Raw genomic sequence first — 144,179 nt, 5'->3', positions numbered from 1 at the left:
CTGTAGATCCTTGACCCTGGGCGGCAGAATCTCTGTAATCATCTGCAAATGTGAAGATGAAAGATAGTAGTGGTCATCTGGAGTTTCACCATCTTTTTTTTTTTTTTTTTTTTGAGACAGAGTCTCGCTCTGTCGCCCAGGCTGGAGTGCAGTGGCTGGATCTCAGCTCACTGCAAGCTCCGCCTCCCGGGTTCACGCCGTTCTCCTGCCTCAGCCTCCCGAGTGGCTGGGCCTACAGGCGCCCGCCACCTTGCCCGGCTATTTTTTTGTATTTTTTAGTAGAGACGGGGTTTCACCATGTTAGCCAGGATGGTCTCGATCTGCTGACCTCGTGATCCGCCCGTGTCGGCCTCCCAAAGTGCTGGGATTACAGGCTTGAGCCACCGTGCCCGGCCTCACCATCTTTATTCATTCCAGTGCTGTGTTGTTGTTGTACTGGTATTCGTTGTTGCTATTTTAACAACGTCATTGAGCTATGAAAAACATAATTAACTCCATGTATTTAAAACGCCATTTGTAATCCCTTTTCCTCCTCTTGTCCCCACCTGTAACCCAGGCAGCTAATGATCTGCTTTCTGTCACTGTTGACAAGTTTGCATTTGTAAGTTTTATTTAATGGAAGCGTACAGTGTTCATTCTTTTTGTCTGGTTTCTTTCACTCACCGTTTTTTTTTTGTTTTTTTTTGTTTTTTTTTTTTTTGTTTTTTTGAGAGTCATCATTGTTGCTGCTAGTACCAAGTATTAGTCAAGGTTCTCCAGAAAGACAGAACCAATAGGATATATAGAGAGAAGAAAAGATATATGGGATGTTATATGGTTTGGCTGTGTCCCTACTCAAATGTCATCTTGAATTCCCATGTGTTGTGGGAGGGACCCAGTGGGGGGTAATTGAATCATGGGGGCAGGTCTTTCCCATGCTGTTCTTGTGATAGTGAATAAGTCTCATGAGATCCCCTGGTTTTATAAGGGAGAGTTTCCCTGCACAGGCTTTCTTTTTGCCTGTCGCCATCCACATAAGATGTGACTTGCTCGTCTTTGCCTTCCACTATGATTGTGAGGCCTCTCCAGTTATGTAGTACTGTAAGTCCATTAAACCTCTTTCTTTTGTAAGTTGCCCAGATTCGGGTACATCTTTATCGGTAGTGTGAAAATGGACTAATACAGGATGTATGGAAAGGGAATAATTAGAGGAATGCGTTCACACAGTTGTAGAAGCTGGGAAGTCTCCATATACAAGTTGGAAAACTAGGGATGCCATTAGCATGGCTCAGTCCAAGTCTGGAGGCCTCAGAACCAGCAAAATCTATGATGTAAGCCAGAAGTGCAGAAGGCACAAAACATTCCCTTACTGAACGCTAGGGTGAAAGCACCTCCAACAACTGAAATAATGCTTGGAGAGTGCAAACCCAACACAGATTAGGCAATTGTCTTGCTAAGAAAGTTGGAGTGGATAGAAGCCTTGCATGGGTGAGGCAGTGGAAGAGGTTTATCCTCTGAGTAGGTGATAGAGGGAAGCATCTGCAGATATTTTTTTTCTCTGAAGTTTTGTTTATAATCGTCCATATATATTCATATGTATCAAATACAAATCTCCATCAACAGGAGTCTGTGGTTTGTTTACATGAAGAAATACTACATAGAAGCAAAACAGAACAAACCACTGACAAACAAAACTATATGCATGAACTTTAGAAACATACTGAATAAAAAGAAAAGGCCCAACGGGTACATATTGTGCAATTTATAGGCAAAAAATCAGACAACGCTAATCTTTATTGGTAGAAATCACAATATTGCTTGCCCTGGAAGGCATTTTAAAACAAGAATAAAACCAAATAAAAGCTAATCTTATTATGATCACCACATTCTAGCATTTCTAAATAACGATAGTGGGAAAACAACCTTCCTCAGTAAACTCTTTTGTTGGTCTAAGTTTTAAACTTTATTTTGGTTAAAGTTTTCAAAGTATATAAGATTAATTCTACTTCATTAAAACTTCATTAAACACAATTTCATTAAAAAATGGACAATTACAGGCCTGGTGTCTCAGGCCTGCAATCCTAGCACTTTGGGAATCCGAGGTGGGTGGATTGCTTGAGCTCAGCAGTTTGAGACCAGCCTGGGCAACATAGTGAATCCCTATCTCTACCAAAAGTACAAAATTTGGCCAGGTGTGGTGGCTCATGCCTGTAATCCCAGCACTTTGGGAGGCTGAGGCAGGCGGATCACGAGGTCAGGAGATCGAGACCATCCTGGCTAAGATGGTGAAACCCCGTCTCTACTGAAAATACAAAAAAATTAACCAGACATGGTGGCGAGCGCCTGTAGTCCAAGCTTCTCGGGAGGCTGAGGCAGGAGAATGGCATGAACCCAGGAGGTGGAGCTTGCAGGGAGCTGAGATTGCACCACTGCACTCCAGCCTGGGCGACAGAGAGAGGCTCCATCTCAAAAAAAAAGGAAGAAAAAAAAAAAGTACAAAATTTAGCTGGGCATGATGGCATGCACCTGTAGACCCAGCTACTCGAGAGGATGAGGTGGGAGGATAGCTTGAGCCCAGGAGGAGGAGTTGCAGTTGCAGTGAGCCAAGATTTCTCCACTGCATTCTAGCCTGAGCGACAGAGCAAGACTGTGTCTCAAATAAATAAATAAATAAAGAACAAATGACTTAAATAGACATTTCTTCAGGGAAGATATACAAATGACCAATAGGTACATGAAAAGATGCCAAAACCACTAATCATTAGGGAAATGCAAGTCCAAACCACAATCAGATAATCACTTTAAACCCCTTAGCATAGCTGCTGTGAGGGGAATTTATAAACAACGAGTGTTTGCGAGGATGTGGAGAAATTGGAGCCCCCCATGAACTGCTGGTGGGAAGGAAAAATGATGCAACTGCTGTGGAAAACAGTTTGGCGGTTCCCCAAAGAGGTAACCATAGAATACCATGTGTTCCAGAAATCCCACTCCCAGGTACATACTCAAAATATTTGAGAGCAGGGCTCAAACGGATATTTGTACACAAATGTTCATAGCAGCACTATTTACAATAGTCAAAGGTAGAAACAACCCAAGTGTCCATCAACAGATGAATGGGTAAATAGAATGCGATCTATACATACATTGGAATATTATTCAGCTATGAAATGAATGAAATTCTGATATAGACTATGACATGGATGATGAACCTTGAAAATACTATGCCACGTGAAGTAAACCAGACCCAGTAAAACAGGTATTATGGCCGGGCGCGGTGGCTCAAGCCTGTAATCCCAGCACTTTGGGAGGCCGAGGCGGGCAGATCACAAGGTCAGGAGATCAAGACCATCTTGGCTAACACGGTGAAACCCCGTCTCTACTAAAAAATACAAAAAACTAGCCGGGCGAGGTGGCGGTGCCTGTAGTCCCAGCTACTCCGGAGGCTGAGGCAGGAGAATGGCGTAAACCCGGGAGGCGGAACTTGCAGTGAGCTGAGATCCGGCCACTGCACTCCAGCCCCGGCGACAGAGCCAGACTCCGTCTCAAAAAAAAAAAAAAAACAAAAAACAAAAAAAACAAAACAAACAAACAAAAAAAACAGGTATTATATAATTCCACTTACTTGAAATACCTAGAATGAACAATTTCATAGAGATAGAAAATAGAATAGAGGTTACCAGAAGGCTTAGTTATATAGTTGACCCCTGACCCTGACTGACATAGTTACTACTGTTTTGTAGTTAAGCTCTTCAGGATGTGGAATTTTTCGAGTTCACTTCCAGTGCACATCTAATCTTGAAACTCTGTAGTAATGTATGTAATATGCATATTTTATTTTTAAACAGTTAATTCAAAATAAACAATAATTCACAAAGATGGTAAAGACACAATTGGATGTATTTGTTTTTGTGTATAAAAAGTGAAGGTGTGAACTCTGAGGTACAGTTTTGTTTGAGAAGTCTGAAATTTTACTATATTTGTACATAAAATATTTTACTCATTTTGAACAATATCTTTAAAAGTGAAATAATTTTCATTTCTTTGATTTTAAAACCACAGAACAAATGAAATTAACATGTTACGTTAGTTGTATAATTGAATGGTTGCTTACATTGTACCTATTGCACATGTTGGCTTTCTTAAAATTCTCTTATGTTTTGTAGTCATTGTAAATAAAAAAGATCAGTGAAGAAAACATTACACTTTTCTGAACATTATTGCTATTTTCTTTAATTTATGAATATTTTCAAAATTTTGTTCTATTAGAGAGTGATTCTTATAAAAACACTCCTCCCTAGGTTTAGACCACATTTAGATCCACCATCCATCTAGTCAAACCATTAGCCACAGCCTGTGAATTGGCATACGTTCACACATTTGCCCATTTCTTCTTCAAAGCAAAATGAAAAATCGTGTACACTGCTCCAAGTTCTGCTCACTGAGTAGATTGTCCCTTCACAAATATCCTTCAGGGAAGTCCTAGAAAGGGGCAATAGCGCTGCAGCTGTTGACTTTCTGGTGGTGCCTGTCTATCATGCAAAACCATCTGTAAACCAGGCCTGAGTTTTCTCTTTCTCAGTCATATGGAATCACCTATGAGGACATCGGTATGAGTGTGGAGTGAAAAGACAATGTAACAGGAAAAAAAAGGAAGATAATGAAACAGGAGTGGGGACTATGAACATTTGGGCCACTACTGTGTATAACTTACTTGTGCCTTCAGAGCTGGTTGAGCCTGATCTCATATATACCATTTCCATTTGATGATGGAGTGCTGGGTTTGGTTTTCAGCAATATAAATTCTGTGGCTACAGGAGGTAAAGGTTTCTTTCACAGCAGACTTAGAATCTTTCATGTAATTTATGTGACACTTGAGCTGATTGAAGCCCTTGGTTCATACTTCGCATTCTCCACTTTGTCAAATGCAATTAGGAGCAACCAGCCAATCGCATTACACTTGTTAGTTTGACAAAAATGTTTTATAACATATCAAATACATAGTCACCTAGAACCTTACATCTTATAAGTATTTTTTAGGAGTACCCAATGGTAATTTTGAGAAGTAATTACAGAAACCCCAGAACCAATTCCTAAAACTCATCCCTAAAATTCTGTTCCTCTTGAGCCATTCTCAGTACCAAAATGTGTATCAGTCAGGGCTCTCCAGAGAAACAGAATCAGTAGGATGGATAAATAAGATAGATAAATAGATATGTGTGTATATATATCACATTATATATCTATTATATCCTATTACATACATTCTATTTTCTATGTAGATACAGATATGTTACTTATAGGGATTCTATATATAGGTATATATAAAAAGAGAATACTTATCTCCCTAGATTTAGATACATCTTTATCTATATACGTATCTATCTATCATCTATTGAGAGTTTTTTAAAAATTTGGATTATATGACTCTGGAGGCTGGCAAATCTGAAACTTACAGGGAAGACTGAAAGAAGCTGGAAATTCAAATAAGAGTTGATGTTGCAGTCTTGAATCCATAGGGCAATCAGTCAGGCTGGAAACTCGGGAATGATTTCTGTGTTGCCTTTAAGAGGCAGAATTCCTTCTTCTCCAGGAAACCTCAGTTTTAGCTCCTAAGGCCTTCAACTAATTGAGTGAGGACCACCAATACAATTGAGCGTAATCTGTTTTACTTAAAGCAACATCTAGACTAGTATTTGACCAAAATAGCTGGTCACCATAGCTTAGCCAAAAGTTAACCTATGAAAGTAATCACATAAGGCTATTCTAATTATCTGTTTCTTAAGTGAGGCTTTTTAAGCTTGTATTTTTCAAGAAATTTATTTCTTTTAGGTAGTTGAATTTGTTTGTATAACATTATATATAATATTCTCTTATTATTCTCTTTATGTAGTGATATACCCTCTCTCATTTCTGGTGTTTGTAATTTATGTCTTCTGTCTGTTTTTCCTTATCAGTCTGATTAGAAGTTTATCAATTTTGCTAATCTTTTCAAAGAACCAGCTTTTGGCTTTATTGATTTTGTTTTCTATTCACTGACATTGATTTGAGACCTTTGTTCTTTTCTAATGTAGCTGTTTAGAATAATAAGTTTGCCTCTAAATAGTGTTTTGTATGCATTCCACAAATTTTGACATGTTTCCAACTTCCCTTTTGACTTTTTCTTTTACCCATGAGTTATTCAGAAATGTGCTTTTAAATTCCAGATATTTTGAATTTCCCAAGTATATTATTCTACTGCTTTCCATTTTAATTCCATTGTGGTCAGAGAAAATACTTTTCATGCTTTTATCCTTTTACATTTATAGCAACTTATTTTATAGGTGAGAATATAATCAATCTTAGTAAATATTGTGTGTGAAATTGAATATAATGTTTTTTCTTATATTGTTTTATTGAGTGTTCTGTAAATGTCAGTAAGGTTACGTTGATTGACAGTGTTATCTTCGACACCCTTGCTTAAGATTTTATCCATAGTTTTTCTACCTATTATTGAGAAAGAGGTACTGAAATCTCTGACTATAATTTTGATTTTTTCTATATATCCTTGCAGTTACTTCGATTTTTGATTCATGTATTTAGAAGCTCTGCTAATTTGATATCATTATATGTTCTTAATGAATTGAGGCTTTATCATTATAAAATAATGATTTTCTCTGTTGCTATAATTTGCTCTTAAATCTATTCTGTCATATGTTTGTATAGCCGTTTTATTTATTTTTATTTTTTGCTTAGTTTTAGCATCCTTTTACTTTTTGCTATATACATCTTTATATTTCACGTGGATTTCTTGTGGGCAGCATATAGTTGGGTCTCGCTTTTTAATCCATTTGACAGTCTCTGCCTTGTAATTGGTGTGTTCAGATGACTTACATTTAATGTGATTGTTGATACAGTTGAGTTTAAATCTATCAGTTTGCTCTGTTTGTTAACTGTCTCTTGTGTTCTTTATTCTCTTTTCCTCTTTTTATGCCTTCTTTTGGATTAAAAATAGACATGTTTTTATAAGCTTCATGGCCTAAATATCAACTACAACTGTGAGATTTGTGGACACTACAACTACCGAGGGCCCAAAGCCTTCCAGCGACACTTTGCTAAATGGCGTCATGCTCATGGTATGAGGTGTTTGGGCATCCCAAACACTGCTCACTTTGCTAATGTGACACAGATTGAAGATGCTGTCTCCTTGTGGGCCAAACTGAAATTGCAGAAGGCTTTAGAATGATGGCAGCCTGACACTGAGGAAGAATATGAAGACTGAAGTGGGAATGTTGTGAATAAGAAGACATATGAGGATCTGAAAAGACAAGGACTGCTCTAGTGTTCAGGGATGTAGCTCAGCTTTGGGCTAGCCCAGGCTTCCCTGAGATCTGCTTTTTCTATTTCTCCCAACCAAATCCTCTTAAAGACCCTTTGCTACATAGTCTCATGGTCTAGCATGCATCTTGTAGAAATAAAGAATGCTGGCAGATTGCAGGGTTGAGATGTGTTTTATCGGTCTTATATTTTAAAAGATTCTGCCAGAAAATAAACCAGACCTTGTTCTAAAGCCCAGGGTTATGGACCAGCTCAGTGCTTCAGGTCTTAATGCCTCGATACCTCTTTCTCACCAACTTTAGCAGTAGCTGAGATTTAATGAGCACCTGTTATGCTACATATCATGTTAGGTAAATCTGACCTGACCTCTTTCCCCACCCTCCTTTTTTGCTGCTTCCCTGAATGAGTCTTACCCCAGGATGAGGTCTGCCATCAGCTTAGCCATTGATGCAAATACCAGGGAAAGACTAGGAGGATGAGCCAGGGCTGCTACTAAGGACTAAGTGTGGCACCAAGATTTGCCTTTTGTATTTGCATAAAGAAAGGAGTTGGAGCTGGGTGCAGTGGCTTGTGCCTGTAGTCCCAGCTACTTGGGAGGCTGAGGCAGGAGGGTTGCTTAAGACCAGCCTAGGCAACATAGTGAGACCCTGTCTCATTGAAAAAAAAAAAAAAAAAAAAATAGGCATGGTGGCACGCACCGTAGTCCCAGCTACTCAGGAGGCTGAGGCTAGAAGATCCTTTGAACCTAGGAGTTTGAGACCAGCCTGGGCAATATAGTGAGGCTCCATCTCAAAAAAAAAAGAAAAGAAAAGAAAAAAAAGGAGTTGGGCTGTATTGGAATGGGCCTGTAGCCCAACATACAAGGGAACTAGGACCGACAGTGACTTCACCAGCTTGCTAGGTCAGAAGGAGAGACTTTGGTGGGTCTGTCTACCTGTTTCTTCTACAAGATTCCTATTTGGCTGTAAAAGTAGCTAATACTCACGTGTTCTCCAAGCCCAGGTAGCCATGGTAGAGTTGGGTAGAGTTGAGCAGCTGCCTCCGGATCCAAATGTGGTGTCTGAAATGGAAAGAACTAAGGTAACCAGGAAGGCGCTGATCTGCCTTATAAGCACAGTCATCTGAAAGTCAGGCCTGCTGCAGGACAGGATCCCCCAGAGACCCCATTTGCCTCTCAACACTCAGATCTTCACCTGTTTTTTAATAAATCTACTTTTTAAAAAAAGACCATTTGTTGTATTGCATTTTATTTCTTCTTTTGTTTTATTAGCTTTATCGAGTACTTTATTGTTTTATAATAATAGTTGCTTAACAATTTATAGTTGCATCTTGAACTGATCACTGTCTACCATCAAAAGATATTATACCACTTTATGTTTGTTATAAAAATATTACAACAAATATAAAAATACACATGCTATTTATATATTATACATATATATAAAACTGATTAAAAAGAGAAGCTTACAAAAAACGTATAGGGAACACATTTTTAAAAAATTAACCTAAGAAATAGAAATAAAGGATAACATCAAAGCGTTGATCTCTGGACTTACATATATTTATTAATTTGAACCCTATGAAATTGCCATTTCAATAGATCAAAAAATGTTCAAATATCCAGGATATTTTTTGTTTCAGAGAAAGTTTTCACCTCTATAAGTTCATTTTGGCTTTTTAAAATATCTTCCATGTCTTTTACTTTTTTCTTCTAGCTTCTGGAACATAATCAATTTACAATAACTGTTTAAATGTTTTGTTCATTAATTATGTCATCTGTTCTCTCTGGGCTAGTTACAATCAGTTTATTTTTTCTTCATTATGGGTCATATTTTCCCCCTTCTTTACATTTTTAGGAACATTTTATTGGACTCTAAACATTGTGAATTTTAACTTGGTGGGTGCTGGATATAAATACATAAATTTCTGTAAATATTATTTTGATTTGTTTTGGGACACAATTGATTTGCCAAGAAGCAGCTTGATACTTTAGAGTATTACATATAATTTTTGTTAGGTGAGACCAGAGTGGTGTTTAGTTTAGGGCTAATTTCCCCCTACTCCTGATGCAAAACCCTCTACCTTGTGTGCTATAGAATACTTTGTCCACTACTCCTAGCCCTGTTTGAAACTTGGGATTGTTCTTAATCTTCTTGAGTTGTCCTTTCCTTTACCTAGGTGAGTTTCCTGACATGCATTCAAAATAGTCTGCTGAATATTTAAGAGGGACACTGCAGGTCTCTGAAGCTCTTTCTGTGTATCTTTTCCTTCTCTGGTGCTCTTCCATGTGAACTCTAGCCACCTTGGCCTCCCTGGACTCCAAGTTTTGTCTCTTCAACTCAGAGTGAGCGTCAAGGACCCTCTTGAGTTCCTTTTTCCTATCCCACAGCCAAAAAACTCTCACCATCCAGTAAGCTGGGGTCCTCTTAACTCTCATCTTGTTTGTGCTCTCTTACGGGGATAACTGTTCTTCATTATCTGATATCTAATGCCTGAAAACCAATGGTTTCTTTGTCTATCATCTTAGTTGTTATGGGCAAGAGGGTAAAAGCAGCTCTTTTTACTACATCGTTGTCAGTGAAAGCTTTTCCCTTGCAGTGATTTTATAGACAACTAACATACTTATTAAAACCCTTACCGGCCGGGTGCAGTGACTCATGCCTGTAATCGCAGCACTTTGGGAGGCCGAGGCGGGCGGATCACGAGGTCAGGAGATTGAGACCATCCTGGCTAATATGGTGAAACCCGGTGTCTACTAAAAGTATTAAAAAATTAGCCAGGCGTGGTGGCGGGCACCTGTAGTCCCAGCTACTCGGGGAGGCTGAGGCAGGAGAATGGCGTGAACCCGGGAGGCGGAGTTTGCAGTGAGCCGAGATCGCGCCACTGCACTCAAGCCTGGGTGACAGAGCGAGACTCCGTCTCAATAAATAAATAAATAAATAAATAAATCCCTTCCCATTTGAAAAACTTAAAATTGTTTGTTTTATTATTGAGCACTGGCTATACACATGCCTAGAGTTTCAAATAAGCGATGTAATAACAGAAAGGGGAGTAAACATTTATTTAGTAATTAGTAATTGCTAGGCAAATTGTGTACTTAGAAATCACTCATTTACTATTAAATACTAAATATTATTAAATATTAAATCAAACAAAATACTAAATGCTAAGTCACTATTAAATACGAAATACTATTAAATATTAAATCAAATGATATAAGTAATATTGAGACTTATCTGATAAGTGTCTTTAAGATACTTATCAAATCATGAAGCAACTATTATTAAAAAGCAATAAGTACTTAATAAAGCTAATAAACCAGAAGAGGAGATTAAATGGAATACTAAAAATTGTCTATTTTTCATCCAAAAGAAGGCATAGAGAAAAAGAGAATAAAGAATCAAGAGACAGCAAAAAAAAAAAAAAAAAAAAGTAAACTGGTAGATTTAAATTATTATCAAATAAGTCTCAAAATCACTTATTTGATCTGATTTTGTATTTTACTGCTCTTAAAAAAACACATTATTAAATTGTATTCATTCCAAATGTTACAGTATGGATATGTAAGGATGGATTGCAGGGAATATGGTGCTAATGCTAAACCAGGACTCAAACAAGTTCTGAAAGCTGGACAATTTAAACAATGGATCTTTGATATTTAGTGGCTAAATAATTATGAATTATCTCAGTGACAGTTTACATAGATTGAGTCCCTACATTACTTAGATTGCCTTATATTTATAATACCTTTAAAAGGAGAGTGTCACAGAACTACAGAATCTGTAGTTCTAAAAATGGATTTTGATTTTTTAAGTTGAATTTCAAATTACAAACATAGTTTGAGATTAAAAAAATACTTTGAAAATACAGAAAAGTTGAAAGAAGAAAATTAAGATAACCAATAATTCCATCACCTATTCTGACAAAATTCTCATAATCAACTTTAGTCTCTACTTATCTCAAAAAGTACTTATCTTTAACTGTGTGTAATTATGTTTTTCATAAAATTGTGTTGATACTGTAAATATTTGTAGTGTGCTTTTATGAATTATGAGGTTTTATACTTTTTATATCATTTAAAATATAGTGTTTGAGAAAATATAGTCTTGTTATTTATGTATTTGCTTAGATTTTCATGTAGAAATCCTCATACTATTTTACGCTACAATCTATTTGGTTTACCCTAAGATGATACCCCTGTATTTATTAAAAGTTCTGTATAAAAACATCACTTTTATTTTTTGAAATAATGGCACAGCCAGTGGTGCGCAGTTCTTCTATACTGCTTTGCAAGAGCTGGGTATTAACTTTTCTTTCTAATTCTGTAGTTATCAGTGTTACAGTGGTTGCTTGCGTTCAGCCGTGGGAGTATTTACAACACAAAAATAAGAAAATGGTACTAATTGGGGCCGTTTTTTCTGGAGAACCAGTTATTAGACATTTACTAGCCTACCTCTGGGTGTGGTCATGCTATAGAATTCTATGCTTTTAAATGAAAATGTAAATAGATAAAAGAGTTAAATCATAGAACAGTATGTATATTATATTCCTATTTTCATTAATAAGAAATCTACATAGTGTTTATATATTTGCATAGGCAAAGAAAAATGTCTTTAAGGAGTAGAGTTACCTTTGAGAAACATGCCTAAGGAATAATGTGATTTTTTTAAAATTTGTACACATTTTATTCTTCTTGACCTTTATAATGAATGTGCTTTATTTTTGTCATTAACATCCATATTAAAATTAATTCATATTTCTTCAAGAAAATAAATTTATTATACAGATACTCTCTTGAAAAACTTAAGATAACTATAACCATAATGGAAATAATTTACTTACTGCTTATGATGTATCAGATGTGCATTGTTCTAGGTAGTTTTATTCATTAATGCCCACAAATGCTGTATGATTTGGATTTTATTGTCTTCATTTTGCAGAAGGATCAACTTAGGTGGACCGAAATTATGTTATCTTGTCCATAATCAAACAGTTAATACATATGATTTTAAAGCAGTTTTCCCCTCATTCTTTTTTTTTTTTTTTTTTTCGCCCATGGGTGTCTCTGCATGTGAGATGGGTCTCCTGAATCCCCTCATTCTTTAACTGAGTGGAGAGCTCCTCTTGGTTGTACCACAACTTCCATTTTGGAATGATGAGAAGATCTTAAAATATTGGAAGAATGATAATTGTTGCTATATGCTGCTAGGTTGAAGAGGGATAGAGTTGGAAATGGTACTGGCATTGATTAATGCTAAGTGTAAGAGAAATTTGAAAGGTAAATTAAGAGGGTTGATGCAGAGGAGATTATTTGGAAACAGGGATCATCTATAATTCTTGATAAGGAAAGGATAAAGTTGGCGTATGAGTCTGTTCTCACACTGCTATAAAGAACTACCTGAGATTGGGTAATTTATGAAGAAAAAAGATTTAATTGACTTACAGTTCTGCAGGCTGTACAGCAAGCATGACTGGGGAGGCCTTGGGAACCTTACAATCATGGCAGTAGGGCAAATGGGAAGCAAGCACCTTCTTCATGTGGTGGAGTGGCAGAGAAAGAAGAAGCTAAGGCAGAAGTGTTACACACTTTTAAAGAACCAGGTCTTGTGAGACTCACTCACTATCACGAGAACAGCAAGGGGGAAATCCTCCCCCATGATCTAATCACCTCCCACCAGGTCCTTCCCCCAATATTGGGAATTACAATTCGACATGAGATTTGGATGGGGACACAGAGCCAAATCATATCAGTTGGAAAGGGGCTAGAAGCAAAATTACATGACAAAAATGATGACTTGGCATATGGGTGGTATTAGGACAGCAGGGTTTTGAGTAGGTGACCAGAGAGACTGTTATAAATCAGACCCAAAATCCCGTGCCAGTACGTGACAAACACTCATGTAAAAATCTCTTTGTGATGAGATGAACAGTTTCATTCCTAAGTGTGTTCCTGATGTTTATAGGCTGTTAGAAATGGAAAATTAGGCAAATCAGTTGCTCTTATATATTTATGCACAATCAGATTGTGTTCCTTGGTCAAAGCTTAACAATACATCTCCAGATTTACTTTTAATCGCTTCCAGATCCAAAAGAATCAAGAATTGGTGGGTAATTAGTTGAAGAAAAATTAGAATGGTATTCTTTGGAACATAGTTCCCCAAAGAAATTCTTTGAGGCAATTGCCCAGACTCCAAATGCAATAAGCAAAGCAGTTCTGTTACCTGAGAGCATACATATAGCTCTGTGACTTTGGTCAGGGAGCTTCATCTTGCTGTGTCTCAGCTTTCTCATGTGTAAACCAGAGGATCTAAAACACTTTAGTAAATCGATGTGAAAATTTGATAAAGATTCCCTTATTATTAGATTGACAAAAATTAGGAAGCTGGATAATGCCAAATCCAGGCTTAGATGTTACAAAATTACACTGTTGATCGGAATGTCGACTGATGCAGCCACTCTGGAAAGTAATTCAATTCGTCAAATATATGTATATCTTAAAACTCAACAATTGTTCTTTTTACAATCCTTTTGTTTTGTTTTGTTTTAACATTTAGGTTCAAGGGTACATGTGCAGGCTTGTTAAACAGGTAAATTGTGTTTTGCTGGGGGTTGGTGTACAGATTATTTTGTCACCCAGGTAATAACAGTTTAGTGCCTGGTAGGTAGTTTTTCAATCCTTACCCTTCTTTCTCCTTCCAACCTCAACCAGGCCCTGATATTTGTTGTTCCCTTTTTTGTGACCATATGTACTTAAGAAAACCCCAAAAAAACCTCTTTATGAAGATTTGTCCCAAAGAAATTTTTATGCAGGTCGATATATTTTCATATAATATACACATTATGGATAAAAATATAGCTGTGACAAAAAACATAACTATTGCTGAGGATTGTACCTGAAATCATTTCCATGTGACATTGGAAACCTCCTTTCAGTTTCACATTATAACTGCTTAACATAAGATACTTCCTGCGCTTATTAACACTTAAAGACAAGATATTTATATTATTTGGAACCAAATATTTCCAGATAGTTTTAGAGTATGCAGTAATCAATTTGTTATTAACTTTCATTTTGAATTGCTTTTAATAGGTCAAAAGGCCATTCAGTTAAAGAAACTGAAAACTTTTTCATGGCACCTGCTCAGTGCTAGGCCTTCTGCTGGGGTTTGCAGATAAATTCATCAGACAGATTGCCTGACCTCAAGAAATCCACAGGGCCTCAGAAAACATTTTAGAAACAACCAAAACAACTTCATTTTTCACCCATCAGCATCAAAAGAGAAGTTGAGTTCAGATTTTAAGTCAATGATATGGTATCTTTTGTCTGGACTGAAGCTCTCTAATTAAATCTTTCTGGTGCTTTAACTCCAGGGAAACCCACTTAATGATTCAAAGTCAGTCATTGAATGTGATTTAAAATCAATAAGAGTGAAAGACACCCTGGGTGTGCTGTCCTTTCAAAGGAAGTGGGAGCATTTTCATGCCTTGTTTACAGAAAATCGATTACCTAAACAGCTACCAGGATGATGTGGACAGAGAGCTTATGCCCAGGGATAGACCAGTGCTGTTATTCCTGCTCTGCATACATTATAATTATTTAACCCTATTGCACCTTCATCTTTTGTTATAGGATCTACTGAAATGTTTGCTGTTATAGGGGAAGGCAACAGATTTCTATGCCTGGAGAGCTGAGATTGTTCCCCCAAAAAACCCTGGTGTATATTTAAACATGGATGGATAGATGACCAAATTCCGGGAAGAATTAAGCACACTTAGAGGTCAAAAGAGATCTAAGGGTACACAGTGTTAAAAAAGAAAAATAGAAATGATAAAAGAAGCCATAATCAGGGAAAATATATATCTAAATGAAACCACCACACAAAAAAACAAGATCCTCTTGGTTCTTATCCTCATGGTTCCTCGTGAAAAGGATAGCATATTATGCTTTAGATACATCACTTCCTATTTCAAAAGATGTCGTTTGCTCTTTAGCACTTACAAAATATGGTGGAATGTCTTTTCAATTTACGCTAAAGGTCACCTGTAAACAGCCTCCAACTTACCTTTCTAGCCACATTCATAAAAACCTCTATTTAAAGCAATGTATGCTGCACAAAAATGACTACTTCCATGATTTCGTCTAAGTACCCCGTTTTCCTCTTTGTATCATGCTATTCTCTGTGACCCCAATTCTAACATCCTTCAAAACCAGCCTAATTGCCACTTCCCAAATTTCTTTTCTCAGTTATCCCATCAAGTATAAATTTTCTCATCTCTCTGCAAATTTATTTTACTGTTTGCTACATGCTGCTTTTGTAATAGTTACTTGAATATGTGGCTTATCAAAAATGCATGCCAGAGAGTAAGTGCACTGGAAATAACAGTATGATGTGACGTCAGGGTACATTGTCAGTAGTAGAGTCATCTAGAATTATAAAGCGAGAGGACCACTCTTCTGCCAACTATGTCTAAATATGTGTTTTGAAACTATAATGATAATGTAGATAAACTGTAGTGTAAGAGGTAGAAGGAATTTAAACCAGACTCTTTTTCATCAGAATTCAAGAGGAAATTCTATGTCCTCTTAAAAGACCACTTCTTTGCAGAATACCATTGACAGAGGTTAAGAGAGTATCCATAGACTCAGAATAAAATCACCATACTGCTGGCCTAGAACGGTTCCTCAGCAGAGGTCAAGAGGCAGTTTATGAACAGAGAGTAAGATGACCTCTCTACAGGACTCTGCATATTAATTCATTACCAGGGATCAAATTGGAGGCCCAGAATTCTGCAGGCTCATTGAGGCAGGGCCCTTTACCCCAGTGTGCTTTGTACAGGCTTGGCACTCCTCTCTGCGTGAGATTATCATTATTAAATTCCATTCTTCTTTCTTTTCAACAAATAATGTTGAGGAAAACTGTATAGACACATGAAAAGGATAAAATTGGAGCCTTATATTACACTATATACAAAAATCACCTCAAATGGTTTAAATATTTAAACACAAGGCCTGAAACTATACAACTAGAAGAAAGCATGGAGGAAAATCTTCATGACATTGAGCTTGGAAATAATTTAGTAAATAAGACACCAAAAGCACGAGTTACAAAAGCAAAAATATACAACTGGGACTACCTCAAAATAAAAAGCGCAGCAAAAGGAACAATGAACAGAATAGTAAGACAACCCATGGAGTGGGAAAAATATTTGCAAACCATACATATGAAAAAAGATTGTTTTCCAAAATATGTAAGAAACTCCTACAATTCAATAGCGAAGAAACAAATAATTCAATTAAAACATAGACAAAGGACTTGAGTAAACATTTCTCCAAAGACAAGTGGCCAACGGGTATATGAAAAGATGCCCAAGGTCACTAATTATCAAGGAAATGCAAATCAAAGTGACAGTAAGTTAGTATACTCTCTCTTCTGTTTGGATGGCCATTATCAAACAGTAAATAACAAATATCCATGAGGATGTGGAGAAATTGGAACTTTTGTGTGCTGTTGGTAGAAATGCAAAATGATGCAACTGCTGTGGAAAATATTATGGAGGCTCCTAAATAAAACTAAAAATAAAATTACCAGGCCAGGGATAGTAGCTCGTGCCTGTAATTCCAGCACTTTGGGAGGCTGAGGTGGGAAAATTGCTTGAGTTCAGGAGTTCAAAACCAGCCTGGGCATCAGAGGAAGACCTTGTCTCTACAATTTTTTTTTTTTTTTTTTAACTAGCTGGATGTTATGGCAGGTTCCTGTAGTAGCAGCTACTCAGAAGGCTGAAGTGGGAGGACTGCTTGAGCCCAGGAGGTCAAGGCTGCCGTGTGCTATGATCACACCATGGCACTCCAGCTTGGGTGACAAAGTGATACCCTGTCTTTCCAAATATATATACTGTATTAGTTCGTTTTCACAATGCTATAAAGCACTACCCAAGAATGTGTAATTTATATAGAAAAAAGGTTTAATTGACTCACAGTTCCACATGGCTGAGAATACCTCAGGAAAGTTAACAATCATGGTGGAAGCTGAAGGGGAAGCAAGACACATTTTACATGGCGACAGGAGGAGGGGGAAGTGCCACACTTTAAAATCATCAGATTTCGTGAGAACTCACTCACTCTCAGAAGAACAGAGAAGTCTCCCTCATGATCCAATCACCTTCCACACCATATTATATACCATATATCACATGATCCAACAATTCCACTTTGGAGTATTTGTATTAGTCTCTTCTTGCACTTCTATAAAGAAATATCTGAGACTGGGTAGTTTATAAGAAAATAGGTTGAACTGTCTCATGGTTCTACAGGCTGTACAGGAAACATAACATTGACATCTGCTTCTAAGGAGGGCTCAGGAAGCTTACAATCATGACAGAAGACAAAGGGGGAGGAGATATATCACACAGTGGGACCAGGAGCAAGAGAGTGAGCCGGGAAGTGCCTTAAAACAATAAAAGCCATATATGACAAACCCACAACCAGTATCATACTGAATGGGCAAAAACTGGAAGCATTTCCCTTGAAAACCAACACAAGACAAGGATGCTCTCTCTCACCTTTCTCATTAAACATGGTATTGGAATTTCTGGCCAGGGCAATCAGGCAAGAGAAAGAAATCAAGGGTACTGAGATAGGAAGAGAGAGGTCAAATTGTCTTTGTTTGCAGATGACACGATCCTATATGTAGAAAACCCCACCATCTTAGCCCAAAAGCTTCTTATCCTGAGAAACAACTTCAGCAAAGTCTCAGGATATAAAACCAATGTGCAAAAATTGCTCTCATTTCTATACACCCAACAACAGGCAAGCAGAGAGCCAAATCATGAATAAACTCCCACTTGCAATTGCTACAGAAAGAATACAATACCGAAAAATAAAGCTAACAAGGTAAGCTAAGGACAACTTCAAGGAGAGCTACAAACCACTGCTCAAAGAAATCAGAGAGGACAGAAACAAATAGAAAAGGATTCTATGGTTGTGGATAGAAAGAATCAATATCATGAAAATGGCCATACTGCCCAATGTAATTTATAGATTCAATGCTATCCTCAGTAAATTATCATTGACATTCTTCACAGAATTTGAGGAAACTATTTTAAAATTTATATGGAACCAAAAAAGAGCTCAAATAGCCAAGACAATCCTGAGGAAAAAGAACAAAGCTGCAGGCATCATGCTATCTGACTTCAAACTATACTACAAGGCTACAGTAACCAAAACAGCATGGTGCTGGTACAGGAACAAATACATATACTGATGGAACTGAATAGAAAACCCATAAATAAGGCCACACCTACAACTATCTGATCTTCAACAAACTTGACAAAAACAAGCAATGGGGAAAGGAATCCCTATTTAATAAAAAGTGCGGGGAGTGCTAGCTAGCCATATGCAGTAAATTAAAACGGTTCCTCTTCCTTACATCATATACATAAATTAACTCAACATGGATTAAAGAGTTATATGTAAAGCCCCAAACTATAAAAACCCTATAAGAAAATCTAGGCAATACCATTCAGGTCATAGGCATGGGCAAAGATTTCATGACAAAAAAGCCAAAAGCAATTGCAACAAAAGCCAAAATTGACAAATGGCATCTAATTAAACTAAAGAGCTTCTGCATAGCAAAAGAAACTATTATCAGAGTGAACAGACAACCTACAGAATGGGAGAAAATTTTTGCAATCTATCCATCTGACAAAGGTCTAATATCCAGATTCTACAAGGAACTTAAACAAATGTACAAGAAAAAAACAAACTACACCATTTAAAAAGTGGGCAAAGAAGATGAGCTGACACTTCTTAAAAGAAGACATTTATGCAGCCAATAAGCATATGAAAAAAAGGTCAGTGTCACTGATCATTAGAAAAATACAAATCAAAACCATACTGAGATACCATTTCACATTAGTCAGAATGGCTATTATTAAAAAGTCAAAAAATAACAGATGCTGGTGTGGTTGTGGAGAAAAAGGAACACTTACACATATTTGATGGGAGTACAAATTAGTTCAACCATTTTGAAAGACAGTATGGCAATTCCTCAAATATCTAGAAGCAGAAATACCATTTGACCCAGCAATTTCATTACTGGATATATACCCAAAAGAATATACAGCATTCTATTATAAAGATACATGCACATGTTATGTTCATTGCAGCACTATTCACAACAGCAAAGACATAGAATCAACCCAAATGCCCATCAATGATAAACTGGATAAAGAAAATGTGGTACATATATACTATGGAACACTTTGCAGCCATAAAAAGGAATGAGATCATGTCTGTTTCAGGGACATATATGGAATTGAAAGTCATTATCCTCAGCAAACTAATGCAGGAACAAAGAAACAAACATCACATGTTCTGACTTATAAGTGGGAGCTAAATCATGAGAAAACATGGACACATCGGGGGGAAACAATATATACTGGTGCCTGTCGGGGGAAGAGAGAGCATCAGGAAGAATAAATAATGGATGCTAGGCTTAATCCCTAGGTGATTTGATGGTCTGTGCAGCAGATCACCACGTCACACTTTTACCTGTGTAACAAACCTGCACATCCTGCACATGTACCCGTGAACTTAAAAGTTGAAAAATAAATGAATAAATAAATAAATACATTATGACACATGTACAACCTATATTACCATGCAGCAATCCAAAATAAGGTTCTAAAAGATTTAAAATAAGTTTATTTTTAAAATGTCTTTTTATTTCTGATTGAAGTACTCCCTTTAGCATTTTTTATAGGACAGATTGGTGTTAATAAAATCCCTCAGCTTTTGTTTCTCTGGGAAAGTCTTTATTTCTCCTTCGTGCTTGAAGGATATTTTGAAAATATATACTACTGTAGGATAAAAGTTTTGTTTTTTGGTTTTTGGTTTTACGCTTCAGCACTTTAAACATGTCATGACACTCTCTCCTGGCCTGAAAGGTTTCCACTCAAAAGTCTGCTGCCAGAAGGATTGGACCTCCATTGTATGTTATCTGTTTCCTTTTTCTTGCTGCTTTTAAGATCCTTTCTTTATCCTTGGCCTTTGGGGGTTTGATTATAAAATGTGTTGATGTAGTCTTCTTTGGGCTAAATCTGTTTGGTGTTCTAAAATCTCCTTGTACTTGAATATTGATATATTTCTCTAGATTTGGGAAGTTCTCTATTATTATTCCTTGGAATACAATTTCTACCCCTATATCTTTTTTTTTACCTCCTCTTTAAGGCCAGTAACTTTTAGATTTGCCCATTTGAGGCTATTTTCTGGATCCTGTAGGCATGTTTCATTGTTTTTCACTCTTCTTTCTTTTGTCTCCTCTGAATGTTTATTTTCAAATAGCCTGTCTTCAAGCTCTTATTCATTCTTCTGCTTGATCAATTCTGCTTCTGTAGGACTCAGGCAATCGTCAGTATGCCAGTTGCATTTTTCAGCTCTTGTGATTTCTGCTTGATTATTTTAAATTATTTCAATCTCTTTGTTAAATTTATCTGATAGAATTCTGAATACCTTCTCTGTGTTATCTTGAATTTCTTTGAGTTTCCTCAACACTGCTATTTTGAATTCTCTGTCTGAAAGGTCATACATCTCTCTTTCTCCAGTATTGGTTCTGATGGCTTACTTAGTTCATTTGGTGAGGTCATGTTTTGCTCGATGGTGTTGATGCTGGTAGATATTCTTCAGTGTCTGGGCATAGAAGAGTTAGGTATTTATTGTAGTCTTTACTATCTGAGCTTATTTGTACCCATCATTCCTGGGAAGGCTTTCCAGATATTTGAAAGGATTTCTGTGTTGTGATCTAAGCTGTAACTACTTTATGGGGTACCCCATGGCCAGTAACGCTGTGGTTCTTGTAGAGTCGTAGAGGTACTGCCTTGATGGTCTTGGGCAAAATCCTGGAGAATTCTCTGGATTATCAGGCAGAGACTCTTGTCCTCTTCCCTTACTTTCTCCCAAACATTCGGAGTCTCTTTCTCTGTTCTGAGCCACATAAATGTGGGGGTGGAGAGACACAAGCACTCTTGTGGCCACCACCACTATGACTGAACTTAGGCCAGGCCTGAAGCTAGTACAGCACTGGATCTCATCCAAGGCCTGCTTTAACCACTCACTGGTTACTACCTATGTTCGCTCAAGGCCCTGGGTCTCTAGAATCAGCAGATGACAAAGCTAGGCAGGCCTGTGTCCTTCCTTTCAGGGAGGCAAGATCCTCAGGCCCTGGTTGGGTCCAGAGCTGCTATCCAGTAGTCAGGGACTAAAAACACCTGAGAAGTCTACCTGGTTTTTTATTGTGCTGTCACTGAACTGGCATTCAAATCATACAGGGCAGTTCTCCCCACTCTTCTCTCTCCTTTCTAAAGGCAGAGGAGCCTCACCCTGTAGCCACTGCCACCTTATGCCACAGGAGTGCCACCATACTACCAGGAATCTTCTCTAAATGTCCAAGGGCTCTTAAGTTAGCTTGTGGTGAAGCTGCCTTGCCTAGGACTCAACATTCAGGACAGTGGGCTCCCCTCTTGTCCTGGGCAGGTCCAGCAATGCTGTCCAAGAGTCAAGTCCCGGAATTGAGGACCTCAAGCATTCACTTGGTATTCTGTCCCCCTGTGGCCATGCTGATACCTAAGGTGCAATACGAAGTCCTCCTGCTTTTTTCAAGCAGAAGGAGTTTTGTAAACCCTGTAGCCACCATAGCTGGTAATGTGCTGAGTCTCACCTGAAGCCAGCAAATCTCAGAGGCTCAACCAAGGCCCTCAGTGTAGTACCTGAGCATCGGTGCTGGTTATTCAGGGCCCAAGGACTCTCAGATGGCAGGAGACGAATGCTGCCAAGACTGGGTACTTCCCTTCAAGGCAGCCAGTTTCCTTCTAGCCCAGCTTGTGCCTAGAAATGTCATCAGGGAGATAGGGACTGGAACAGGGGCCTCATGACTGACTGGTGCCCTATCCTGCTGTGGCTTAGCTGGTATCAAGGATGGAAGACAGTCTTCCCTACTCTTTTCTTTTTTTATTTATTTTTTATTATACTTTAAGTTCTAGGGTACATGTGCACAATATGCAGGTTTGTTACATATGTATACATGTGCCATGTTGGTGTGCTGCACCCAATAACTCATCATTTACATTAGGTATATCTCCTAGTGATAACCCTCCCACCTCCCCCCACCCCACGACAGGCCCTGGTGTGTGATGTTCCCCACCCTGTGTCCAAGTGTTCTCATTGTTCAATTCCCACTTATGAGTGAGAACATGCGGTGTTTGGTTTTCTGTTCTTGTGACAGTTTGCTGAGAATGATGGTTTCCAGCTTCATCCATGTCCCCAAAAAGGACATGAACTCATCCTTTTTCATGGCTACATAGTATTCCATGGTGTATATGTGTCACATTTTCTTAATCCAGTCTGTCATTGATGGACATTTGGGTTGGTTCCAAGTCTTTGCTATTGTGAATAGTGCTGCAATAAACACACGTGTGCATGTGTCTTTATAGCTGCATGATTTATAATCCTTTGGGTATGTACCCAGTAATGGGATGGCTGGGTCAAATGGTATTTCTAATTCTAGATCCTTGAGGAATCACCACACTGTCTTCCACAATGGTTGTACTAGTTTACAGTCCCACCAACAGTGTAAAACTGTTCCTGTTTTTCCACATCCTCTCCAGCACCTGTTATTTCCTCACTTTTAATGATCGCCATTGTAACTGGTGTGAAATGGTATCTCACTGTGGTTTTGATTTGCATTTCTGTGATGGTGAGTGATGATGAGCATTTTTTCATGTGTCTGTTGTCTGCATAAATGTCGTCTTTTGAGAAGTGTCTGTTCATGTCCTTTGCCCACTTTTTGATAGGGTTGTTTTTTTTCTTGCAAGTTTGTTTGAGTTCTTTATAGGTTGTGGATATTAGCCCTTTGTCAGATGAGTAGATTGCAAAAATTTTCTCCCATTCTGTAGGTTGCCTGTTCACTCTGAGGGTAGTTTCTTTTGCTGTGCAGAAACTCTTTAGTTTAATTAGTTCCCATTTGTTAATTTTAGCTTTTGTTTCCGTTGCTTTTGGTGTTTTAGACATGAAGTCCTTGCCCATGCCTATGTCCTGAATGGCATTGCCTAGGTTTTCTTCTAGGGTTTTTATGGTTTTAGGTCTAACATTTAAGTCTCTAATCCATCTTGAATTAATTTTTGTATAAGGTGTAATGAAGGGATCCAGTTTCAGCTTTTTACATATGGCTAGCCAGTTTCCCCAGCACCATTTATTAAATAGGGAATCCTTTCCCCATTTCTTGTTTTTTTTTCAGGTTTGTCAAAGATCAGATGGTTGTAGATGTGTGGTATTATTTCTGAGGGCTCTGTTCTGTTCCATTGGTCTATATCTCTGTTTTGGTACCAGTACCATGCTCTTCTGGCTATTGTAGCCTTGTAGTACAGTTTGAGGTCAGGTAGCATGATGCCTCCAGCTTTATTCTTTTGGTTTAGGATTGTCTTGGCAGTGCGGGCTCTTTTTTGGTTCCATATGAGCTGTAAAGTAATTTTTTCCAGTTCTGTGAAGAAAGTCATTGGTAGCTTAATGGAGATGGCATTGAATCTATAAATCACCTTGGGCAGTATGGCCATTTTCACTATATTGATTCTTCCTATCCATGAGCATGGAATGTTCTTCCATTTGTTTGTGTCCTCTTTTATTTTCGTTGATCAGTGGTTTATAGTTCTCTTTGAAGAGGTCCTTCACATCCCTTGTAAGTTGGATTCCTAGGTATTTTATTCTATTTGAAGCAATTGTGAATGGGAGTTCACTCGTGATTTGGCTCTCTGTTTGTCTGTTATTGGTGTATATAAGAATGCTTATGGTTTTTGCACATTGATTTTGTATCCTGAGACTTTGCTGAAGTTGCTTATCAGCTTAAGGAGATTTTGGAACGAAATGATGGGGTTTTCTAAATATACAATCATGTCATCTGCAAACAGGGACAGTTTGACTTCCTCTTTTCCTAATTGAATACCCTTTATTTCTTTCTCCTGCCTGATTGCCCTGGCCAGCACTTCCAACACTATGTTGAATAGGAGTGGTGAGAGAGGGCATCCCTGTCTTGTGCCAGTTTTCAAAGGGAATGCTTCCAGTTTTTGCCCATTCAGTATGATATTGGCTGTGGGTTTTTCATAAATAGCTCTTATTATTTTGAGATACGTTCCATCAATACCTAATTTATTGAGAGTTTTTAGCATGAAGGGCTGTTGAATTTTGTCAAAGGTCTTTTCTGCATCTCTTGAGATAATCATGTGGTTTTTGTCTTTGGTTCTGTTTATATGCTGGATTACGTTTATTGATTTGCATACGTTGAACCAGCCTTGCAATGACTACTGGGTACATAACGAAATGAAGGCAGAAATAAAGATGTTCTTTAAAACCTATGATAACAAAGATGCAACATACCAGAATCTGTGGGACACATTTAAAGCAGTATGTAGAGGGAAATTTATAGCACTAAATGCCCACAAGAGAAAGCAGGAAATATCTAAAATTGACACCCTAACATCACAATTAAAAGAACTAGCGAAGCAAGAGCAAACACATTCAAAAGCTAGCAGAAGGCAAGAAATAACTAAGATCAGAGCATAACTGAAGGAGATAGACACAAAAAACCCTTCAAAAAAAATCAATTAATCCAGTAGCTGGTTTTTTGAAAAGATCAACAAAATTGATAGACTGCTGGCAAGACTAATGAAGAAAAGAGAGAAGAATCAAATAGACACAGTAAAAAATGATAAAGGGGATATCACCACCGACCCCACAGAAATACAGACTACTATCAGAGAATACTATAAACATCTCTATGCAAATAAGTTAGAAAACCTAGAAGAAAATGGATAAATTCCTGGACACATACACTCTCCCAAGACTAAACCAGGAAGAAGTTGAATCACTGAATAGACCAAGAACAGGCTCTGAAATTGAGGCAATAATTAATAGCCTACCAACCAAAAAAAGTCTAGGACCAGATGGATTCACTGCCGAATTCTACCAGAGGTACAAGGAGGAGCTGCTACCATTCCTTCTGAAACTATTCCAATCAATAGAAAAAGAAGGAATCCTCCCTAACTCATTTTATGAGGCCCACATCATCCTAATACCAAAGACTGGCAGAGACACAGCAGAAAAAGAGAATTTTAGACCAATATCCCTGATGAACATCGATGCAAAAATCCTCAATAAAATACTTGCAAACCGAGTCCAGCAGCACATCAAAAAGCTTATCTACCATGTTCCCTACTCTTTTCAAACTTCAAGTGGAAAAAGGAGGTCTTTTTGGAGTTGCTAATCCTGCAGTGTGGGGTTAGGGGAAGGGTGATGCCAGCACTCCTGTGACTGCTCCAGCTAGTTTCTCAGTAGGTTGTGTGCCCAACCAGTCCACTGTCTTTGGACGTCGTTCAGCACTGGGACACACCTACGATTTGCAGTCCTTATGACCTAGACTGCCCTTCAAGTTTACCTGGAGACACAGAGCACTGCAGCACTTGGTGCTAGGTTTGCAGGAACTCAAGCTCGAACTGCTGGGATCTGTGATTCCCCTCTGGTAGGGCTGATTTAAATGCTCCCTCTGTGGGCGAGCATCAGTTGAGTTTGGTCCAGCTTTTCTTTCTGTTCTAGTAGGACGACACTGGGTTCAATGCCTCACAATTGCTGTGTTCTTCCTCCCCCAGTGCCCAAAGATGTTCACCACACTTGGTTACTGGGGGGTTAGGGAGGGATGGGCTCAGTGATGCCAGACTTTTTTGTTTGTTTGTTTGTTTAAATCTCTTCAGTGAGAAGAGATCCACCAGCCTCGGCCTCCCAAGGTGCTGGGATTACAGGCATGAGCCGTTTTAAAGCAGTTTCTGCTAATTCTTCTACACTCCTCCCATCAAGAAGTGGAATCTAATTTCCCTCTCTTTGAATAGCGCTGGCCTTTTTGCCTCACTTCCAGTGAGGAAAATACTGTTGGAGTAATATGTGACTTCCAAGGCTGATCAGAGGAGGTAATACTGCTTCTACCTGACTTTCTTTCTTGAGATGCTGATTCTTGGAATCCAGCCACCATGCAGCAAGAAAGCCCAGGACACAGTGAAAGCCCACTTGTGGGAGTTGCAGCTGACAGCTCCAGCAGACAATCGGCATTTGTTTCCAGACATGGCCGAGGCAACCTCTGAGATGATTTCCACCTCAGCCACCATCTGACTGCAACTGCATGAGAGACCAGTGTGAGAAACACTGAGCAGAGCCCAGTCAAACCTGAGACCTGTAAGAGATAATAATCCAATAAGTTTTGTTGCTTTAAGCCACTAAATGTTTGGGTGATTTGTTATACAGTAATAGATAACTGGAATACTACTTTTATCATTATCACCAAATTTGCTGTCAGTTCTCTTCCTCATAATACTTGATTTATCAACAATATTTGATACTCTTGCTCACTCTCTTCTTCCTGAGATACTTTTCTTTCACTTGGTTTTCAAGCCAATGCATTTTCCTGATGATCTTTCAACATCTCTGGCTGCTCCTTCTTGGTTTCCTTTGCTATATACCTCACATATCACAGGCTTCTTAATATTGTTGCCTTAAAAACATAATCCTTGGATTTTTTCTCATTTGTATCTGTACTTACTCCTTTGGTGATTTCATCTAGGTGTGGGCTTGAAATATAATCTATATGTTGATGCTTCCCAAGTTTCTCTCTCCAGCCTAGTCCTCTTGCCCAAGTTCCATACTTGTCTTTACAAATTACTCTATATCACCACTTAGATGACAAATGAGCCTGTCCAATTCAACATATTCAAATCTGAGCTACTGACATTTTCCCCTCAAACTACTCTTCTCTCAGTTTTACTAATATCAGTAAATGGCGGTGATATTCTATCACTTTCTTAGGTCCAAAATTTTGGAGTCCCCCTTAACTGCTCTCTTTCTCTTACAATCCATATTGAATACAGTGGTACTTATTATTTATTTTATCTTTAACGTGTATCGGTATCCTACAGTTTCTCATTGCCTCCACTGCTACCTTCATAATTCATGCAACCATTATCTATCATCTGGATTATTGCCATAGCCTTCTCACTGGTCTCCTTGCTCTCTCACAATCTATTGTCAACACAGTAGCCAGGTTGTGATCCTTGTAAACTGCAAGTCAACTCATATCTCTTTTCTGGGTAGACTCATCTCACTTGGAAAAGAAGCCAAAGTTTTTACGATAACTTCTTAAGGGACATGAAAACTGTCTTTTAATAATCCGAAGGGCGGTTGGGTAAAGAGAAATTAGATGTGCGAAATGCAGCTCCAAAAGAGGAAAATTCCGACCATTGGCAGAAATTCCTGATATACAAACTAGGGGTAATGCGTAAGGAAAACTGCTTCCAAATTTTTCTGCACACTGCAACTAGAGTGACATTTCTAACATGGGATTTTTTTCCATTATCAATCTTATACGTAAAATTTCTCATGAATTCCCATGCCCTATGATCAAGTCCAAACTTCTTAGTCTACCAGAAGACAATAGAAGTAAGCTGAGGAAAAAATGGTGAAAGGCGTGGAACTCAATGCTAAAAAGTTTAGACTTTAGGATGATAGGGAAACATTGAAGGGTCCTTAGTAGAGGAGTGACATTATCAGATTTGTTTTCTAGGTTAATTCTCATGGTAGCAGAAAGGATGGATTTGCACAGGGAGACACTGAGGATAAGAACACTAGATAGATAAATATTTCAGATGTTTGGCCAAGAGCTGAGTATCACATGAATTAAAGCATTGTGGTTGTATTTGCAGGGTCTGTTTAAGTTATGAAAATGAAATTGAAAATACTTATTGATATATTAACAATGGATTAGATACACACACACACACACCCACATATATATATATATGTGATATATGATAGAGGTAGATGGTAGAGACATGAACTGATTTAGGCTAATATAAAGAGAGAGATGGCTATGGGGTAAGATTAGTTCATTTACTTTTAGTTCCATTGAGTTTTAGTTGCCTCTGAGTAATTGGAGATGTCCTGCTAGCAGTTGAAAATATGACCTCAGATTTTAGAAGACAATTCAGAATAGGAGTTACTGAAGTATAGCAAGAAGGTAAATTCATATGTGTTCAATAAATCATTCAAGGGAAACCATATAAAACAAACAAAACAAAACAAAGAAGATACTGCAGCAAAAACAGAATAAACCCCACCATGGAATGTTTGTTCTATTTTTGTTTTTACTATTTATTGTTGTCTTTCACCGTATATAGTCAATATACTGTTATCTAACTTCTCACTAAAAAGGAAATGATAAAAAGGTAGACATACCTTCTAATCTATAATAACAAGGTATATAATTGTTCTAAAATGGTTACTTTTTGCATAGTTCCAATATGATGGATTATTAGAAAAATTATTTTCTGATTGTAATATGACCTGTTGTGCTTTACTTCGTTCTCATGTATTTTGGTCCTAAGGACTTTTTCCTTATGATTTAAGATCCACTATAAAGATTCATCTATGTATGTCAGATTCTCTATAAATAAATCCCTTTCCCAAATACCAGGTCTGAGTACCAGAACTATTCTGATTCTCATACAAACTTCAGCATCTGTCTGAAGATGGTATATCTGTCCTAAGTACTGGAATAAAGGAAGGCATCAGAAATCAATGAATGGCCATTAAATCCTAAAGATTGAACAAGTAGGATGGAACTCAGTAGCTGTGTGCTTGGTCATTTTCCAACTTGCTTTTAGAAACATTTCTTACTCAAATATAGCATCATCATTCCTGTAACAAGAACAATGCCATATCCTGAAGTTATCCTGAAAGTCAAATGCAAAATTGGGTTATGAACTTGGCCCAGTCTTTTATTAGCCATGTGATATTTACAAGTCACTTGACCTCTCTAGGACTCAGTTTCTTTATGCGTAAAATAATTTTTTAAATACTGAATGTAATTATCAAGAGGGATTAAATAACAGCTGATGTGCAAAATTGAAGATATTGACTTTCTCCAATGTAGTTCCAGGAAAACAGGCATTTTTGTCTATTGTGCTTATTGTCGTATCCCAAGTGTCCAGTAGAATACCTGGCACAAAGTAGGTATTGAATAAATATTTCTTGAATAAATGAATTCAACCTTATTAGATCTGATTTTAAATCATTGAATTTGCATATTAAATAAAAAGCACAAAGAAGACATTTGGAAAAACATGTATGAGTAAATGTGGGACTGAAATACTTCATGAGGCCATGGGATCACAGCAATGCTAGCTGTTTTGAATGAGAAAAATCACATCAAATGGAGTAGAAAATCTTGAAATGTAAATGAGTGGAACTCTCTTATGCATTTTATTCATTTTGATACCTTTTATAGTTTTAAATTTTGTGGATACATAATAGGTTTATATATATATATTTGTTTCAATATTGAAATGAGCTTGTGAAAAGAAACTCAAGTTAAAACAAAATAAAATTTTACCAGGAGATAGGATTTTTGAGCAATTACTTTAAATTTATTCGTACCTGTATTTCTGAACATTCTATTTGAAGTATCAATTACTTTCCTAAGCAAATATAGTGATTTTTCTTACCCCTCGACTATCCCAACTGTGGCTACTGTTAAACAGACTTAATGTAGGCACTTAGCTACTAGGGATTTTTTTTTCACAAATAAATATGAAATCAATCTGTTTTTTACTTATCTGTGTACCAGACTGGAGATAATTAACATCATTTTACAACACTCTTTTACTTTTTATAAATTAATTTGTTTTCTTTTTCTTCTTAGTCAAATGCTAACTGAATGTTTTTTAAAAAGGGTTTTTGTGTTTTTGTGGTTCAGATATTTTTCCCTAGCTCATTTCAAGTTTTTTTTTAACCAATTGTAATGTTATACATTTTCTAAATGTCATTTTTCTGTAGAACAACATATAGTTGGGTCTTGTCTTTCTTTTTAAATCCACTATGGCAATATCTGTTATTTAGGGTATTTAGACCATTTGTATTTAAAGTGATTATTGTTAGAGTTGGATTGATACCTACCATGCTTGTAGCTATTTTCTATTAGTTGCACCTTATCATTTGTTTCTTTTTTCCTTCTTTCTTATTGTTTTCTCTGGTTTTAGTTGAGTATTTTATACATTTCCATTTTCTCTTCTCCCTTAACATACCAAATATATTTCTTTTGAAAAGAATTTAGTGTCTGCCCTAGAGTTTGCAATATAAATTCATTATTGATCTAAGTCAGCTTTCAAATAACATACCACTTCATGGTTAGTAAAGGTAACTTGTAACATGATATTCCCAATTCTTCCCTTATGTATCTTATAAAAGTGGGTCATTCATTTCATTTATCCATATGCTACAACTACTCAATACATTGTTACTGCTATTACTTTGAACAGTTATCTAATAGATCAATTAAGAATAAAAAAGATTTTTTTCTAACTTCATTTGTTCCTTCTCATTATTTCTTTATGCAAATCTGAAGTTTTTACCTATACAAATTTTTCTTTACCCTGATTAATATTAGACATTTCTTACAGGGCAGGTGTGTGGGTAATGAATCATTCAGATTTCTCAGAGACAGTCTATATTTCTCCTTCAGCACTTAATAGTAATTTTGCTTGATATAGAATTCTTAGGTTGGTATTTATTTTCTTTCAACATTTTGTTATACTCTCCTCTTCTTTGGCTTTCTTTCTTTCTTTTTTTTTTTGGAACAGAGTTTCACTCTCATCGCCCAGGCTGGAGTACAGTGGTGCCATCTCAGCTCACCATGACCTCCGCCTCCAGGGTTCAAGCAATTCTCCTGCCTCAGCCTCCCGAGTATCTGGGATTACAGGCATGTGCCACCACACCCAGCTAATTTTGTATTTTTAGTAGAGACGGGGTTTCTCTCTATTGGTCAGGCTAGTCTCCAACTCCCAACCTCAGGTGATCCACCCACGTCGGCCTCCCAAAGTGCTGAGATTACAGGCGTGAGCCACCACACCCGGCCGGCTTGGTATTTTTGAAAATGTTCTCTTCATCTATGGTTTCCTGAAGTTTGAATATGCTATTCTTGGGTATATATTATTTGGTATTTATTGTGCTTAGTGTTCTCTGAGCTTCCTGTATTTGTGGTTTGGTGTCTGCCATTAATTTTGGAAACTGCTCAGCCATTATTACATCAAACAATAATAATATTTGATGTAATAATATTACATCTGATTCATTTTCTCTTCTCATTCTGCTGTGCTATGCTTTTTAATGCATGTATGTGCTACAACTTTTGAAATTATCCCACTGCTCTAGGCTGTTCTGTTTCTTTCATTTGTTTTCTGTCTCTGCGTTTCAATTTGGAAAGGTTCTTTTGACATATCTTAAAGTTAAATGATTTTTTTCTTCAGTTGTATTCAGTCTGCTGATGAGACCATAAAAGGCCTTCTTCATTTCTGTTAGTGTTTTTGATTTCTCACATTTTCTTTTAATACTTAGAATTTCCATCTCTCTGCTTACTTTACCCATCAGTTCTTGCATATTGTCTACTTTTTCCATTAGAGCCCTTAATGTATTAATCAAAGTTATTTTAAATTCCCTACCTGAAAATCCCCAAATCTTTGCCATACCTGAGACTGGTTCTAATGTTTGTGTTGGCCCTGAAGGCTGTTTTATTTTTTCTTGCCTTTAGACTTGTACTTTTTGTTGAAATTCAAACATGATATATAGGGTAATAGCAACTGAGGTGAATAAGCCTTTAGTGTGAGGTTGAGGAAATTTATAAAATCCAGACTTCAGTAAAGACAGACTTTATTTGAAAAGACTATTGCAATAGGGAGAATGCACAAAATCTGTTAAGTGTCTCAAAAGTAAGCACAGACGAAATTCTCTTTCATAGGAAAGAGTAAATAAGGCTAGAAAGAACTGGTTATTGGGGAGTGAGATAAACCAGTGACATAATCAGACTGTTCATAAGATTTCCATGTTTATTACATGTGTGACTATAAGTAGAACCAGAAATTTCTTTCCTCGGTGTCAGCCAATTTTCAGTAGTAATCATTAGAACTGGTTGTTCTGTATGCTAATGATTGTTTAAACTTAGGGCTGAGACAAACCTCAGGATACTATGGGAAGGAAAGATGCTTAATTAAGATTTTCTCAAGTCAAGGTTAACAGGCATTTTGTTTGCAATAATCAGTGGGAACAAACACTTCAGCTAATTAGTCACTTAGAATGGGAATTTGGAAGGTCTGTGCCTGGCCTTGTCTTAGGTAAACAAATGGGTTTCCTACAAGACTTAGATAAGTCATATGGAGAAGGATGATTCTTTGCAATAAGCTGTTTCCCAGAACAATAAGCAGGTTGTGATGTTTTTAAAATGGTAACTGTTTCCAGGATTACAGAGCTTCGGTATAAAGGTCAACATTGCCAGGTTTTTTGTTAGTATGGTTAGGAGTTGGGTTTATCTAAGTTTTGCTGTAGCTTTGGGTGTGAGAAACTTCAAATTCCTCTGGTGTTCTTGTTTTTGTCTCTCTTGTCTTTGGGGTTTCCTAAGAACACATTCTTAAATAGAGTTTGCACGCTTAGTGGCTCTTTCAGCTAGAGCAAGTGTCCTGGAGCACTGTCTATTTGGTGGTAAGGTATAGAGGAGGAGCCACATTCTGTTATCTTATTAAATCTCAGTCTTGTAGTATGTGTCTGAGCTATGGCCTTCATAAGTGTTTCTTACCTTTCCTTCTCCGTTGGGTAAGATGAGAAGGCTAGAGAGGGATGAAGTTAAGAAATTGTCTGCTTCCTGGGTGTGGTAAGACTTTAGTAAAAATCAGTTTCTGTAGAGAGTAGGCCTTTGTTACAGAGATTTATGATGGCTAATTTTGTGTTTCACCTTGACTGGCAATGGGGTGCCCAGACATTGCGTTAAACATTATTCTAGCTGTATCCATGAGGGTGCTCCTGGCTGAAGGTAACCTTTGGTTCAGGAGATTGAGTAAAGTAGATTGCCTTCCTAATGTCTGCGAGCTTCCTTTAATCCACTGAAGCTCTGAATAGAACAAAATGGCTAAATAGGAGGGAACTCTTTCTGCCTGACTGCCTTTGAGCTGTGACAGTAGTCTTTTTCTGCCTTTAGACACAAACTGAGGCATTGGCTTTTCCTAGTTCTTGAGCCTGGAGACCTTCAGACTGAAACATACCATCAGCTCTCCTGATTCTCAGGCTTTCAGACTGACACTGGACCCACACCATTAACTCTCTTGGGTCTCCAGTTTACTGAGTGCAAATCTTGGGACTTGTCAGTTTTCAAAATTACAAGAACCAATTTCTTATAATAAATCTCTACATGTATAGCCATCCTATTGGTTCTTTTTCACTGGAGACTCCTAATGCAAGAATGTGTTGGGCTATTTAAAGATGGATACTTTTGTCCTCCTCCTGCCAGAGCTGTAGAAGATTTTTCTTGGCTCTTCGTCATGAAAACCTTCTGGGATTCCTGAAAGGAAAACCCATGTAAGTGTGGTGGCCTCCCTGATACTACAGCCCTGAGGAGTTTCTCACGCTCACCGTGTCCACACTCAGCTCCTAGGAATTCATGAAAATTACTGATGAAAGGATCACCAGTTGCCGGGCACAATGGCTTATGCTTGTGATCCCAACATGTTGAGAGGCTGAGGCGGCGGATCACGAGGTCAGGAGTTCGAGACCAGCCTGGCCAATGTGGTGAAACCCCGTCTCTACTAAAAATACAAAAATTAGCCATGTGTGGTGGCGCACGCCTGTAATCCCAGCTGCTCGGGAGGCTGAGGTGGAAGAGTCACTTGAACCCGGGAGGCGGAGGTTGCAGTGAGCCAAGATCGTGCTGTTGCACTCTAGCCTGGGTGACAGAATGAGACTCTGTTCTAACATAAATTAAATAAATAAATAAATAAATAAATAAAAGTGCCACCAGTTAGTGACTACAGTGTCTACTGCTCCAGATAATCTCATCTTCAGCTATGTATCTTTGTATCTCTGTATTTACCTGTTTCTACACATTTGGAATAGCATTTTACTCTGTGACATAAATATTTGTCTTTCAGTCAGATGGTTTGGAAGGAAATGAAAACAACTTTTACAATTTCTTACTATGACCAGGCTAATAATGCAAGAAAATTTTGTCATTTTGACAAAGAGAAAATAACATTCTACTTTTGCATTAGTATATTTTATATTTTAGTTCTTTTTGTAAAAGTGCATATATACCCAGTATTCCTTAGCCAGCTCTGACCACAACAAATAAAATAAAATGGCCGAGCGTGGTGGCTCATGCCTGTAATCCAAGCACTTTGGGAGGCCAAGGTGGGCGGATCACGAGGTCAGGAGATCGAGACCACCCTGGCTAACATGGTGAAACCCCATCTCTACTAAAAATACACAAAATTAGCTGGGCATGGGGGCACGTGCCTATAGTCCCAGCTACTTGGGAGGCTGAGGCAGGAGAATTGCTTGAATCCAGGAGGTGGAGGTTGCAGTGAGCCGAGATTGTGCCACTGCACTCCAGCCTGGGTGACAAAGCGAAACTCCGTCTCAAAAATAAATAAATAAATAAATACATAAATAATCGATAAAATTCTCCTTTACAGCTTTTTATATAATTTAGGTTTTGAACTATATCCCACCACTTTTTATTTTGAAACTACTAGTCATTTTACTTTAGGACAAAACTATTTTTCCTTATTAAAACATATCTTGTTTATCTTGCATACAAAGTTGTTCGACTATGCTACTTTGCTACTAGTTGAGTTTATTCACATATATTGATTATCATTTTCATTCATAGTAGCTTTCATTTTACAGAGAAAATTGAGATATGGATGACTGTAAACTCTGTTATACATCAGTATTTCGTAGCAAATTAGCAAAGCTCATAAATATACCTCAGAACTTTTTTTTTTTTTTTTTTTTTTTTGAGATAGAGTCTCACCCTGTTGCCCAGGCTGGAGTGCAATGGCGCGATCTCGGCTCACTGCAACCTCTGCCTCCTAGGTTCAAACGATTCTCCTGCCTCAGCCTCCTGAGTAGCTGGGATTACAGGCGCCCACCACCACACTCAGCTAATTTTTGTATTTTTAGTAGAGACAGGGTTTCACCATGTTGGCCAGGCTGGTCTCGAACTCCTGACCTCGTGATCCACCCACCTTGGCCTCCCAAAGTGTTGGGATTATAGGCGTGAGTCACTGCGCCTGGCCATCTCAAAACTTTTTATAACCATAAACATCCCTTACACTACAACTTTTCAAGATGACAAAAATTAATGCACTCATCAGCAGACCCAAACATATATAGCTTTAAAAATATGCATAGAGATTAATATTTTAGTATTTTATCTTAGTTAGAAATAATCCACATATTTAACAAATAATCATTAATTAACCTTATATAACATAAACCTAAGGTTTTACCTTACCAAAAGATCTTGAAAACTGTTTTTTAAATGACATATTACAAAACATAGTGTTGAAATAATGTTTTTCAAAATAGTAATTTAATTTGGTTAAAGATAAATTTTCTTTTTTTATATTTAAGACTAAGTCATTCAATCAGTAAACCTGTACAAACTTAGGAAGACTATCCCAAGTAGAATAAAAATATATGCCTATATATGCCTATATATATATATGCCTATATATGTGATATATATATCTCCTTGATAATTCAGAAGACTGTTTTTAGGCCAACTACCTTATAGTTAGTCTCATTTATTATGATTTACCTAAATTGTATGAACTTTAGCTTTTAAAATATTTGGACTAACTTATATAGTAGTACTTTTGAAAATAGTAGATGGTTAATTTCCTTAATTTCTGAAGTTTACAGGAATACTTAATTTATACAACCATTTTTAAAATCTCTAAGCAAATCAAAATAGTTTTCCTTTAATGCATTTTATATTCTAATATGGCGGTATTATCTGGGGGTAAGGAAATAATGGGTTTGGGCCATAATCCTGAAAGACACAATCTCAAGTGCTATAATCCCAAACAATGAAACCCTGAAAGGTCAAAATCCTGAAAATATAATTATTGAAAAAATTATTTAAAAAAAAATTTAGAAGACATTTATTTACATCTTTAAAGGGGGGATTTATTTGAAAATCATATAAACATGATGGAATAATTCATTGACCACTTTCCACAATTAAATGTGCAATAATAACATATTTTTGCAAGTATAAGCACTTAAATATCCTAACAACAGCCACACATGTATAACAACTATGAGCAGATCACCAGTATTCATAAAGAAATAGGTCAAAAGTAAAATGTATGGATATATATTACTATGGTTCATAATTATGTCCACCTCATTTTATAACTGCTGTTTTTTGAAATTCCATGTCAATCTAAGTCTTTTGATGAAAACATCGGTCGCAATATGTCACCACCACATCTGCAATAGTCCAAAAAACTTAGATCTCGAGCAATTTTATCTTTTATAAATGCAGTTGTACAAACAGGATGTTTCTTCATTTCTTGAGGAAGTATCAGTGTTTCCATATAGATGCACAATGCTTATACACAAAATCAACATTGTTATAATGTACTTTCCTAGAGTCAAATTTGCAAAAAGTGCATAAACTGATTAGAATTCTCTAAAAGTCTTTACGCAGTTTATACTTCTATTATTGGAAATGATGTGAAGATGAAATACATAGAGGAGTGCATTTTAAAAAATGATGCTGACAATTTGAAATGGTGGTAAAAAAACTAAAAAAGGAAAAAATCTAAAACACTAAAAAAGTTGACATATGAGAAAATGTGTTAGGAGGTTAGATATGAACAATTGCACAGAAGTAGTCCATAAAAGCTGGCTAACTCTGACAATCATTAACTGTATTCTGAAGTCTTGCATTTTGATTAATGGCTGCTTTTTTCCTTTAGGGCATAGTTCTTCTTGCAGAATACGTTCACATTCATTTTCTATGTGGAACTGCTCTTTTTGAAATTGTTGTATGATTCAATTCACATCAACATGAGCATTCCCTACTAAATTTTCCCATATTCTGTGCCATGCTTCTATGTTGTTTTGGGTATGCAGAAATTCCCCATGCACCCACACACGGAGAACAAATTTGGCGGAAACAATACTGGTGATCAAACAGCAACACTATTGCTTAAGTGTCTTCTTATCCTACTGTGCACACAATTATTTTCAAGCCAGTCAGTAACTTTGCTGGCTTATTCAGGGAAATGTGGCTTTAATTCATTAAATGCTTATGGAATCTTGTCACCTGGAAGAAATGCCAATGCAGATAAATGACACATTTAGACTGAAGTTTTTGTCACTGCTGTATCATGTGGCCAATCCACTCATCTGAATTTTCTGCCAAATGCATTGGGCTGAATTGTGTGTCGGAGGGTGAGGGGAGCTGGGGAGGAAACTATAGATAATACCTTGAAATTTACTTTTGGAAGCCTTGATTGCACCTATTTGAAAATCTGCCATTATGATTTGGGGATTCCATTGAAACCCAGTTTCTTCTGCAAAGTCCAACAAATCTTCAAATAAGCATTTCTAAAGTGTTTCACTTTTCCAGTCATTAGTATATAAATGGGTGGGTGAGTTTCAGAAATTTCAAATCCAACAGGGCCATGAATTGTATATAGTTGATTTTTTAAAGAGCAAACAGTGGGGACAGTTTTGAAAGTGCTATCCATTAGCTAAAGTGAAGCATGCCCTAGTTTTTCTGTGTGGTAAATATGTCTGTTTTCTTCAACAGTCAAGTCCCTAACCAAGAATAGGTCACCCTTTAATGCGCTTTGTAACACTGGAAGAATTTATATATCAGCAAGTGTCTTTGTTTCTGAAGGTCGCTGAGCTTGTCAATTTTTTTTTTTTATTCTGTGATGAAGGACATTTTTTGAAGGCAAGCATGGCACTATGTGGGAAGAGGCAGATGTCCTATATGGTTGAAAAATTGGGCAAGGGAAATTTCTTGTATTTTTCACCTGGATTTTTACTTCTATGATCTTTAAAACACTTGAAATATTAAGGTGAGGTAGATCTTCTCCACCTAGTCCACTCAGACTCACGTGCTGATCTCCTCTGAAAACACTCTCACAGAAACACGCAGAATAATACTTTCCTGGTTTCTAGATATTCTGTAATTCAGTTAAGCGGACATCTAAAATTAAATCTACAAATCTGCCTTTTGTCAACTTGGCAGCCATACATATCTCCTTAAAGCATAGTTAATATCCAAACAAAGACAATAGCAAATTAACAGTTCTGCTTAACACGATGCAACTATCCTGTGCGCAACTGAAAATGCTCTAATCCCTTCCCCAGAATTTGTCTTCTAGGATTTCAACATTCAGGATTGTAGCTTTCAAGATTGTGTCTTTTATGATTATGACCAACACTGGTATCTAACATACATACATAATATATATACACACATACAGACAGGCATAGAGAGATTATAGCTATAATTTTTAAAATTTAACTCATTGGTATATATGAAGAGTGGGTTCTTGCCCACCTTTACTTTTTTATTGTTATTGCTTTCAGGGGCAGGGTCTCTGTTGCCCAGGCTTGAGTTCAGTGGCATGATCGTGGCTCACTGCAGCCTCAACCTCCTGGTTCCAATCTATCATCCACCTCAGCCCTGAGCCTCATCACAAGCAGCTGGGATCACAGGCACACACCACCACATTCTGCATTTTTTTTTTTTTAATGTTTGGTAGAGGTAAGGTCTAGCTATGTTTCCCAGGCTGGCCTGAAACCCTTGGGCTCAAAAGATACTCCTGTTTCATCTTCCCAAAGTGTTGGGGTTACAGGCATGAGCCACCACATCTGGTCTATTTTTGTTTTTTAGGTTTGCATTTCTGGTAGATGGAGCAACTTGAGGTTACCTACTCAATATGAGGGCAGAAGTGTCCCCACCAATATTTTTGGAAGAGACACTTAAATTTTTTTGGCCCTGATGCATAAAATACTATGGAATCTGTGGACTTAATTTTTGAATGAGGTACTGAGGATACACCAAGTGGCCATCTAGGTGTTTCGAAAGATCATCTAAGTGGATAAAGCATTCAACCTATTTCCAATTAGATTTTCCAGCCTTTCAGTGGTTGATCTTGGGGTCCAAGTCCAAGCCATTCATGGAGGACCTGCCTCAATGACAAAAACATCTCTGAATAAGCCTCACCTCCAACCTTGGGAATCACATTTCAGCATGACATTTGGAGGAGATACAGATCCAAACCATATCATTCCACCCCTGGGCCCCCAAGTCTCATGTTCTCATATTGCAAAATACATTCAATTGTACCTTCCCAATACCCCAAAAGTCTCAACTCATCCCAGCATCAATTCAAAAGTTCTAAGTCTTATCTGAGATTCATCTCCTTTCACCTATGAGTTTATGAAATCAAAAAACACTTATTTACTTCCAAGGGACAACAGTGATACAGGCATTGGGTAAACGTTACCATTCCAAAAGGGAGAAATTGGCCAAAAGAAGGGGGCTACAGGCCCTATGCAAGTCTGAAACCCAGCAGGGCCATCATTAAAATTTAAAGCTTCAAAATAATCTCCTTTGACTCCATGTCCCTCATCCAGGGCACACTGATGCAAGGGTTGGCTCCCACAGCCTTGGGCAGCTCTGCCCTCATGGGTTTGCAGGGTTCAGCCTCCGTGGCTGCTCTCATGGGCTAGTGTTGAGTGCCTGCAGCTTTTCCAGGCACAGGATGCAAGCTGCCAGTGGATCTATCATTCTGGGATCTGGAGAAGGGAAGGAGAGTTTCCCTGTGTGGGCTCCGCCACTGGAGCAGGCCTCTGCCTAAGTACTCATACTTTTCCATACATCCTCTGAAATCTAGGAAAAAGCTACCAAGCCTCCTTCACTCTGGTATCCTGGGTGCCCAAGGACTTAATACCGCATGGAAGACATCAAGGTTTATGGTAGCTTTTGCTCTCCAAAGCAGTGGCACAAGCAGTATCTGGGGCCCTTTGAGCTAAGGCTGGAACTGGAGAAACTGGGATGTGAGGAGCAGTGTCCTGAGGTTTAGCAGGGCAAAGGGACCCTGGGCTGGGCCCATGAAACCGTTCTTTCATTAGAGGCCTCTGGGCCTATGATGGGAGGGGGTGTCCTGAAGATCTCTAAAATCCCTTCTAATCCTTTCTCCCATTGTCTTGAATATTAGCACTTGGCTCCCTTTTAATCATGCTACTATATATAGCAAGTGGTTGCTCCACAGCCTGCATGGATTCCTTCCCTATCATGATGATGCAAAGTTTCCAAACTTTTACACTCTACTTTTTCACATATAAGTTATTTTTATTTTTTAAATTTAATTTAATTTAATTTTTTTTGCTTTATTTATTTTTAAAATATACTTTAGGTCCTAGGGTACATGTGCACAACGTGCAAGTTTGTTACATATGTATACATGTGCCATGTTGGTGTGCTGCACCCATTAACTCATCATTTACATTAAGTATATCTCCTAATGGTATCCCTCCCACCTCCCCTCACCCCATGACAGGCCGCGGTGTGTGATGTTCCCCTTGCTGTGTCTGGCACATATACACCATGGAATGCTATGCAGCCATAAAAAAGGATGAGTTCATGTCCTTTGTAGGGACATGGATGAAGCTGGAAACCATCATTCTCAGCAAACTATCGCAAGGACAAAAAAACCAAACACCGCACGTTCTCACTCATAGGTGGGAATTGAACAGTGAGATCACTTGGACACATGTAAGTTCTAACTTAAGTCATTCCTTTTCTCCCACACCTGAGTATAGGCTATTAGAAGCAGCCAAGTAACTTCTTGAATGCTTTGCGGCTTAGAAATTTCTTCGACCAGTTAACCTAAATCATCACTCTTAAATCCCTAGGCATGAAGACAATGCAGCCAAGTTCTTTGCAAAGGCATAATAAGGGTAACCTTTGCTCCAGTTACCAATAAGTTCCTTATCTCCATCTGAGACCTTGTCAACTTCGACATCACTGTCCTTATCACCCTTTCATTCTGGTCACAACCATTTAACCCATCTCTAAGAAGTTCCAAACCTTCCCTCAGTTTTCTGTCTTCTTCTGAGTCCTCCAAACTCCTCCAACTTCTGTCTGTCACTCACTTCCAAAGCCAGTTCCATATTTTCAGGTATCTTTACAGCAATGACCACTCTTTGGTACCAGTATTCTGTATTAGTCCATTCATGTATAACTATAAAGATATACCTGAGACTGGGTACTTTATAAAGAAAAGAGGTTTAATTGGCTTATCATTCTTCAGGCTGTACAGGAAGCATGGTTGTGGCATCTGCTTCTGGTGAGGACCTCAGGAAGCTGATAATCATGGTGTGAGGTGACAGGAGGCCAAGATGTCACATGGTCATAGTGGGAGCAAGAGAGTGAGGGAGGAAGTACCACACACTTTTAAACAACCACATTTCCCATAAAATCAGAGGAATAACTCATTCATTACCAAGCAGATGGCACTAAGCCATTCTTGTCTAAGAAATTCAGTCTGATGATCCAAACACCTCACAAGTCCCCATCGTCAATGCTGGGGATTACATCTCTATATGACATTTGGAGGTAAAAAAATACAAACAATATTAGTCACCAAAGTTCTAAATTGTCTATTAAAATTTTTTAGATAGTGAATTGAATTAATGTCACAATGGAAGGCATATGGTCAGCAGGAGAAAAGGAAGGAGAGAAGACAATAGAATGAGAGTTATACATGGAGTCAGTTAATTAAATCAAATGTAAGACCTTATAGGAGGGATGAAGGAGTCCTACCTGATTACTCCCTTACACAGTCCCTCCCACAATACCCAATAGAGAAGCCAAGGAAAACCAGAAATTTTCCACACAAGCATGAGAAGGGTTATAATTCAAGGGTCAGGGAATAATTCTCTAAGAGTCAATGAAAAATTTATTTGGTCAAAAAAATCAAAGCAACTCCTTACTATGCTACAACATATGTGATACTCAGAGCACTGGTTTAAAAGTTTAATTCACAGAGGAATTCCTGAAGTCATGGAAAGGAGAGGAGATGAAAAAATTTGCAAAGTGTAATTAATTACCTGGAAATGGATGATGTGGGCCCGTACTGTAGTACAATCTTTTTATTTTTATATTTTTATTTTTAATTTATATGGGTAAATAGTAGGTACATATTCTTATGGGGTGCCTGAGGTGTATTGATAAAGGCATACAATGTGTAGTAAGCGTAAATGGGGTATCCATCACCTCAAGAATTTATCATTTCCTTTTGTTACAAACATTCCAGTTTACACTCTTTTAGTTATTTTTAAATGCACACTAAATTATTGTTGACTGTTATCACCCTGTTGGACTATGAACTACTATATCTTATTCATTGTAACATAATTTTGTACCCATTGACAGTTTCCCCTGTGCCTCCAAGCTCCACTACCCTTCCCACTACATTCCCTCTGGTAACCATCATTGTACTTTCCATCTCTATGAGCTCAATTGTTTGGATTTTTAGATCCCACAAATAAATGAGAACATGCAATATTTCCCTTCCTTTAATGATTGCTTCTTTAAACATTCTCTAAATAAATAACGGAATAGAAATTTGAAGCATAAGAGTTTAGTTAAATGTATGCAAATTCTTACTAATTGTTGAAAAATTATAGTACATTTAAGCATTTGATTAAAATCAGAAGTCAAATATTACAGTTTCTTAAATGCTTAAAAAGCAGAAAAAATTCACATTTTTGAAAGTTCATCACCTTATTTTTACCCAAAACATTTACAAAACTGTTAATTTTGTGAACAGTAAAAGCTGATACTTAGCACTTGGCATGTACCAAAGCAGCTGACCCCAACAACAGCTCTATGAGATGGTGTAGAGGGAAAATTCTCTATAACCACATTTCCCCTCTAGTCTCACACCACAGTAACAACCAACACAGAAGACTTCCGTGACCAAATGTGTGGGTTTTTTTTTCTCCAAACATCAAGCAGCAGACACCAGCTGGTAGTCCTCTAATTTAGTTACAACATTATCTATCCAGAAATAATGTCAGATCCCACAATTTGAGGGCTCAGTCCCCAAGACTGCTCCCCCGCAACACACACCAGTCTCAAGTCTGTGCCTCTGGAACTTCTGACTGACTGGCTTCAAGTTGTTACCATGATCCCCTCTTTGGGTTCGATTAATTTGCTAGAGTGGCCCTCAGAACTTAGGGAAACACTTACTTACATCTCCTCATGTATTATAAAGGATATTTCAAAGGATACAGATGAAGAGACACATAGGATGAGGTATGGGGAAAGGGGCACAGAGCTTCCATGCCCTCCCTGGGTGCACCATCCTCTAGAAAACTCCACGTCTTCGTCTATCCAGAAGCTCCAGGAACCCAGTCCAGTCCTCTTGGGTTTCTAAGGGAGATTCATGATGTCAGCATTCCTTCCCCCAGAGTATAGGATGGGATACTGTCCTGGCAAGGTCTAAAGATCTACAATCAGGAAGGCAGAGGAAGAGAGTAAAAAGGCAGGAGAGGGTCAGAGGCCCCTGAGGCCTCATACACCTAACATTATAACAAACAACTGTAACAAGGGCTATGGGAATTATGAGCCAGGAACCGTGAACAAAAAAAACCAATATATCTATCTGTCTATATATATATATATATCATAGCACCACAGATGAGTTCCATTAGTATACCCATTTGACAGATGAGTACATTAAGGCACAGAGAGGTTGAGTCCTTGTCCAAGTTCCTGCTGCTGGTAAGATGCAACTCTCTAATTTGAACCCAGGTGATGTGGCTCTGAAGTTTAGACCATTGACCACTTCTTTGCACTGGACTCGAAATGTTACCTTCATTATATTTTCTCTCCTGTGCCACTTGATGTCACTTCCTTTGACCTCAGTGGTTCGGGTTCTCACACTTCTCCAGAATTTAGTGCTGCCTTGAGCGCTGTAAGTTCAGATGATGGGCTGATGGTGTCTTGATGAGGTCCAGATGTGGTCCCTGAGCCACTGGACATCAGGCAAGAACATCTCATGGTCACATATTTGTACATGGTTATGGCTTACTGGGAAGGCCAGAAGGGAAGACAGGAGCGGGGTGAGGTCCTGCTTCCTGAGAATGTAAGACGAATAGTGGCATATCATTTTATGAACTTGAAATCATGTCACTCCACTCACCACTCAGGCCTGAGAGCAGTTAGTCCTGATGCCCCCAGGTGTTAAATCATGTGACCTGTGAAAGTGTGTCAAGAGACCTACTTATATTTGATGAAGCCCCCCTATAAGTGCTGTTTTTATCGTTTTAAATAAACGAATTTGTCAAACGGTGGAATAGGGTGTCTCTGTGTCAAGTTGTAAATCACTATCCTCGAGGCTACTTGCTGAGTCAGTGAGTCATTACATTTATGTTTTGACAAATAGTGCCAGTATCCCTGCAAGTGACATCACTGAATTATAGTCCCACAGCCCTTTATGAATAGCCTTGTGATGATGATGATTATCTCAATAATGAGACTGCTAATAATAGCAGCTCTTACATATTTAGAGTCACGTGCCAGGCCCTGTGCTGAGCACTTTTACATCACCTTTCTTAAGGTAGGTAAGAGTATTTTTCCATTTTCATCACTGGACTTTGAATTAGAGCCTCGTTTCCCAAGGTTGAATCAGCATCCAAATCCCCTGGAACAGCTTGTTAAAGCGTAGACTGCTGGGCTCACCAGCAGTATTTCTGATCCAGTATATCTGAGTGGGACCTAATGGCTTACATTTCTAACAAATTTCCATGTGACGCCGATGTGGAGTTGCTAGTCCAGGGACCACTATTTGGTAAACATTGAATTAAAGAAATGATTACTGTCGGCCAGGCCCGGTGGCTCACGCCTGTAATCCCAGCACTTTGGGAGGCTGAGGCGGGCAGATCACAAGGTCAGGAGTTTGAGACCAGCCTGACCAACATGGTGAAATCCCGTCTCTACTAAAAATATAAAAATTAGCCAGGCATGGTGGCATGCGCCTGTAATCCCAGCTATTCAGGAAACTGAGGCAGGAGAATCGCTTGAACCTGGGAGGCGAAGGTTGCAGTGAGGCAAGATCGCGCCATTGCACTCCAGTCTGGGTGACAGGGCGAGACTCCGAGACTCCGTCTCAACAACAACAACAGCAACAACAACAAAAGAAATGTTTACTGTCACTTTACAAAGCCCGGCAAGGGAGTTGTTATCTTCCTGTTTGAATTTTACATTTTGGTCCTTGATGTCCTTAGGTGTAAGGTCATCACCCGGGCCATATAGCCTGGGAGGTGCGAGGGTCAATTTAGAGACTGTGGACCTGAGAGGCCCCCAGTGGCTGTGTTCCAGAACACAGGTAACCTTGTGGAGACCTCTCAGGGTGAGGGATATCCAGGTGGCCACAGAAAGAGGAAAAGCCTCATTCCCATTCACAGAGGTGGGAAACGCCACTTCCTAGCACACCTTAAGGTGCTACTTGTCATTGCCATGGAAAACTGCAGGAAGCCTTAAATCTAGCTGTATTCAGGGCAGAAACTACCCAAAAGACTGCGCCCCTGGGTGTGTGTTAGGAACCCCCCTAGCGGGAATCCAACCCTAGCTGGGAATCCTAGCTGGGAATCCTCAACCCCTTCCGGCCACAGGTGTGTACACGGCTGAAGACTGGGAGAGCGGGAGAGAGATGAGGAGAGTCTGTGGACAAAACTGAGGTGAGCAGTGCTTTTGGAATTGCTGTTCATTTAGGGCAGAGAGAGCCTTGGGGCACGCTGAAAGCCAAGAAGGGCACTGACATTATCTTTGCAGTTGCCATCTCTTTTCAAGCAAAGCTGGATTGCCATGGACAGTTGTGAATAGATATGATTATGGAAGACACTTAGATATTTAACGTGAATCCATTTCAATATTTAACACTAATAGCATGCAGGAGTCCCTTTGGGTTGAATACATACCAGACCAGAGTTAGTATCTAGCAGTCACCACCCTTTCTACTCTTATTGCCATTAGAACTTCTCTGATTTTTTTTTTTTTTTTTAGTCGGAGTTTCGCTCTTGTTGCCCAGGCTGGAGTAAAGTAGCGCCATTTCAGCTCACTGCAACCTCTGCCTCCCAGATTCAAGCAACTCTCCTGTCTCAGCCTCCCAAGTAGCTGGGATTATAGGCACATGCCACCATGACTGGCTAAGTTTTGTATTTTTAGTAGGGGCGGGGTTTTACCATATTGGTCAGGCTAGTCTCGAACTCCTGACCTCAGGTGATCTGCCTGCCTTGGCCTCCCAACGTGCTGGGATTACAGGAGTGAGCCACCGTGCCCGGCCTCTGATTATTTTTTCATTTGTTGTGCTTGTGGCTCAATCCCTTGCTTCATTCCAGGCTCGCCCCAAAGTGTCCTCCTCCAGGAAGCTTTCCTTGGTTGTCCCATGAAAATTTACCTACCCCTCATCTCTTCTCCTTGCTTTTATTTTGTTGTCTTCAGAAGCTGTACGATCCTGCTGACAGTCTCTTCTGCATTGATTTAGTATCTTGTGGATGATCCATCTCCACTCCCAGAATAGGAGCTCTTGTTTGTGCTCTATCACCAGACTTAGAGCAGTGCTGGGTGTGTTATAAGTGCTCAATAAATGGCTGGTGAAGCAATGATGTTCCCATCACACTTAAAATAATCCCACCACCCTCAACTATGGCTTGGAAGACCCCACACCACAGGACTATCCATGACCTTGTCTCCTCCCTTTCTTCCTTTGCTCATTGCCTCCAGCCACATTGACCTGAACCTGCCAAGCTTTTCCCAGATTTTGCCTGTGGAGTTCCCTCAGACTGGGACAGTGTCCCCAGATCTCTTCTTGGCCGCCCTTTCACATTCTTTCAGGATCTTCCCAAATATCACCTCTTTGGAGAGGCCTTTCCTGGCAGTTCTAGTTAAAATAACCCTTGTCTGTGCCTGCCCTTGTTTTGGCATTTTCATGCTAAGAATTTGGCACAATCACAAAGCAGAAATGTGGACTGGGTTGAGCTTTTCCAGGCTGCTGAGGGAGAAAATAGGAAAAATACTAACAAATAACAAATCAACCATAATAGCTTGCCTTCACTGAGCTCTTGTTATATGCTGGGAGTCAGTTACTATGTATTACCTCATTTAACTCTCACTTCCTCTGAGTTAGATTCTGTTATTACCCCTGCTTTACAAAAAAAGGAACTTGCAGTTCAGAGAGATTAAGTTACCTGCCCATGGTCACACAGCTCTTGAGTAGTAGAAACTGAAACCCAGTGTGTCAACCAGCAGAGCCTCCAGTCTTAATCACAGTACTCACAGTGGGCCGAGGAGGCCTGGAGGATGATAACTAAACTCACCTTTGCAGGGAGGACAGGTAGAATTAGGAATGAGGAGGGCATGGAGAATAGTCCAGTCATGGACAAATGCCGGGGTATGTGTCACTCAAGGAGGCATGAGAGGACCTGTGTGGTTGCTGAGGGCTGCCTGTATGCTGAGATATGTCCCAGATGGCAAGATGGTGAGACCCTTTGCTGGGACTTTATCCCACACTGACTGTGATGATGGAGGAGTAGAGACTACACAGGCGGACCCTGTACTAGAGGGACCAGGGTTCAGTTATGGGTAACTACCTTGAGCTCCCTAAGCCTCAGCTCACTGAGTGAGGCTTCACTTACATGCAAATGATGAATGCATTTACTTCATCAGCCATGGGACTATTAATAAAAGTAGCAAAACCCACCAGGTGCACACACGGGCTAGGCATTCCAGTGTTTGCCTTATGAACATTTTCTCTGTGATTCTCACAACAATCTGGTAAAGTGGGAATTGTTACTGTTGTCGATGCACAAATTGCAGCTCAGAGAAAGCAAGGTCACACACCTGGCAAGTGTCAGACTCAAGGGCTGGAAGCAAACTTGAGAGTCTGGCTTCAGAGCTGGGAACATTTAATCACTTTAATATGGTATGTAAAGTGCTCAGCATGGAGCCAAGCACACAGTGAGGACAAGTCAAACACAGCAGCAGCTGCTGCTGCTGTTCCCACTATTGGTCTTATGATTATTGTCATCATTATTTCCTCCTTTCTGTGACGTCCTAGAGTGTTCACTCTCTGCTCTTCTCCGGGCACATGGGCTTATGATTGTCTTGTGCCATTTTTCAGTAGCTTCCCCTATGAAAGACCTTTCAGTCTAACACAATTGCATTCTCTTCAAAGGCAGCATCCATTCTCCCCACCCACCAGAAGCCTGGTAAAGAGCTAGTTCCCCAGGAGGTACACAGTTATCCAGACTTTGTTTCACTGCAGATCTTTTCCCTTGACCGAGTAACAGGCTCTAATTCCATCCTATGGGCATCCCTGCTTCTCTTAGACTTTCTAGGGGTCAGTGACCATTGTGAATGTGGACACAATCTTTACTAAGAGGTCCTGGCCCAGAGGACCTGGCCCAAGGGACCTTGAACCAGGAGGTGATGCTGCAGATCTGGGAACACAGTCTTGCTGGGTAGGTCCTTACCTGTCCTTACTCAGGGAACTTGCAGACTCTTTTTTCATTCTGCCCTCTTGCTCCAGGCTTGCTTAGGCCGGAATGCATAGGGGGCCCACCTTCATACCCCATGGTAGCTCCTGCCTTGCTTGGGTCTCATATTCTGCCTGGTTGCCCCATGATCCTATCAGGGATTGGTGTGGCTAGAATTAGCATCCCATTCAAAATTATTCATAACAAAGAGAGAATGCACTGGAAGGGAATGAGGATATATTGTGGAAGCTAAGTGCAGAATGTCCACTGGGACCCATGGGAGACTGAAATAGAGAACTGAAAGGAACCACGATATGTCCTGGCCTTGGATGGGGGGGGCGGTCTCTTGTCATTGCTTATTTCTTTGTGCCTGCTTATGCCACTCTCTGCTGATTGCCTTTTTCTGCTGCAGTGAGTTTAAGGGAAGAATTATCTGCCCCGGTTCTCACTCTCTGAGGCTCCCAGATTCCTTGCCTCTACTTTTCCCTTCAAGTTTTACATCTTTACTCTCAATATTTCTCTGCAGTTGAACGTGCCTGCATTATTAATAAAAGTAGCAAAACCCACCAGGTGCATACACAGGCCAGGCATTCCAGTGTTTGCCGTATGAACATTTTCTCTGTGATTCTCACAACAACCTGGTAAAGTGGGAATTGTTACTGTTGTCCTTGCAGCGGGAAATAAACATGTGACCCCATATTTCCCTCAACCTCTTACTGCAATGCCCATCACAGTCTGGCCTCAGTCTGAGAACCTCTGCCTAAATTTCCACAAGAGGGAAGTGGAGTGGCCCAGTTTGGTTGGATAAGGGAGTCCCCACAGCCCAGTTAGCAAGGGCCATTGTTAATGAGCTGTTCTCCAAGAATGAGGGTAAGTCAGGCAGACACCCAGGAGGCATTTGCCATCACTGTCACCTGGTATCTTTTGGGAAAAAAAATATAGTCTCAGTTACAGATTAAAATCTCAGTTGTTCCCTATGCCTATAGGATGGTTCCTTGTTTCCTAAGTTATGGGCCAGGATCCTCCACTGGTAAGGAGATGACTGTAGAGGGTACACAAACACATCATCAAATGACATTGGAAGATAGCCTGAGGAAGCTGTTTCTTTCCTTCCTTCTCTAGTGGGCCAACATAAGGACAAGCAACTACTACGTCATGAGCACTGATATGATGTCATCAAGCCTGTCCTAGGCACTGTTTTTTTGTTCCACTCATTTAATGCAGCATCTCAGTCTTTGGCAATGAAAAACAAGTTCAGCCAGTGCGGTGTGTTTCAATTTAGAATATGGCCTTTCATTTTATGATGATGTCCTCTGCCTTCTTTGCTTTTAAAAGTCATTTCTTTTTTGAAATACTGGGGAGAGTAAATGATACGTGATGTCTGTATAAATGTACTTAACTAGCCAAATAACTGTGAGTTTCCCAGGTTTTGATTTTTTGCTGGTTCACAGAATGCTAAAGTCTGGGAGTCACCAAGTTGGCCCCTGTTGTCCATGTCATAAAATCTTCCCACTTACATCCCTTTTTCTCTACAGTTCATGTTCTCCACAGCTGTTAGCCCCACATTGGGCTTATAGCCATATCCTTTAGTGTAGCACTTGGGAGCCTGGGCTCTGGGGCCAGACTGCCTATTGGTGTTAAATTGTCACTCATGGGCTCTATAACCCTGGACAAGTTAATTAACCTCTTTTTCAGTGAGCAGTCTGTCTAGAGCTTCCCGGGGTCTTGTAGCTACCAGTTCTCTTGTCGCCAGAGAAGAAAAATATCCCTGTCTCTGGGTCCTCTGCGCACTGTTTTGCCCTATTCTGGAAGAAGACACATGGTGTGGGACTCTGGAGTACCTACTCAATTGAAATGACCATGAGGACAGCCTAGAGTGAAGAGATGAATCTGATCTACATTGGAGTTCTGTGCTATGAGCTTATGAGCTTTTGATGAGAAATCTGCCTTCAAGATTACCTCACCTAGTGAGACCTACAGAGGCATACTCTGCAAGAATGGGGACAACCTGGAGCATTTATGTGGGAGCTATTCTATGATGGTTTCTGGGTTGGAATTATCTGGATACAACCAGAGGGAATCTTGTATGTTCAAAAACAGGAGTCTGGAATGGATTCAGGGAACAGAGAAGCAATGATAGAGGAAAACTATTAAACTTGTTTTCTTCTTTCTGAATCCTCATCAGTAGGAATTTAATTTCTGCTAGCAATGCTTTACTGAGCCCTGGGCCTGATCTCCAAGTTGCTGAGATACAAGCCCTCAGCGAATCCACCCTGGCTTGGATCCAGAACACTACTGGGTCCAGGCCCTGTTCAGGAGGATGCTGGCCTCTAGACTTTGCCCTGTCACTTGTGTTTGTGCAAGGAGTTGTCCTGGCTCTGCAACCTCATCTGCCTGTTGGATCCTTCTTCATAGAAACTATTTAATAAAAGTGTCTGTATTTTGTATTTGTGCATGGAGCTGTGTGTTTGTGTCCCCAAGTAGAGTCACTGCTTCTATAGGAAGCTCTTTCCTGTAAGGGTTAGAGATGGTTGTTTATCCTGGTTCCCTAGCTGGCTCCCTTTACTGCCTTCCTTAATATCATGACTGACACTCAGCAGCAAAATTGAATTATTTGTTAGTTATTGGCTTTTCTATTCCAATTGAAAAAATATCTTAATATCAGCCATAACAAAAACCATTATGGACCCTATTTCCAGGTTCCCAAGTCAATATTTATCCTTGGAATAACTAAACTCTATTTTATTTAATGTTTTGTCTCTTCCTTATATCATGTGTATTCCCAAGGCCTCAAGGGATGCTGGCCATGGTCATATCTGGCATGTCACTATGCATTCAATTTTGACAAAAGCCTTAGGCTGACACTCGTCTTTTCTAATGTCATCATTAGTAGTTTTCTCTCATTTTTCTATTTGGTCTCATATGGGCATAGGAAACACCTCATCCTCTGACATTGTTGGATTCCATGTAATTCCCTCCCCATTAAAAATCACCTAGCTACCTTGTAGCCCATACTGTCTAACTACAAATCTTGCTATCACTTCTGCCAGCACCCTGTTTAAATTTCTTCCTTCATTTGGGGCCTAGGCTCATGTCATCTCCTGCCTCTCCTATTCCTGTCACCATCTGCCTTGACTTAAACATGTATATGGTTATCCCAACCAAAGCTCCATGCCTTCAGATCTTTGCCATCTTTACTTCCAAAAATGTTTTATTTCATTCCGCTGCAGCCAAGACTGCCATGGTTACACTCTGAATATTGTCCTCATGAGTGATGGCTCCACCTGCAAAACATGACTTCTCTCATTATCGCCTCTTACTTATACATACCCTTAGCCCCGTGTGCCCTTACATTCTCAGTTATTTTGTCATCAGGACTTCGAATCCAATGGCATTAGCATGCTTTTATTCTCAGTGACCTTCTTCCCACTATAGAAATCTCGTATTTCAGGTCCATTATCAAGAACTGCATTATCCAAAATAGTAGACATATGTAGGCACAGAACACTTCAGAAGAAAAAGAAAAGTCTGTTATATTTATCCATATTTCTGCTTATTGTATTCTTTATTTTTTCCTCATGTGCCAAGATTCAATTTTTTACTTCTTTCTGTTTAGATAACTTCCTTGTAGTAGTATATCCTACCATTCTTGTAGGATATACTAGCTAGTGACAAATTATCTTGTAATTTTTCTTTATGTGAGAATGTCTTGATTTTCCCTTCATTCCTGGATGACACTTTTTCTTTCCCAGATATGAAATTCTAGGCTGACAGTTCAGTTCTCTTGTTTCTGCACTTGACAATATTGTACTGCTTCATTCTGGCTTTCTTGGTTTCTGATAAGAAATCCACTGTCATTATAATTGCTTTTCTTTTATAGGTGAAGTGTCATTTTCTTTGGTTCCTTTCATAATTTTCTTTTTGTCTTTATCAGAAGTCTAATTATGGTGTGTCTTAGTGTGGATTTCTTTGGTTGTTACCCAGTTTGGAGGTTTCCTTACCTTCTGGGATCTGTATATTTATGTTTTGATAAATCTGGGAAGTTTCTAGCTTTTATGTCTGTGAGTCCTTTTTCCGCTCCTCCCTTACTTTTTGAAACTCAGTCAGTTTATCAGTTCTCCCCACTGAAAAATTATTCACTTCTCCCCTTTTCATACTGTACTCTTTGGAGGGAAGTATCTACACATAGCACATACTTAAGAACTGGAAAGTTGTTCTTTGAAACCAATGAGAACAAAGATACAACATACCAGAATCTCTGGGACACATTTAAAGCAGTGTGTAGAGGGAAATTTATAGCACTAAATGCCCACAAGAGAAAGCAGGAAAGATCTAAAATTGACACTCTAACATCACAATTAAAAGAACTAGAGAGGCAAGAGCAATCACATTCAAAAGCTAGCAGAAGGCAAGAAATAACTAAGATCAGAGCAGAACTGAAGGAGATAGAGACACAAAAAACCCTCCAAAAAATCAATGAATCCAGGAGTTGGTTTTTTGAAAAGATCAACAAAATTGACAGACCGCTAGCAAGGCTAATAAAGAAAAAAAGAGAGAGGAATCAAATCGATGCAATAAAAAATGATAAAGGGGATATCACCACTGACCCCACAGAAATACAAACTACCATCAGAGAATACTATAAACGCCTCTACGCAAATCAACTAGAAAATCTAGAAGAAATGGATAATTTCCTGGACACTTACACTCTCCCAAGGCTAAACCAGGAAGAAGTTGAATCCCTGAATAGACCAATAGCAGGCTCTGAAATTGAGGCAACAATTAATAGCCTACCCACCAAAAAAAGTCCAGGACCAGATGGATTCACAGCTGAATTCTACCAGAGGTACAAGGAGGAGCTGGTACCATTCCTTCTGAAACTATTCCAATCAATAGAAAAAGAGGGAATCCTCCCTAACTCATTTTATGAGGCCAACATCATCCTGATACCAAAGCCTGGCAGAGACACAACAAAAAAAGAGAATTTTAGACCAATATCCCTGATGAACATTGATGCAAAAATCCTCAATAAAATACTGGCAAACCGGATTCAGCAGCACATCAAAAAGCTTATCCACCATGATCAAGTGGGCTTCATCCCTGGGATGCAAGGCTGGTTCAACATTCGCAAATCAATAAACGTAATCCAGCATACAAACAGAACCAAAGACAAGAACCACATGATTGTCTCAATAGATGCAGAAAAGGCTTTTGACAAAATTCAACAGCCCTTCATGCTAAAAACGCTCAATAAATTCGGTATTGATGGAACGTACCTCAAAATAATAAGAGCTATTTATGACAAACCCACAGCTAATATCATACTGAATGGGCAAAAACTGGAAAAATTCCCTTTGAAAACTGGCACAAGACAGGGATGCCCTCTCTCACCACTCCTATTCAACATAGTGTTGGAAGTTCTGGCTAGGGCAATCAGGCAAGAGAAAGAAATCAAGGGTATCCAGTTAGGAAAAGAAGAAGTCAAATTGTCCCTGTTTGCAGATGACATGATTGTATATTTAGAAAACCCCATCGTCTCAGCCCAAAATCTCCTTAAGCTGATAAGCAACTTCAGCAAAGTCTCAGGATACAAAATTAATGTGCAAAAATCACAAGCATTCTTATACACCAGCAACAGACAAGCAGAGAGCCAAATCAGGAATGAACTTCCATTCACAATTGCTTCAAAGAGAATAAAATACCTAGGAATCCAGCTTACAAGGGATGTAAAGGACCTCTTCAAGGAGAACTACAAACCACTGCTCAGTGAAATCAAAGAGGACACAAACAAATGGAAGAACATACCATGCTCATGGATAGGAAGAATCAATATCGTGAAAATGGCCATACTCCCCAAGGTTATTTATAGATTCAATGCCATCCCCATCAAGCTACCAATGAGTTTCTTCACAGAATTGGAAAACACTGCTTTAAAGTTCATATGGAACCAAAAAAGAGCCCGCATTGCCAAGACAATCCTAAGTCAAAAGGACAAAGCTGGAGGCGTCACGCTACCTGACTTCAAACTATACTACAAGGCTACAGTCACCAAAACAGCATGGTACTGGTACCAAAACAGAGATATAGACCAATGGAACAGAACAGAGTCCTCAGAAATAATACCGCACATCTACAGCCATCTGATCTTTGACAAACCTGAGAGAAACAAGAAATGGGGAAAGGATTCCCTATTTAATAAATGGTGCTGGGAAAATTGGCTAGCCATAAGTAGAAAGCTGAAACTGGATCCTTTCCTTACCCCTTATACGAAGATTAATTCAAGATGGATTAGAGACTTAAATGTTAGACCTAATACCATAAAAACCCTAGAAGAAAATCTAGGTAGTACCATTCAGGACATAGGCATGGGCAAGGACTTCATGTCTAAAACACCAAAAGCAACGGCAGCAAAAGCAAAAATTGACAAATGGGATCTCATTAAACTAAAGAGCTTTTGCACAGCAAAAGAAACTACCATCAGAGTGAACAGGCAACCTACAGAATGGGAGAAAATTTTTGCAACCTACTCATCTGACAAAGGGCTAATACCCAGAATCTACAAAGAACTCAAACAAATATACGAGAAAAAAACAAACAACCCCATCAAAAAGTGGGGAAAGGATATGAACAGACATTTCTCAAAAGAAGATATTCATACAGCCAACAGACACATGAAAAAATGCTCATCATCACTGGCCATCAGAGAAATGCAAATCAAAACCACAATGAGATACCATCTCACACCAGTTAGAATGGCAATCATTAAGAAGTCAGGAAACAACAGGTGTTGGAGAGGATGTGGAGAAATAGGAACACTTTACACTGTTGGTGGGATTGTAAACTAGTTCAACCATTATGGAAAACAGTATGGCAATTCCTCAAGGATCTAGAACTAGATGTACCATATGACCCAGCCATCCCACTACTGGGTATATACCCAAAGGATTATAAATTAGTCTACTACAAAGACACATGTACACGTATGTTTATTGCGGCACTATTCACAATAGCAAAGACTTGGAATCAACCCAAATGTCCATCTGTGACAGACTGGATTAAGAAAATGTGGCACATATACACCATGGAATACTATGCAGCCATAAAAAAGGATGAGTTTGCGTCCTTTGTAGGGACATGGATGCAGCTGGAAACCATCATTCTTAGCAAACTATCACAAGAACAGAAAACCAAACACCGCATGTTCTCACTCATAGGTGGGAACTGAACAATGAGATCACTTGGACTCGGGAAGGGGAACATCACACACTGGGGTCTATCATGGGGAGGGGGGAGGGGGGAGGAGGGAGGGATTGCATTGGGGAGTTATACATGATATAAATGATGAATTGATGGGTGCTGACGAGTTGATGGGTGCAGCACACCAACATGGCATAAGTATACATATGTAACAAACCTGCACGTTATGCACATGTACCCTAGAACTTAAAGTATAATAAAAAAAAAAAAAAATACTATACTGTAAGTGGAGAAATTTATGTACATCCCAAATTATGGAAATCTCTAAAGCATATTTCCTATTAATATTTAGGATTTACTGTATAATACATCCTTGATCTTCACTAAAACTCTTACTGTGAGATGACACTTAATGAAACTATCAAAATAGCCATAGTCCTAAAAATAAAATATTTTTATATTATAAAAAAAAAAAAAAAAAGAACTGGAAAGTTATGCTCCCCTCGTTGAAGGTGGCGTATCTATATAAATGCTCAACATGGGAGATTTGGCCCTTCTCCATGATGTAGTAATTTGTTTCATGATTTATTTGTATCTGTATGGACTCATGGGTATTTATTTTCAACTTTGGATTTTAATCCTGTACTATTTTATTTATTTTCTTCCGTGAATTGCTCCATCTTTATGATGACTGGGAACTATTTCAGTTGACTCCTGTGCTCTTTTGACATACCCTCATCAATGTATGTAGCCATTTATTTTTGCATTTCCTTACTTTCTGGCACTACCGGAACCTACAGGCTCATCTTTTATGTTTCCTGTGTCAGCCCTAAAATCAGCCATTACTCTAGGGAGCCTTGGATCCTTTTATTGGAGAATTGTATTAGAAACTGAAATCTGGGTGCTTGGTGTGCTCATTTCTGCTGTGGTGTCATTTATTTGAGACCCCCTTAGCTGAGAAAGCAAATAAGTATATGTGTGTACTAATCCATGTATACATTTCTATAAATATTTACCATTATATCTATATTAAGCTAAACCTGAGTCATACCTATGTCTCCAACTGTAGTATCACATAGATCATTCTAGCTTCCTCACTTATCTGTAAACTCCCATTTCAACAATGAGAATCCTAGTTCCCACCATCTGCCATCATTTATTTAATTAGCTCACTCTCATATGCATATAAGTATCAGATTTATTAACCCATATCCTCATAGGAAACAACTTTATTTACTAAAGTTCAGTATTTATGTACAATGTATTTTACCTTTAATCTTTCTTTTATTTTTTATTTTAATTTTTGTGAGTATGTAGTATATATATGGTATAAGGTGTGTAAGATATATTTTGATACAGGCATACAGTGTGTAATAATCACATCAGGGTAAGTGAGGTATCCACCTCATATATTTGTCCTTTGTGTTGTAAACAATCCAACTGTACTCATTTACTTGTTTAAAAATGTTCAGTTGATATGGTTTGGATTTGTGTCACTGCCCAAATCTCATGTAAAATTGGAGGAAGGGCCTGGTGGGAGGTGACTGGATCATGAAGGTGGATTTCTCCCTTGCTGTTTTCATGACAGTCAGTGAGTTCTCAGGAGATCTGACGGTTTAAAAGTTTGTAATACTTCCTCCTTTGCTCTCTCTAACTCCTGCCGCCATGTGAAGAAGGGGCTTGCTTCCCCTTTGCCTTCCGCCATGACTGTAAGTTTCCTGAGGCCTCCCAGGCATGCCTCCTGTTAATCCTGCAGAACTGTGAGTCAACTGAATGTCTTTTATTCATAAGTTAGCCAGTCTCAGGTGGTTCTTTACAGCAGTATGAGAACAAACTAATACAACAGTTCAATTATTATTGACTATAGCCACCCTGTTGTGCTACAAAATACTAGATCTTATTCATTCTTTCTATTTTTTGTACCCATTGACCATTCACATTTCCCCTGTAGCCCACCCCCCACTATGCTTCCTAACCTCTGGTAACCATCCTTCCACTCTCTATGCCCATGAGTTCAGTTGTTTTCATTTTTAGCTCCCACAAGTAAGTGAGAACATGTGAAGTTTGTATTTCTGTGACTGGCTTGTTGCACTTAACATAATGGCCTCCAGTTCTATCCATGTTGTTGCAAATGACCAGATCTCATTCTTTTTATGGCTAAATAGTATTCCACTGTGTACATGTACCTCATTTTCTTTTTTTTTTTTTTTTTTTTTTCAGAGTTTAAAAATCTCTAGTTTATTTCTAACAAACACCACTTGATGCTTGACTCACAGGCTTTATTTACATTTGTCTACAGTATCATTTCCTTATGAAATGAACTAGTACAGTTTAGTTAAACCAAATGAAATCATAATCATCAGAATTGTCTGTAAACTACTATTAGCTAAATTATAACCTTGCATTTGCTTAGTACAGCCAAAGTTTTAAATACAGAAAGCACAAGAATAAACCAATGGTAACATGTAGAATCTAGATCATCTGGGTAATTTAGAAGGTAGACTTTCAAAAAGTCTGAGGCACAATTACAAGTGAGTAAAAGTTCTTGTGCAACCTACATAAACGCAGCAAAGAAAATTAAGACATACAAACATGGGAAAGCTCACTGTAAAAATATTATCAAAATATTTCTACATTAGATATTTTGCTTTCATTTTTAGATCAGCTGAAGAGAAAAACATTCATTTTAAAATAAAAACATATATTTTTGTTTGGTCTGTCTACGAAATATCTTAAAATGTCGTAATTTTTTATTTAAATTGCAGCAGACAATGTTATGGAAAAAAAACAAGGAAAAGAAATCAATATCCCATAACAAAAAGCCCCCAAGCACAACTGTTGATTTTCTTTGATATACTTACCTTGCATTGTCACTGGAAATACTGTTAAGAGAAACCTTTTTATTTTTTAAACCAGAAAACAAACTGAAGCTCACGTGACCAGATTTTAATTTTGAGAAATGAACTCCGAAAGCATTTTAAGCCATAACTTACTTCAAATGAATAGGAAAAATAATGATTTTTGCTTACATCATGTAGAGATAAGCATTCACTTGTTATTCAGAAGAAAATTGTATGCAGTATGTTTATAGTTAACATCTTGAGGCAAATGTTCACTTAAATTCACAATGTCTCCACTGGCCTTTCACCAAAAGAGAAATATACTTTAAAAGCTTACTTCAATTTGCTCATTGACTATGATTTAGCCTTTTCTACCATATCATATTTGGTAACTAGATTTTGAAGAATATCACACAAAGCTTCTTAAAACATTGGTAAACATTTTGAGATGTCTTTATCAAGCAACCATATCAATAGAGAAGAGATAGACTCTTAAGACTTTCTTTTTTGTCCCAAATTGTGTGTCAAAAAGGAAAATAAATCCCACTTCTCTCCTTGTAGATGTCACAAGATTCTTTCGCATTAAATGTGGAGCAAAAAAGTAAAGCTGGATAAAAGAGACACAATGATTCTAAGGCACCCTTAGCAGAGGGAATTTCAAAGACATTTACAGTTGGCTGCTTACAATATAGTTTAACTTTTTTTTTATGAGAATCACTTTGACATCTGTTAACAGCATAAACAGGTTGACTGTCTTTTCCACAAGTATGTTGTTTCCAACTAGTTTCCAGTCTTGCCTCCAAACCCAAAGTTCAGGAAAGCCTAAGTAATCCTGTCTTAGCCAATGGACAGGATGTATTTGAAAATGAGAAAAATGGGTTTAAATTAGGAAGCAAAGTACTTTGTTACAGCTGAAGTGGTTTTAAATGAAGCAAATGGTTGTAATAATGAATGACAGAGCATCTATTTTGGGACATTATGGCTTAAAATGCTATTTACTTTTAACTTCACAAATAAACACAGCTGTATTGTTTTGAAAAGCAATGAAAGGCATGCACCTCTACTAGCAGATTTAGCACTTCTGACCAAGTAAGACACCAACTTCTTTAAAAATATGCTTCATGCACTGAACTGGATTTTTTTAAGATGTAAATTTTAATACATTATTTCTTTTTTGAACTTGAACGGGAACCAGAATGGGATGATCCAGAAGATGACCTGTGGCGTCTTTCGGGTGACCGTGATCTTGTTCGTCTTTTTTTTGCGATCACCAGATGAAGAAGATCTAGAACGACTTCTCTTTCTGTTCCTCTCAGGAGAAGATGATGAACTTGAGTAAGATCTTTTTCGTGGGGAAGAAGAGCCCCTGTGGGACCTGGAGCTGGATCTTGATTTCGACCCACGAGATCTCGAACGTTCTCTGGAACTGGAACGAGATCTTGACTGCGAACTGGAAGAACTTCTTGAACGGGACCTGGACCTAGACCTTGAACTTGAGGGGGAGGATGAGCGTGATGAAGATCGTGAATGTGAAGATCGAGACTTTGAGCGACTTCGTCTATTAGATTTCTTTTTATTACTATCTTCTTCTTCACTGGCATCAAGATTATATTTTGAGAGATCAGCATCATCTTCATCCTCATCCTCATCCTCATCTAATTTGTATTTAGAAAGATCTTCATCCTCATCCTCTTCTTCTCCCTCTGATTCTTTATCTTCAACTTCCTTTAATATAGATGCAGGACCAACTGCTTTCCCTCTGTATTTCTTCTTTTTACGTCCAAACTCATCATATTCACCATCAGATTCTTCTCTTTCTATATATTCAACATTTTCTCTTTCATTAAAACCACCACCATATCCTGTTCTTTCTTCTAATTTAGCATACTTTGGAGTATTACACATATTACACTCTGATCTTCTGGCCCAATTCACATTGCTGCAAGTTTTACATTGCCAGTCATTAGCACTAAATAGGCCTCGGCTCTTTTCTGCAAGTGTCTTTCCTATTTCAGTGCCCCCAGCTTTCATCATCTTGGCCTCAGTTGTTTTCTCCCGACCACATCGATTACAGCTGGTTCTTCTAGCAAAGTTTACATTTCCACATTTTTTGTCAGGGCAAATCCAGTCCCCGTCACTGACTCGGAAATTCTTGGTCGACATCTTGAACGCCACCAGCACAGCCACCCGCAGCTATCCATTTTCTTTATCCATTTGTGTATTGATGGACACTTAGGTTGCTTCTAAATATTGGCTATTGTGAACAATGCTGCAAGAAACATGGGAGTGCAGGTATCTCTTTGATATATTGATTTCCTTTCTTTTGGGGATATACCCAGCAGTGGGGTTGTTGGATTATGTATTTTTTAGTTTTTCATGAAGCTCCAAACTATTCTCCAGAGTGGTTGTACTAATTTACATGACCACTCCTCACCAGCGTTTGTTATTGCTTCTTTTGGATAAAAGCCATGTTAACAGGGGTGAGAAGATGTTTCATTGTGGTTTTGATTTGCATTTCTCTGATGATCAATGATTTTAAGTACCTTTTCATATACCTGTTTGCCACTTGTATGTCTTCTTTTGATAAATGTGTATTCAGACCTTTTGGCCACCTAAAAAAATCAGATTATTAGCTTTTTTTTTCTGTAGAGTTGTTTGAGCTCCTTATATGTTCTAATTATTAATCCCTTGTCAGATAGGTAACTTGCAAATATTCTCTCCCATTCTGTGGGTTTTCTCCTCACTTTTCTGATTGTTTCCTTTGCTGTGCAGAAGCTTTTAAACTTGATGTGATCTCATTTGTCCTTCCCTTTAATCTTAAAGACCACTCATTTCCAGTGTTATTTAATACTTAAGCCAATACCTTTCCCTTCGTCCCTTTCAGTGAGGTTGTTTCATACATTTTTAATACAGTTAGATCCTTTCATCACATTCTGCATTACTTTCTAGGATCCCCTGACCTTCTAAATGATTTTTTAAACATAGTTTTCATTAAGGTTCACTCTTTGCAGTGTAAGTTATATGGGTTTTGACAAATGCGTAATGTCTTGTATCCAGCATTATATATTACACAGAATAATTTTACTGCACCAGAATTCCCTTGTTCTTCACCTATTCATCCTTCTCTTCTCCCTCTGAATCCTTGGTAACCAATTATCCATTTATTGTCTCCATAGTTCTTTTTTCTGTCCCAGAATGTCATATGATTGGAATCATAAAGTACATACCTTTTATATATTGGCTTCTTTCACATAACAATATGAATTTAAGATTCTTCCATGTCTTTAATGACATGATACCTCATTTTATTGTATCACTGAATAACCATTAATTATATCACAGTTTATTCCTTCAGCTATTGAAGATAATCTTGATTGCTTCCAACCTAAACATTTACATGTAGTTTTTTGTGTGAACATATGTTATTAAATCAATTGGGTAAATACCTAAGATTGCAATTGCTGGATTGTATGTATTAAGACTATGTTTAATTTTGTAAGAGATTGCCAAGCTGTCATCCAAAGTGGCTGCACTATTTTGCATTCCCACCAGCAATAAATGTGAGTTCCTATGGCTGTGCTTTTTGCCAGAATTTGGTTTTGTCACTTTTTTGGATTTTAGCCATTCTAGTAGGTCTTTGCCTTTACATATAAACTTTAGATCAGCTTGTCTACTTCCACAAAAAGCTTCCTGGGATTTGGACTGTGATATGCTTTGAACGTATATAGATCAAATTGGGAAGAATTAACATCTTAATAATTGCATTTTCTAGTACAGGAAAATGTAATATCTCTCCATTTATGTGTATTCTCTTAGGTATTGTTTATCAGAATTTTTTGGTTTTCTCCATATATATCCTGTACAAATTTTATTAAATATGAAACTTTCATTTTTTATCCTACTAGAAAGGATACTGTGTTCCTAATATCAAATTCTACTCATTCATTGCTAGAATACAGGAAGGCATTGATTTTTTAATATTAATATCATATCCTGCAAACTTGCTATAATCACGTATTAAGTTCATGAGTTCTGTTTTGTTTTGTTTTTCATAATTTTCTCCCCAAATTTTCTATATAGGCAGTCATGTCATCTGTGAACAATGACATTTTAATTTTTTTCTTCCCCACCTTTATATCTTTTATTTCCTTTTCTTATCTTCTCGCACTAGCTAGGACTTCCAGTGTAACATCTTTGGTTTGTTCTCACTCTTAGAGGAAAACATCGAGTTTGTCACTATGAAGGATAATTACAACTGAATGGTTTTGTACTTGTTCATTACCAAGTTGAGGAAGTTTCCCTCTGCATTAGATTTCTAAAGCTGTGATGATAAAGTACTACAGACTGGACATCTTGACAAAAGAATTATATTTTGTCACAATTCTGGAGGCTGAAAATACAAGATCAAGGCATTGACAGAGATAATATCTTCTGGGGTTTATCTCCTTGCCTGGCAGATGGCTGTCTTCTCTCTATATCTTCGCATGGTCTTTACTCTCTATGTGTCTGGGTCCTAATATCCTTTTTTTTTTTTTTTCTTTTTTTTCTTTTTGAGACAGAGTCTCACTTTGTCACCCAGGCTGGAGTGCAGTGGCGCAGTCACAGCTTACCACAGCCTTGACCTTCTGGGCTCAAGCAGTCATCACACTACAAACTCCTGAGTAGCTGGAACCACAGGCATGTGCCACCATGCCTGGCCTGATCTCCTTTTGTGATAAAGACACAAGTCATATTGGCTTAGGGCCCACCCCTGCAACCCCATTTTAACTGAATTACCTTTTTAAAGACCCATGTCCAAAAAGTTACGTTCTGAGGTACTGAGGGTTAGGACTTCCACATATGCATTTGCAGGGGACACATCTCAGCGCATACCTTCTGTTACTAGTTTATGGAGAGTGTTTTCTTTATTATTATTAGGCGTTAAATGTCATGAAATGCTGTTTAGGTAACAATTGAATGATCATATTGTTTTCCTTTTTTAGCCTATTTATACAGTATATCACATTAATTGGTTTTCAAGTGTTGGACCATCCTTAAATACCTGCAATAAATTTCAGTTGTTCCTGGTGTATAATGCATTTTATGTATTGCTAGATTCATTTTATTGAGGATTTTTTACATCTGTATTAATTTAGTATATTGTTTTTCACTTTCCTTTTCTTGTGATGCCATTATTTTGTTTGGTATAAGAGTATTACTGGCCTCATAGAATCAGTTGGGAAGCATTCTTTATTTTCTATTTTTTGGAAAGTTTTGAGAGAGACTGGTGATTATTATTTTTTAAATATCGGGTAGAATTCAACAGGGAAACCATCTGGGCATGGCTTTTTTTGCAGGAAGGTTTAAAAGTACTAATTTACTTTATTTTTATAGTTCTATCTAGATTTTATACTTGTTCTTAAAACAGTTTTAGTAATTTATATTTTTCTAGAAATTCTTATATTTCATCTAAGTTATCTAATTGGTTGTCATAGAGTTGTCTTTTTTTTATAATCTGCATTTCTCGGCAGTTGGTCCCCTCTTTTATTTCTGATATCAGTAATTTAATTTTACTTTCTTTTCTTCTTAGTCTGTTTTTTTGATAAAGGTTTTCTAGCTTTGTCGATCTTTTCAAACAAAGAAATCTTGATTTTATTGATATGCTCTATTTTCTTAGTTTTTATTTGAGTTTTCCCACTCTATGTTTCATTATTTTCTTCTTGTCTAAGGTTTAATTTTGCTTATCTTTTTTTAATACCTTCCCAAGTAGGTGGGAGACACATTTGAGAGCTTCCTTTTTAAAATATATGAGTTTAGAGCTATAAATTCCTCTCAGTACTGCTTTCACTGGTTCCTCAAAATTTAAGTGATATGTCTTCATTTTCTTTGATCTCTTTTTTTTTTTTTTGGCAATTTTTCACATGATTTCTTCTTTGATCCATTGGTTATATAAAAGTGTCTTGTTTAACTTCCATATGTTGGTGAATTTCTCATATTTTTGGTACTGATTTGTAATTTCATTCCATTGTGCAACATTGAGCTAAGGGACATGAGACATTCTGATGGCCTGTCTCTTCCAGGGACAGACCATACATCTTGACTAGGAGCTGAGGGTAAGAGGGCCCCATCTTCTTGGCCCTACCAGCCTGATGTGGAACTTCTGTTACGCTGAACTGAGTGGGGAGAGGGAGAGAGAAGGGTGTGCCTCAAGTGACGCAGGTTTTCACTGTTTATTCTTTTTTTTTCTTTTTTAAGCAAGATTTGGTAGATTTTTTTGAGTAAATATTTCTTCATTTTCTGTGTGCCCTTAGGACTCTTTACAGATAAGATAAATGGTTGTTTTTATAAAATAGTTTTTACCTATTGTGGTTGCTATTCTTGGGAGTTTGTTCACCTTGTTCCTCATATCATCAGCCCAGAAGCTAAATCTGTTATTTATTTCTTCATAAACTTTGTTTATGAAAAAATTTTCTTTTAGGAAGAACCTGAAGCAAATCTCCATGGCTAAGGTAGCATTTTAAATTTTAGAATAGAAACATCTGGTAGGAATAGAAATACCATGAGTAAGGTAGTTTCTCCTTATTTCCCTACAATTTATAGGTAAATAAATCATCGATCTAAATTTTTAAAGGGCTGAACTAATCTGAATTATAAACATCTGTATTAGTCTAGCCTCACACTGCTAATAAAGACATACTTGACACTGGGTAATTTATAAAGGAAAGAGGTTTAATTGATTCACAGTTCCACATGGCTGGGAAGGCCTCACAATCACAGAAAGTGAATGAGGAACAAAGTCACATTATGGCAGCAGGCAAGAGAGCTTTTGCAGGGGAAGTCTCATTTATAAAATGATCAGGCCTTTTGAGACTTAGTCACTACACAAACAGTATGGGAGAAATTGCCCCCGTGATTCAATTATCTCCACCTGGCCCCACCCTTGACATGTGAGGGTTATTACAATCCAAGATGAGATTTTCGAGTGAGGGGAACACAGCCAAATGATAGCAACATCTTAGATTAAATACGGTTATTTCAAATGCTTTCATTGCACTTCTTTGGAGTTGCATTTTCAAAATAAAGGCTGTAATTTATAGTAGTAAAGACTTTCCAGACACTGTGCTTACAGATTCATTTTTAAATGTAACTGCAACAGAAACACATCTTTCTGAGCGTTATGTGTCACTTTTCAACTGATTGGCAGCTCCTCATTTGGTGAGCACATTCAGGCACCTGTACAGATAGCAGAATTGGAAACGCTACTGAGTAAAAGTGCTAAGCCCAACAGAATAGTGATTAAAGCCAGGAAGTTGTCAGAGATATTTCTCATGGAGAACAGGGGGGTAGAGGGAAAATACAGACCCACTAATTTTACTCTTGACACACTTGCGTGTAGGTGGTGTGTATAAATGTGTGTGTTTGGTATATGTGTAGCAAACATACCAAAAAGTATGCTCATGGATCACTCATCATTTTTAGGTTTTCCCCAAAACCTAAATGTAAACTTTGTAAACTTAAGTTTACAAAATGGTGTGATAGGCTTTCTCCGCGGCCTATCACACCATTTTGTAAATTTAAGTTTCCATGAAAGAGAACTGAGAGTTTTTTTTCTTCCCAAGCCATTTTATTTGTTGTTAGAATGTATTTAGCTTATGCCCCATAATGGATGAGAGTGTCCTGGCAATTACTTCACACTCTAAACAACTAGTCTTTTCACGGGCAAAATAAATTGAACGAGAGAATAAAAAATGCAGCGTAGTGTAGGTGCTGGGATAGAAATCTGTGACCTGGGCTCTGCAATTACCTATCAATACCTTACTAAAGAAGGCCTTTTATTACTTTTGCACCTCAGTTTTCCCAGCTACTCTATAGAGGAATAAAATGTATTATGTATATGTAGTATACTTTTGAACTCAATTACAATTTTTATTTTACAGAAAATACCAAAAACTCCTTTATTAAAATTGCTTATTAATAGGCCGGGCGCGGTGGCTCATATAAATATTACTGACCCACTTAATAGGTTATAATCTAAAGGAAGATTCAAAGAAACCACATACCTAAAGCCAATTTTATATTTTATTTTCTAATCCTTCTTATTAATCACTACTTAATCTAACCACTTCTTAATCTAACTGCTGTTTTTCCTTAGGGGAGGGGCAAAATATTCCAGAAGCTGGAATTTTTCTTTCTTATAGGTAGTATTATTGAAACCTGCATATTCTTTAGTCCCATCAGAGATGTTTCTTGGCCTCTTTTTTATTTTTTTATTTTTTAATTTTTGTGGGTACATGGTAGGTGTACATATTTATGAGGTACGTGAGCTGTTTTGATACAGTCATGCAATGCACAATAATACAATCATGAAGGAGGGGTATTCATCCCCTCAAGCATTTATCCGTTGTGTTACAAAAACATCAAATTATCCTCTTTTAGTTGTTTTGAAAATGTACAATTAAATTATTTTGACTACAGTCACCAAAAATATTTAGAAAGTATGAATCAGACTTCATACTTTACAAATATTTTTGACACATTTACCATCCCCACATCCCCAAGTCCTACTACCATTCCTAATCTTTGGTAACCATCCTCCTACTTTCTACTTCCAGGAGTCCAATTGTTTTCATTTTTAGATCCCACAGATAAGTGAGAACATGTGATGTTGGTCTTTCTGTGCCTGTCTTATTTATTTCACTTAACATATTGATCTCCAGTTGCATCCATGTTGTTGCAAATGACTTGATCTTATTCTTTTTTATGGATGTATAGTACTCCATTGTGTATAGCTACTGCATTTTCTTTATCTATTCATGTGTTGACAGACACTTAAATTGCTACCATATCTTGGCTATTATGAATAGTGCTGCAACAAACTTGGGAGTGGAGATACATCTTCCATATACGGATTTCCTTCCTACTGAGTATAAACACAGGAGTAGGATTGCTGGATCATCTGGTAGCTCTATTTTTAGTTTTTTGAGGAACCTCTAAACTGTTCTGCATCGTGGTTGTACTAATTGTCATTAACAACAACAGTGTCATAGGATTCTCTTTTCTCCACATCCTTTCCAGCATTTGTGATTGCCAGTCGTTGGGATGTAAGTTCTTTTAACTGGCGTGAGATGATACCTCATTGTAGTTTTGATTCACATTTCTCTAATGATCAATGATATTGAGAACCTTTTCATACACCTGTCTGTCATCTGTATGTCTTCTTATGAGAAATGTCTATTCAAATCTTTTGCCCATTTTTTGATGAGATTATTAGATTTTTTCCTATAGAATTGTTTGAGATCCTCTTATATATTCTGACAATTAATCCTTTTTCAGATGGGTAGTTTGCAAATATTTTCTCCTATTCTGTGGGTTGTCTCCTCACACTGTTGATTGCTTTCTTTGCTGTGCAGAAACTTTTTAACTTGATGTGATCCCATTTGTCTATTTTTGCTTTGCTTGCCTGTGCTTATAGAATATTGCTCAAGAAATTTTTGCCCAGTTTAATGTCTTGGAGATTTTCCCAGATATTTTATGGTAGAAGTTTCATGGTTTGAGGCATTAGATTTAAGTCTTTAATGCATTTTGATTCTATTTTTTTTTGTATAGGGCAAGAGATAGGGGTCTAGTTTCATTCTTCTGCATATGGATACCCAGTTTTCTCAGCATCATTTACTTAAGAGTCTGTGTTTTCCTCGTTGTATGTTCTGGGCACCTTTGTTGAACATGAGTTCACTGTAGATGTATGGATTTGATTCCAGGTTTTGTATTCTGTTTCATTGGTCTATATGTCTATTTTTATGCCAGTACTATGATGTTATGGTTACTATAGCTCTGTAATATAATTGGATGTCAGGCCAGTTTTGTTCTTTTGCTTACGATAGCTTTGGCTATTCTGCATCTTTTGTGGTTCCAAATAAATTTCAAATTTTTTTTGTTTTCTGTGAAGAATATCCTTGATATTTTGATAGGGATTGAATTAAATCTGTAAATTGCTTTGGATATTATTATTTTAATAATGTTGATTTTTTTGAATCCATGAACATGAAATATCTTTCCATTTTCTATGTCCCCTTCAATTTCTGTCGTTAGTCTTTTATAGTCATTATGGAGAACTTTCACTTCTTTGGTTAAGTTAACTTTTGTGTATTTAACTTTCTTTGTGGCAATTGGAAAAGGGATTGTCTTTTTGACTTCTATTTCAGGTTGTTCACTGTTGGCATATAAAAACGCTACTGATTTGTGCATGTTGATTTTTGTATCCTGCAACTTCTTATATATGTTTATTAATGCTAAGAGTTTTTTAGTAAAGTCTTTAGGTTCATACAAATATAAGACCATATCATCTGCAAATAACAATAATTTGGCATCTTTCTTTTCAGTTTGAACGCCATTTATATATTTCTTTTGTCTGATTGCTCTACCTAGGACTTCCAGTATTATCTTGGGTAACGGTGGAAAAACTGGGCATCCTCGTCTCTTTCCAGATCTTAGAGGAAAGGTTGTCAGTTCATCCCCATTCAGTATAATACTAGCTGTGGGTGTGTCATATATGGCTTTACTATGTTGAAGCGTGTTCCTTCTGTACCCAACTTTTTGAGGGTGGTTATCACGAAAGGGTGTTGAATTTTATCAAATGATTTTTCAACATCAGTTGAAATGATCTATGGTTTTTGTCCTTCATTCTATTGATACCTTGTATCACATTAATTGGTTTGTGTATGTTGAGCCATCCTTGTATCACAAGGATAAATCTCACTTGGTTATGATGAATGATTATTAATGTATTATTGTATTTGATCTGATAGTATTTTGTTGAAGATTTTTGCATCAATATACATCAGAGATATTGGCCTATAATTTTCTTTTTCTTTTTTCTTTTTTTTTTTTTTTTTGGTGTGTCTTTGTCCGGTTTTGGTATCAGGGTAATAGCAGCCTTGTAGAATGAATTTGGAAATATCACCGCTTCCTCTATTTTTCATAATAGTTTGAGTAGGATTGGTGTTAATTCTTTAAATGTTTAGTAGAATTAAGCAGTTAAGCCATCTGGTGATGGGCATTTTTTAATAGGAGCCTTTTTAATCTAACTTCAATCTCATTACTTGTTATTGGTCTGCTCAGGTTTTGGATTTCTTCATGGTTCAATCGTGGTAGGTTGTATGTGTCTAGGAATATGTAATTTTGTCCAGATTTTTTGTTTACTGGCATATAGTTACCCCTGATAGCCATTAATGAGCCTTCGATTTTCTGTGGTATCAATTGTAATGTCTCCTTTTTCAACTCCGATTTTATTTATTTGGGCCTCCTCTCTTTTTTTCTTAGCAAGTCTGGTTAAGGTTGGTCAATTTTGTTTAAGTTTTCATAAAACCAAGGTTTTGTTTCATTGATTTTTGTGTTTTTTTTAAATTGCCATTTCATTTATTTCTACTAATCTTTATTATTTCTTTTCTTCTACTGCTTTTGGGGTTGGTTTGCTTTTGCTTTTATAGTCCTGTAAGATGCATCATTTGGTTATTTCATGTTTTTCTTCTTCTCTTCTTTTTTTTTTTTTTTTTTTTTTTTTTTTTTTTTTTTTTTTGACAGAGTGTTGCTCTGTTGCCAAGACTGGAGTGCAGTGACAGGATCTCAGCTCACTGCAACCTCCGCCTCCCAGGTTCAAGCGATTCTCCTACCTCTGCTGCTTGAGTAGCTGGGATTACAGGCGCGTGCCACCACACCTGGCTTTTTGTATTTTTAGTAGAAACAAGGTTTCACCGTATTAGCCAGGATAATCTGAATCTCTTAACCTTGTGATTTGCCCACCTTGGCTTCCCAAAGTGCTGGGATTACAGTCATGAGCCACTGCGCCTGACCCATGTTTCTCTTCTTTATTGAGGTAGGCACTTACAGCTATTAACTTCCCCCTTACTGCTGTTTTTTCTGTATCCCTTTTGGTATGTTGTGTTTCTGTTATCATTTGTTTCAAGATATGTTTCAATTTCCTTATTAATTTCTTTATTGACTCACTGGCAATTCAGGAACATATGGTTTAATTTGTATGTGGTTGTATAGTTTTCATAATTCCTCTTGTTATTGATTTCCAGTTTTATTTCATTGTGGACAGAGAACATGCTTGACATTATTTCTATTTTTTTTCAATGTTCTATGACTTGTTTTGTGACCTAATATATGATCTATCCTTGAGAATGATGCATGTGCTGAGGAGAAGACTGTAGCCATTGGGTGCAATGTTCTGTAAATAACTATTAGATCCATTTGGTCCACAGTACATATTAAATCTTATGTTTCTTTGTTGATTTTCTCCCTGGAATATCTGTCCAATGTTGAGAGTAGGGTATTGAAATCTGTAGCAATTATTGTATTGAGGTCCATCTCTCACTTCAGCTTTAATAATATTTACTTTATTTATCTGGATGCTCCAATGTTTGATGCATATATATTTAAAATTGTTATGTCCTCTTGCTAAATTGATCCCTTTATCATTATAAAGTGACCTTCTTTGCCTCTTCTATTAGGTTTTCTTATGAAATCTATTTTGTTTGATGTAAGTATAACTACTCCTGCTCTATCTTGGCTTCAATTTGCATGGATAATTTTCTTCCATCCTTTTATATTCAGTCTTTATAGAAGTGTCTTTCTTGTAGACAGCAGATGAATGGGACTTGCTATTTTATCTATTCAATGACTCCATATCCTTTGATTAGAGAGTTTAATCCATTTATATTCAATGTCATTATTGTTCAGTAAGGACTTACTTCTGCCATTTTTTAATTTGTTCTGTGGTTGTTTTGTAGTTCCCTTTTTTCTTTCTTTATTTCCTGTCCCTGTTTTAATGAAGGTGATTTTCTCTGACGATATAATTAAGTTTCTTACTTTTTATTTCTTTTGAGTCCATTGTATGTTTTTTGATTTTAGGTTATCATTTAGCTTGCAAATACTATGTTATAACCAATTTTTTAAACCTGATAAGTAATTAACACTGTTTGCATAAACAGAGAAGCAACATGAACACAAATGATGACTCTGTGCCTTAACTTTGTCCCCCAGCTTTTTAACTTTTTATTGTTTCTATGTATATTTTATTGTACTATGTGTATCTTGAAAAATTGTTTTGGTTATTATTTTTGATTGGTTTATCATTTAGTCTTTCTACTTAGGATAAGAGTAGTTTACACATCACAATTACAATGTGATATGGTTTGGCTCTATGTCCCCACCCAAATCTCATCTTGAATTATACTCGCATAATTCTCACATGTTGTGGGAGGGACCCAGTGAGAGATAATTTGAATCATGGGGGCAGTTTCCTCCATACTGTTCTCATGGTAGTGAATAAGTCTCATGAAATCTGATGGTTTTATCAGGAGTTTCCACTTTAGCATCTTCCTCATTCTGTCTTTGCTGGTTGCCTTCCCTGTAAGATGAGACCTGCTCCTCCTTGCTTTCTGCCATGATTGTGAGGCTTCCCCAGCCACATGGAATAGAAAGAGGTTCCAATTAAACCTCTTTCTGTTGTGAATTGCCCAGGCTCAAGTATGTCTTTATCAGCACTGTGAAAATGGACTAATACAGTAAATTGGTACCAGTAGAGTAGGGTGTTGCTGAAAAGATACCTGAAATGTGGAAGAGACTTTTGAACTGGGTAACAGGCAGAGGTTGGAACAGTTTGGAGGGCTCAGAAGAAGACAGGAAAATGTGGGAAAGTTTGGAACTTCCTAGAGACTTGTTGAATATCTTTGACCAAAAGCCTGATAGTGATATGGACAATAAGGTCCAGGCTGAGGTTGTCTCAGATGGAGATGAGAAACTCATTGGAATTGGAGCAAAGGTGACTCTTTTTATGTTTTAACAAAAAGATTGGTGGCATTTTGTCCCTGCCTTAAACATTTGTGGAACTTTGAACTTGAGACAGATGATTTAGGATATCTGGTGAAAGAAATTTCTAAGCAGCAAAGCATTCAGGAGTTGACTTGGGTGCTCTTAAAGGCATTCAGTTCTATTAGGGAAGCAGAGCATAAAAGTTTGGAAAATTTGCAGCCTGACAATGTGATAGAAAAGAAAAAAAATAAACATTTTCTGAGGAGAAATTCAAGCTGGCTGCAGAAATTTGCGTAAGTAATGAGGAGCCAAATGTTAATCCCCAAGGCAGTGGGGAAAATGTTTCCAGAGCATGTCAGAGGTCTTCATGGCAGCCTCTCCCATCACAGGCCCAGAAAATGGTTTTGTGGGCTGGGCCCGGAGTCTCCATGCTGTGTGCGGCCTAGAGACTTTGTGCCCTGCATCCCAGCCACTCCAGCTGTGGCTGAAAGGGGCCAACATAGAACTCGGGCCAAGGCTTCAGAGGGTGCAATCCCCAAGCCTTCGCAGGTTCCACATGGTGTTGAGCCTGCAATTGCACAGAAGTCAAGAATTGGGGTTTGGGAACCTCCACCTAGATTTAAGAAGATGTATGGAAATGCCTGGATGCCCAGGCAGAAGTTTGCTGCAGGGGCAGGGCCCTCATGGAGAACCTCTGCTATGGCAGTGCAGAAGGCAAATGTGGGGTCAGAGCTCATACTGTTTTCATGTAGTGAATACATCTCAGGATATCGGATGGTTTTATCTGGGGTTTCTGCTCTTGCATCTTCTTCATTCTTTCTTTGCCTGCTGCCATCCATGTAAGATGGGACTTGCTCCTCCCTGCCTTCCACCATGATTGTGAGGCTTCCCTAGCCACATGGAACTGTAAATCCAATTAAACCTCTTTCTTTTGTAAATTTTCAAATCTCAGGTATGTCTTTATCAGCACCGTGAAAACAGATGAATACACAATGTTATAATATTCTGTGTTGGCCGGGTGCAGTGGCTCACACCTGTAATCCCAGCACTTTGGGAGGCCGAGGTGGGCGGATCACGAGGTCAGGAGATCAAGACCATCCTGGCTAACACAGTGAAACCCCATCTCTACTAAAAATACAAAAAAATTAGCCGGGTGTGGTAGCGGGTGCCTGTAGTCCCAGCTACTTCGGAGGCTGAGGCAGGAGAATGGCTTGAATCCAGGAGGCGGAGCTTGCAGTGAGCAGAGGTTGCGCCACTGCACTGCAGCCTGCCCCAATGAGGAGCCAAATGTTAATCCCCAAGACAGTGGGGAGACACAGAATATATATATTCTGTGTTTTTCTGTGTACTCACTATTACCAGTGAGTTTTGTGCCTTCAGGTGATTTCTCACTTCTTTTTTTTTAATTATTATTATAGTTTAAGTTCTGGGATACATGTGCAGAATGTGCAGGTTTGTTACATAGGTCACATGTGCCATGGTGGTTTACTGCACCCATCAACCCGTCACTTACATTAGGTATTTCTCCTAATGCTATCCCTCCCCTAGTCCCCCGCCCCACGACACGCCCCGGTGTGTGATGTTCCCCTTTCCGGTGTTCATGTGTTCTCATTGTTCAAATTTCCCTTATGAGTGAGAACATGTGGTGTTTGGTTTTCTGTTCTTATGTTAGTTTGTAACATTCTTTTCTTTCTGATTGAACTACCCCCTTTAGCATTTCTTGTAGGACAGGTCTGGTGTTGGTAAAATTCCTCATCTTTTGTTTGTCTGAGAAAGTCTTTATTTCTCCGTCATGTTTGGAGGATATTTTCACAAGATATACTATTCTAGGCCAATAGAATACAGGACAGGAGAAGTTGTCATGCCAACTTCTCCTGTCCTGTAAGGTATCCACTGAAAAGTCTGCTTCTAGACTTATTGGAGCTACATTTTAAGTTGTTTCTTTTATCTTGCTTCTTTTAGGATCTTTTCTTTATCTTAGGATCCTTTATCCTTTCTTTGAGAGTTTTATTATAAAATGTGTTGAGGTAGTCCCTTTTTGGTTAATTCTGCTTGGTGTTCTATAACCATCTTATACTTGGATACAGATATCTTTCTCTAGGATTGGGAAGTTCTCCATTATTATCCCTTTGAATAACCTTTCTACCCCTGTATTTTTCGCTATCTGCTCTTTAAGGTCGATAACTCTTAGATTTGCCCTTTTGAGGCTATTTTCTAGATCCTGTATGGATGCTTTATTGTTTTTTATTCTTTTTTCTACTGTCTCCTCTGACTGTGTGTTTTCAAATAGCCTGTCTTCAAGGTCACCAATTCTTCTGCTTGATCAGTTTTGCTATTCAAGGACATTGATGCATTCTTCAGTATGCTAGTTGCATGTTTCACCTGCAGAATTTCTGCTTGATTCTTTTGAATTATTTTAATTTCTTTGTCAAATTTATCTGATAGAATTGAAATTCTGTTTCTGTGCTGTCTTCAATTTTTTTTAGTTTCCCAAAAACAACTATTTCAATTCTCTGTTTGAAAGGTTACATATCTCTGTTCTCCAGGAATGGTCCCTGGTGGCTTATTTAGTTAAGCTGCTGAGGTCATGTTTTCCTGGTAGGCACTGATATAAGTAGATGTGCTTCAATGTCTGGGCATTGAGCAGTAAGGCATTTATTGTAGTCTTCTCAGTCTGGCAGTCTGGACATGTTTGTACCTATCCTTCTTGGGATGGCGTTCCACATATTTGAAAATACTTGGGTGTTGTTGTCTAAGGTGTATGTTATTTAGTGCACCGCCCCAAGCCCAATAATAGTGTGATTATTGCAGACTCATAGAGATACCATCCATCTTGATGGTGTTAGACAAGCTCTGGGATGATTCTTTAGATTAGTAGGCAGAGACTCATGTACAAACAAATGGTCTCTCTCTCTCTCTCTCCCCCCCCCTTTCTCTCTCTCTCTCTCTCTCTTTCCCCCTTTCTCTCTCTCTCTCTGTTCTGAGCTACCTGAAGCTGAGGGTAGAGTGACACAAGCATCACTATGGCTACCACTAGGACTGTGCTGGCTCAGACCTAATGCCAGCACAGCACTGGGTCTCATACAAAGCTGGCTGTTACCACTCCTTGGCTACTGGCTATGTCTGATCAAGGCCCTGAGGCCCTATAATCAACAGGTGGCAAAGGCAGTCACACCTGTGTCCTTTTCCTTAAGAGTGGCAAGTTTCTCCAGGCCCCACGTTGGTCCAGAGGTGTTGTCTTGGAAGCAGGGACTAGAGTCAAAATCTTAAGAAGTTTACCTAGTATTCTATTTGTGATAGTTAATACTGAATGTCAACTTGATAGGATTGAAGGATGCAAAGTATTGATCCTGGGTGTGTCTGTGAGGATGTTGCCAAAAGAGCTTAACATTTGAGTCAGTGGACTGGGGAAAGCAGATCCATTCTTAATCTGGTGGGCACAATCTAATCAGCTTCCAGTGAATATAAAGCAGGAAGAAAAATGTGAGAGACTGGCTTAGCCTCCCAGCCTACATCTTTCTCCCATGCTGGATGCTTCCTGCCCTCGAACATCAGACTCCAAGTTCTTCAGTTTTGGGACTAAGACTGGCTCTCCTTGCTCTTCAGCTTGCAGACAGCCTATTGTGGGACCTTGTGATCATGTAAGTTATTTCTTAATAAACTCCCATTTATTCTATTCTATTCCATTCCATTCTATTCCATTCCGTTCTATTTGTACTGTCCCTCTAAGAGAACCCTGGCTAGTACACTATTGTACTGTGACTGAGCTTGCACTCAAATCACAGGGTGCAGTTCTTTCCATTCTTCTTTTCCCTTTCCAAAGCCAGAGGAGCATCACATCATGGCTTCTTCCACCACAAGCTCATAAGGAGTACTGTCAGACTACCACCAGTGTTTCCTTAAGGCCCAAGGACTCTTCAGTCAGCTTGTGGTGAATGCTGCTTGGTTAGGGAATCAGCTTTTAGGGCATTGGATTCCCCTCTGGCTCAGAGCAGGTCCAGAAATGCTGTCCATGAGACATGTCCTGGAAGTCGGGACACCCAACAGCCCACCTGGTGCTCCACATTCCTTTGGCTGAGCTGGTACCTAATGTTCAAGACAAAGATCTCTTTAATTTTCTCTCTGGTTTTCTCAAGAGGAAAAAGTCTTGCCCCATATCTATCACAGCTGGGAATATGCTGATTCTCACCTAAATCCAGCAAGTCTCAGAGGCTCACCCAAGGCCCTCGACATAGTACCTGGGTATCACTGCTGGTTAATCAGGGCCTGTGGGCTATTCAGCTAGCAGGTTATAAATGTTGCCAGGACTGGATCCTTCTCTCCAAGGCCGCAGGTTCCCTTCTGGCCCAAAGTGTGTCTAGAAATGTCATCTGGGAGTTAAAGCTTGGAAAGGGAACCTCATGACTCTGACCAGTGTCTAATCCTGTTCTGTCTGAGCTGATATCCAAGATACAAGACAAAATCCTCCCCACTCTTCCCTCTCATCTCCTCAAGTGGAAGGATCTCTTTTGTAGCCATGAGCTGTGCAGCCTGGGTTTAAGGGAAGGCTGATGCCAGCACTCCCTTAGCCGCCCTAGCTGTTGTCCCAATAGTACCTGTGCCCCCCCAGTCCACTGGCTAGCAGCCCAGTTCAGCACTAGGACTCACCTAGGATTTGTAGTCTTTTGTGCCTACACTGCCTTTCGAGTTTGTTTAGAACCCCAGAGTACCTTAGACCATTCTGGAGAGGCTTGCAGGAACTCAAGTTTCCCTCTGTCTAGGGCTGGTTTCAGTGCTCCCTCTGTGGTCACGTGTCAGCTGAGTTTGGTTGAGTTTTCCTTTACACTATAAGAAGACAGTACTGACTTCAATGCCTCATAATTGCTGGGCTTTTCCTCACCCAGTGCACCAAAACCCTCTACACCACTCCCCATTTGCCTGGGGATGGAGGAGTGGTAGCATTGGGTATTCACAACTGTTTTTCTACCTTTTCAGTGCCTATTTAAAATCAGGTACTGTGAGTGCTCACCTGATGTTTGGTTCTTATGAAGGTGCTTTATTTGTGTGTGGATAGTTGTTAAATTGGTATCCTTGGGGGGTGGGGATGATCAGTGGAACCTTCTATTAAACCATCTTGCTCCACCCCAAGGGTCTTGGCCTTCTTTTCTTAATCACATCACTGTTCTCAGAGTTTACCTGCACAGTAAGAATCTCCCCTATAGGACCTCAGCTGCTCAATCAGAAACAGAATGCTGACTCTCTTTCCCAGAGTTCAAAATTAACTAGCTGAATGCTTCAGCACACCAGATTCTTTTCTTCAATTTGGCAGGAGGAAAAAAAAATCATTAGTACTATGCCTCTACAGTCAACCTTGTGATCATGTTCTTATATTCCAAGGGACATTTCCCAGATACTTGATTGCATCTCTTAGCCTCACCTCTTTGCCCACTGAATGTAAAGCTTTGATAGTTTAAATATGCACTAAATTATCCTTTAACAACCATTGAACTCACTGCATTAGATACTAAACCATGATGTGCAGAGAATGTCTCCTGAAAAAAAAAAGTAACCTTGAATTACACAATCTAAACTTATTGGAAACTAAATTGAAATATGCTATATTTAATTGTTGTAAGAAGGTTTTCCATACAGATGAAATGTAGCGTCACTACAGCCTCCAGTAGGCTTGAAGTGGAAAATTCCTAACTTTTTATCTCCACCTAAACCAAGCCTGTTTTGTTTCTGTTTTTGTTTTTGTTTTTTAGAGATGGAGTCTCACTCTATTGCCCAAGGTGGAGTGCAGTGGCGTGATCTTGGCTCACCGTAACCTCCACCTCATGGGCTCAAGTGATTCTCCTACCTCAGCTTCCTGAGTAGCTGGGATTATATGCACCTGCCATCACGCCCAGCTAATTTTTGTATTTTTAGTACAGACAGAGTTTCACCATGTTGACCAGGCTGGTCTCGAACTCCTGACCTCAAGTGATCCACCCGCCTCAGCCTCCCAAAGTGCTGGGATTACAGGCGTGTGCCACTGCACCCAGCCCCCATACCAGGCTTTTAATGACCCTCTGCTATGCTTGAGGTCCTCTTGATTATTTCAGATCTGCTAGGGAATGCCTACTAAAAGCACCCAAACACTTAGGAATTCATTATTAAAACAAGCAGAATCAAAAAGTCAACAGTGCTCTGAGATTCAGGGAAAAAGCAAAATAATTCTAGCATTTTGAAGACTTTCTCCTTGCCTTTCTGGGACAGATATTATTTATGTGAAAAATCAAGTAAAAGAATTTATATAATGGCATTCTTCCCTTTAATAGGGATTTGGTTGTCTTTTCTGTCCTGAGGCACTAAGCTGAAAATCCCAAAAAGGTGGCAATTATACTTGAATGTGCACAGGTACCATGTGTTTAAAATGCGGATTCCAGGAGTCATGCTACAAAATTATATTTCAGTATGACTGGTCTAGAGTGTCTGGGAATTTACCATTTTAAGATGGATCTCAGGTGACTTGGAACAGGTCATAATTAGATTAAAATTTTAGAAACACTGCTTACTTACTGAAATCTGGAGGAGTGGGCTAATGCTGCTAAACTTCATCTTGCTTCAAATACACAGAAATGCTGAATATAATTTAATACTTATTTAATATATAGCTTATTTCAAGAAAAACAAGGAAAAGTATCCCTTGTGCCAGAAAGAGAGTCATAAAAACCACAAAAATTATAAGTACTTTCCATGTAATTGATTTAGTTTAATTATCATATTTAATTTAATTTTCACCACAATTTTTCAAGGTGCAGCCAGTATGAACCTATATGCTAGCATGATAAAATTGAAATACAAATGGTTGAGACAACTTAAACCTAATATTATGCCATAAGTTTCCATAGCTGAAAGGAAACCCAAGAAGTTGGTTACAAATTCAACACTTCGAACCGTTTCTGAAATCTCAGCTAAGAAGCCATAAGGTGTCTGTTGTTTAGATAGATAGTACAGACATTAACTATATATGAAATGATTACGTAGAAAATTTTAAAATTTTAAAAATCTGAAAATCAAATGTTAGAAGTAAGATTTCTTTCTTTTCTTTTTTTTCTTGATACAGAGTCTCACTTTGTCATCCAGGCTGGAGTGCAGTGGTGTCATCACAGCTCACTCACAGCAACCACAACCTCCTGGGCTCAAGCAATCTTTTGCTTCAGCCTCCAAACTAGCTATGACTACAGGTGTGCACCACCATGCCTGGCTATATATATGTACATATATAATAGATATAATTGCATAATGTATACATATACATTATATATAATATATATGAATAGATCTAATTATATATTACATAATTTATATATAATTATATTATGTATTATATATTTTATATTATAATTATATTATAAATTTTATTATAAATTTTATATATACATTATATGTAACTATACATTAAATATAAATATATAATTATATAATTATACATATATCGCTGAAGGTCAGGAGTTTGAGGCCAGCCTGGGAAATATAGTGAGATTCCGTTTCTACAAAAAATTATATATATAAAATATATATGTGTATATATAATATATAATACATAATATGTAAATATATAATTATAATATATCTAATAAATATTTGTATATTGTAAATTTATATATATATAATATAAATATATATACTTTTATAGTATAGGTGTATATCTAATATATAATGTATAAATCTATAATATGACATAATATATTATAAATTTATATATATATAATACAAATATAAATATTATATACTTCATAGTATATATATATATTATATATATACACACGTATATATACATATGTGTGTGTGTGTGTGTGTGTGTGTTCTATATATATATATCTATTATATATATATATATATATATTTTTTTGTAGAGATTGAATCTCACTATATTTCCCAGGCTGGCCTCAAACTCCCAGCCTTCAGTGATCCTCCTGCCTGAGCCTCCCAAAGTTTTGGTACTACAAGCATGAGTCACCACATCCAGCGAAAAGTAAGATTTCTTTAGTAACTTGTGCACACAACATCAAGATATCAAAAAGTTTCTATCACACTGCCACTGCCAGTTACGTAAGGCTATAATAATTTAAAAATTCACAAAAGCAACCAAAAGTATGAGGTATCCTGGAATTACTAAAATAAAAATGTATAATGCCTGCTCATTGATAGGAAGAAATATTTTTTTAATCCAAATTTCACTTTAGACAAGGGGCATACGTGTGTAGATTTGTTACCTGGGAATATTGCATGATGCTCAGGTTTGGGGTATGGATCCCATCACCCAGGTAGTGAGCATAGTACCCAGCCATGTGTTTTTAATGCCACACCCTTATTCTCCCTCTGGCTTCTGGTAGTCCTCAATGCCCATTGTTCCCATGTTCATGTCTTTGTGTGTTCAATGTTTAGCTCACACATGAGTGAGAATATGTTGTATTTTAATTGAATGTGGTGAACACTCAGTAAATGTCTCTCTCACACACACACCCACACATACAAAGTCATCATATGAGACCGAAAGAATAAAAGGGGGGCACAGATGTTTTCTAGACTGTTCTGTTACAGGAAAGATTCCCATAGTGGGGATTTGTAATAATGTCAACATAATGGGAAAGTTGAGTTGGTTTATACTCTATTTTTCCCTATTGTAGATTAAACTTTCGTACCACCAAGTAACAGCAGCCAAATGTAAATAAATTGACATAAGTAAGTCCAGCAAGCCACAGAGGAGTCTATTACTGCATATAGTGGTGTGAACTGTGTCCCTTCAAAAGAAGATGTGTTTGAGTCTTAACCCCTTAGTGGCTCAGAATGTGACCTTATTTGGAGATAAGGTCTTTACATAAATAATCAAGTTAAACTGAGATCATCAGGGTGGGACCTAGCAATATGACTGTTGTCTTGATAAAAAGGGAAAATTTGGACACAGACATATGCATAGAGTGATGATGTGAAGAAAGGAAGAGAAGATGCCATTTCTTATCAAAAGATAGAGCCTTGGAAGATGTTCTTGCCTCATAGCCTCAGAAGAAATCAACTTTTCTAACATATTGATATTAGATCCATAGCTTCTAGGACCATGAAACAATGCACTTCTGTTATTTAAGCCTTACAGTCTATCATGCTTTGTTACACCTTCTTTAGCCAACTAACATACTGTATGTGATGTCCATTCTCCAGCTTGTTTTTTATAATGGTTTACATGACCTGCCTTGCTTGGGAAGTACTTATTGCTCACTTCTCCTAGATCGTTGTGCATTTTACCTTTGCTTACGTATCTCAACCGTCTTGACCCTTCTTCACACTGCCCTCCATCAAACTACCTTTAATCCTTTTGGGTAAGGCTAAGATATATATTTACTTTTATATTTTTTGTTTGTTAGTAATTTATTATATGTTTTAAGACTTTTCCAGGATTTTATCATTGCTGTTTTTGTTTGTGCTCTCTTAATGAAGTTGCATGATTTTTAAGTTGTCTGTTCCAATCCTCTTTTCTCCATAAACCCTTTTATACTCCATATGTGAATCCACAAACTGTAAGGTATTTCGTGAACATATATAATGCATTGTGTTAGTTTTCTGTTGCTGCATAACAAGTTAGCACAAACTCTGTATCTTAAACAACACACACATTTCTTGTCTTAAAATTTCCATGCATCAGGAGTCTGGACATGGCTTAGCTGGGTTCTCTGTTTCAGCATCTCACAAAGCTGCAATCAACATGTTGGCTGGGACTGAGATCTCTTCTGGAAGGTCGACCGGGAAAGAATTTACTTCCAATCTCAGTCAGGTGTCTGCAGAATTCATTTCTTTACAGCTGTATTATTTAGGGCTACAGCTTTTTATTATCAGCTACAGGCTGCCCACAGATCCTAGAGGGCAACTGCAGTTCCTTCCTACATGGGTATCTTCAACGTGGCCACTTGCTTCATCAAGCTCCCAGAGTCTGTAATTCTAGTCTGCTAAGATGGAGATTTATATAAAGAGTCTTAGATAATGTAACATTTCATCTTTGCCATATAATGTGACCTAATCATGGGAGTGACATTCCATTGCTTTTGCCAAAATCTGTTTGTTAGAAGCAAATCACAGATTATGCCCACTCTCACAGAGAGGGAGTTACAGAAAGTCACAAATACCAGGAGGTGGGAATTACTAGGGGCCACCTTAGGTCTTATCTGCCACATGCATCATGGTAGATTATCTTTAACATAAGAGACTCCTGTACCCCCCTGCAGAGGTATATTGTGTCACTTATAGCTCAATAACCAGTCATTGTAGTCAGGCAACACAACTGTGATGCATATGTGTCTAGACAGATCTCAACCCCATTCTCTTCCAGATCTACAAATAATATTTCAATATTCAGGCATGAATGCTAATATTCAAAAGCTCATATCCGACATGTGACAGAAAACACTATCCCATGAACCCTGCCAAAACATCTGCCCATTTCCATTTCCCTGGGCTTAGGGTTCCTTCTGATGGAGGCAAGGGTTCCTAGTTTCATAAACAGGGGTTGAAAAAGGGAGGTGTGACATATGCCTCTTCTTTCCTTCAAGTGGTTTATTTTTTTCACTGCCTCAACCTTTTTCTCGCCTCAGTAGCTGGACACTCCAGATATGGATTAGCCAGTTTGCTCATTGCCTTAAACAGTGTGTTCACTGATTCCTTCATCTGCTGAGATGTTTACACTGAAGGACACCCACCTGATACTTGCAAGAGCAGTATCTTGACAAAAGTGTCTAGGAAAATGGAAATCGATTTCTACAAAATATTTAAAACAATATGACATACCATAAGTAGTCGTTCTTATAAGAACTTTGAGAAACAAGAAATGGGGAAAGGATTCCCTATTTAATAAATGGTGCTGGGAAAATTGGCTAGCCATAAGTAGAAAGCTGAAACTGGATCCTTTCCTTACCCCTTATACGAAGATTAATTCAAGATGGATTAGAGACTTAAATGTTAGACCTAATACCATAAAAACCCTAGAAGAAAATCTAGGTAGTACCATTCAGGACATAGGCATGGGCAAGGACTTCATGTCTAAAACACCAAAAGCAACGGCAGCAAAAGCAAAAATTGACAAATGGGATCTAATTAAACTAAAGAGCTTTTGCACAGCAAAAGAAACTACCATCAGAGTGAATAGGCAACCTACAGAATGGGAGAAAATTTTTGCAACCTACTCATCTGACAAAGGGCTAATATCCAGAATCTACAAAGAACTCAAACAAATATACGAGAAAAAAACAAACAACCCCATCAAAAAGTGGGGAAAGGATATGAACAGACATTTCTCAAAAGAAGATATTCATACAGCCAACAGACACATGAAAAAATGCTCATCGTCACCCGCCATCAGAGAAATGCAAATCAAAACCACAATGAGATACCATCTCACACCAGTTAGAATGGCAATCATTAAGAAGTCAGGAAACAACAGGTGTTGGAGAGGATGTGGAGAAATAGGAACACTTTTACACTGTTGGTGGGATTGTAAACTAGTTCAACCATTATGGAAAACAGTATGGCAATTCCTCAAGGATCTAGAACTAGATGTACCATATGACCCAGCCATCCCACTACTGGGTATATACCCAAAGGATTATAAATTATTCTACTACAAAGACACATGCACACGTATGTTTATTGCGGCACTATTCACAATAGCAAAGACTTGGAATCAACCCAAATGTCCATCTGTGACAGACTGGATTAAGAAAATGTGGCACATATACACCATGGAATACTATGCAGCCATAAAAAAGGATGAGTTTGCGTCCTTTGTAGGGACATGGATGCAGCTGGAAACCATCATTCTTAGCAAACTATCACAAGAACAGAAAACCAAACACCGCATGTTCTCACTCATAGGTGGGAACTGAACAATGAGATCACTTGGACTCGGGAAGGGGAACATCACGCACTGGGGCCTATCATGGGGAGGGGGGAGGGGGGAGGAGGGAGGGATTGCATTGGGGAGTTATACATGATATAAATGATGAATTGATGGGTGCTGACGAGTTGATGGGTACAGCACACCAACATGGCATAAGTATACATATGTAACAAACCTGCACGTTATGCACATGTACCCTAGAACTTAAAGTATAATAAAAAAAAAAAAAAAAAAAAAAGAAGTTCAATAAATACATAATGGATCAGATAATGAATAATAAAAATAATTTATTCTATTTATTTGGCAGAAAAAAAAAAAAAAAGAACTTTGCTGTTTTCCCAAAAAGATAAACTGTAGATTGTACAAATAAAATATGCAGCATCTTATTGTTTTCCTTTTTAGTCGTGTAGCCTCAAATAGCTTTTCCAGATGTCAAATTATTTTTAATATTCAATGCATTAATAAAATGGCTCAGTACTAACCACTCGGGTATTTTCAAATAGTAAAAATGTGATTGAATCTCCCAAATTGCATTCACAATAAAAGATGTTTCATGCTAATGACTCAGATCTTGACAAACGAGGCATGACATTCATTAGTTTTATGTTTTCCCCCTATTGTGATAGAAATGCATAATGGCACAGACTAAGTAACGTGAAATTATTCAGCAATGTAAGAAAAAATTCAACAAGCACTATCTACCAGTTACAGTTCTTAAGCTCATCTTCAGACTTCTTCACCTGAAAATTGCTTAGGAGATTGTGAAAAACTTGCTGCTTTTTCTATTATCATCCCTTATTTATTTTTGCTCTCAGTTTTTCTTGAAATAGTTGAATTAATACATTGAATGCTTAACCTCAATAAGTCTTTAGGATAAAGGACACAGAGCCATGGAGAGGCTAAAAGAATAAAGTTATTAGGTATCAGTGTTTATAACCCTGTGGCTGTATTACAGGATCAGAGACTATATCTTAAAACAACAGAATGAAGGGAATATGTCCAATCTTCTTGGTATTAGGCAGGGCTATACCAAAGCCCTCTAATATTGCATGGTGCAATAGAAAGAATGATAGCTTAGATACCAGGAGACCTCTGTTCTAGTTCTGGCCCTGCCTTAGATTTTCTAGACCTCAGTTTCTTCATTAACAGAATTAGTACTTGGACTCTAGTCACTTGCTGATAACAAAGAACTTTTTAAGGCCATGAACCTTGCCTGTGTAGATCCATTAGGGAGCTCTTTTTAATTTATTCGATATCATTCACATATTTTTCTATTTAAATATCATTTTATCTTAATTGTGAAGTCACATAGTTGGCTACTATTTATGTAAAGTTATACATCTACTTCCCTGATACATAGGATTTATTCGATCCATCAAACTGTGTTGTTCAGTTCTGTCTTAAAGCAATAATCCTATGTGTTACAATGTCATAAGGTCAGAAGTTGTCATCAGGTTGATCTAGGTTCAACTCATGGCTCCACATTTTTTCAAGTTTATGATATTTGGTGAATTCTTGACTGACCTTCTATGAACCTGTTTGTCTATGAAATGGTCAACCATTATAATCACTCCCTTGTGTAAATTTATGATTCGTTTGCTTCTCTCTCAATTTTTTATACTTCTTTGGCAAACACACCCTGGTTGAATACAATACCCAGGATATTTCCTGTGTGGAAATATCTCCCTCACCTGCTGCCATGTAAGATGTGCCTCTTCCCCTTCTGCCACGATTTTAAGTTTTTTGAGGCCTCCCCAGTCATGTGGAACTGTGAGTCAATGAAACCTCTTTTCTTTTTAAATTACCTACTCTTGTGTAGTATCTTTATAGCAGTGTAAAAATGGACTAATACAATCAGTTAAGTGATTGTGACCAAAATGCTGACAGAAATACAGACAGTAAAGTCCATGGTGATGAAATCTGAGATGGAAATGAGGAACTTACTGGGAACTGGAACAAAAGTCACCCTTGTTACACTGTAGCAAAAAACTCAGGGGCAATTACGTTCATGTCCTAGGGTTTTGTGGAAGGCCAAACTTAAGAGCGATAATCTAGGGTATTAGATCGAAGAAGCTTCTAAGAAGCAAAGAAATGGTGTGGCTACTTTTAACAACTTATGACTGGATATGGCAGCAAATGAATGATGTAAATATATAACTTATAATTAAAAGGAAAACACAACATAAAAATTAAACAAAAATTAGAAGCCTGACTATATGGTTGAGAAGGAAAGCGTTTTCAGAGAAAAACCCAACAACAACTGGTTGCTAAAAGCAATTAACCTGACTATAGCCTGGTGCTAGTAGTCAAAACAATGGGAAAAAGGCCCTGAAGGCATTTCAAAGATCTTTGAGGCTTCCCCTCCCAAAAGAAGCCCCTAGGCCTAGGAAGACAGAATGGTTTTAGGGTATAGGCCAAGGGTGCTACTGCCCTGCACCACCTGAAGATGCTGCTTCCTGCATCCCACCTGCTCTGACACCAGCTGTGGCTCAAATGGCCCCAGGTATGGCTTGGGCTGCTACGCCTGAGAGTGCAAGCCATACCCTTGGCAGCATTCACATGGTGCTAAGTCTGCAGGTGCCCAAAATGCAAGAGTAGTGGTGGCTTGGTGGCTTCCACCTAAATTTCAGAGGATGAATGCGAAATCCTGGGTGCCCAGGAGGAGGCATGCACCTTTCTCTTCTCTGTGGCAGACAAAGAGCGGCCACAGAGAGTCATCACTGGGGCAATACCTAGTAGAATCACAGGAGTGAGGTTGCATTAAGAACCTAAGAATTGTAGAACCACAAGCAGTGTGCAACCTTAGCCTGGAAAAGCCACAGGAATTAAACTTCAACCTGTGAGAACAGCCCTGTGGTTTGCAACCAGCAAAGCTATGGTCATAGGACTGCTCAAGGTTTTAAGAGCCCACTCCTGACACCGGTGTGCCCAGGATGCAAGACATGGGGTCAAAGATTATTTTGGAGCTTTAAGATTTAATGTCTACCTTGTCGGATTTTGGACTTTCATGGGGCCATTTACTCCTTTCTTTTGGAAAATTTCTCCCTTTTCGAATGGGAATATTCACCAAATGCCTATCAAATGACTATATCTCGGAAGTTAAAGAAAACTTGGTTTTGATTTCATAGGCTCATAGCTGGAAGGATCTAACCTTGAATCTTGGAAGAGCCTTTGGATTTCAGATTTTTAACAATTTTGGAGACTGTTGGAATGGGATTATTGTATTTTGCATGTGAGAAGAACATGCGATTTGGGAGGCCAGGGGTGGAACACTGTAGTTTGAATGTTTGTTCCCCCAAACTTCATGTTGAAATTTGATCCCAGTGTTGGAGATGAGGGTGTAATGGGTGGTGTTTGGGTCATGAGGGGGGATCCCTCATGAATAGATTAATTTTTTTTTTCTGGGAGGGGTGAGTCCTTACGCAGTTCCTGTGAGAGCTGGTTCTTAAAACCATCCTGGACCTCCCCACTCTCTCTCCATTGCTTCCTCTCTTACCATGTAATCTCTGCACATGCTGGCTCCCTTTCGCCTTGTATCACAAATGGAAGTAGCCTGAGGCCTTCACCAGAAGCCAAGAAGATGCTCGCACCATGCTTCTTGTACAGCCTGCAAAACTGAGAGTCAAATAAACATCTTTTATTTTAAAATTACCCATTCTCAGTTATTTGTTTATAGCAACACTAACAGACTAAGACAAATGCTATCTGCAATTATATTGTTTCCCATCAATTTACTTTTCTGTTTTTTGATGATATTTTATCACGTCTTTTCTTAAGCTCTTATAGTTGTCTCACCTTAACTCTCAGACAGTAAGTTTCAGCTAGGAGTGGCCATGTGTCTAATTTGGGGTTTTTGAAATGGGAATAGAAGTCAGGTACTTGAATTCCAGACTATCTTAAATGATAGAAAATGACCTTCCCTAGAGTATTTTTCCCATCTATTCATGAAGTAGAACATGGACATAATGGCAGTTCTACCTTGCCCATGCAGTTAAAGATAATATTAGGGAATGGCAGAACTAAGAGTCAGTTATACCAAAAATAGTGTGTTATGTGCATGTCTGTGTATGTGTGTGTGTGTGTGTTTATTCCTGGATGGACATCAATGACAATGGTTATATTTGAGGATGACACTGGGCATAGAGATCATGGTAAGGAGGAGACATTATTTTGTGAGCTTTAGTTTTATATCTAAATAAATGGTATTGTGCTAAATATATCATTCTGTGTCTTATTACCTTTAAAAACATATTTATATTGTTGTATTTACGTCTATTTTGTTGGTTCTAACTGGTCAATGATACCATTACATGTAACACTTTTTTCCCCCTGGGGAGGCATTAGCCTTGTTTTTAGCAAAATTCTCAAACTAATTTCCTGTAGTGAGTGCCTTCACTTACATTCTTCCTATTTTCTTGAATCCACTTCTATTAGGCTTTCATCCCTTGTAATCCACTGATCCTGCTGTTGTCAAGGCCACCTATAAATTCCATGTTGCAAAATTCAATGGTACTTTGTCAGTCCTGATCTTAATAAACCACTGAGTAGCTTTTGGCAAAATTGGTCACTCCGTCTTCCTGGACCATCCAGGCATTTTTTAATGTATTTATATACATATATATCTATGTATGTGTGCGTGTGTATATGCACATTAAGTTATAAATAGATATTTGTACATTTATATAAATATGTATATGTGTGAGTGTGTGTATATTTATAGAGCATATATAGCATTGTCTTTCTTCACTTCATTTCTGGGATATCACACTTTCTTAGTTGTCATTTTATTCTGCTGGCTGTTATGTCTCAATCTTACTTGCTGGATTCTCTTCTTCTTTTCAACTTGCACCCAGTGCAACGTTCATGGCATATGTCTGTATTTATATACCAATGACTCAAATTTATATCACCAGCCAATACTTTTCTTATAAACTTTAGAGTCCAATGTTCACTTACATACTTGCCATCTATTGTATGTCTAACAATAATATTGAATTTAATATTTTATAAATTAAACTATCGATTCCTCATTCCAAAACCTGATCCTTCCACAAGTCCTTTTCACTCAGTAATGGTCAATTTCATCCTTCTGGACAAAATAATTGGAGGCAAGATTGTCTATTATTTTATTTCTCACAAAATGCATTCAAGCTATCAGCAAATCCTATTAGCTCCACAGTGATCCCCTTTTATCCATGAGGGATGGATTCCATGACCCCCAGGGGGTGCTTGAAACCAATCATAGTACCAATCTCTATATATACTATGTTTTTTCTTGTATATATATGTACATATACATACCTATGATGAAGTTTCATTTGTAAAGTCAGTACAGTAAGAAATTAACAACAATAAATAATAATCAATTACAACAATGTACTGTAATAAAAGTAAAATAAGCATTCCTTGAACATAAGAACTGCAATACCATGACAGTTAAAGTCTTGATCACCCAGATAGCTACTAAGTGACTAACGGGAGGGTAGTGCCTACTGCATGGATATGCAAGACAAAGAGATTATTCAAGTCGGGGCAGGATGGAGTAGATGGCATGAGATTTCATCACACTATTCAGAATGGCTTGCAATTTAAAACTTACGAATGGCTTATTTCTGGAGTTTTTCATTTAATATTTTTGGAACATGCAATGGGAAACTAAAACTATGACTGGAGAGGGGTACCATAGTTCAAAAATGTATCCAAATTCCAGCTACTTATTGACACTTGCACTGCTACCTTCAATTGAGTCACCATCATCTCTTCCCTGGATTGTTGCAATAGCCTTCGATCTGATCCCTCTGCTTTCCCTCTTGTCCTCTTGTATACTGTTGTCAATATAGCAGCCAGAGAAATTTTTTTATAGTAGTGAGACGAGATACTTCTGTGCTCAAAACCCTCCAGTGTCTTTCCGTCACATATACAATACAGTTCAAATCTGACCATGGCTATACACCTTGGTCTCTTAATCCCCTGGAATTACTCTTCCACTTGTTCACAGCACTTCAAATACTTTGGCTTCATTGCTGTTCTTCAAATACTCCAAGAACAGTCCCATTGTGATGTTTCCTCCCCAGCATTACAGTAACCTTACTTCAGATGGTCTTTATTCCTCATTTAGAATATATTTTTAAAAATTTTTCACTGTTTCTCTACCTATAGTTTTATATCTGCTAAATATTTTCTCTACACTGCTACCAGGGTGCCATTTCTACAATATATATTTGACCATGTAACTTCCCTGAGACCTATTTTAGGATCAATTCTAAAATTATAAACAATGGCCAAACAGGATCTTTATGATCTCAGTCCTGCCTGTTTCTTCAGTCTGATCTAGTCAAATGTATCAGACCTGTCTATAGTTTTGCACCTTTGTATATGCTAATCCATCTTCCTGGAAATCTTTCTCATTCCACATATGCTTACCCCTATTGCTAGCCCAAGGGAACATTTGCATGTCTCAGAACATAATTCAAATATTTTCTCTTCCCCAAAACCCTTATCTTACCACCCCACCCACACTAGATATTTCTTTCTCTCTGTACTTGCAAAATTTGTTAAATATTTTAATAGCAAAGTAATAGAATTTATTGTGATTGCCCTATATTTATCTATATCCTCAAGTAGATTATGGAATCCTTGAGGGCAAAGATAACCCTATTAATATCTGCATCATAAGCATTTAGCACGTCCTTGAAGAAGCTGGTTAAGTATTGAACAACTGAGTGAAAGATGTTAAACTAAAAGATCCCTAATGTCTTTTCCAAGTATGATGATAATTTTATAATTATCTTTTTATGAGCTATTCATCCCCAAAATAATAAAACACATCCATAACCCTTTTTAGTATGCTGTGGTTTTTGCAATTACAATAATTAAAGTAATCTATGTTAAATGCTTAGGTTGAGTCAATGTTCCAGAGGAAGAGGGAACAAGTGAGTAATGTGATCAAGCTTTGCACATTGAGTGACCCTAAGAACTGACACTTCATCTGGTTGTTTGCTATTTCTTTAATGAACTACAGCAGTTTTCTTAATTAGCAAGGGCCCATCTGTTTCAAGAACGAATGGTCTTTAGTATAACAAGAGCTGAAAAAACAAGACAGCTTAATTTTAGAGTGAAAATGGCAATGATAAGTGACGTAATTACTAGTTTGTGCTTTCTAGATATGGTTTAGTAGGCTTTCTAGAATAGAGGCCAATCTGGTAATCTTGTCCTCTAAAATTTCATAACATACTGATTATGTTGGTATTTCCTTAGAGCAGAAGAAATACTGTCTATTAGAGGATACAATTAAACATTTAAGAAACAGCTAACTTTGTTTGGTTTATAGTTTGAAATATACAATAAGGTCATTATTTTTGAGGCAAGTACATTGTTTGTAAATTGAGGTTTTTATATTTGGGGTTTTCATAGGTGAAAGAGCAATTTTTTTATTTCTATAAAATTTTCATTACATTTATTATGTAATACATGTTTTATAGTCCTTTACAAGTTTATAGCTCTTTTAGGCACTTAACAAATTCAACGATGATTCTTTGCTTTGGACTAGACCTAATTCTGGTCCCTTCAAAATAAGCAATGAGGTAGCAGTTTCAAGAATCAAAATATATAAACCAGTTAAATAATTTTTCTTCTGCCCTTTTATCTTCTAGCTTAAATAATGTTAAGTAACATTCATATGTTATACACACTGGTTTTGGCCCTCTTCCTATGAGACTTTTCTGTTTATATTGTGTATAGAGTTCTATGCTTCCTACATGGACTACAGGTCAATGGTAGACAAAGAGGGTTTTGACCATGCCAGAGCAACTGGTGGTATGAATAGGAGAGCATCTGATCCATGATATGACACACCCTCAGGCAGAAATGATTGGCCATGATAACACTCACAATTCTATTATCTGGTTTGCCTCACTTCTACCCACACTATTAAAATAGCAAATGAAAGACTGAGTAAAGATGTATTTCTTACATAAACTGCAAGAGCATTTCATGTGTCATTATTCAGTTATTGACTCAAATAAATTTACTCAGTACTTACTATTCACCAAGCATTGTGTGAGGCAATAGCAATATAGTGGTGAAAGAAATTGCAAAAATATCTCTGCACTCAAGGAACTTACATTTTAATGAGGAGAGACAGAAAATAAACAAAATAAATAATGATATAATGAAATTTCATATGATAATAAGAGTGTTATGAGTTAACATAAAGTAGGGTAAGGAAATGGAGAATGATAGTGACAGGCTACCCTGAGGAGGTGTTAATTAATGGAAGAAATGAGCTATGTGTATACCTATCTGCAGATAAGAGGGTCTCAGGCAGAGTAACCAGTAAAAACAAAGAAAATAGTATGAAGTCAGGCATAGTGTGTTTGCAGAAAAACAATATAACACGTGTAGTTGGATTCTAGGGAATAAAGTAGAAAATGGTAGGGTATAAGGTTGAAGTGGTAGGCCGAATTATGCAGCTGAAAGGTCAACTAAAATGACCACTAAAAAGTGACAATTGGATTTGGCAACTCAGAATTCACTGGAGACCTTGACAAACATGTTTTCAACGCAGTGGCAAAATACAGTTTTAGGGACAGGAGTCCAATTATTGTGTGTTCAAGAGAGGATAAGAGGTGAGGAAGTGAAGACAACAAGTGTAAATATCTGTTTCAATAAGTTTTGTTATGAAAAGGAGCAGAAACACAGTGCTAATTCATCATTTTTGTACAATGAAAAGTAAAATGTGATGGATACATGCTGTGTAATGTTATGTAGCAGTGAGAAACAATGAACTAGGTAAACACACAATAACGTGGATATATTTTCAAATTATATGGTTGAATGAAATTATTAAAGAAGATAACAGAATCTGTACAAAACAGCACTTACAATAAAGTTTTTCCTGATGAGAAAAAATGCTCCATATTACACAAGCATACATATGTGTGCTATAGCAAACACAGGATCAAGCTAATAACTGATGCCCTTACTCAGGTGAGTGCCAGGAATCACTGCTGTATTGATAGAAATAATAGTAGCAGTACTAGTAAATTTATAAAAATGAAACAAATATATCTGTAATTTAATACAATTCTCTGAAAGAATAGACAAAAGATGTAAGGACAAAGATATTCCAGAATTACTATACATAAATAAATATGAAAAGTCTAGATTGGCATTGGCAGTTCAGTAATGGAAGATTGAGGACAAAAAGAAAGATGACATTACTTGGAAAAATTCTAAAAGTAAAGTAAGTTAAATACAATAATTATGAAACAAGGTTTGAAATACGCTATAGACTGAATGTTTGTGTTCTTCCCAAAATTCGTAAGTCGAAACCTAATCCCCAAAGTGATGGTATTAGGAGCTGAGACCTTTTGGGAGATTATTAGGTGGTGAGGATACGAATGGTATTACTGCCCTTAATAAAGGACACCAGAAGGCTCCCCTGCTCCTTCTGCCATGTGGGGACACAGGTAGAAGACAGATTTCTATAAAACAGAAATCAGGGCCAGGCACAGTGGCTCACGCTTGTAATTCCAGCACTTTGGGAGGCCAAGGCCGGTGGATTACCTGAGGTCAGGAGTTCGAGACCAGCCTGGCCAACATGGTGAAACCCTGTTCTACTAAAAATACAAAAATTAGCCGGGTGTGGTGGCACACACCTGCAGTCCCAGCTACTCAGGAGGCTGAGGCAGGAAAATTGCTTGAACCCAGGAGGCAGAGGTTGTAGTGAGCTGATATCATGTCACTGCACGCCAGCTTGGGCAACAGAGTGAAACTCCATCTCAAACACACACACACACACACACACATACACACCACAGAAATCAGGTCCTCACCAGACATCACATCTGCTGGTACCTTGATCTTGGACTTCCCAGCCTCCAGAACCGTAAGAAATAAATGTCTGTTGTTCCTAAGCCACCTAGTCTATGATATCTTGTTATAGTAGCAAAAATAAACTAACTAACATTGGGTTTACAAAGGCTTAATGATCTATGTCCAAAGACTGTAAGTTCTGCTGGCGTTAGTCCTTATTGAACTCATTAATACTTTTTTTCAAGCATCCAGAAACATGTTGACTGAAAGGGTCGAATTCATCAAGCCAGCCCAGACTGAACACAACAGCAGGTTAGAGAAATGTGTCAGTCTGAGACATTTATCCCAGCTTGACAACTGTTAGATCTAAGTTACTGAAGCAGAGGTGTTTGAGTGTAATTGATTCAAAACTGAATTATCCTATCTTCTTTTATGTTGTAACAACATATTCTCAATGTTTGCTTCCAAAGGTGTTTCTCTGTCAAATGCTTCCATTCACTGAAAGAAAACGGCTTATGTGCGCCTTTAAGAAAGCATGCTTATATTTGGCTTTATTACATTCATTTATTTATATAAATGTATGGGACACCAGTGCAATTTTGTTACATGCATAGATTGCATAATGGGCATATATACATGATGGAATACTATTCAGCCATTAAAAATGAAATAATATTTTTTGCAGCAACATAGATGATACTGGAGGTCATTATCTTAAGATAAACCAAATGCAGAAATACAAATATATGTTCTCAATCATAAGTGGGTGTCCTAACTTCTGAGGATGTAAATTTGGCCAAAATAGCCAAGAGAGAAAATGATATCAGGTATATTAGCAATTATATTTTACTGTGAGATGAGGAGACTATTAGACACTGGAAGATAGGGGTATTGTGAAGCAACCATTGCAGGAATTCTAAAGCAGAGGCTTTCAAAAATAGCAGATGGGGTGATACACACTTTGCATCTTAAGAGCTGGTAAAAAGCCAAATGCCAATTTGAAGATAAATGGCCTTATTAGATAAAGCAGGGAAGTAAGAAAGCTATTTGGAAAAATCAGTTTTGATCAGATGGATTCTTTCTTACTGTAGTCACTGATGTTGTAGTCAACCAGCCTTAATCTTGCTGGGTCTTTTTACAAAACAAGTTGTACATATTAACCCTGACTTTCCTCATCTTGTACCTATGTACGACTGACTTTTTGAATGGATGTGCAAGTCTTTACATTAGTTCCTGTTAAAATTCTCTAGTATTTTAGATCCAGTTATTTGGACTCCTTGAAATATCTGAGTACATTTGTCAGCTAGCCCATGCAGATATGTATCTATCTCAATACACTTGTAGGCTCTGCTTCCTGTACATACCCTTTAATTATAACCATAACCAATGATTCTTGCCTCTATTTTTATAAGTCCATGCATGATTCCTGAATGATGTTATAAGCACCCATATCAGAAACCACCATGTATATATGCTGATGCTTCTGTAAGGTCTATCTCAATTCCAGAAATCTCTCCTGAGTTCCAGACACATATTTCCAATTGCTCACTAACCATCTCTTCTTAATTTTCCCACAAGAATGACAAACTGCAAATTTAAAACTGAACTCACATAATCCATAGTTTGAGAATGGAGAGGCAGAGGGTAACAGCAGTTTTCCAGCATAGGCTAGAGTACCTGGAGCAAGGGGAGTTGCCAAAAGAAGCCCTAGAATGGGCCAGAGTTGTAGAGCAGCCATGGCTGAGTGCAGAGGTTAGGCCAATATATTTGAGCTTGCTTCATATACTTAGCTGAAATCACTCAAGTTCCCAGGATCCCAATGACCCAGTGACAGGAGATCATGGCAGGACTACAACCATCAGCAACAGAGAGCGAAACACAATGAAATCAACAAAAGCATATGCGGTCCCTCTCAGAGGAAGCCAGGTAGACTACTGATTATTGTGGAAAAGATGCTCGAATCCTCTCTGATTTTAAGAACATAAACATCTCCATCTTCTTAGGGATAATGGAACAAGAAGAGGGAGGGGAAAACTACCAAATTGACTATGCAAAAGAAACTGAGTTGTGAGCTGAAAGTGACTTCGTTTATCTTGAGTCAGCTTGGATAATTTTACCACTATTGAGTGCCAATAGAGTCTTCACTCATGCAAAAATTTACCTTTTATGTATCTGAGGACATGTCTGTGAAATTCAGATACATTAATTCATACACATTTAGTAAACAAAACAGGATTCAGTGTTTTGTATATTTTGCAATCACCATTTTAAAACAGTCATTTAATAAAGATTTAAAGGCTATACCACTAGGAAAATGAGGATATGCTAGCTTTATAATGAGACACTTGGATGCCTTTAAAAATAAACATTATCAATATCCATCATTGGTTGAACCAGCATGTTCTGGACTAGTAATAGTTAAGAGCATTTGCTCTGGAATTGGGCAAATGTAATTTTGTGCTTGACTATATGACTCATTTGATTTCTTATATGGGCAAGTTATTTAACTTATTTAAGCCTCAGTTTCTATATCTGAAAAGAATAATCATGTTACTAACTTCCTAAGACAGTTGTATGCATTAAATAAAATATTCCTCGTAAAGCACTTAACTTAGGTTCTGATATTTAGATGTTGAAAAAATTGAACTCATCATTTCCCCTCTCTCAGTGTTCTCTATATTAGCTAATTATGTGACCATCCACCCAGTGGCCCTTGATAAGAAATTTGGCAGGCATCACAGATTCTTCTACCCCTAGTCCCCTACCACAGCATGACATTTGTACATTCTGTCTCAGATCTTTCCCTTCCTCTTCATCCCCACAGCCATTACTTTAGTTCAGGCTCTCGTGACCTCTGGCCTGGATTGATAAAAGAGCCACCTAAGCCACCTAATTAGTCTCCTAAAAATATTTTTCAGGTTCCGTATGCCCTTTGGAAAGATTTGGTAGTAGACCCTTTTCTATAAATGTTTAAATATCCTTTCTGTAAAACTCTGGGTACATGCTTCACACTCAAATATGTGCCATTATTTTAATTTTGTAGATGATAAAATAGGTGCACAAAAGATTAGGTAACTTACCCAAGGTCATCCAGTTATTAAGTGGCAATGGAAGTATCATCAGGACACTGTAGAAAATAAGAAAATTAAAGCAATGTAGAGGTTTTATTTAGAGGAAATGTGATTTTAGAAAACTGTTAAATCAAGTTTAGCTTAAAGCTACCTGCATACATAAGTTCAGTCTAAAGGTTTCTCTGTACATTGTGAACTATAACTTAAATGAAATTGTAAATAGCCTAAAGTCTACTCTTTTGCCAATCCTGAGTTTTGGCCAATCAAATGTGGCCAACTGTTCAAAACATGTTCACACCAAGCTAGAATTAATCTGGCTTAATGAGGTTTCTGTACCTCACCTCCATTTTCTGCAAGTCACTTTTTTTTTTTTTGTCCGTAAATCCTCTTCCACCATGCAGCTTCACTGGAGTCTCTGAGCCTACTTTGGCTCAGGAGGTTGCCTGATTCATGAATCATTCATTGCTCAATTAAACTCTGCTAAATTTAATTCGGCTGAACTTTTTCTTTTAACAGATGGGATCTGAAGTACAGCTTCTAACAACCCCAGGAGTGCTGAGTGGCCAAGCAAGGTACCCATCCGGTTCATTGTGTTCATTGCTCTCTCGGAGCAGCTGGGGACGATGGTAAGTTTTCTCTCGGATTCCGAAGCTGCATGAATTTGTGTATTGGCCTCTCCAAGTTTCTTTGAGCAAATTTTTGATCCAAACTGGGTTTGGAATTCATGACAAAAACTGGACTGGGTCCGGGATACTGACTTGGATCCAGTTAGAGGCGTCTTACTTCTGACTGGGTGAGGAAGAAACCAGTAGTGAATGGTAATGTTGCGAGATGTGTAAAATTTAGCTTTTGGAAATTTGCAAGTAGTTTTGTGTTCTACCCTTTTGTTTTATTTTTTCTTGTGCACTTAGGTAGGGGAAAAAAAAATCATTGGCTAAGTTGACCAAGGGAACCTGAGAGGAAAGCCACTATTTGAGGTAACAATGGGATATTTGAGTTTTGAAGAATTAAGTTCCTTCTATCTTATACATGCATAAGTATTGGGCTCTGGAAGCAGCAACATTTTACAGAAACGGCAAAATACTACTAAAGATAAGTTACAGTGGAATGTTCTAGGTGAACACTGCACTGAAGTGCATTTGATCGAGAGCTCCCAAATTAGTCTCATCTACTGATGCATATTGATATGCAGAAGTTTCTAAAAAGATTTCAATATTTTTATTTAAAGACCTTATGAAAGGCAAATAAAAAGGATAAGCGACTAATTGATAAAAAGAAAATTAAATCTGCTAACCTTTTGGCTTAGTGGAAAAGCCAAAGGTGGAATCCCGCCCTAAAGGTGGAAAGAAAGCTATCCTAGATATGGTGTTTACAAAAGGTAGGCCCTCAGGTAAAATAGGCTTGCTTCCTTTTCAGATCTATCCATGCTGAGTTCAGGCATACAGTGCTTTGTTGGTCCTGTTCTTTAATGGACTCCACCCATTACCCTGAACTCAGTAATTTTAGCTAAAAACAGTAGCTCAGTTAAAAAGAACACCCCATGGAACTATGCTACACCTTTCTGGAATTTAATTGGCTATGTTGAAACACTTTTGTGAAAGAAATTTACTTCTATAAAGGAAATCTCAATTTTTATGGACATCTGCTTATTACATTAGAAATTCTTACCATTCTTTTAAATTTACATAATAAGTCATACCTTTGTTTAAGGTATTTTTCTGGCCATTTTGTCTTGACGGAACTTTCGTGAGAGTGTCGTCTTTTTCCCTTGGTGTCAACAAATGATGATACAATATTTAGGCCTAAAATCTTACCTCTGTGCTCATGAAATATTTTTTTTTTTGGTTCCACCTAAGAGTTGTTCCTTTAGAAATCAAAACTGCCTAGTTAATGACTGCTTAGAGTAATGAAACTGGTAATTGGAAGACTGATAGACCGAATGGGGAAAAGACAAACTATTTAAAAGCAGATAAATGAAAATCCTGTATGAGAGCTGTAAGGTCTGCTTCTGTGTGTTCGTATGTCTGTATGTGTTATGTAGATGTGATATTTAGTAAATAAAGCTAGTTTTTGAATTGTTGGTCAAATAGAAATGGCTTTAAAATTATCAATTAAATACAATTAGATACTTGCTTGATTTAACTGTGAGCTTATGTGTTTTGTTTAGAGTCTCTGGATTTAGGGGTCTAGATAGGTGGCCATGACAAAGTCAGGAGACAAGTTCCTAGTGCCTAGACCAGCAACTGCAAGCCAGAACCAAGCCCAATATGATCCCTTATTCCTCTTTGTTCCCTGTTTTGCCTCCTGGCTATTTTGGGAGGGCCTGGATCCTTCAAGTATAGTCTTCACAGCTCTGTCTTCTGTCCTAATGGTCTCAGACAGGCCTTGGCCTTCAGATCCTCCTGGTTGCCAGGTGGCTACTTGGGACCTGAAATGACTCGGGGAAGACATTAGAGAGGTGACATATGTCATAGTTTCAAAATTCATTTCAGTCATTTAAAATCTTTGAGTGATGTTAAGTAATAATCATGGAAAAAGTAAAGTAGAGGTTCCTCTTCAAAGACTTTCCTCCCCATCTAATTAGGAATAAACAGTAACTTCTCTCAGAAACAAAATGTATTAAAAGACCTGTGCGAACGTTCTTAAATATCTGCTAGCGGTAATAAAGAAATCAATGTATTTTGTGTTCTTAGCTCCCACAACTTAGCCTAAATATTTGCCCTGGCATGCTCATACTGGTCCAAGCAAACATTAGGTCATAGCCTGTTCCTCTTCCTTATTTGAAGGTGTTTTTACCTTTCTCAGCATTCCACAAGTTACTTCCTCCTTCCTTTGTTCTCTGCCTTTGCCTCTTTTAAAAAGTTCTAAGTTGCTAGCCAATCTGGGCAAATACAGCATGTGAGGTCCCGTTCCAGCCAATGGAAACCGGACACAGCAGTAGGGTGGACACGTCAGGTTATAAATGACCCCATCTCCTTTGTTCAGTGTACTCTCATGACAAAACTGCTGGTGAGTGTACCCTTTCTGCAGAAAGTAAAAATGACCTTTTTGAGGAAATTAAATTTATGTTCAAGTACTATTTCTTTACAGCACTGGGGAATAAGCATTTCTAAAAATCATAAAATGTCTGAGTCATCTGTAAGTTAATATGCTGAAATATTAATTACTGAACAGGAGTTTAAGTCTATATATCTTGACATCTTATTTTTACATGGTCTAGAAAAGGTAAATACATTTAGATCTGTCAATAAACAATAATTTGAAAAACTATTTTTCTCAAAAATTATAAAATGGGTTTAAATGTGCAAATCCTAATATAAAACAGTTCAAAATTTCTTTCTAGGGTTTTTACTAGAAATTTCTAGTTATTAGGCATTAAAAATGACTACATGTGAGAGAAACAATTCTGTGTATAGTGTATAACCAAAGAAAAATATGCATTTGATAAGGAATGTTATAAAAGCATAAAAATGTGTGTTAAAAATTTTGTCTGGTTTAAAGTTACTTAAAGTCTTAGAATTGAAGGAGTAAAAATAGATAAGATAAATATAGAAAGTTGAGGAAAAATATAAAGTATTTATGGAAACCTTGCAGTTAAAAGATGACAAATTTGATAAATTTTATGAGATTTTTTAAAAAATTAGTTTTAGTATTAATAGTACACTAATATGAAAGTAAATTATGTTTTCTCTTTTGGAAAAAAAATTTGTGTAGTATTAATAAGACACAGTAAAATATTTTCATTCACTTTTTGAGTAAACTAAAAAAAAGGAAAGAGAAAACAAGAGGAGACAGTTATTGTCTCATGCTGTCTTAAGTATTTTGATTGCTTAGAAAACTGTCTCCTTTATCAAAGAGTACAGGTATGATGAATATTTGTTTTTAAATATCTTTTATCACTTTGGTTAAATTAATGACTATTGTTTAATTGTGATCTGTGATTCCACTTTGGTCACTTTTTAAACCTTTAAATTATTAGGCATAAAATCAAATTTTAGCTTCAAAATTAAGTATTTTTTGACCTCTAACTTTGAGATGCTACAGAGGGCTCCTGAAGCCTCCAAAGGAGAGGTAACAGGATTATTTCACATGTTACATTACATGGAAAACATTGTCAAAATAAGAAATAATGTTTAACCTTCAGGTTAAATTTTAATGAATGTTATTAATATATGTTCCACATTTATGTGAGATTTCAAAAGTTTGAACATGTCTGATTATATGCTACTAATCATAATTATGGTTATTATATTGTTATTATAGATCACAGAAATAACCAAATTTCCTTGTCAATTGTGTCATTATGACTATTTATAGTCATTTCCACAGTTAATTGCTTAATTCTGATGCAGTTTCTTAAAACTTCACAAGCACGCAAAATCCTAGAATATGGTATCTTTAAGAAGGTTCATGAAAGGATGTAAAGGATTCTGAAAACCACTCTGGAATTCAGGTTTCTTATAACTTTAGAATCATTTCTTTTGGATGGATAAGAATTTCTGGAACTTCAAGGAAAAGACTGACTGGTTTATAAAACTGCTAACCCAAGTAGAACAAAAATCAATTAAATACCAAGAAGATAATGTTGCCAGATATGCTAAATCACCCAATACTGATATTGTTTAAATGTATGATTTGAGTGAACTCCACGGTCTAAGTCAAATTACCTATGATAATCCATCAGTCATCAGTGCTATGTACCTAAATTGGAGAAACAACTAGTATTCGAAAGGACATAAGTTTGTCCAGTGTTAAACAAGGACTCTGGGAGAACCAGGATGGCCACCTTTCCTTCCTGAGTTCTTAAACCTTTTGTTATTGAAAGTTCTGCATTCCATGACTCATCATGGAAAAGATAAAGTGATCAAAATTAAATATATATTGGTATGGTGACTTCTAAATTGCTAAAATAGTTTATGACCAAAGTTTTGTTTGTCAGACCAATATTCCTGAGAAGCCAATGAAAGATTCAGGTATATTCTGCTACCTGATGGGCCACTTAAACATTTATAGAGTGATTTCATTCAATTGTCATCTTCAAAGTGTTGCAGGACTTTTCCTTGGTTCAGCTAAAGACAGGGTTCTTTGTCCCAAGTCCATGAAAACTGATGACAATTTGAATGGTGAGTAAGATAAGGTTTTATTGGGTGAAAAGGAAGACAAGGAAGAAACAGGGACTCTCGGTATGCCACAGTTTCTGCGTAGTGCTTCCCTCCAGCAGCTTGAATCCCAGGTTTCACACAGGAAGATGAGGGACCAGGCCCCTCCCCACTGCAAATGGTGCAAACTCCCCAAGGTTCCATCCCAGTGTGAGTTTTTCTGGGGACCCTCTCCCACCTGGCTGTTTCATTCCCCGCCTAAAGAAGTACATCTGCCTGCCATTAGATTAAGGATAAGCACGAAGACACATCTTAACTGCTTCCTGCTGACAGGGGGTGCTGTTTTGGGAAAATGGCAGTCAGCGGTCCCTCAGAGGCCAATCTAAAGATTTCCAGCAGAAGGGGCCATTGTCAGATGCTCCGGTTGTATGACTGTTTGGAGTTTGATGGTCTGAAGGTAAGAATAGACAAACCAAGTTATTAGAAAACATGTATCATGAAATTTATGAAACATGAAAACATGTATCATGAAACCAAGTTATGAGAAAACATGATATGAAAACATGATAAGTTATGAAAACATGATAAGGTCAGCTCAGAAATTCTGAGGCTTTTTACCAGTTTGCACAGGGAGAAGCAGACCAAAAACCCGATTGGTAAAAACACTTTACCCTTTCCTGGCATGTTGGGCTTCTGGGTTTGCTTCTCCTGAGCCCAATCCTAAGCCAACCAGTTTAAGGTTTGGGAAATTAACACTTTCCAGTTTGGAGGATGCATCTGAGGGAAGTGTCCTTTAGTGCAGAGACACAGTTATCTATCAGTGAAGAGAAGACAGAGGAGAAGAAAGGAAAAAAGAAGGCATTGTTTTCAAAGGAGTCCCAGGGGTTCATGATGCATTCTAAAGGGGTACAGACTGAAAATGAATGGCTACCCATCTAGAAAGAGGGGAGCAGGCATCCCTGGTTCCCTTCTCTTCCTAGCAGATACCCACGGTACATGAGGGAGGGAGGGAAGAGCGTCCCCTTTACCTCTTCCATCTTTGCATCTCTGAGTCCTGGTAACCTTGGCAGCTTCCGCCATGAGTGCTAAAGCGGCTTGCACCCATGAAGCATGAAGGGCCTAGAGAATAGAGAATATCTGCTCTCACCTATGCCTCTATACCCCCTACTGTCGGTAGCTTGGAGTGCCCTAGACCTCATTTATACCATGGATATTAACCTGGCCTTTATCCATGATACAGGAAGCTTGGGGTTGGCTTAATCGGCAAGAATCAGCCACGCTCACCTTTGCTGTGCCTTTTAACCACTGTTGTCATTTGCCTCTGGATCCCTCCAATCCAGTTTTCTTTTCTAGGACTTTGACTAGAAGCTTGGAATTGAGTCTGGGACAAAAATGTGTCTGGCGGGAGGGGTTGCATGGACTCCTTATCGTTAAGTCGAATGCTAAGGTGAAACTGTGGAACTGAGTCCTCTTCCAATAAGGGAGAGAAAAAAGGATGTCTTGTGACACACCCAGATAATTGGTGGCTATAGTTATGGTTACTAAGATTTGGGCACAGGTGCTTGTATTTGGTTAGCTCCCTTCATCTTACTTTCCCTAAAAGGAAACCTCCAAGTGATGGGCATCCTATTTATTCGTATCACCTGGCAGGATTTGCAGGATAATTACCCAGAACTAGAGTACTGACCTGGATTTCTACATTACCCATCCTTTTTGTTCTTTCTGAGCTGCAGCCAGAGATCATTGGTGGGTTCACAGGACCAAGCAGGTTAGTCTAAAAATGTAGGTGGAAACTTAAAAACAACTAATGGGATTATAATTTAATGACACATGTATGATAAGTTTTGAAACATGATTTCTCTCTCTCCAGTCCTCATGTTTGTTTAAAAAACAAATTATCATAGGGCCAGGTGGCTTGCAGAATACTTTAGTCTTATACTTGGCCTGATTATTTGCATAAAGTGCAGCGAGAATAATTATTTCTACATAAGCCTTTTGGATTGGCTTTCATGAAACTCTGTTTCCCAAGGAATTTCAGATAAAACCTTTTAAAGCCAAGCCCAGCCATAAGTTTGTATCTTCAAATACCTGCCAAATTTGGTGATTCTCTCCTCTTAAGGTCCCAAGATAAACTTGGAGCTCCTAGGCCTATTAGAAAGTGATATTCCTTATTGACCACCAGTCAGGAATCCTATACAGGGACTGTGTAGATGAGGGTTATGAGGCCAATTTCCCCACTGGGCTTTTATTGGCTCTGCAAGTCAAGATTCACTCTTTAAAGCGAAGCATACCATTCCAGTCAAAGCCTTGGTAAAACTACCAGTTTTTAAAATTGTGTCTTGTTGGAAAAAAACAAAAAAACAAAAAAAACAAAAAAAAACATGGATTCTTACTGCAGTGATGCAAACAACTGCATTGCCATAAGTTAAGAATACTCACATATTTTCCCAATTCTGGAGGAACCAAGCAGAGAGAAACAAACATGCTCCAAATGTTAGTCATAGGAGTATACCTCACTCAATTATTAAAGGCCATAAATAGTTCAAAATAAGTTAACTTGACTGTGAAAAGCAAAACAAGGATCACCGGTATTCCATGCAAAATCTAAAAGGATTGCTTTAGTTTCTGAGTTTAGTCCATTTGGTTAACTCTTGTTTTGCTTGATACTTGTGAGCATTTCAGCTCTTCATGCGTCCTGTACATTTTCCTTTATTCTAATGTTATAATTCAGAAACCTGACTGTCTCAATAAAATCAGAAGTTGTATTTGAGAGCACCTGTCAGAGTCCTATGGCTTATTATAAACCATCTTTGAAAAGGACTAAAGCAAGACAACAGTTGTCTGTGAATACCAAAATGTCCAGGGTAGTTACAGTTAGAGACACAATTGACCAATTGGTTATCGTCGTGATTTACAATAACTTAACCTAACCGCCTTTATCAAACAGTATATGATTGATAGCATATACTCAGAGATTAGAATTTTAGAAATGCCATGCCATTTTGGAACATATATTAACATTATTCACCAAACATATAACCTAAAGAAGACTGAACATCATTTTGGCAATTCCATGTACCTAAACATGTTAAATAATCCTATTTACCTCTTTTCTGGACAATTCATAGGCCTTCTGAAGTATATGAAAAGCCAGGTGTCAGGAAAGACAATTTTGAAACTTAAGTTTGATTTTGGGAAGGCTGTTAAATATGTTAAGTTTAAAACACTTCATATTATGAAATAGAATTCCAGATTAACGTAAGTTATTTCTTTTGCCACAATGATGACTGTGAAATTTTAAAGAAGCAGAAACCTTTTATAACCCTTTAAAAATGTTGCCAAAGGGCAGATTAGTGCCTTAGGAAAACCTTGTTATACTTTTATTTCAATGCTCAATTTACAGGAAAACCATATAATACCCCCTTTTTTTTTTTGAGACGGAGTCTCGCTCTGTCGCCCGGGCTGGAGTGCAGTGGCCGGATCTCAGCTCACTGCAAGCTCCGCCTCCCGGGTTCACGCCATTCCCCTGCCTCAGCCTCCCGAGTAGCTGGGACTACAGGCGTCCGCCACCTCGCCCGGCTAATTTTTTGTATTTTTTTTTTTTTAGTAGAGACGGGGTTTCACCATGTTAGCCAGGATGGTCTCGATCTCCTGACCTTGTGATCCGCCCGTCTCGGCCTCCCAAAGTGCTGGGATTACAGGCTTGAGCCACCGCGCCCGGCCAATACCCTTTTTTGAATTTAGTCAATAAGTTCACACAGAGAACCTCTTCTGCAAGATTAATTTCCACAATTCTTCCACCACCTCTTTGAACCTTCAGGGTTTTCTTATCTAGTTTAATACAATCCTTTAACCCTAGCCAAAAATTTATATTTCCATGACTCATTATATCCTTTTACTGAAAAACAAACAAACAAACAAAAAAAACATTTTATCGTTCTTACACACCTTGCATGTAAATCTATTTTCAGTAGTTTTGATTACATGTCAAAATGATAACTCCTAGCAATTTTAACGTTAAGGTAAAACTTGGTAAGTTGCTTTAATTGTGTGCTAAGTGCAGCCAAGGTTTGACTCCAGCATAATTAAGGGCGTGGTTAGTTCCATATGTCCCAGGCCTTACCAATTATGAAGCCAGCAAGTCAAGTAATTCTCAAAACCCAAAAAGCACCTTGTAACCTCAAAAGTCTTAGCAAAACTTGCATTTGACCTGCATTTTCCTAATAATCTTTAAGGCTGTTTTTATTTCTCAAAGATTAAAGTCATCTGAACTGAAAGGTACCACAACTTTTAGCTTCCCTTAAAAAAAAAAAAATACTTGATCCAAGCGCTTGTCTTTCTCCCTTCCCTCCCTTCCTTCATTCTTTCCTTCCTTCCCTCCCTCCCTTCCTTCCTTTCTTTCTTTCTCTTTCATGCAGGGGCGTGATGTCAGCTCACTACAACCTCTGCCTCCTGAGTTCAACTGATTCTCCTGCCTCAGCCTCCTGAGTAGCTGGGACTACAGGTGTGCGCCACCACGCCCAGCTAATTTTTGTACTTTTAGTAAAGACGGGGTTTTACCATGTTGACCAGGATGGTCTTGATCTTCTGACCTCATGATCCACCCACCTCCGCCTCCCAAAGTACTGGGATTACAGGCATGAGCCACCCCACCTGGCCCTCGCTTTTCTGTCTTTAGGCCAAATTAATTAGAGCTCTTTTAACAAACATCACACACAGTACACACACACACACACACACACACACACACACACACACACACACGCAGGCAGAAGAAAACCCAGTCGCTGGGAAGGGCCCTTTAAGAGACAGGGCTAGGAAAACATGCAGATATGGAACCAAACCACAGAGGGCTCATCCCCTCAGGCAGGATTGCTACACAAAGCCTTGCCAAGTGGTTACTGGCCAGGGCGCCAGGATGTAAAGCAAGATGGAGGCTTGATTTCACAACCAAAATTTTGCAGAGAATATAGTGATAGCTGGTGGTAGGGTGGGGGTGGGGGCTAGCCTGGTAAAACATCTTCTAAAAGGGGAAAAGACCCTCAAAAGTTAACTGCTGATGGGGTAGAGAAGAAGGAAAAAACAGTTTAAAAATGCCTGGGGAGGAACTTCTTATTCAACTGTTTCCTCCACGGGAAAGAAAAGTTGAAGCTTAATTACTGTCTGATTGAGTTATACCCCTTGGTCAGGAAAGGGGAAGGCTGTGGCAGTGGTGCGTGGCTGGGAACTAGCCAGCCAGCTGTGTAGGACCCTTGGACCATGCGTCCCAGGCCCATCAGGGAGTGTGGGGTGGAAGGTAGCTGCTACTCGCTGGTCCCTCCTGAAAAAGAAAATAAAAAGCCATGACAAGGCACAGGAATGATGGGGAGGTGGGGGCATGGTTTTCTCCACACTCAGGAATGTGAGGATGAAAAGGCTTAGAAGCAACAGTGAGAGGTTTTGAGTCCCCATTTCACTCACCACTTCTTGAGTTCCCACATTGTGTGCCAAAAGTGTTGCAGGACTTTTCCTTAGTTCAGTTAAAAATGGGGTTCTTTGTCCCACAGCCATGAAAATTGAGGCTCGCAGACAATTTGAATGGTAAGACAGGGATTTATTGGGTGAAAAGGAAGAAAAAGGGGAAACAGGGACTCCTTTAGGCCACAGTCTGTGCTTAAGTGCTTACCACTGGCAGCTTGAATCCCAGGTTTCACACAGGAAGAGGAGGTACCAGGCTCCTCCCCTTTGCAAATGGCACAAATTTCCCAAGGTCCTACCCCAGTGTGTGGGCTAGTTGGAGTTTTCTCATGGACCCCCATCCACCTTGCTGTCTGAAATGCATGGTTTCTGTTGTATTAAAGGTTTCCCTTGCAAAGGGGTTCTTTTTTTTTCTTTTTTCTTTTTTTTAACAGCAGCTTCTTATACCACGGTGTATTTTCACCAGGCAAAGAAAGCTTTTCATGGTTTACTGAGGACAATAAACCCCTTCACATCTAGAACCTGAAGAGAACATTGCCTAGAAGTGTTTGCTGTTCCAGAAGGGCATCATTGTTAGGTCCCTTTTCCCATGGTTTGGAGTAAAAGAGGCAATAATCAGCAATTTGTTCGTCATGATAGGCTCTATAGCCGACTGTACTGTAAAGGCTATGGTAACACAACAGACTTTAAATTCTCTTGTGAAAGTTATGCTAGATAATAGAATTGTTCTAGATTATTTACTACCTAAACAGAGAAGTATCAGTGCAGCTTCTGGCACTTGTTCCCATGGAGAAATACATCACATCAGGTATTATAGAGATTCCGTTTTCAGGGATTAATGAAGAGACTGCTCAGTTAAAGTGAGTAGACTCTTTAGCTCATTCTTCCATCTCTTTTATTTTAGTTGGTTTGTTTTATGAGGATGCTAGGTAAGGACCATACTCCTAGGTAAGGACTATCCTCCTGATAGTCATAATAGTAGTCTCCCTGATGAGCTGTATTCTCTCAAAAGTTTTAAATGTTGAATGCATACAGAATGTCAAATGGTCTCCCTTCAACAAAAATGACAAGAGCTGAAAGAAATATGTGACCATGAGGACACCATAACCTATGAATAATATGCTCAGATCAAAAGATTAAAAAAAAAACACACAAACAAAATGATGGTAACTTAGAGTGGCATTGAGGACCTAAGTTTTTGTCACACTCTTACCTAAGTGAGAATCAGACCAAAAGGGGGAAATTTTAAAACAAAATTATGGGAGGTCATTGTTTTGGATTAAACTTATGCACTATTGCCCAACAGACCAGATCAAACCACAATAGCATCACTTGTGCTAAATGTGACATAGTTAAACTAAGACTTTAAGAAAGCATAGATCTTGGAAGAGACCAGGTTTTGTTTATTCTCCTGTAAACAGGATATTCCAACATAAGGAGTTAACCTATACTCTAACTCTTAAAAACATAACCTGAAATCCCAGTTCCTACTTTACAAAACTCACCGTTCTACTGTTCCCCAGTGGTTTTCAAGACCAAATAAGTACATTTATGGTGAGAGTAACACTGATGACTAGAGTTTGGTCGATCTCTCAAAAGTGTGAGGATGACAAAAAAGGGGGAATTGTTAAATCAAGTTTAGCCTAAAGCCATCTCCTTACATATTTTAAGTTCAGCCTAAAAGTTTCTCTGTACATAGTGAACTACAATCTAAATAGAATTGTAAACAGACTAAATTCTACTCTTTTTCCAATCACCAAGTTTTGGCCAATCAGATGTGGCCAACTGTTCAAACTGTGTTCAAATAAGACAAAAGTGGAGCTGTAACCACTCTGACTGTTTCTGTACCTCACTTTCATTTTCTGTACATCACTTTTCTTCTGTGAATAAATCCTCTTCCACCACATGACTGTGCTAGAGGGTCTGAGCCGTCTTTGACTCAGGAGGCTGACAGATTTGTGAATCATTCCTTGCTCAATTAAACTCTGTTAAATTTAATTTAGCTGAAGTTTTTCTTTTAATAAAAAGAATTGTTGAAGAGGAGTTCAAAAAATGGTAGCACCTGTTTGTTTGTATAAATTATAGAGTTTCTGTTTAAAAATACCATTTATATTCCTATAATCATGCTTCTGTATTATACAGAACAGCTAAGACATAGACAAGTGTCATAAGGGTGGCATTAATAGCAACACAGAGATACATGATACAGGTTCCTTAGTAAAATTTACTACAAACTAACTGATGTAAAATTGTTGCACAGATAAAGAGATGCAGTTGCATTTTCCCTGTTGGAGATGCAACTCTTCTGGCCTCACACAAGGCCATATAATTGTCAATAATATTGAATAATCAGCATAAGGATTCCATCAATTCTTTCATAAAGATAAACCTGACCACCTCCATTTTTGTTTTCTAATGGAAGGACTTTGAAAATGAGAAACCTGACCACCCCCTCTTTGTTTTCTACTGAGGAAAAGGGTTCATTCCCCTATGGCACCCTCCAACTTTTATGAGAAGCATGAAGAAATTCTGATTTCATGCCAGCCTCCTGGATTCATGCAGTCATGTATAAATCAACTGCATTAGAGTATTAATGCATATCGACCTTGGATATTCATATCTATTCACTCACTTTATAAGTAAATGGGCTAATACAAGGCACTGTGGCCTGGATTAAATCAGAGGCCAGCTCCAGGCATCCACCCCATTAGGCATAGGCTTTAGACCTGTGTGATGGTTGAGTGTCAACTTGCTTGGATTGAAGGATGCAAAGTATTGTTTCTAGGTGTGTCTGTGAGGGTGTTGGTAAAGGAGATTAACATTTAAGTCAGTGGACTGGGAGACACAGACTCACCCTCAATGTGTGTGAGCACTGTTCAATCAGCTGCCAGTACAGATAGGATAAAGCAGGCAGAAGAAGGTGGAATGAGCTGACTTGTTGAGTCTTCTGACCTTCATCATTCTCCCATGCTAGATGCTTCCTGCCCTCAAACATCAGACTCCAGGCTCTTTGGTTTTTGGACTCTTGAACTTACACCAGTGATTTACCAGGGGCTCTTGGGCCTTTGGGCCAAAGACTGAAGGCTGCATTGTTGGTTTCCCTACTTTTGCAGTTTTGGGACTTGGACTGTGCCACTACTGGCTTCCTTTCTTCTCAACTTATAGATGGCCTATGGTGGGACTTTATATTGTGCTCATGTGAGTCAATTCTCCTTAATAAATTCCCTTTCATATACACATATATTCTGGTAGTTCTATCGCTCTGGAGGACTCTGACAAAATACAACCTGACTGAAGTTTCATCCACATACTGGAAAAAAAAGAGAGAAGAATAAAAAATAAGAATATAAAATATGAAATTTGAGTTAATTAGATATCTGTGGAACTTGTGCGTGGCAATTTTGCCCCACAAAGAAAATAAGTGATGTCTAAATTAGGATTTTAGGTTTAATTCAGTTCAGCATTTGTTGAACACCTACTCTTATCGAGAAATCCTAGAAACCATGGAAGATTAAAGATAAAAAAGGACAAATTCCCCACCTTCAAGAGTTGACAGGTATGAATCAAAAAGTATCTGAGTTAGATCTCAATCAATTTAGAGGTTCATTTTGCCAAGGTTAAGAACCATGGGCTGTGACACAGTCTCAGGACATCCTGAGAACATGTGCCCCATGTGGTTGGGTTACTGCTTAGTTTTATACATTTTAGGGAGATAAGTTACAGGCAAAGATATAAATCATTACACATAAGGTATACATTGGTTTGGCCTGGAAAGGCAGGATGTTTCAAAGTGGGGCTTCCAGGTCATAGGTGGATTCAAAGATTTCCTGATTGGCAATTAGTTGAAAGAATTAAGCTCTACCTAAAGCATTGAAATCAGCTTAAGATAAGAAGGGTTGTGAAAGCCAAGGTTCTTGTCACATAGATGAAACTTCTAGATAGCAAGCTTCGAAAAGAATAGATGGTGAATATCTCTTATCAGACCTTAAAAGGTGTCAGACTCCACTGGAAAAGACCTAGTAAGGGTAATATTCTCTAAGGAGTGTAAATTTCTCCCACAAGAGACAGCTTTGCAGGGCTATTTAAAAATATATCGAAGAAATATATTTGGAGATGAAATACTTAGATTTCCTTCAGGGCCTCCTATCTGGCTTACACAGGCTAATGTAGGGAAAAGGAATAAGGTAAGTGTTTTGCTAATTAATAAAAGAAATCCATAGTCCAGTGTGGCTGCATCATGAACAAGGCATTAGTGGGAAATGAGGCTATGGAGTGCTTTGTGCTAGCAAATATTGGTAAAATTAGATCAAGCTTTTGTACTGTCTACAAATATGAAAGTGCTAAAGATGAGATATACAAAAGGTGCTATTTTCAATTTAAAAGTTCAATAAATTGGAAATAATGGATAATTCTATAACTTCTTGGAAGTCAGCATTGTAAAGAGCACATTTTATAAAGGAAAAATTCAGGATATTTATATAAGCTCTCTAAACCACGTATTGTTTGGACGAACAGAGGCAGGATGGCGCAATTCCGGGTTCTTCATCACCAACTTTTCCCGCGCGCATGAAAATGCAGCCGGCACCCGGGAAGGTGCAGACCAACCGGGCATGCACCAGGTGACGTCAATCCGAGGAGACCAAGATTTACCTGGTCGCACCTACGGAACGCCCCCGACACGCCCGTGCCCCGCCTATTGCCCTCCCACTCCTAGAAAAGCCGCTCCCGGCAGATGCCCCGCGCGGACTTCCCAGCTTCCCCACTCCTGTCGGGACTGCAGGAACTCCGTCCGAGAGCTCCACGGGCGACTCTGTTGGCCTCCTTTGCCGGAGGCCGACAGACCTCTCCCTACCCACCTCCTTCCCTGAAGCTAGGTGACCAAAAATAAACTTTCAGTTTTGCTCCTACCCTTGCCTACTCGCTGGTTCTTTTGTGCCCGCTCTGGTGGTCTTAGAAAAACAAATCACATATCACATTCCATATCCAAAGGTAAAAACTACATAATTGTTCTGTTTTGCTGTAGTTTAAAAATCACTCTTAGTTTCAATAATATGAATCTACGTAAGACTGTGTCAGGTCAAAAACGAGAGGTAATTTATTGTCGTATACTCATAAACTGTAGCTCAGCCAGCTATTGGTCTATCAACATCCTGAAGTGAGAAGAGATGTTGCTGCAAAGACACAGAGCACAAACAAGATGCCATAGACTACCAGGATGAGGGAAATATGGAAAGAAATCACTGATCTGCACGGGCTTCAAGAGCAGTTAAGCCATCTAGGCAACTTATACTCAAATAATGAAAGAAAAATAATGAGCAAAACGTTAGCTTCAAATTGTTTTACATTGTTATTAGCACAGGCACCTTATCTTTGTTCCAGAAATTCTGAGAGGTGCCTCTTGAAGTAAACAAGGAAACATTACACCAGAAGCATCAAAAAACTGTCCTTAACAGTTACTGTATTGCGAGGTTCAAGATTAAGCATATGTTTACCGTCCACATCCTGGGCAGGAAATTTTGACATTTAAGACCTCTAACACAAACTGCTGCAATCTCCATGTGCTGAGGGAGAGGGTGGACTGTGGTTACCTGCCAAGTATTTGGTTTTAACTGTTACTGAGCTTGTTCACTTTGTGGTCCAGATGACAAAGTAATTTAATTCACAGTCATAGCGTTGAAAATCCCAGTGGGCTTCTGTTTCTAGCTGTGCCAGAGGTAGGAACTGCAAAAAAATATATATGACAAAATCTAGAAGATATCAGGAAGGCAAGAAATAGATCAGACGTGAATAACCAAGTATCATATGGTTATGAATAAAAAATGCTGGTATTTTCAATTGGTTTCAACATCTATCTTTAAATTTTATTTTTAGGATATTTATGATATATATTGTAGAGTATTAGATGCTTTTATAATTATAGATAATATATCCGCTGCAAAATCTTTAGTGAAAATTTTATATTCACCAATTTAGATTTGAAGAAAATGAGGTAGATGAATTTATATGAATGAATAAAAAAGAAAACAGACTTACATTTCCAGTAATAGACAAGATATTCTGAAAACACTCCAGGTAAACAGAAATACAAAACTAAAATCATGAAGAAATGCCCAATATAATAAAACAACGTTATTTTAACTGAATACCTGAAATCACAATACAATTAGAGAAATCCTAGGGAATAAAATGAAGAGAGAGAAGAGAAATACACAGCAATAGATTGAATTTGTTTGTCTTAATAAGTAAGGAGTTTGTATTTGAAAGGTCATGATTACAGTTGGCTTTGAGCTCATAGAAAATGGGCATTTAAGAATGGAAACACTTGAATAAAGCTGAGGTCGTAATGATGTCCTAATGAGTTGCACCATTAGTTAAATGGTGGGAAATACCTGTCCATCTACAGAGTAAAAAGAAAATAAAGCTTGACTAATTTAGACTTGTTATAATTGCAGAATTAGTAAACATGGGTCTGCACTCTGTTTTAAGGTTCAAATGTATACTACTTGCATGCTCCCAAAATTTTTACACTGGGTAATTGACATAAAATATAGCAGTGACCTGGCAATACTATTGGGAAGCCAGCAGAAGAAAATAGAAATTTCTCAGAGGTACAAATCCTCAACCTAGCTCATGCATGATACTCAAACACAAACTCTGCTCAAAACGATTACAGTAAAAAAGAAGAAAGATCACAATAACCTAACTTCACTAAAAAGGAACTTAAAAAAAAAAAAAAACGAACAACTAAGCCCAAAGTTAGCCATAGGAAGGAAATAATAGCGATTAGAACAGAAATAAACAAAGTAGAGGCTAGGAAAACAATAGAAAAAAAAATCAATGAAACCAAGAGTAGTTTTTTACAAAGCTAAACAAAATTGCCAAACCTTTAGCTAGATGGAGAAAAAATTTAGGAGATTCGAATAAATAAAATCAGAAATTAAAGAGGACACATTACAACTGATGCCAAAGAAATAAAAATGATCCTAAGAGATTACCATGAAAATATGTCAACAAAACTAGACAACCAAAAATAAATTTAAAACTTTCTAGTTATATACAACCTATCCATACTCGTCATGAAGAAATAGAAATTGGTGAATAGACTAAAAATGAGTAAGAAGATTGAATTATTAACAAAAAAAAAAAAAAAAAAAAAAACTCCCAAAAAAGAAAAGCCAGAAAACTGAAGAGAAGGGAACATTTCAAAATTCATTTTATGGGACCAGCATTACCCTGAGCCAAGGACACCACAAGAAAATAACATTACATGCTGGTATCCCTGATGAATATAGGTGCAAAGGCTCCCAACAAAACACTGGCAAACTGAATTCAGTGGTACATTAAAAGGGGCATACAATATGATAAAATAAAATTAATCCCTGGGATGAAAAGATGGCTCAACATGCATCAATAAATGTGATATATCACATTAATAGAATGAAAAAGATAAATCACACAATCATCTCAATAGACACCAAATAAGCATTTGACAAAATTTAACACCCTTTCATGAAAAAATTACTCAAAGAACTAGGTATAGAAGGAAGTTAACCAAACATAATAAAGCCCATATAATGACAATCCCACAGCTTACTGCACTCTCAACATTAAAAAAATCAAAAGTTTGTCCTCTGAGATTAGGAATAAGACAAAGATACTCATGCTCACCACTTCTACTGAAAGTAGTACTAGAAATTATAGCCAGAGTAATTAGGTAAGAAAAAAAGAAATAAAAGAAGGAAGTACAATTATTTCTGTTTGCAGGTTATATGATCCTGTATGTAGAAAATCCTACAGACTTCACAAAAAAACTGAAATAATAAATAAATTCAATAAAGTTGTAGTAGACAAGATCAACATAACAAAAATCAGTTACATTTCTACATGCTATCAAAGAACAAATGAAAATAAAAGAAAATAAGACTATTTACAATGCATCAAAAACAATAGACTTCTTAAAAATAAACTTAACCAAGGAGGCAAAAGACTTCTTCACTGAAACCCACAAAAATTAATAAAAGAAAATTTAAAAGATACAAATAAATTGGAAAATATCTCATATTCATGAGTTGAAAGACTTAATATTGATAAAATGTACATGGGTCCCAAAGTGATATTCAGATTCAGGGCTATCCCCATCAAAATCCCAATGGCAATTTTTACAGGAATAGAAAACACAATGTTAAAATTCATATGGAACCACAGAGCTATGTAAGAGGCAAAGATGTTGAGACAAAAAGGAAAGCTAGTGTCACCACATTTTCTGATTTCAAAATACAATACAAAGCTACAATAAAATAGTATAGTGTTGACCTAAGAATAGAGCTATAGACCCATGGAACAGAAAAGAAAGCTCAGAAATAAACCCACACATATATGGTAAATGGTTTTCAGTGAGGTTGCCAAAAGTACACAATAGTGGATAGTTTCTTCAAACAAATGATTCTGGGAAAACTGAATATATCCACAGGCAAAACAATAACATTGAACCTCTACCTTCACTATATACAAAAGTAACTCAAAATGGATTATAAACTAGTGTAACACCTGAAGCTGTAAAACTCCTAAGAGAAAACACAGGGGAAAAGCTTCTTGGCATCAGTCTTCTGAATTATTTCTTGAATATGAAACCAAAAGCACAAGTGACAAAAGCAAAAATAGATAAATGGGACTATATCCAAATGAAAAGCATCTGCATAGCAAAACAAACAGGTAACGGAGTAAAAAGGCCACCTACAGTACTGAAGAAAATATTTGCAAATCTTATATCTAATAAGGGGTTAATTTCCAAAATATATAAGGAACTCCTAACAATAGCCAAAAAGCAAACAACCTGATATATATATATATTATTTTAAATGCCTCATGTAGGTGAAATCATACACACACACACACATATACCATTTACAATGCATCGAAAACAATAAACTTCTTAAGAATAAACTTAACCAAGGAGACAAAAAACTTCTACACTGAAACCAACAAAAATTAATAAAAGAAAATTTAAAAGATACAAATAAATTGGAAAATATCTCATATTCACGAGTTGACTCATGAATGAAATCATATATATATATTCATACGTATATATTATACATATATATTCATATGTATATATGATTTCACTTACATGAGGCATTTAAAATAGTCAAACTCATAGAAGCAAGGAATACAATAGTGGTTGTCAGGGGCTGGGGGCTGAGGAAATTGAGGAGTTGTTCAATGAGTGTGAAGTTTCAGTTATTCTGATTTAGAGATGTCATGTATAATACTACCTAAGGTGAACATAAATATTGTGCATTTCAAAGATTTATATTGGGGTATATTTCACATTTTGTGTTATTATTACACACACACGAACACAAAAACAAAGGGACACATGGAAACTTTGGGAGGTGGTATCATGGATGTCTTCATATGTCTAATAAAATTGTACACATTAAATAGGTGCAGTTCCTGGTATATCAATTATGTATTAAAGAAAGCTGTTTAAGAAACAAGAAATTCAGGGGCTGGGCATGGTGGCTCACGCCTGTAATCCCAGCACTTTGGGAGGCCGAGGTGGGTGGATCATGAGATCAGGAGATTGAGACCATCCTGGCTAACACGGTGAAACACCGTCTCTACTAAAAATACAAAAAATTAGCCGGGCGTGGTGGTGGGCTCCTGTAGTCCCAGCTACTCAGGCAGCTGAGGCAGGAGAATGGCCTGAACCTGGGAGGCGGAGCTTGCAGTGAGCTGACATTGCGCCACTGCACTCCAGCCTGGGGGACAGAGCAAGACTCCATCTCAAAAAAAAAAAAAAGAAACAAGAAATTCAAATTACAAAACACATAAAGAGTGCATACACCACAAGTAAGAGTGAGCAGACATAGCAAATAGCACGATCTGAACTTCAAGAGGTACAGATGATATCCACTGGATAGAGAATGCAAACTATGTGTGATTAAAATTAATGCAGACATAATAGAAATAATCGAAAACATAAGAAAAGAGTATTGGTAAGAAAGATTCCTCATTAGAGTATAATGTATTCAGTGATTTCATATTACTCCCTTTGTTAGTTTGACCAAATGAAATCAGGTAACTTAATACACCTGTTCAATGCCAAATAAATTACTATTTTAGTGTCCCTGCTTTTAGTATATGTAATATATTGAGCTAAAATAATTATCAATTTATTCAACAAATATTTATTGAACCTCTATTGTCAATAAGTAAAATACAATTACTATTTTACTGTCAATGCTTTTTGTATATGTAATATATTGAACTAAATTAATCATTAAATAATTTATTCAACAAATATTTATTGAATATATATAGGCAGTAAGATACACAGTAGCCAATGGTGATAGAAAAGTGAATAAATTATTGTCCTCCTGCCCATATAGCTCACACAAAGCAGAAAGATGTGGGGTGGTAGTTGGCTACAAAAAGATAGAACTACAATATAACATTGTAGGTGGATGATAGAGATGATTACAGTATCTATGTGTGTATATATATGTGTATATATATATGCACACACACATGTACATACAGGTATATAAATGATGTTAAAGTTATAGTCTAGAAAAACAAGAAATTATAGGAAAGCATGGAACAAATAAAGTACTAACCAAAAAGACACAAATCAAACATTTATAACAATAAAAATAAAGTGGATTACATTTGCTAATAATTTCCCTGAACAGTTTTGCACTGATCATATAATTATCATATTATCGTATGCGTGAAGCTGTAATTGTCCTTCCTTTTAATGTCTGTGTCTGGTTTTAGTGTTAGATTCATGATTATCTTATAAAATAAATTGAGCTTCAATCCCTCCTCTTCCATTTTCTGGAATACTTTGTTTCGGGATGATCTGTTTCCTGAAACTTTGGTAGAACTCATATGTTAAACCATATGAATCTGATGTTTACTTTGTGGAAAGATTTTAAAACAGAACTTCAACTTCTTTAGAGTTATAGGATCATTCAAACATTATAAAATTATTGTTGATTCAGTTTGAGTATTGTTCTCTTTCTCTAGAAAATTTTCCATGTTGTTTAAGCTTTCAAAGCTGTTGATGTATAGTTGTGAATAGTCTCTTTTCCTGTAAAAACTCCATCGTATCTGTAACTACATTCCTTTTTCATTTCTAATATGCTTTCTTCTTCCATTGTCTCTTGCTTCACTTTGCCAGAGTTTTGTTTGTTAATCTTTTCTACTGCATCTTTTATTCTATTTCATTAATTTCTGTTCTTATTCTTACCACCTTTTTTCTTCCATTCTTTCTAGGTTTATACTGTTCCTCTTTTTCTGACTCATAAAAGGAACACAATGCATTAGTGTTAAGGAATTTTTCAGTTTAAATATATTTTTCAATTTCCATGTGGGTGGGTGTATTTTTTATTATTAATGTAATTGAAGTGAGATATGAGATCATTATATGATATGGTTTATCTCTGAAATTCATTGAGGCTTTCTTTATTGTATGGCCTAGTACATATACAATGTTTCATGATTTATGTGTGTTTGAGAAAAATGTGACTTTTCTAATTCTTGGAAGACTATCATCTATATCATCTGTATATCTATTGATCTATCTACCAAGCCACATAGATTAATATACCTTAATAGTTATTATAGAATATTCTAATATCCATTAGGTAAAGCTTGTTAATTGTATAATTTGTATCTTTTATATCCTTTTTAATTTCTTTTTTGGATTTTCCTATCAATTGAGAGTTGTGTTGAAATTTTCAAAAGGAAGATAGTGTCACCAATTTGTGCAGATTTAGCAAAAATATTACTTCTTAAATTTTCAAGCTATTTTAGTAGGTGCATACATATTTAACCTTGTTAGATCTTCTTCAATGTAAACATTTATCTTTACAGGTGGTGACCTTGACTGTCCCTAATAATGCCTTTTTTCATGCCAATGTCTATTTTATATCACATTTGTATACCTACAATAGCCCTCTTTGGGTTTATAGTTGCCCTGTTTGTCTTTTTTCACCATTTTACTTTTAACCTTTGCATGGTAAACTGCATAAGTTAGTTAACATTTGTTCTTTAGTTGGTCAGCTGGTCAGCTTAGTCCATTTGCATTTGTTATAATCATTGATATATTGGACCTATTTCAATCATACTCATTTATTATTTCCATTTTTCCATAATGTTTCTTTCTTCTTTATCACTTTAATTTTAAAATGCTATCTTGTCATTTTAATAAGACAATAACTGTAGTATGATTTCACATTTGTTGTTGTCTCTGACTCCCAAATTCTGTCATGTAAATATTATTTTAAAATTTTTATTCTGAGTTACTATTAATGTATTTTCTCTTTTATCCCCTTGGTATTAGATTTTCACATAATACCAGTAATTCCATGAAAATATTTGATCACCTTAATTTCATTTATCTCTTGTACTATCCCCTATATTGTCTGTTTTATTTAAGCACTTCATCCAAAACTGTTTGCAGTGTGAGGCTGGCTTTGTGTGAAAAAACTCTGGAGGCCTTATGTACTTAAGAATAATTTTAATAAGGACTTGACATTTGAAAGCCAATTTGGCTGGATATAAATTGCCCATTCTAAGTTATTTTCCTTATGTACTTCAAAGTATTTGACTCCATTATTTTCATAAGTCCAGTTTCACTGTTGAAAAATATAATGTCAATTTGATTTTTGTTACTTTGCATATGATCTTTGCTTTTTAAAATATATTATTTATTTTTCTGTTTTCTATGAATGTAATTTCAAGGTGTGTAGGTGTGGCTGTTGCTAATCTCTCTTCTTTGGCCCCCTATAGGCTCTTTCACTCTGAGGTTTTTCATGTCTTTTAATTTGGAAAAAAATCTTTATTATTGCTTCTTATCATTCTACTATGTTTTCCTTCTGATATGATACCTACATCTATCCTCCAAATATCTTAACTTTTATTTTATACATCCTATTTTTTTCCTTTTTCTTTCTAAGACATTTCTTCAATCTTGTCTATAATTTTGCTGATTTCTTACTCACATATATCAATTCTGTTCTTTATTTTATCTATTGCAAAGGTTATTTCATTAATTATATATATATTTGCAACCTGGTATGATTTCCTTCCTCATCTTCTGTGTTCTTGTTTCGTATTGCTTATATCTTCCTTTTTTATTTTTAGTATGCTTATTAGATGAACTATGTATTATTATCCTCAATATTCTAATAAGTTTGCTTTTGTGAAATCCATATATAGTATGCTAGATTTTTTTAAATGTTGATACTTTTTAAATGCATTGTTATCTTTGCCTGTGAGCAAGTTTCTTCCTTGGAGTATTTTGCTTTTCTGTGAAGCAATGTTGTGGCCTTTTGAAAGACTCCTTCTTGGAACCCAGCTGCCAAGTTGGGAGAAAACGCAAGCAATTGTTTGGGAATGACCCCATGGAAGAGAAGCAAGGCCTCTGGCCAACTTCTCCAGCTGTGTTCCTAGGCATCTGCTAGAAACTACTGTTGGTCATATGAATGAAGTCACGTTGGACTTTCCACCCGCCCTAGTACTCCAGCCACCATCAGATCCACATTAAGCAGAAGAAGTACCTAGTCAACCCATAAAATAATGAGAAATAATTAATTGTTTTAAGTCCTTAGATTTTAGGGTGTTTTATTACACAGCGATGAGTAACCAAAACATGTGACCTGTCTGTGTGGCTTTTCACAGTATGGTAGCTAAGTTACCAGAAGGAATGTTACAGGCGGACAAGCCCCAATTACTAGTGCTTATCAAACCCCATCTTGTATCATTATTGCTTACGTCCCATTGTCCATAGCTTATCACATGGCCAGAATCAATATGGTAGGGCTATTACAGAAGAGAATGAATAAAGGGAAGTGTGGTTCATTGGAGGCCACCAAAGCAACAGTTGACCATGATACATTTCAAAGAATACAAACTTCATTCTCTGATCACAATGGGATTGATTTAGAAAACAATAAGAAAAATATAAATTTTAAAATCTATACATTTGGAATTTTAAAAGACAATGCCTAAAAAACTAATGGAACAAGAATATATAATATAAGTTAGGTAACATTTAGATTCGTATGATAATGAAAATAACACACAACTCATGGGGTTCAGCTGTTGTATTCATATTTAAAGTGAAATGGATAGCATTTAATTTTATATTTAAAAGGAGCAAAGACTGAAAATTAATGACTTATGCATCTAACTTGAGAAATTAGTAAAAGAGAAGAATAAATAGATGTGGGGTTGTTTAAATGATGCACACAACTTAAAATTTCTGAAAGAACTTTTAAATACATTATCTCATTATATTCATTTACAATAATTTATTTATAGTTCTTTGGTAATGAAAACCCAATGGGTATTTAGAACAAGTATTATTAAAGCCAATTTTAAAAATAATATTGAGGTTCAGAGAGTTTAGCGATTTATTGAACACACAGCAGAGCTTGGAAGTCTCAGAGTAGTGAATCAAAAGAAGGTTTACGAATTTGGCTTTAGAGATCATCTCATTCTATCGTAATGATAGCTTATATTAAGTAAGAATAGATCTCATGGATAAACATGGTAACAGTCATCGAAAAGCTATTGGGTTTTGCTTTCATTCCATGGAACTTCCTACTTCATTCTTGGGTCCACATAATTACAAGAGTGATTCCAAGCAACTGCCTTTTTTGCTTGTGACTTTGTATGTGCCTCAATTTGAAACAGTTCATTTACCAACGTTAATTTGGTCCTGACCCCATCTAGGCCCAAAAGAATGCCCATCCCCAGGCATTTGCAATTAGGACAATAAAAACAATTCAAACTTTCTTAGATTTTCTGGAGTTACCATATACAATCTCAGGAAATGCAGAGTGAGTACCTTCCACTGACTTGTAATCCTTGTGATCCTCAGTAAGAAACAAGAGGATGAGATATGCTAGATATCTTACATTTGGCCTTTAGAACCACTTTGTCTGTTCTCTGCCCAGTGCCGTAACATGGTAAAGTGACCTAGATGGACTGCATCAGTACTTTTTCTTGAGCTTCAGGATGTGACAATGTGAGGAAATAGATGGACAGAACAAAAGAATTGAGGTCAGGACTTATATTTCCCTTCTTCCCACTGTTTTGGGTTACTATCATTCAGTCCATCTATGGAAACCTACAGCACCTTCCAGGCAACCCTCTTCATACAACAAACCACTATGCTTGAGTAACTGGTACCTCCTTCTATACTTTTATGTCTAAGTGTCATAAGAGCTGCTTGTTGTTAGTCCTGGGATATTGCACTGTGGTTGGTTTTTCTGAATCCTGAACACAACTATATAAATTGTCTTTTTACTAATTTATTTTCAAATTATTCAGTTTGAAAATGCCATCAATTTCTCGCTAGGACCTTGAGAGATAAAATAATGTTAAATAAAAAGTGTTGAAATCCATGATTGTTTACTTGAAAACATAGAATTAACTACTGGTAACACAGTCTGTTACTGACAACCTTTCTGACTAGCCAATAACTTTGAAAGTGTCAGCATTTCTATAATCATGAAATTTATTGAATTGCATAGCCAAATTCTCTGCTGCAGCAAATTTCTAAAATTAAAATAGGTGTGCTAATTAGGTAAAAATGCAATCTGGTGATTTGAATAACGTTGTCTGAGAGGAAACAGAGAAATTAAAGAGCCAAGGAACTAAGGACCTCTCCAGTGGACTTCTGGTATGACCTGTACTGAGTGAAAATAAGTGATACTGAGTATTCCCGACTGCAACATGGAGGTCACTATTACTGTAAGGAATATTAGAGATGTCTCCAAACACAACACTCTAGCCTATGGTTTTTATCCAAAATGCGAGGCCAAAGCCATTAAACAGGGAGCAAAAGAAAAAGGCGTTGCATCCAGGAGAGAAACGAAGCCCTAGAGGATTAACCTATTATTGATTTTTCCATTTGTTCACTCAGGGATTCGAACAGCACGACCCAATGGTGATTTTGGCATTGGTTACTATCAAATAGAATTCCTCAAAATACATTTTCAGGCAGTCAACTAAGGTTTTATTCTATCTATAATTCTAAAAACCAATCTGTTAAGTGACGTATGGTTGCTCAGCCTCTCAATCAATCCTCAATTCTGAAGACTAGCACCAAGAAGGAATGGCCCTCTAAGTTAGCAGAAAATTCCAGCCTGCTTCAACCATGGGGAAATCCTTACTAATTTGTCAGTAGAATTGAGGGACACTTTAAAAAGGAAATCATCTGAATAGACAAAATCAGAGATGGCTAGATTGGCCATATAAGGAACTCATCTCATGGCTAAAAGATGCTCATAAAAATAATAGATCAAATCATCAAACTTTCCACAGTGTCTGGCAATCTTTGGGCCAGTGAATAATACATGTTGTGTCTCTTCCCTCTGCCCTTTAAAAAAAACTTTTCATAAATATTTACTGATGATAATGACAAAAGCACTTGTATATGAATTTATGATTGAATGTCTGCATAGAATTACGGTTTTACTTTGAAGTGCATTCAGAATTTTCTTCTCATTATGAATGGTACAGATTTACAAAAGCATACAAATATAATACAATGAACACCTGTGTGGCCATGACCTAGGTTAAAAATACAGCATTACAAATTCAATCAAAGCCTCCAAACCTCCTTCAAATGACCATTCCCTTTCTTTTTTCACCCTTTTACCTTTACAGTGCTAACAACCATCCTGAATTTGGTACTCATCACTTACATACGTGTCTTAACTAGTTAACTACTAAGTAAGAATCTTACTAAGATTCCTAAATTATACATACACACATATGTGTGTGTGTGTGTGTGTGTGTGTGTGTGTGTGTGTATCAGGTACAATGTAGACTTATGCAACTTATTTCTCATTGTGCAATGTTTTGAAGATTTATACATGTTGATACTGCTATAATTCATTTATTTTCACTGATGAAATGATCTTATGAGTATATTGCAATTAATATAATGTTATAATTATTTCCTTTCTCATTACACTCTAAGATTCATGAGTATGTCTTGTCTATGCATGTATGTGTGTATGTATTTATTTATTTAGAGAGAGTCTCACTCTGTTGCCCAGACTGTAGTGCAGTGGCACGATCTCAGCTCAATGTAACCTCCACCTCCCAGGTGCAAGCATTCTTGTGCCTCAGCCTCCTGAGTAGCTGTGATTTCAGGCACACGCCAACACACCCGGTTAATTTCTGTATTTTTTAGTAGAGACGGGGTTTCGCCATGTTGGCCAGGTTAGTCTCGAACTCTTGACCTCAGGTGATCCACCTGCCTCGGCCTCCCAAAGTGCTGGGATTACAAGTGTGAGCCACCGTGTCCGGCCTCATTTATATGCATTACTGAATCAGACATGTGAGTGAAGAAGCCTTCAGTTGACTCCATCCATGGCATCTAAGACAACTTAGTGAGACCTACCCAACTTAGCTCAGTCAACAGTAGGAGCTATGAGAAATAATAATAAATTGGTTTTACACCTTTAAGTAATGAGGTATTTTGTTATGCAGAAATAGATAAGAGAAATGCTTTTTCTGTTGTTTTTATGTGGCATTTCAAGAGCATAAAAGGTAAAACTTATCCCTATAATCTATTTCTATTTATTGCATCCCTATTGTAAGTGATGACTTCATAGAGGTGGGATGAATCCCCTCACTTATAATTTGGTTCAAATGCTGACACTGATGATGCCACACAAGAGGGTTTGAAATGATTTATCACTCACAAAATGAGGCTTTCCACAGAGAGCTAGGCAGCTCCCAAGCAAGGTACAAAAATGATATGGTATGGAAAGGAGACTGACTTGAGGTTTTCATCATGGTCATGGGGTGGGGTTGGAGTGAGGACTCTCCCTTGTATGGCCAGGGCTTTCATAGTTTGAACTTACCACTAACACTGAGGTAGGTGACACCTAGATTCTTTTACTACTTTGCCCACATGTAGGGCAGAAGAGGAACAGAGAGTAGTGAGGCTAGAAAGCTGTAAGAAGTTAAACACAGCAACAGAGTCAGATATTATTACACCTGTGGTATTACACAGCATACATTTTGATGCTATTTTATTTGATACATTAATATCATAACCTAAAATCTGCATCGTGAATTGTTCACTCATATTATGACAGTATCTTTCTTTGTATCATTTAATACTTTTGTCTCTGAACTCAACATCTGGTATTAAGATGCTGCTGAATGTTATTTTTAAATTATTTTTTGTATTCAGATAAAATTTACATAGAGTTAAATACATACATTTTTAGTGTAGATGTGAAAAATTTTGATAAATATATACCATTCATGCAGCCTTCCTCCACATAGAGCATTTCTGTCACACCAGAATACTTCCTTTTACCCCTTCCAGTCAATCCCCATTCCTACTGTTAATCACTGTTCTCACTTTTCTCCCCATAGATTACTTGTAACTGCTCTTGAATATCAAATAAATGTAAAAAGACAATATACACCTTCTTTTTCTGCCTTTTTCATACAGTGTGATTTTTAAAAAAATATTAAAACTAATTTCAAACATATTAAAAAGTTATAAGATTTTTGTCTTAGTTTGGGGTGCTATAACAACTTACATATTTGGTGGCTTAGACAACAGAAATTTATTTCTCACAGTTTAGGAGTCTGAAAAGTCTGAGCACAGGGTGCCAGCATGGTCAGGTTCTGGTGAGGGCCCTCTTCTCTGTTGTAGACTAATGACTTCTTGCTATGTCCTCAAATAGCAGAGAGCAGGGAGAGAAAATCAATTCCTCTTTGTGCTTTTTATAAGGGCACTAATCCTATTCATGAGGGATCCACTCTTGTGATCTACTTACCTTCCAAAGGCCACTCCTCCTAATGCCATCACTTTGGGGGTTAGGATATCTTTTCCTTTTTTTTTTTTTTTTTTGAGATGGAGTCTCACTCTGTTGCCCAGGCTGGAGTGCAGTGGTGTGATCTTGGCTTACTGCAAGCTCTGCCTCCCAGGTTCAAGTGATACTCCTACCTCAGCCTCCTGAGTAGTTGGGATTACAGGCGCCCACTACCATGCCCAGCTATTTTTTTTTTTTTTTGTATTTTCAGTAGAGACAGGGTTTCACCATGTTGGCCAGGCTGCTCTCGAACTCCTGACCTCAGGTGATCTGCCCACCTTGGCCTCCCAAAGTGCTGGGATTACAGGCATGAGCAACCGCACCTGGCCAGGATTTCAACATACGAATTTTGGGAGGACACAAACATTCAGTTCATACCATGTTTGAATGTATACCCATACAACCACCAACTAGAGGCTATCGTTAACCTTTTCCTATACTTGGTTTCTCACATATCTATTCTTCAATATATCTTATATTCTCATGCATATAAAAATAAACGATATAGGCCAGGCACAGTGGCTCACACCTGTAATCCCAGCACTTTGGGAGGCTGAGGCAGGCTGATCACCTGAGGTTGGAAGTTTGAGACCAGCCTGACCAACATGGAGAAGCCCCCTCTCCACTAAAAATACAAAATTAGCTGGGCGTGGTGGCGCATGCCTGTAATCCCAGCTACTCAGGAGGCTGAGGCAGGAGAATTGCTTGAACCCGGGAGGTGGATGTTTCTGTGAGCCGAGATCACACCATTGCACTCCAGCCTGGGCAACAAGAGTGAAACTCCGTCTCAAAAAAAAAAAAAGTATATATATATGTGTGTGTGTGTATATACACACACATATATATCAGTATACCATTTCCTAACTACTTCAGTGATCAAGTGATCATATATTTAAGTGTAATTCAAAATGTCCTTATAGTGCATTTTTTTTCTTTTGTGGTAAATTTTATATACAGTGAAATGCACAAATATTAGGAGCACCGTTTCTTAAATTTTGACAAATGCATACATCTGCATAGCATAAACGATAAAGGTATCAAATATTATCATCACCCCAGAAAATGTTCTCATTCCCTTTGTAGTCAATCGTCATCTCTATCCTCCAAAGGCAATCATTGCTCTCACGTTTTCCCACCATAGATTAGTTTTGCCTAAGAGAACATTGTATAAATGAAATCATTGCATACTTTTTTCTGAAAGGCTTTTTTAAAAATCCAGCATAATGATTTTTGAGATTCATGCATCCTGCTGTGTATCAGTAGTAAAATCAAAAGCAAATTAGTTACTTCCTAGATACAATGTGGGTAAGGCATTGGGTAAATACATCCATTCCAAATGGGAGAATTTGGCCAAAACCAAGGGAGTATAGGCCCCATGGAAGTCTCAAATCTAGTGGCAAAGTCAAATCTTAAAGCTCCAAAATGATCTCCTTTGACTCCATGTCTCACATCCAGGTCACACTGATGCAAGAGGTAGGCTCCCACTGCCATGGACAGCTCCACCCCTGTGACTTTGCAGGGTACAGCCCAACCCTGGCTGCTTTCACGGGCTGGTGTTGACTGTCTGTGGCTTTTCCAGGCTCACAATGCAAGCTGTCAATGGATCTAGCATTCTGGGTTTTGGAGGATGGTGGCCGTCCTGTTACCCAGCACCTAAGTTGCCTCCACAGTTGTGGATATCTTTACAGCAGCGCCCCATTACCTGGCACCAATTTACTGTATTAGTCTTTTCTCATGCTGCTAATGAATCCATATACAAGACTGGGTAATGTATAAAGGAAAGAGGTTTAATGGACTCACAGTTCTGCATGGCTGGAGAGGCCTCACAATCATGGAGGAAGGTGAAGGAGGAGGAAAGTCATGTCTTACATAGCAGTAGTCAAGAGAGTGAGTTCAGGGGAACTGCCCTTTCTAAAACCATCAGATCTCATGAGACTTATTCACTATTATGAGAACAGTATAGAAAGACCCATCCCTGTAATTCAGTTACCTCCTCCTGAAACCCTCCCATGACAGGTGAGGATTATGGGAACTATAATTCAAGATGAGATTTGGGTGAGGACACAGCAAAGCCATATCCAAGTCTTAGGCAATCTGGCAAATGTGGAGTGTTATCACACTGTGGTTTTACATTGTATTTCCCTCATGATTAATGATACTGGGCACTTTTTCATTTGCTTATTAGCCATTCGTATATCTTTTTCTGTGAAATGTCTATTCAAGTATTCTTCCCATATTTGTCAGGTTGCTTTTCTTTTAATTATTGAAATGTAATCAAATTATATAATTATACAATACATTATATAATGTCATTAATAATAAAATTGGTGACATTCTTTGTCAGATATGTGTTTACAAATATTTTCTCCTAGTTTGGGACTTGCCTATTCACTCTCTTAATGTATTATTGTGATATATAGATAGAATTTTAATATTCTAATTAAATCAAATACGTAAATTTTATTTTGTGATTATTGCTCTCTATGACTAGTCCAAATCATGAAAATATTCTCTTAGGTTTTATTCTAAGAAATTTTTGGTTTTCGCTTTTACATTTAAGATTATAATCTATCATTATTTATTATGTATACTGTGAGGCAGGGACAAGGTTCATTCTTTTTCTTTATAGTTGTCCAATTATTCCAGCTTCATTTATTAAAAATACTTTTCCCTCATTGGACTCCATCACTGTCATTATTGAAAATCAGATAGGTATCTATTTTGGGGTCTATTACTGTGATATTTATTCTTTGCTATTGATCTAGTTGTTAATTCTTTTTTGAAATGGAGTCTCACTCTGTCACCCAGGCTGGAGTGCAGTGGTGTGATCTCGGCTCACTGTAACCGCCACCTCCTCGGTTTAAGCAATTCTCTGCCTCAGCCTCCCAAGTAGCTTGGATTACAGGTATGTGCCACCATGCCTGGCTAATTTTTGTATTTTTAGTAGAGATGGGGTTTCACTATCTTAGCCAGGCTGGTCTTGAACTCCTGATCTCTTGATCGGCCCACCTTGGCCTCCCAAAGTGCTGGGATTATAGGCATGAGCCACTGTGCCCGGCATGGTTGTTAAGTCAGCATCATACTGTAGTGATTATTGTGCAATATACTAAGTCTTACAATTGAGTTAAATAAGGATACCTGTTTGTTTTTTCCTTTGCAAGATTGCCTTGGATATTCTAGTTCTTTTCATATAAATGTTAGAATCAGGTGATCAGTTTTTATGAAAAAGCCCATTGGTGTTATGGTTGAAATCACATTGCATAAACACACACAGGCACACACACATCTCTAAAATTAACGAGAATTGTTACCTTAACAATATTTAAGAAAATCTAAATAATTACAGACGTACCATGTCCATGGATTCAAGATTCCATGTATGTGACTATCTAAATTTAAATTCAATTCAATTAAAAATTAAAGTTCTAGTTCTTTTGTTACAGTAGCTACATTTCATGTGCTTAATAGCTAAATGTGAGTAGAAGTGACATCACTAAGCAGCACAGGTTATCAAACATTTTCGTCATTGCAGAAAATTTAGTTGACCCTTTGTGTACATTCTGCTGGGTATATCCCTACCATTTTATCCTGATATTGATAAATTATTTTTATGTCTTTTTTTGCTTTACTCAATTATCCTAGGAGTTTATAAACTTTGTTAATTATTTCAAATAAACAACTTGGTTTTATTTTATTTTATTTATTATGTTTCTGAGATGGAGTCTCACTCTGTCTCCAAGGCTGGAGTTCAGTGGCACAATCTCGGCTTACTGTAACCTTCACTTCCCGGGTTCAAGCAGTTCTCCTGCCTCAGCCTCCCGAGTAGTTGGCATTATAGGCGTGCACCACCATGCCCGGCCAATTTTTGCATTTTTAGTAGAGATGGGGTTTTGTCATGTTGGCCAGGCTGGTCTCGAACTCTGGACCTCAGGTGATCCACCTGCCTTGACCTCTCAAAGTGCTGGGATTACAGGCGTGAGCCACCATGCCCAGCCTTGGTTTTATTTTATAATTATATATTTTGTTTATGTTTTATTGATCTGTGCTCTTATACTTATCGTTTCCTTTATGTACTTTGAGCTTAATTTAATTTGACTTTTCTAGCTTCTCAAGGAGAATACTTACGTCAGTTATCTTAAACCTTTATTCATTTCTAATATAAAACTTTAAAATGTTAAATTATCCTCTAAATACTGCTTTTGCTATATCCAACATTTTAATGAACTTTATTTTTGAATAGTTTTAGATTTTTGGAATCCTCCAACAAATTTTGATGGTTTATATTTTATTACTATTCATTTCAAAATATTTTCTATTTTTACTTTTAATTGTGAATGACTTTGTGTGCTATGCATAAGATATATATATATATATATATTTCTTCTACTTCAGTGAATTTATAAACTGATGGCTCGCATTCATAAAATAATTTTGTGGCCTATAGTCAGCCAGCATTTTATTTTTATTTTTATTTTTATTTATTTTTTTGAGACGGAGTCTCGCTGTGTCGCCCAGGCTGGAGTGCAGTGGCGCGATCTCGGCTCACTGCAAGCTCCGCCTCCCGGGTTCCCGCCATTCTCCCGCCTCAGCCTCCGAGTAGCTGGGACTACAGGCGCCCGCCACCGCGCCCGGCTAGTTTTTTGTATTTTTATTAGAGACGGGGTTTCACCGTGTTAGCCAGGAGGTCTCGATCTCCTGACCTCGTGATCCGCCCGTCTCGGCCTCCCAAAGTGCTGGGATTACAGGCTTGAGCCACCGCGCCCGGCCGTCAGACAGCATTTTAAAAAAATTATATGTAATACCAAATAACAGAGTGCAAGGCATTGTTTTATTATATATTTTTTTCTATTGGGTGTGTGTGTGCATGTAGGTACATGCTCACATGCCTGTTGTATATACTGGGTCTTGACAAAGTATCTCTTCCCAGAGTTTGCAGTGAAAAAGATTGAAACGCTACTATAGAAATTCGAATTTCATCTAGGAAAATAATATGATTATATATGCATTTTTATAAATACCTTGCTGGCAGCAGTTTGTTGGACTAAGTATGGGTGGACAAAAATATGTGTGAGTTAGAAATTTATTACAAGAGTCCAGACAACAGATGGCTAGAGCCCAAATAAAACATTAGCTCAAAGTTTGGAAAGAAAGGAGAATTGTATCAGATCAAGGGACTTCATAATTAGTTGAAAATACACTTGAGTGAGAAGTCTACAATGATTCGCCTAGTTTTGGATGATTGCATAATGCCATTAATCAGGTTAGAAAATAACAAAGAAGAAGCACATTTGCAGGACAAATCATATTTAATTTTGGCTGTGTTAAGTGCAAAGTTATTAATAAATATCCACTTAGGGATATCTATACATTTGCCTAAACAATGCTAAGCGAGATAGCTGTGTTAGAGGTACATATTTGGAAGTTATCAAATTATTAGTTGTTTAAGTCTGTGTGAGTAGCTAATATTGCCCAAAGAGTAAATATTGTGACACTAGAGAACATATAACAGAATGCCTTGGAATATCAATATTTAGGATGTAGGGACTTATATTGAACAATGGTAAAAGCAAAGACGGAGTGGTTCCTGGAAACTAAGAATAATTCACTAAACAAAAAAAAAAAAGAAAAAAAAAAGGAGTTGCTGACGTGCCAAATGCTACAAATAAATAAAATAAAAGAGAACTGAATTTAGTAACTAGGGGGCTTATCAGTTGTTCTTTTTTTTTTTCATTTTTTTTTGGCAGAAGCAGTTTCACTGAATGTTGACATAATACCATTGAAAGCTGTTGGTCTTCTGGCAAATGATTAAGCAGCATGCAATATATAAATATATATGTGTGTGTGTGTGTGTGTGTGTGTGTATGCATACATATCTGCATATTTTAAATAAATGTTGATAATATTTACAATGTGTTGCATGCAATTTACAAATATGAATGAAATATACAATACTCTTTATTGTACTTTATTGTCAATCCATATAGTTGATATTCTCACAGAAGGCTTTTGTTAATTTTTCCTAATTTTTATATTCTCATCACAATTGATGAATTAATGTAGTTCTAACATAAATGTTGACTGAGACTTTCATTTATATTAAGAAGTGATGTGAAAGTGAAGTATCAAAGATACTTCAGCACTTCACTAATTTTGGCAAGGAAGTGAGTCAATTTTTGCTGAATTGGATAATAGTTTTCAAATGGTGGAAGACTATTTCCTCAATTATTTATGCTATTCACAACATAATGGCTGTAGGCATGGCACATTTTTAAGTTTAATCTGCATTATTAACACTTTATTATTTTCCTAAATCTAGAAAAGCACGCAAACAAGCCAAGCCCTGGTTTATAACATGTGTTGATTTCCATGGTGGAAATTGTTGGGAGCAGGCCCCCCAAAATCTGGCTATAAACTGGCCCCAAAACTGGCCATAAACAAAATCTCTGCAGCACTGTGACATGTTCACGATGGCCATGACCCCACGCTGGAAGGTTGTGGATTTACCAGAATGAGGGCCAGGAACACCTGACCCACCCAGGGCGGAAAACCACTTAAAGGCATTCTTAAGCCACAAACAATAGCATGATCAATCTGTGCCTTAAGGACATGCTCCTGCTGCCATTAACTAGCCCAACCTATTCCTTTAATTCGGCCCATCCCTTCCTTTCCCATAAGGAATACTTTTAGTTAATTGAATATCTATAGAAACAATGCTAATGACTGGCTTGCTGTGAATAAATATGTGGGTAAATCTCTGGTCAGGGCTCTCAGCTCTGAAGGCTGTGAGACCCCTGATTTCACACTTCACACCTCTATATTTCTGTGTGTGTGTCTTTAATTCCTCTAGCGCCACTGGGTTAGGGTCTCCTCAACTGAACTGGTCTTGGAAGTAATTACTTCTACAATGGATGAATTCAAACTACCAATATGATGTTAATGAATGGGGAGCTAGGAAGAGATTCCCAGCAGTACACTGTTATATATTATTTTCACCATTCTGATACAATGTGTGTAATAACCTCAAGAACACAGATAGTAGTAGAACATAGTAAAATAATCAGAAAGTGATGAGTTTTTAGTATTTATTATGTATTTTAATATAATTCATTTGATTGTAGTTTTATATAATTTCATTTTTAATAATGGCTGTATTTAACAACAAGCCTGCAAAAATAATTCCTGAATGTTTAACAATTGGCTCCTGTGCACCAGTAAAGGTCAGCTCCAACTAACTGCTAGTTGAAAGGAAAAGAGAATGATTCTAGTTGTAAATCTTGTGACTATGCTGGTTTTGATCAGGTAATTTAATTATTCAGAGCCTCCATTTCCTCACCTTACCATTAAGGATCCTAACATTTATTTCACATGTTATTAGGATGATTCGAGATAATGAATATAAATCACACATATTAGGTCCTTAATATATGGAAATTACTTTCACATTTAAGGACTGGTGAGAAGACTCTAATTGGAATTTTTGTTGTTACTGGTAAATTACTTTTTAATTATCTCATATGATATCTCTTGACTTCTGGTTTCAAGACTATATTCTTCCTTTTAAACTGGATTTCTAAACAAAGTTTCTAATACTGTAAGAGCCTTTTCAAAATTAACTGTAAATTCTCATGTTTCCTGACTAGTTAGGTATTTCCTTCCTTGAATTTCTAGCAGAAGAGGAGATGCGGGAAAGTATGATGAAATTTCAGAAAGATACTAGCAGTGCCATCTTAGGTGATGATTGATGTGAAGTAATATATCTGTCAATTATTCACATAGGCCTGGGGCATGGGGAAAGGCAGGAGGTTCAACTATTGTAATTCTTTTAAAAAAAGGGAATCTGTTCTCTAAAATAATCATCTTTCCCTTCTCAATTCTTTTCATTTTCCCCCACAGATGAGATAGCCTTGACATCATCCAGAAGTGGTAATATATACTGAGCACTGAATGTCAGATGAATGGCCTTGAATACTGCTTTTGAGTTTCTTAATTTATTTACTCTATTTATCAGTTCTATTTTGCAAAGGAAAAAATGTATTAGCTTCTGAACTCATTTTAATAACTATGTAACTGTGTGTTTGTGTGACATTATGACTAATAGTGTAAGACTGCTTCATTCCCCTTAGTATTTGTGATACCAACATAAATCTAAGTAGTAGTCTATATTACTTGGCAAATACAAAAGAAATATTTGTTTTTCAAACCCAAGTTATTAGTTTAATGTAACAGAGTGATTTTATTTTACCCTTTACAATTATTTGTATTGAAATAAATTCACACAGAAACAAAAATATTTAAAGTACTCAATACTCTGCTACATGTCATTTCTATTTTTAACACACAATTTAAAGTTAACATGGTTAAGGGAAATAAAAGACGAACACAGATGCTGTATTATTCAAAATAAAACCTTAAATCTATGAAAATAATTATGAGTTTCCAAATAACATCATTCAATGTAGTGATATTTTATTGATATTTAGCTAGTTTTAAAGACCACATCCATGTAAAATAATTTGTGAATGAAAATATTGGTAAAAGGTGGCTATGCTAAGAATATGATGTTCAACTGAAGAAACTTTATGGTGAGTCACTAGGACTATCAGTCAAATATTTTTTACTCTTCACTTCCAATCCCATTGAAGAATTGTACTTTGTGGACCCCTTATGGCTTAGTGGAGTCATGTGACTAATTTGGGCCAATGAGTTGTCAACAGAAATAACATTCCATTTTCTGGGACAGGACATTTAATTACCAGTGTGAGACTACCCAAATTTCTCTTTCTGTCCTCACTGCAATGATCAAAGTTCAAGATGGTGGCAGTTTCATCCTCCTGGGGTCCCTGCGTGTTATGTAATAAAAAATTTAGCTGGCCTATGTTCCTCATTTCTGGAGGTAGCCTTTAAACTTTGAGATTTCTTGAGTAATTGAAATGTCTTTGTCATCATTGCAGGCCCTGCAGGCCACACTTAGTAGTTTATGCTAATTAGGTGACTCTTGGTGGGCCCCTGCATAGTTGATACTAAGATAGTGAGATAGTGACTCGGAGTGGGGGTTGGTCATGCCAAAAAGACCAGCTATATGATTACAGCGTTAGACTTTTGAGCCAGATGGCATCAGCCCAACCTCCAGGAAGGGGAGGAGAGGTAAAAGATTGAATTCAACCTCTTAGCCAATGGTTCAATCATTTGAGACTATGTAATGGAGCCCCAATAGAAACTACCAACAACAAAGCTCAAGTGAGCCTCCCTGGTTAAGAACACTCTATACTGAGAGAATTATCCATCCTAAATACGTAGGGAGAGGACACCTTTGTGTTACAGACACTCCCAGACATCACCGTCTATTCTTTTGGTTCTTTCTGATTTGTATTGATTTTGCTATAATAAAACTAATTTTAAGTATAGAGTTTTACTGAGTTCTGTGCATTGTTCTAGAAAGTTCTTGAACAAAAAGAGGTTGTGAAAATTCCAAATGTTTGGCTAGTTGGTCAGAAGTGTGGGTGACCCTGGAAACTTCCAAGCTTGTGGCTGATACATAAAGTGAGGGCGGTCTTGTGAAGGACTGTACCCTTAACCTGGGATAGTTAACATCAAAAGTAATTGCGCTGAGTGACTAGGCAGAGCAGAGCTTCTTTGCTGACCCATAATCGAGCTCAAGTGTGAAAACAAATACAACTTTTCTGCTTTACACAACAGAGGTATTGGGGTTCAGTATTACTTCTTATCCTGACTTAGTTTCATGATGCAGAAACATCTGACTGAAAACATATGGATAGGACAATACAGTTATCTTTATTTCAATCACAAACTAGTGGTTGGAATGGCCTTAGCACCTGTCTAATCCCATACCTACTATTTTAAACTCCTATGCAATGCTTTTCCCAAGTGGCTATCCAACCTCTTCTTAAAAACTCAAATGCTTTCAAGTTCACCTCTTGAGGCACCTCATTCTATTAATGGATAGTCTTTAATACGAGAACATTTTATGTTTATTTCAAATCTTCCGCTCTGCAACTTCTGTCACAGGTTCTAGTTCTGTCCTGGTGCACCACATAAAGCAAGTTTAATCTCTTATCAGTTCACAAATGTAAAATATATATATATATATATTTATATAGATAGATAGATATCTGCACTATGTCTTTTCTTCATGCAAAGCTCTCAAGTTTATTCTAATGATCCTCACATGACTAGTGTAAGGTCTCATTACCATCTGGTTAGCATCTCTTGAGTACAGTCTACCTTGACTGTCCTCCTGCTGAAGTACAATGCCAGAACTGAATGTAGTCAGACCAGAAAGAAGTAGATGGGGTCGGTCCCATATGCTAATTTTTTTTGAAATCATATCATAGAGTTCACATATTTTCCATGTACAGTCCTTAAAAACCCCAGACTTTTTCAACTATACTGCTTTTAAGTCATTTTTATATTATTATGACTTTACCCATTCTTGTGACTCATAACAAATGCAAAAGAAACAGCAGACCGTGCGTGGTGGCTCACGCTCATAATCCCAGCACTTTGGGAGGCTGAGGCGGGCAGATCACGAGGTCAAGAGATCCAGACCAGTCTGACCAATATGGTGAGACCCCATCTCTACTAAAAATACAAAAATTAGCTGGGCGCAGTGGTACATGCCTATAGTCCCAGCTACTCAGGAGGCTGAGGCAGAAGAACAGCTTGAACCCGGGAGGCAGAGTTTGCAGTGAGCTGAGATCGTGCCACTGCACTCCAGCCTGGCGACAGAGCGAGATTCCGTCTCAAAAACAGAAAAGGAAAAGAAAAAGAAAGAAAATGGCAAAAGCTTGAGGCCTGAGAAACGTAGTTTCAAATCCCTACTCTTGCACTTATTAACTGTGTGAGTTTGGAAGTAACTTCACCTCCCTGAACTTTAGTTTGCTCATATGTAAAATAAGGTTAATGATTTTTACTTTACAAGGGTGTTTTGAACTTGCATGTAGAATAACACCATGCCAAGAAAAAACCGGTGCATAATAAATGATAATTAAAAACCACGAAATTCATTAAAAACACAAAATCAGAAGCACGGAAATAAAGAAGAACATATGAAAACTGTAAGAGTTAACTTATTTGTTAGACTTGAGTTTCAAAATTAGTCCTAATATATCAGGAAACCAAGTCAAAGGGAAACAGACCTGTGAACAAAAACTAAAACTTGCATAGCCCTCGTTATTACAAAGCAGGAAGCTCAGCAATTTCTAAGGAAAGCCAACATTATTTTTCCTGACGCCATATTCTATAATAATATTGCATGCGAGGATTTATTCAGAGGCCATAGAAAGGCATAGGGGCCATTCCCTTTATACCAAATGTCATAATAAGCAACTCAGGTTAATCTCTTAATAAATATTATACTCCAGGCGCTATGTTAAATACTTTATGCATTATCAAATGTATTAGTCACAAAAGCATCATGAGTTAGTATTAGTACCACATTTTACATAAGAGAAGTATGATGCTGAGAGAGGAAAGTATGCTTTGTAAGGTCAAATAGCAGAGCAGAATTCCGACCTCACTCCATCTTACAGAGCTCTCCTCTCTCTTCATTGCTTTACTGTCCATTTCATGGTTACTTAATCTAGTAAGCTAAGTTCTATCTACGTCTTTTAAAATCACAGGGCACAGTTTTATTTTTACTGACTTTTATTCTTCGTTTTCTAGCTCTATAGATTTTTCTAGTTCTGTAGAGTATATAAAAACTGTTTTTGCTACTTGTTCCCACACTGACTGTTTTCAGCAGAATCGGAACCACTCGCCACTTTTCCTCTGTTCTTTCTCGCTTGCTTCGTCCATATCCTATACTTGAATGCCAACAATTTTCCAAATGCCTATCCTAGGTTCTCTGTGCTTCTATTGTTATATGGTACCCTGGGACATTAACCATGCGACCATGCTTATTTTCCTTGATATTTTGGTATCCTTCACTTTCTTTTTTTTTTTCCCCTTTCAACTGCTTATTGTATATTTAAAAGGCTTCCTAAACACTGCTTCCTCTGTTTATATTTTTTTCTTAAAAAGCTTCAAAGACTCCCGATTGTTAACATGATAAAATTAAAATTCCTTAGCCTGGTGGTTGAGACTCAAACAATTTCACTTCAAATATATCACTTTAAGCATTTATTATTTCTTTGTGGTGCCGCCGCTCTAATCTTATGTTCTATTTATATCCTTCACACACTCAGTGTCCCAGCCCAACTGATTCAGTTGCTATTCTCTAACTAAATTAGCCTCCTACACATCCCCCTCTCTGCTTCTGCTGATTGGAATAACTGAGGTTCTTCTCACATCCAACACTATCCAAAATCTTACTGCTTTTCCAGGCCCAACGCAAATTCTAAACACTGTTTTGTGTATAGGCTGACCGTACAGCCACAGACATAGTTTCAAGGTCCTCTTACTGGGGCCCTGTCCCAAGGGGACCCCTAGTGGTTGAACCTGCCCAAATCACCCCCTGGTGAAGTTCATAGCTCCAAACCAGTGAAACGCAAACTGAAATCTGAGGATAATTTTTGCATTTATGTAGTAAGAAATTGTGTAATGAAAATATGAAGTCGAGTTAGACAATATATTGGTTGGACCTTACTCTAAGATCATGGTTTTTGAAAGGATGCCAATAAACTGTGAGTTACTTGATACATAAAGACTCCTATAGCCTTTGGAATTATTTTCATGGATAGAGCAGCCTCTAAAAGAATTTAACAACTTGTTTGGGACTGCAGTAATAATGTGCCGATCTCTTTAACTATATAATCTCCCCATTTGATAGTCTTTCTTAGGCCTGTGCATCTCCTGTATCAGAGTTACAGAATTATTATTAGATGAACAAGTGTGTATATGTTTCTGTCTGAATTTTCTAGTCTATAAGCCCCATGAGGGTTGTGGGTTTTTCCGATGTGTTCACCTAGTATAGTGCCTGGTAAATCATGGGGACTTACATACCCATTGGATTATTGACACCACCCATAGTAGGAAATCATGTAGCTGTTGTATAAAGACCTGCCACCCACAAAGGTTTCATTCATACTTCTCAGTATTAGAAATAAAATTCGTGCTCCTGTTCCACTTCAAAATCTGTTTCTATCTTGCTATGCAATTGAAGGCAACTCTCTTACTGGGGACTCAGTTTACCCATTTGGGCCAACTAAGAAGGGTTTCAGCAATTATAACTCCTATGATAAAAGTAAATATGACTTATGTTAACCTCACATTTTTTAGTCCTTCACTTTTCTTCAAATAGCGCAATTCAAGCCTTCATGAGTGATCCCGGCAATTTTTGAACAAATGTCATCATTGAAGTGCAGGCTAATTGTCCACAACGCAACGTGCTCCTCTAATAATGAAAACACTAACTACAACAGAGTGCAATGTCATTGCAATGTTAAATCATTCACTTGAAAAATGACTACGTTTTGAGGCCTGCAGAAGATAATTCAATCAATCTGAATTTGCAGTAATATAGAAATAATTTTTCATTATTTCCAATTAGCTTATGTTTTTGTTTTCATTCATATAAAAATTAGGAGAGATAAATCTTCAATGACTCCCCATTGTTTATGGAAAAAAGCATGGGTTTCTTATCCTGGTATCAAGAAATGCCAAAATTTGTTTGATAGTTTTAATAATTACCTTGATGAATCACACTGGCACACAAGCATTGGCCCCAGGGTGATAATCAGATATGGTTCCTAATTACTGAGAGCTGAGATCAGGAATTTTAAACTGTTTAGAATTTTTGCAGTGTGCCTGAGGTAAATAGTATTTATACTCTTTTTACAGATTACAAAACAGACTCATAGGTTAAGTACAATATAAACAAGGTCCTAGGAAGTGCCTGAGCTAGAATTCAGACTTAGCTGTGTCTAACTTCAAAACCTATATTCCTTTCACTCAGGCAAAGGAGTTTGACTCCAAAATTACATCATTTAAATAAAAATCAGAGTCTATACCTCATTAGCATGGGGGGATATTTCAGTCTCTTATATCCAAAATATGTTGGCAAAGACTCACCTCTTAGTTCACATGTACAAATTGGCTCCATAGCAATCATATCTCCAGAAGCTGTACAAGAAAGAATCTTCTAGTAGAATTAAAAGCTCAGCTTGCTGTCATCATACTGTCTTCTTCCTAGTTGACTGGTGTTAATTTTGCCTACAGTAAAGAAAGATATAGTGGTGTCACGTGTGAAAACCCTCATTACTACTCTAACAATTTACTGCCATCCCATATATATTGGTGAATCAGCACAGGATACACTAGATAAATGTATATTATTTAGGAATTTAGCTATGCAACCCTAGGCCCTGAAGAAATGGGATAAACCCATTTAAGAAGCAGGATAACTTGACTGAACTGGAGGATGTATTCAGTGGCCTTATGGACCCCTATCCTTCAGGTACCGTTCTTGTATTTTATATAAGGATATTGCTGCTCTAGGTTCATTTATGATGAAAGCCCAACCCTATATCTCCACAGTCCAGTTTATCAAAGTGAATTCAATGATAGCAGAGCTGATTTCTCTCTGCAACAGAATGAGTGAAAGTTTTAGACCTGGAATGTGTATACTTTCAAAGAATCCATGTGCAGGTTTTATAACATTTTAACACATTTTAATAACATTTTAAAAAATACTTTCAGTTTTTACATGAATCATGGCATATATGTATTCAAAACCTTTAAGGGAAAGGGTCCACTGCTCTCATCAGATTCTCAATGGAATCTTTGGACTCCTTCCTCCAAAATGAAAACCACTGTCTTAAAATTAATGTAGAACCAACACTTCCTTGACTTCTTGACTTTTATTCTTCTGTTATCAACTCCAGTGAATGACAGGCAGGGTCGTGGCTGAATAACTATATGGCTGTCAATATGGGTGGAGGAAGGTATTAGTGGAGTCCTAATAAGAAATATGAAGTTCAAAATAGTTTCTGTGGTTAAGAAATCACATAGAAAAATGTGTAAACAAGGAACTGATAAAGTGTTTTGAGTATACACCTTAGGCGCCTAGTGAGTTTTGTAGGACACCAGATGAAGAATTAATAAATCTTGATTTTGTCAGGATACTCTCACAAATAGTAGACTATCAGTAGGGAAAGAAATTTCCCGAAGAGGAATAAACCCTCTGAAGATTAAACTCTCTTTTCTGTAGCACTGTAATCTCATCTAAATGTTTGAAGACCCCTCCTCTATAGCGTGCTGGGCATTTTTCTAAACATAGCAAAATAGACTTTACTATTTGCAGAACGTTAGACACTAAAGAGAAGAGGAAAATAAAGACGTTTTCATCGTGTAGCTTTCCTTTGTCTTGGCAGTAACATTTGTAAAGCACATTCATATGATAAATGGGATACGATGAGTGAGTGAGGATGCATGACTTCCTGTAATTGTATAAATGTACCAAGACAATAAAGTTAACTCCAGTCTAGTCTTTAATAATAGTGTATATGCTTAAACTCCCATCACAAAGTTCTTGGCAGTCTTATGTCTTATTGTGCTATTACTAGTTTACATTTCATTTTATACTATAATAAACTTCATTCAAATCCTAGTCTGTCAAATGGGTCTTCACATTTATAATTCTACTTACCCTCTCATCTCTCTAGCTCAGATGTTGGTTTTGTGCAAGACACTATACTGCTGTATTCTCATAGTGGCACCCAGAATGGCCCAGAATGTGAAATGCTCAATTCAAATTCATTAGCTTGCTTTTATCTATCTATGTGCTTACACGTGTAATTTATAAAATACACCTGGTTTAATAACATCTATAGTAAATTCACTCATGACAATTTTACTGACCTCCCTGATCCCATATGAAAGAAAACAGGATTTCCCTTAAAAATCCTTCTTATAAATCAGACCACACCAACAAGGTCAAAGCAAATAAACAGATAGAAAACAGTTATCAAATATTTGTAATAATTTTATTTCTGATTATAAAGTACTTCTGTGATCACTGCATATAATTTTTAAAATATAGATATTTATACACACAGAAATGCATGCACACACACACACACACCATACATGTACATATGTCTATATGAGTAAAATAATCCATATCACTATAATGGTTGTGTTAGTCCATTTTCAAATCGTTATAAAGAACTTCCCTGAGACTGGGTACTTTATAAAGGAAAGAGCATTTAATTGACTCACAGCTCCAAATGAGCTGGGAAGGCCTCAGGAAACCTACAATCATGGTGGAAGGCGATGGGGAAACAAGGCAGCAGGAGAGAGAAGAGTGAGGAGCGAAGGGGGAAGAGTCCCTTATAAAACCATCAGATTTCACGAGACTTACTGTCACAAGAACATCATGGGGAAACCTGCCCCCATGATTCAATTGCCTCCCACCCTGTCCCTCCCTTGACACGTGGGGATTATGTGATATAAAGTCACTGGAAATAGTGAGTTAGCAAATACCAAGTCATTGCTCCTAGGGAAATTACAGAGTTAACATCCTGCAAAGCATGTTGCCACAATATTTCCATCAATTGATCAATACATAGCATCGTTTTATGTGTGTTTATGTTTAAAGACACCTTATTTAGTGCATATTTCTTCTAAATAACAAATTATATGCAGGAATTATTTATAATAAAACAATAGTTGAGAAGAGTTTCAGCTATTCTTGACCCAGGTTAATATAACAATAAATTGTTGTGTACTATACATTTTTTTAAAAAAAATCAGACATCATCTCATAAATCCACAAATTTAGTCACATTTTCAGTTTCATCACACATGGAAAATGTTACTTTAACTGTTTGTGGACCTGCCTCCATGGGAATGCAAAAGAAATGTAACTAAGTAGACCACACACACACACACACACACACACACACGCACACAAAAACGATACACTATTTTTGGTGTAACAGCTGAAATAAGCCAGTAGAGCATTGCATTGTTGGACCTCAATTGGAAACATATATATCAGGCAAATCAAAATTTTTCTCACTCTGCATTTGTCTGAAAATAAATGCTAAAGTATCGAAGTCATTAAAAATAAATTCTAGCTAGTAGGTAAACTGTCAAACTCAGAGACTTCAAGTAATGGGAAACAGCTGTCCCTTTGAAAAAGAACAAGTGAATGATAATAAAAAGTACAAGATGGTACTGTGGAGACAGGGAAGCATTTTAATGGCCTAGGGATGGAATATGTAGATAGCTTGAAGACATTTATAAGTATCCACGTCCTTAAAATTAATTTTTATTTTACTAGCTTTTGGGGTACAAGTGGTTTTTTGTTACATGGATGAATTCTATAGTGGTGATTTCGGAAACTTTTGTGCACCAATCACCCAAGTAGTGTACATTATACCCAATGTGTACT

The 144,179-nt window shown here is 37.5% G+C and overlaps 1 pseudogene across 1 annotated transcript; it reads right to left on the bottom strand.

The window, feature by feature from the left end:
- Positions 1-58,193: 58,193 nt before the first annotated feature.
- LOC104658570 lies at positions 58,194-61,012 on the bottom strand (annotated as a pseudogene). The gene has a single exon (XR_004058404.1). The product of XR_004058404.1 is annotated as a zinc finger Ran-binding domain-containing protein 2 pseudogene (transcript).
- Between the last annotated feature and the right edge of the window lie 83,167 nt (positions 61,013-144,179).

This window comes from Rhinopithecus roxellana, chromosome 7 (genome assembly GCF_007565055.1).
Source record: "Rhinopithecus roxellana isolate Shanxi Qingling chromosome 7, ASM756505v1, whole genome shotgun sequence".
NCBI classification, from domain to species: Eukaryota; Metazoa; Chordata; class Mammalia; order Primates; family Cercopithecidae; genus Rhinopithecus; species Rhinopithecus roxellana.
This window is presented reverse-complemented; position numbering and strand designations above follow the sequence as displayed.